We start from the raw sequence: 139,688 nt of genomic DNA, 5'->3' as shown, positions 1-139,688 counted from the left end.
GACATTCTGGCTACTATGTTAGGAGACTATGGAAAACTTTTATTTTAGTAGGCAGTCATTGGTTAGGTTTAGCACACAGGTCTTGGCCTGTTTTTGTAGGCTGTGTTTTCAATGATGATTTACTTTATAGAACCTCTATGGTGCTATTTTGGCCTGCTCGGTTAATGTGGTGCTGATGAGGTGCTGCCTGAAGGAGCAGTGCTTCACCAGGCTGGTTGCCTGATGCCTCTAGGTGGAGGAAGTGAACCTCTATAGTCTGTAGAAATAAATCTTCCCCGGCTTTCCTTATTCTGGTGGAACCTACCTTGCCAGTGCTATATGCCCTCCTGGTACTCTTACGGGGAAAGGGGATCCTGAAGATCGGGGGGTTCAAAGGCTTCCTGAGCCAGTCTACGTGTGGTGTGATTTCCTCTTGACGGTGCCCTGGTTGCACAGTATCTTTTGGTCTCCGGCCTGGTGGGAAAGGAAAGCACTTCCCCTAACTGCTTAGTGTCAGCGGGGCTCCCTGCTAGATTTCCTTTGCTGCAGTTGCCATGCTCACGTGGTGTTGCCAGCAGAACTCCTATTCGATCCAGAGGAAGAAGGAGCCCACCTGAGCCACCATCCGTTGCTGGGTTGGGGGCTGGGAAATGCTGGGCCTGGGTTGTCTTCTTCTGTTGGATGGTAAGTCATAAGGCTACCACGGTGTTCCTCTAGTCCTGGGATTCCTAATCATTCTGCCTTCCTCTTTACCTCCTCCAGGATTCTCCTTTGGTTGCCTCTTGAATTATTTCTAGGATTTATACTTATACTTGGCTCGGAGGAGCAGGAAGAAATGAGTCTATGCCATCCTGTCCAGACTGGAAAGAGAAGACCAATTCTGCATTGGTTTCTGCTACTGCTCCTCTTAGGAATGACTCAGACTTTCATCTGCCACCCTTTCCTTGGCAAAGAGAAGCTCAGGAGGCTTTGCTTTGGTTCACATAACAAGCTCCCAGGTTTGGGGGGTTTGTTGGTGTGTATGTGTGTGTTTTGTCTGTTTTTGAGAGGGAAGGCTGGCAGACATCAGCCCTGAAGAAGCATCTGTGTTACAGTGGGGCAAACACTTGACAGGACACTGAGTCAGCTGTGGATCTGTCTTGCCTATAAGATACTCCTGGGAGTGCCCATTGTGGCTCAGTGGGTTAAGAATCCTCAAACAGATGCACGAGGATGTGGGTTTGATCCCTGGCTGCCTTGCTCAGTGGGTTAAGGATCTGGTGTTGCCATGCGCTGCAGCATAGGTCACAGATGTGGCTCAGACCTGGAGTTGCCATGGCTGTGGTGTAGGCCAGCAGCTGCAGCTCTGATTCAACCCCTAGCCTGGGAACTTTCATATGCCGCAGGTAGGGCTCTGAAAAGCAAAAAAAAAAAAAAAAAAAAAAAAAAAAAAAAATACTCCTGATGCCCTTGAACTCACAGGATCATATTTTGAGGAGCTGGAACAATGAAAGTTTGATATTTGCAGACAGGTTGGAGGCAGAAAATAAGAGTTTAAAATATTCTCCTTCCTTTGCATAAAACCTTGGCATATCAGTGTGTGGCATACTCTGTGCAGCACTGGTTCTCAAGGAAAATAAGATGCTACTAGAGAAGACTGCCTCTTACAGTGGCCCGAATCATGATTCCCCCAAAGATGTGCATGTCCCAGTCCTTGGGAATCTGTGACCTCCCATGGTAAAGGGGACTTCGTAGGTGTGATGAAGGATGGGGCCTAATCTAAGTACAGAGCCCATATAGAAGAGAGTGACAGGAGGGTCAGAATCCGAGAAGGCAATGTGAAGCAGGGCTCAGACAGCGAGAGAGAGATTTGAAGATGCGGTGTGCTGGCTTTAAAGATGGAGGAAGGGCCCATGAGCCAAGGAAGGCAGGTGGCCTCTGGAAGCTGGAAAATGGCTGCTTTTAGACTTCTGAGCTCCAGAACTGTAAGATAATAAATGTGTGGTCGTTTGTCAGAGCCTCAGGGCCACGAGCAGGGTGGGACATGAGGGGGTACTGCAGAGTAGGAAGAACACGCGTGCTACACAAGGACATGCTAAAAACTTCCAGTCTGGAAGGGTGAAACCTGAGAGGAGACTGACGCCAAGTCTAGACCACTGCTGAAACAGAGAACTTTCTGCGAGGATAGAAATGTTCTGTGCCTGCACTCTCCAGTATAGTAGCCTCTAGCCCCATGTGACTACTGAGAATCTAATACCCCTGAGGGACTGAATTTCTAGTCTGATTTACTCAATTAATTTATATGAAATAACCAAATGTAGCAAGGGGCTACTTGTATTGGATAGAGCAGGTCTCTATCATTAAAAAGAGTGTGGATAAGGTAAATACACACATAGTTATTAAATTCTTCAATGCTAGAAAGGCAGCTTATATCTTTTTTTTTTTTTTTTTTTTTTTTGCTTTTTAGGGCCACACCTGCAGCATATGGAGGTTCCCAGGCTAGGGGTCCAATCGGAGCTGCAGCTGCCGGCCTCCACCACAACCACAGCCACACAGGATCCAAGGCGTGTCTGCGACCTACACCACAGCTCACGGCAATGCCAGATCCTTAACCCACTGGGCGAGGCCAGGGATTGAACCCACGACCTCATGGTTCCTAGTCAGATTCATTTCCGCTGTGCCACAAGGGGAACTCCTCTGCTTATACCAAATTTAAGACGCGCCAATACTTCTCTGGAAATCAGATTCCTCATAACCTCTGCCAAAATATAACCACAAACCTAGAAGAGAAAAAACATCTAAACAAGACATCAAAGTGCTATCATAAACCCCACAACCTTCAGAGCAGATGTATGGGGTCAGTCCTCAGTCAAAGAGCTGGACATTAGAAGGACCTAGAGTACACTGAGTACACTGATCTCAGCCTCTGGCACCAAAAAGGGTAAAGCTAGAAACTAAACCAAATAGAATTTTGAAAGCACAGAAATCTGGGACCCATTTAACAGAGAGAGACAGAATCCTGCATGCCACAGAGGTCCAGGGCAAAAGTAGCCAGTCATAACAGCCATTCTGAGTCACCGAGCAAGGTTATATTATGTTCTGAATCATCTGCGGCAAAGCGGTGAATGATGCAATCTTACCAAAAGAAAGAAACACTCAACAAAGGAAACGGGCAAACACAAAACAACACAAAAACTGCTGTGCCACTGTCATGCAGAGCCCTTACTTTGGAGGCTCCGGCTGCTGTGCTAATCCATCCGCTCCAGCTCCTTATCTCTGTCACTTACACAGGACTGACATGCACCAGGGTTGATCCCTTGCTTCGAGTACTCTCTCACCATTATCGCCCACACCCTTCTCCCCGAGCCTTCTGCCTCACCTGCCGCACAACTTCCAAGTCTGGATCAATGCAATCATCCACACTGCTGCGTCTGTGTCCAGGCTGCTGAGCCCTGGGGGAGGGAATAACACAATGGTACACACAGGATCATCTTGAAAAGCACGGTCTCTGGGGAGTACTACCTGGCAGTTATATATGCAAGAAATCTATAGGGGCTGATATGGAAAACTATTCAAGGCACCTTCAGTTCAAAAGCAAGTGATATCACACCCCTGAGTATGGCAATCATCAAGAAGATAGAGTCGAACAAGTGCTGGTGAAGAGGTTGGAGAAACTGGAATGCTCATAGGCTGCAGGTGGGAATGGAAGATGGTGCAGCCACTTTGGGAAACAGTGTGGCAGTTCTTCAGAATGTCAACCATCAACCTACCACATGACCCAGCTCTTCCACTCCTCAGTAGATACTCAAGACACAGGAAGATATATGTCCACGCAAAAGCATGTAATTGAATGTTCATAACATTATTCATAACAGCCCCAAAGTGGAAACAACCCAGGGTCCACGAACTGATAAAGAGATAGGTAAAATGTGGTCTATATATACAAGAGAATATTATTCAGCAATAAAAAGCATGACGTTCTCATTCCTTCTCCAGCACAGATGAACCTCGAAAACGTGCTAAGTAAAATAAGCCAGTCACAAAAGACCCCATTTTATATGCTTCCGTTTATACAGAAGTCCAGAATAGGCAAATCTGTAGAGAAAGAAAGCAGATTAGTGGTTGCTTAGGGTTGTGGGTGAGGACTGGGGATAAGGGGCTGATAGCTGAAGGGTACACAGGGTTTCTTTTCGAGGTGACGAAAACGTTCCCAAAACGGACCATAGTGGTGGTTGCATATATCTGTGAATACACTGAAAGCCACCGAATTGTACGCTTTTAACGTGTGAATTGTATGATATGTGAATTGTAGCTCAATAAAGCTGTGACTTTTTTTTAAAAAAGCAAGTGACAGAATAATGCCTGTACTATGAGTTCATTTACATAAGAACTAAAACTACATATGCATGTAATATAAACATTTGTGAATGTATGTAAATATATAGAAGATGATTTGGAAGGCTACCCACCCATCTGTTAGCATTGGTTACTTCTGGAGAGGGAAGTGGGACTGCCTTCTATAATATCACACTTTCCTGTTTCTCCTCCTACCACCCTGGTTGTTCTTTCAAGTTGCTTTTGTAAGCGTTCCTTCCTCTGCACATCCCTTGAGAATCTCATTTGACTCTTCAGGCTCTCCTCGAAGTGATCCTAAGACTATACATTTTCCATGGCTTCAAAAGCCTCCATCCATAACCTGACTCAGTCATTCAACAAACATTCCCTGGGCGCCTACTAGATGTGCCAGTACCCTTGATTCCTTCCTCTCCCGTCCCTCAAGCAGCAAATTCTACCAGTCCTATGTCCGGTAGACATATCCATTACCTCTCTACTTCTGCCCCTGTCCTTGGCCTTCACTATAATGCAAGCTACCGTGGTCTCCCCCAATCACTGCAACAGTCTCCTCCCTGGTCGCCCTGCTTGTGTAGGTCACTCTCCACACAAGAGCCAGAGCCCACTTTTCAATATATAAATCAGATCGTATCAGTGTCCCTGCTTCAAAGCACTCCAAGGACTTGCAAACACACTTTGAATAACATCTAAGCTCTCTCCTTTGGCTAGTAAAATAGAGCCCTTGCCTAAATCTCTGACCTCTTCCCATCCTTGTTTGCAATGCTCCCAGCTATAATTCATTCCCTCTTGAGGATCTTTGCACTTGCCTCAAATGTTCTCTCATCATCCACATCTCAGCCCGATGTCAGCTCCTCGGTGAGGCCTTTCCTGATCATCCCAACGAAATAGGCCCGAACCCTGGTCAGTGTCTCATCCCATCACCTGTTTGATGTTCTCCCAGCACGTACTGTCATCTGAAATCATGGTTCACTTATCAGTTTGCTTGTTTAATCTATGTCTTCCCCACCAATTGAATGTAGGCTCCATGAGAGTGACGACTCTCTGCCTCGTTCCTGGTGAACCTCTAGCATTCAGCCCAGAACCTAGTAGGTACTCAATGAGTATTGGCTGAATGAATTAAGTCAGGATGTGGATGTAGGTTACTGAAGCCACAGGAAACGTCTTAGGATCACTTCAAGGAGAGCTTGAAGAGTAAAAGGAGATTCTAAAGATTCTCAAGACATGGGCAGAGGAAGGAATTTTTACAGAGGCAACTTGAAAGAAAAACCAGAGTGTCTGACCCCTAGGTTTTTGGCTGAAGCAACTAGAGAGATGGCGGGTGCCATTCATTGAGACTGGAAGACAATGGGAGGACCAAGCAGAGCTGGGGACTGCTTCATGAACTGAGTTCAGGACATATTAAATTTGAGATGTGCATTAGTCATCCAATTGGAGACCCTAAATAGACGGCTGGTTATAGAAGTCTACATGGACCTTAGTGAGGTTATCAGAGCTAGAGATGCAAGTTGAGAAACTGAATTCACAGGAGTTCCCTGGTGGGCCTTGCCATTAAGGATTCAGCATTCTCACTGCTATGGCCCAGGTTGTTCCTCTGACTCAGGAACTTTTGCAAGCTGCAGGTGTGGCCAAAAAAAAAAAAAAAAAAAAAAAAAAAGAAGAAGAAGAAAAGAAACTGAATTCATTAATATAGATACAGTACTTAAAGCCCAGGAAGGGAGTTCCCGTCGGGCTCAGCAGAAACAAATCCGGCTGGGAACCATGAGGTTGCGAGTTCGATCCCTGGCCTCGCTCAGTGGGTTAAGCATCTGGCATTGCTGTGGCTGTGGCGTAGTCCGGCAGCTGTAGCTCGGATCAGACCCCTAGCCTGGGAACCTCCATATGCTGCGAGTGCGGCCCTAAAAAGACAAAAGACAAAAATTAAATTAAATTAAATTAAATTTTTAAAAAGCCCAGGAAATAGGTAACATAGAAAGTGGAGAATGAGAGCTAAATAAGGGAGCCTGAAGGAGTTCTAATGTCTAGCACATTTGTATCTCCAGTCCTAACCTCTTTCTTACACAAGTTCCAGAACCACTACAAATGCCTTACATAAACCCGCAATGTCCCCAAATGACTGCACTGACTTCTTCAAAACCTGGCTGCCTTCTGTAGTCATCAGTCAATTGGACTCTTCGTAACATCTCCATACCGTTCCACACCTCTCCATCCCCAGGACAGTTACTTGAGGTCATCAGTCTCATCTCCTGCCTGGATCATCAATCTCATCATCTCACGCCGGATTACTACAACAGTCTCTTAGCTGGTGTCTCTGCCTCCAGTCCTGCCTCTTCCCACCACTGCTGTCAGCAGGGTCCTTCTAGAATGCCTTGATCATGGTACTTCCCTACTTAAAGCTTTTTGATGGGTCCTCATGTTTCAAGAAAAAGTACAAATTCTTTAACCTAACATATAAGGTCTTTCAGGACCTGCTTCCGGATGACCTTTTCAAGCTTATCATCCACTTACTCTCTCACATCCTAGGCATACTCACTCACTTATCAACTGCCTTTGTTCTCCGGACTCATCACCCTTGTTTACATCTACAAACGCGTACTTGAAATGCACCTCACTGCTCCCTGTTCTCTAGCTCTGTGAAAAGTTTTCATTTCGCCCTCTAACCAAGCCAACTTGATCTCTTCTTTCTTGATGTCCCCTCAGTACCCTGAGCACACTTCCATCTTTACTGTCTATAATACCTTATTGGATTTCTATGGTCATGTAGCTGTCTCCCTCTACTAGCCCATAAGCTTAACGAGTGCAGGGATGGTACTTACGAGGCCCCAACACCTAATATAGTACCCAGCACACAGTAATCACATCAGGTAATACTTACCAAGTGCTTATCAATGCCAAGTAATTCTATAAGTGCTCTATATGTATTGATTCATTTAATCTTTTTTTTTCTTTTTATGGCCACCTGCAGCATGTGGAAGTTCCCAGGTCAGGGGTTGAATCGGAGCTGCAGCTGCAGGCCTATGCCACAGCCAGGACAACACCAGAGCCAAGCTGCAACTGTGGCCTACGTGGCTGCTCATGGCAATGCCGGATCCTTAACCCACTGAGCGAGGTCAGGGATTGAACTTGCATCCTCACAGAGACAACGTCGGGTCCTTAACCTGCCGAGCCACAAGGGAACTACTTGATTCATTTAATCTTTACAACAATGCTACGAGGCAGATACTCTTATTACGCCCAAGTGACAAAGAAGAAATAGAGACAGAGAGGTTAAATAACTTTGCCCAAGTCACACAGCGAGTAAATAATGGATGCAAGCCCAGGCGGTCTAGCTCCAGAGTCTGTGCTTGTAATCACTAGTCTCTCAGTAAAGATTCAGTAAATGCCTGGTCACTGAATGGGAAACTGGAAATGTGGGGCATGTGATTTTTTTTCATGTTATTATTCTGACCTTGACTATTTCATCTTTTCTTTCATTAAAAAATCTCATTTTATTCAGAGCTCAGACACAATAAAGTTACAAAATCAAATAACAGATCCTCTGCTATGGAGCTCAAGGGAGTTAATAAGGGCAAATGTCATTATCCTCACACCTCCAGGCACTTAGCAAGTCAGGTTGATTTATTGATGTTCGGTGACTAGGGCCAAAGCACAGGAAAATAAGAGAGAACTAAACATCATAACATCTTAACAACAAAACATCCTGACAGCAACCATCTACTGAGAGCCTCACAGAGGCCAGGCACTTTGTTAAGGTTTTACATAGATTACTCCACTCAATCTTGCCAGCAGCCCGCTGCGACGTCCACGCTGTTATGCTCTCCATCTTATGGATGAGAAAATGGGCGCAGAGAGGCTGGGTAACTGGTGCAAGGGTGCAGTTAGTAAACGGCAAACCGGGATTTATGCCAGGGCTGCAGGCTGCAGAGTCTGTGCTTTAAAGCACTCTACAGACCACCTTCACGCACTCGGGTCAACGGTGACTCTAGGGCCACTCTGCCGTCTTTGGATAAACACTAGCCACCCTAAGCTACGTAAACTTAAATGCATTAAAATTACCTGCAACTCAAAATTCAGTTCCTCAGCCACACCAGCCACATTTTTTGTTTGTTTGTTTTTGGCCGCCCTGTGGCACATGGAAGTTCCAGGGCCAGGGATCAGATCTGAGCCGCAGTGGCGACCTACACCACAGCTGCAGCAACGCTAGGTCCTTTTAACCCACTGTGCCAGGCTGGGGACCGAACACGAGTCCAGGTGCTGCGGAGACACCACCGATCCCGTTACGGCACCACAGTGGGAACTCCCCAGCCACAGTTTAAGTGCTCACAAGCCACATGTGGTTAAGGACCGCCAACATTAGGGAGCGTAGACAGAGGACACTGCCCTCATCACAGAAGGTTTCATAGGACAGTGTGGCACCAGAGCGCCCTGCTACAACAGCACAGGCTCCGAGAACTTCCTCCAAGCACCATCCCTTCCCGCCATCCTGCCAGTTGGGCTCTTCTCACTTCTGAGTCTCAGGGAAACTTGGAGGCACACGTTAAGGTAAAAACTTTGCCCACTGGCCCCTCCATCATTCACCTCCTCAGTAACTATCACCTTTCTCTCCACTGTTCATCGTTATGCCCCATCCCAGTGGTTCTGGGAAGATGGAGGTCCTGTTGTTATTTATTTTCATTCTGCCTCCAACCCACCCAGATGATCAGGGCGGGGAACAGACACTTTACAGCCACAAGGATGAAAGAGTGCCCGGACCTGGAGATCCCTGACTGTGGTCTGCAGCCACGCTCTGTCTCTCCACCTGCTGCCTGCTCAGCAAGCCAGAGGGAGGGCTCACTTGAAGCCTGCCCCAGCCAGCTGCTGCGGTGCAGCCTCCTGTGGCCACTACAACTCCAATATGATTTTGAAGCTGGTAGAAAGGAAGCCGGAACCTTTGGAAAATTGCATGTTACCCGATGTCGATGAAATCTGATAGGATGCTAGAAGGAAGGCTGGTTATATATAATCTGCTCTGTGCACAGGGCTGAGTCGGGGGTGGAGAGGAGACCAAGCAGCCAGGGATAGGGGAGCTAAATAAGATACACTCAATTACCCATGGTCATGAAGAACAGACACGGCAGCGTATTAAAGCCAGTCAATAACCCCAAAGGCACTCTGGAGTTTATTATATGATGCAGCCACACCCTATCTCTGAACCCCAGCGGATTTATGCATCTAATTGATTTTTCTCAGACGGACATTCAAATGAGTGTATGTGTGTGTATGTGTATATATATATACATACACACACATACACACATACACATTACTTTTTAGGGCCGCACCCGCAGCATATGAAGGTTCCCAAGTTAGGGGTCGAATAAGAGCTACAGCTGCTGGCCTATGCCAGAGCCACAACAACACCAGATTCGAGCCACTTCTGCAACCTACACCACAGCTCATGGCAATGCTGGATCCTTAACTCACTGAGCGAGGCCAGGGATCGAACTCGCATGCTCATGAATCCTAGCCGGTTTCGTCAATCACTGAGCTACGAAGGGAACTCCCAACAAATGAGTATATATTTTCAAAGATGATTCTAACTGATGGCTAGAGAAGTGGGCAACGGCATGCAGGATGAGAAGGGTAAAGACAGCATAAAATGATCACTCTGCCACAGAAAATCTCAATATAGGTATTTGATAGTCACCTGGACATGCTGCCCAAAGAAGGATCCTGCCTGTCAAAGCAACTGAAGAGTTGAGCCACCTAAGACTCTTCTTGGAGGCCCACACCAGAGGTTAGGAAATAGATCGTAAGCGGGACATTTCTTGGTCCCCAGTGTGCCACCCGTCACAAAACCAGAGACGCTCTGCTGATTCCCACACGATTCTCATGCAGAAGCCACTTCACTGCAGCTTATGCCATTTAACCCTGTGGCCAGTAGTCGGGAAGGGAAGGCTGGGAGGACTCTGTCCCCATGCCCCTGATGTGTGGGCTACACTGCCTCTGCAGACACAGCTGTAACACGGGGACAGTAAGCAACACTCAGGGTTTGGATCTGGTCATGCTTGAAGCGGGTATAGCGGTGATAATGGAGCGTGGAAAGGACGAGGGGCCAGAAGACAGAATCAACGTTCCTGAAAGCAAGAGTACTCGCAGGAGACACTTACTGGTTTCTGTCTTCCCTCCGAAGGGGAGAAAGTAGGTCAACACACTCAAAGAACTGTGACCAGGAACAGTGAGTCTGAGAGGGAGTCAGTCGCTGAGTCCTGCCAAGATGAAGCGGTGAGAGACACGCCTTTCAGTTTCGGGCATTTGGCTAAGGTCACTCGGCCTTGGGAAAAACTCGGCCTGTTGATCCCTTGGTGTGTATTCTCTGCAGGCCCTAGGAGTTGGGTGCAAGGGGAGGCTCGCATTTTAAAACCGACATCTAAATGCCTGGCTGGTGTGAGCTGGCAGGCACGGAAATGTTTATGAGCAAACTGTGCCTGCTTTGGCTTTCGCACACGGTGGACAAGGCTCAGGGCAGCTCGGCTAAATATAGACAGCGCTGGGGGCCCAGGAAGCAGGAGAGCTAGGTTTCACTTCCAGGTCTCTCCGTAAACCTGGGGCAAACTCCCTGGGCATCTTTCTTTCATGTACGGAGTTGCTCTTCACCAGGCAGCGGTACTAAGCTTTCCCAGGCCTAGAGAAGGAGATCACGCTGAGTCGGCTGCGTTTTCTTGCCTCGTCTTCCCTCAAAAGATTCAAGTTTGGGGAAAAGACTGGTAGTGATCGGTGGCAGGTGCAGGAGCCAGTACACATAAGGAAATGGTACAAAGCTCTGATGACCCACTGGCGGCCACACGAGGCCCCCTGGACAAGGCTGCTACCCAGTCAGAGCCAGGAAGAGGCCGCCCAAGCCCCAGTATAAACGTAGAGGTGGCAGAGAAGCACACCAGAGGTGCCAGAGCAGAACTCCTGCTGCATAAGGCACAGCTACGAAGCCAGCAGTGTGAAACACACAGGAATTTAGGTAGGCAATTTTAGTAGGAAATTCAAAAACAGCCGGTTCCGGCCCTTTGTCACTGCCCGCATTGCCATTCCTTTCCTCAGTAAGATTCTACTTATACAGAAGCAAAGAACCCAGAGTTGCCATTGTGGCTTAGCGGCAATGAACCTGACTAGTATCCATGAGGATGTGGGCTCGATCCCTGGCCTCGCTCAGTGGGTTAAGGATCTGGTGTTGCTGTGGCTCTGGAGTAAGCCGGCCCCTGTCCTAGCTTCGACCCCTAGCCTGGGAACTTCCATATGCCACAGGTGCGGCCCTAAAAAGCAAAACAAACAAACAAACAAACAAACAAAAAAAGCAGCAGCAGCAGCAGCAAAGAACCCGAACCAAGGCAGCTACTTGTCCAGTTTAGTTGGGGGCAGTGTTCTTAGGGAAAACGCGGCCCAGCCATGGAGCAGAGGAGGCTGTGCCCAAGGAAACCATTCGGTATTCCCCGCCCCCAACAGGACCCTTGGCCCCACCCTCATTCCTGGACCTCCCACCAGAAGTCAGTAGATCCCTGGGTGGCAGGAATATCTGGGAGGAGCTCTTTTGTTCTGATTATAGAATTGATAAGTTGTTACTGTATGAAATTAAGAGCACAAAGGAAAAGATAAAGTAGAAAATAAAAAATCACTATAATCCCATCACCTAAAGATTACTACCCTTAACAGTCTTTATGGAAATTTGGCCTGGGTTCAAGCCCTGGCTCTACTGTTCACTTACAGCGTGACTTTGGGCAAGCTACGTAACCTTTCTGAACCTCAGTTTTCTTTTCTGCAAAATGAGAATAATCATAGTGCTCATTCAGAGTGTTGTTGCCAGGATCCAAGAATTCATGTAGAGGAGTATCAGTCCCTGGCAAAGAGTAAGTGATCGATAAAGGCTGCCCATCATCACCAATATGATTCTATGTGCCCATATGCAAAACCATCCATACTGATGGCTGCGTAATTTTGCATCTTGTGATGGGACTATTTCTTGACTGTTAAACAGCTATGTTGTTTACAAGATTTCACTATTAGGAAACTACCGCAAGGAACATTCTTGCACATACATCTTCCTGTACATCTCTGCTCATGTCCTTAACATAAACCTCCTAGAACTGAGTTTACTGGGAAGAAGAGTATAGATATTTTTTAGGCCCTTGTGACAGACTGCAAAATGGCTTTCTAGAAAAATTGTACTCATATACATTTCTACCAGCAGGGCACATACGTACCTATCTATTCATACTCTCGCTGAGTAATAACATTTCCAAAAAGCCTTTGCCAATCTGATAAGGGAAATGGTGTTTTGTTTTAACTTGTGTGACTCTGACCATAAGGGGTCATACACATTTTAAGCTAACTCTATTACACGTGAACTCACATGTTCCCAGAGACAAAAAGGCAGACTTGCATTGAAACAATTCACATTTGAATAGCTGATACACTTGTTTTTAATCACTGTTTTTTTTTTTTTTTTTTGCTTTTTATGGCCATACCTGCCTCATATGGAAATTCCCAGGCTAGGAGTAGAATCAGAGCTGCAGCTGCCAGCCTACATCACAGTCACAGCAACGCAGGACCCAAGCCACATCTGCAAACCTATGCTGCAGCTCACGGCAACACCAGATCCTTAACCCACTGAGCGAGGACAAGGATCAAACCTGCATCCTCTTGGATACTAGTCGGGTTGGTAACCAACCCACTGAGCCACAATGGGAACTCCATATTTTTAACCGCTTTTAATTGTAAAATATAACACAAAGGAAACTGCATATATTAATAGTGCATTACAAATACCTTCCCATTATCAACTAGGTCAAGAAATAATAGAGCCTTGCCCACTTACTCCAGAAGCCTGACACATATCCCATCCCAATCCTAAAATCAACCATTATGTTGATTTTTATGCCCATCCAATCCTAAAATCAACTGTTATGTTGATTTTTATGGTAGTCTTCTCCTTGCTTTTCTTTTAGTTTTATCACCTAAGTTGCAACCTTAAGCGCTATACTTCAGTTTTGCATTTTTTAAATATTTTAAGTCTCTTTCCCTTAGTAACTAACATACTTATAATAACTATGCTGGATTATAATAGCACATAACCAAAAGAAGTAAAAGCTCATTTTTAATGGTACTTTACAGACACATACAAACATATACAATTTCCCTCAGGCATATGAGTAAATAAATGACTCTGCCTCAAACATAGCATATCATTTGGATATAGTTAAATGTGTTAGTTCAGTTTTGAAGTAACGCCACCAATGTTAGTATAATTTTAACATTTTCCATTCAAGCTTAAATGTCAGGATTCTGATTTTCCATCTTTTTTCCCTCGCAACCTATTAGATAGGTCAGAGTTCTTAGCTGCAGACTACAGAATCCACTCTGACTAGTTTAAACAGAAAGGAAATTGATTAAACAGTATTAGACAGTCCGCAGGATCTCTTGAGACCCATAAAGCCAGGCTCTGAAGAAGCCAGAAGCGTGGTACAAGCACACTGGGAGCGCTGCTCCGGCAAAAACCCCGCTGCCCCTCCCCAGTGCCCCATGATCCTTGCCTTGCATTTGGAATTTCCAGGCTGCTGCTATCTCACTTCCAACAGCCCCTAGAAGCCCATCAAAGAGAACACTGGGCTGGAGAGATCTGAGCTGCTCCACGTGGCCCCTCGGCTGCCTGCTGGTTTCTCCGTTCAGAACGCGCACGTGCGCTATGTTGGACACCAGAAAGCACCGGGAAGTTTTCTGCTCGGTTTGCTTGTTCTTACTCAACTTTCCAGTGGAATGGTGCAAACCTTTAAGGGCGGAGACCCGTTCATGTTCATCCCTTTTCAGCTGTCACATACTGATTAGTTAATTATCTGTCACATCCATCAACAGATATTTCTGAATGCCTGCTCTGAATCTGCCAGAGTGCTAGGTGCTGGGAAAAGCACCATGGACTAGGTAGATAGATAGAAAGGCTCTCCTCTCACAAAATTACTGTCCGGCCAGCGAGGACATAAACAGTCATGATTTCACATGAGGGGAAGGGCAAGGCTACCTTAGGATGTCTCCACAAGGGGCTGATGGTGGGAGTAAAACGCTAAGGATGAGAAGGAGCCACGCGTTTGAAGGGTTAGGGGAAGAACTGTCCTGGAAAAATGAATATCACTTGAGGAGGAAACAGACCCACTCACTGGGCTTGGGGATGAATATCACTTGAGGAGGGCACTGGGCTTGGGGCTAGCGTATGATGAGTGAGCAAGGGAGTACAGTGTTGGAATTTTATTTTATTATTATTTTTTTGGCCACACTCATGGCATATGCAAGTTCCCAGGCCAGGGATTAAGTCTAAGCCGCATCTGCAACTTATGCCACAGATGCAGCAACACCAGACCCTTAATCCTTGTGCCACAGTGGGAACTCCCAAAGTTGGAATTTTAATCCAAGCATGTTGAGAAGCCATTGGAGCTTGAAGAGCAGGGAGTGACATAATCTGGTATTCATTCTGAAGGACCACTCTGGTTGGTTAGCGGAGAACACATCACAGGGGAGACAAAGAGCAACATTAAGAAAGCAAGTAATTCAGGAGTTCCCACTGTGGCTCAGCAGAAACAAATCTGACTAGTATCTATGATGACCGAGGTTTGATCCCTGGCCTCGCTCAGTGGGTTAAGGATCCAGCGTTGCCGTGAGCTGTGGTGTAGGTTGCAGACACGGCTCGGATCCTGAGTTGCTGTGGCTGTGGTATAGGTCAGCAGCTGTAGCTCTGATTGGACTCCTAGCCTGGGAACTTCCATATGCCGCAGGTGTGGCCCTAAAAAGACAAAAAGAAGAAGAGGAAGAGGAAGAAGAAGAACAAGAAGAAGAAAAAGAAGAAGAAGAAGAAGGCGGCAAGTAATCCAGATGAAAGACAATGGTGGGTTGGCCAGGGTGGTTGAAAGAATGAGAAATGGTCACATTTGGGATACAGCTCAGAGTTAGAATCAACAGGAATTACAGATTGACTCTGGGAGGTGAGAGGAAGAGGAGAATCAAGGATGACATGCAGATCCGGGGGCCTGAGAAAAGAGCCAATGGCCCTGACAGCTACTGAGACCGGGAAGAGGGGTGGGTGGGGGGGTCGAGTTCAGATTTTGATGTGTTCACCTGCCCATGTCTATGGGACTGGATGTGGCAGGTGGATGGTGACACAGATGTGTGTGGAGCTCAGGGGAGAGGTCAGGTCTTGTGTCGCTCCACGCTGAGCTCCCTGAGGGGTACATGAAATGTGTGAGACACAGTTTGGAAGAAAGAGTTAACACAGAAGGTCTAACTGATGGACCTTTGATGTCACCAGGGGAGCCTGGCATCGATGCCAGATCCTTAACCCACTGAGTGAGGCCAGGGATTGAACCCGCATCCTCATGGATCCCAGTCAGATTCCTAACCTGCTGAGCCACAACAGGAATTTTGAGGACTAAGTCTTGATTCACCTTTGCATCCCCCAAGGAGGGTTGGGGAACTGCATGGTCCTCAGTAAATGTTTGCTGAATTTGAAGTTGCCTTGCGGTGCAGCGGGTTAAGGATCCAGCGTTGCTGCAACTGCAACACAGGTTCAATCCTTGGCCTGGGAACTTCCACATGCTGTGCATGTGGCCAAAGGGGAAAAAAAAGTTTGCCAAACTTATGCAAGAGGCAGAAGTGGCTGGATGGTTAAGATTTTTAATAAGCTAAGAAGAGAAGGCATGCCAAGTGGAGAAAACAACTTGATGGAGGCCCAAAAGCAAGAACAGTCAGAGTTTGTTTGTAGAAAGCTGTCCTCTTAGTCTCCCTGCTCCACAATGCCTGGCTCAGTCACCAAACAGTGGGCATTTAATAAAGTCAGCCACTTGTCGGGTATCGGTGCCCAAGCTGGCTGCCACACCCTCTCCAGCCCCCACCCCCTGCTTTTTCTGGGCAGTGCTAAGGATGAGAGGTGAAGATACAGCCTAGTCCTCCTGCACCCACGCAAGTCACTTGCAAGAGAGTCAAACGAAGGCCGCGACGTCTAGTTCCGAATCTCACCGCATTAGTTAGCTGGGCTGACCCCCTGTGATTCAGCGGTTCAACTTCCAGATGGGACTACAGTACTTCTATTAATCCTGGGTTCCACGTCAATTCCAAAATCAAAACGCCTAGAACTCATGCATCTCTAATACAATCCTTCCATAGTCCCCAGGCAGCTTCCAAAAGAAACTGATGAAAAACAGCTTCACCCCAAGAGAGGCTCGGGTAAAGGGAGATATGGAGACCGAGGGAAAGAGAAGGCCCTCTCAAAAATGGACCAAAACGTTTCTGTCTGCATGCTCAGCAAAGAGAACGCAAGGTTTCGCGCTTGGACCTTACAGATCATCCGATGCAGCTGCTGCCCCGCCCCCTCGGGCAGATGATGGAGAGAGGTGTCTAAGATCACACAGCCGCCCACAGCTGACCCAGGACCCGAACCCAGTTGTACTGACTTCCAGTCCAGGGCTCTAGCACATTCTACTGCCCTGTTTAGTAGTTCTCCTGCCACAGGAATCATCCCCCGCAAAACATGGATGCGGTCAGTTTCCCAATTAGCAACCATCCCTCAGTGAAGCCTGTTAAAGGCCAGAACACGGGAGGGAGGCGAAAGGCCCAGCCAAGGCATTACAATTACAAGGGCTCAGTGAGACATGCTTCTGACTGCTTTATGGGCTCTGTGGCCTCAGTGCTTCTTTGCTTTGAGCCAAGTCAATCATGCTCTGTGTCATGGGGTGGGGGGGTGGGGGCAGGGAGAGGCGTGAACAAAGCACTTTCCTGCTGCCAGAGGTGCGTGGCCAGACTATTAATTGACCAGCAAAAGGAGGGAGGTAATTGCAGACGCACATGACGGCAGCAGAAAGCCCTGGCCCAACCCGCATCCCTCCCAGCCGAGGCCTGCCAGTTCACAGCAGCCGGGCAGAAAGCTCCTGCCCTGAGAACGGGAGGGCTTGCCAGAGTGGAATCTGCACATCAGCCTTGGTGCCCTGCCCGGACGTCTGACTCACAGGTGGTGACGAAGAGGCTGGGCTGGTTCATCAGCCCGGGGAACCCAGGCGACAGGCTAGCAGTGACTTCTTTGAGGACTGAGGTCACTTCCTGTTTGCGACCTGACAGGTTCCCAGGAGGATGGACACAGAGCTCCTCCTCCCCCTGCCCCCGCCGTGGCTGTTCACCTTAGAGACCCCATGTGGACCCCCTCTCCCGGAAACGTGGATGCTTAAATCGGGCAGCAAGAAACAATGGCACACGGAAAACAACGCCTGCACAGATGAACCTCTTAGAAGGATTAACTGCCCTTTGTAAACCCTCCCTTGACCTTCCCCGCCTCCTTCTTCGTTGCTCCTGCCACAAGTGCCCGCCACCAACTCCAGCCACAGATTCCCCCGACAGATCCTTTATAAGCCTAGCATCTCCTCACGGTCGGGGCTGGCACCATCTTGAGCTTAGCCCGCCCCCCTCTGATGCCTCAATAAATCTCTCTTGCTTTACCAACCTGGCCTTGCGCGCTCCTCCCTCGGCAAACCTAACAGGACCCCCAAGCCCTCAGTTGCACTCCTACATAGCTTAGGCCTCCACGGAGGATCAGACGATCACAGATGGCTCCTGGGCCAATCCAGAAACTCTGAGAAAAAACCTATAGGCAGCTGAGGGAGCCTCAGATGAAGTCTGAAATGTGACCCCTCTACTGAGTACCGAACCAGAGAATGAAGGAATTCAGCACTCAAGTCACGTCCTGACTCAATGCCTGAATCGCTCTTACAAAACGAGAGTTCGTTTCAACCCCTCTCGGGGCTTCAAATCCTTACCATTAAAAAAAAAAAAAAAAAAAGCATTATATTGTCATTCCAGGAAATAGCGCACAATTCTGGCTTAGGTGAGGCATGGTGACGTTAGAAATAATTGGATTTGTACACATAAGGGAATCTTATCCTTTAAATGCCAAAACATTTGAATGGTATCTTTGATGACATGAAGTAGACATGTAAATATAGCATGCTTCCCAGATTTCTTAATTCACTCGAATCGCTTCCCAGCTAACTCAGGGTAATCAGAATCAACATCCTTTGCTGCTACACTCTTTTGTTTTTCTGTCTCTTTTCAGGATATCAGGCCTTCAGCCAGCACTTCCCCTGTCAGTATGTCTGAGCTTCTCCCCCGCATCTCCCACTCCAATATCTCTTCCTGTTGCTTCTAATCTGTACAGCTAGGAACCAGATTACAAAACCCCTTAGAGCAGTGTCATAAATAAAGCACTAGCAAAGGCCTGGGGAATAAAGTTTGTGGCTTCAGTGCTCTGTCTCTGTGTTTGCGGGAGTCTGTGGCTAGTTCTTCCTTCCAGGTTGGGGGCAAATTTCCAGAGAACAGAAGTTGCCAGAAGCCCGGCCTGGGGTTAAGTGCTATGCTACTGAATATCGGCCTGGGATCAGGCCAGGCCTTAAAAATCCCCTGCGCCTGCACCAACTCCCTGGCTCAGACAGTTTTGAGTGACAGAAAATTGGGAAGAAGAACCAAGAATAAACATGAGGTGGTGCCAGCTTCTTCTTTCAGAGAGTGAAGTGCTGACAAAGTAGGGCCAACATGGGCTTGGCAATCTGCTCTCACCTCCAACAGGAGCGTCTCCGCACAGTTCCCAGAACTGTGGGGCACTGAGGAAATTACAAAGGTGAATTCTGGTGCTTAGGTAGATCCTAATGTAAAGCAGACTCTTGGGCACAAAAGCCTATGTCCCCCATTGCTTTTGGGGAAATAGGCCTCTTTCGGCCTCCTTGACCTCTGGTGCTGATCAGGGAAGGGGGGGGAGCAGAGAGCAGGAGGGGGCAGTCAAGAGACAACAGTACAGCCTTGGGGCAGAATCCCGGTTCCTCCTCAAGGAATATAGTTAACAATAATTCTTCTGCAGAACTAAAACCCCCAACACATGGAAGATGTGAATGAAGCCTTCTTCATTCCGGAAAGAAGACCCCCAGCCCACTGACCACCAGCTTTGAGAAAACAATGCAAGCTTGCCTCTACCCTGATTCTTCTCTGCGACCCTATTTTCCATGCCCCAAACTATAAAACTACCTCCCAGTCTCCCCTGGGAGAGGGCATAGTCTTTAGGGCATTAGCCTGCTGTGACCCTCCTACGCCTGGTAAAGCAATAAAGCTACCGTTTTCTCCTTCGCCCCAAACCGTCTCCGCTTTTCTATCTGGCACCGGAGAGCAGAGGCTGAGGTTTGGCAACAATGACAGAAACCCGACGATATATAAAAGAAAAAAAAAATGCGCTCATCAGTGTTTAAGCAGGCGATGCCTTATGGTTAACTATGAGCACTATTTTGTACTGCAGGCCTCTGGAACTCACTCATATTGTATATCGATAACTTTGAACAGCAGCCCCCCCCATATCCCCCTCCCCCCACTCCCTGGCGACCACCATCCTTACTTTTGACTATTTTATTTATTTATTTATTTTATTTTTTTTTTGTCTTTTTGCCATTTTCTTGGGCCGCTCCTGCGGCATATGGAGGTTCCCAGGCTAGGGGTCGAATCGGAGCTGTAGCCGCCAGCCTACGCCAGAGCCACAGCAACGCAGGATCCCTAACCCACTGAGCAAGGCCAGGGATTGAATCTACAACCTCACGGTTCCTAGTCAGATTCGTTAACCACTGAGCCACGACGGGAACTCCAACTTTTGACTATTTTAGATGGCTCATATGAGAGGACTCATGCAGTATTTGCCCTTCTGTGACTGACTGACTTCACTTAGCATAATGTCTTTCAGGTCCATCCATGTGTCTAAACTCACCAAATATATATATTAATTATTTGCGGGGTTTTGCATACCAATTATACCTCAGTGAAACTGGAGGGAAAAAATGATAACTAAAGCCATGTGCTCTACCATTAAGCAGAAAAAAAAAATGCACTAATCAGAATTAAGGTGAATAAAGTAAATTTTGAAACTTCTTTTTTTTTTTGTCTGTTTGCCATTTCTTGGGCCACTCCCATGGCATATGGAGGTTCCCAGGCTAGGGGTCGAATCAGAGCTGTAGCCACCGCCCTACACCACAGCCACAGCAACGCGGGATCCGAGCCGTGTCTGCGACCCACACCACAGCTCACGACAAGGCCGGATCCTTAACCCACTGAGCAAGGCCAGGGATCGAACGCACAACCTCATGGTTCCTAGTCGGATTCGTTAACCACTGTGCCACAACGGGAACTCCGAAACTTCTTAACTGTTGCAATACTTGAGTTCTTAAGGTCTTTCTTTAAAATCCTGGAAGGAAAGCAACACACGCACTTTACAATGTAATGCCAATAGCCATCATGTGTTCCATATTTTTACAATTTAGAAACCATATTTTTAGTCAACGCTTCATTAGATAAGCTGCAGAGAAGGCCATCATTTCTCTTTCATCCTTATCCATCACTTGTTACTTTAAGAAGCAACAGTTGGGAGTTCCCCTTATGGCTCAGTGGTTATGCACCTGACTAGTAACCATGAAGATGCGGGTTTGATCCCTGGCCTCATCCAGTGGGTTAAGTAAGAGGGTGAGCTGTGGTGTAGGTGGCAGACTCAGCTCAGATCTGGCGTTGCTGTGGCTGTGGTGTAGGCTGGCAGCTGCGGCTCTGATTAGACCCCCGAGCCTGGGAACTTCCATATGACAGAGTTTTGGTCACAAAAAGAAAAAAAAGAAAGAAAGAAAGAAAAAGAAAAAAAGCAAAAAAGAAGAAGAAGAAGCAACAGTTTAAAATTTTTATTGTCTATCCTATTATTGACAGCGAATCCCTGCTGTGTCTGATAGGGATGGAGCAGGATGATTACCCAGGTAGTTGCAGAAGTCCCAATAAGGGACCACAGATAGAGATGGAAACATAGGGAACTTTAGGAGATCGCTGTCAGTTAACAATCGCTCAAGAAAGCCATCAGAACCAGGCAGGCCTGCTGGACTAGAGCAGGTGCGAGATTTGCCTCAGGTCATTGGTGGGGGGATGGGGTGAGGCCTGCATTCAGATTCAGAACCAGAGCAGGAGTTTCAGGACCACTCTTTTGCTAATCTGAATAAGCACCATGGCAGTCCTAGTTTGACCTTATAGGGTCAAATACTCTCTTACCGGATACCAAGAAAGAGGAAGAGGCAGTCTTTTCCCACCCCCCGCTCTCCTTGGATGATAAAACTGCAGCCCACCCAATCCTGGGAGCCGAGCCTCCTTGCCTGCCCGCTTGCATCTCTCACAAGCATCCTATCTTAATAAATCTATTTCTTGCGTCACTTTGTCTCTGGCTGAATTCCTTCTGTGCTGAGGCACGAAGAACCTGAACCTCGGTGAGTCCAGACACCAGGTGAGTGATTCGAATTTAAAAACGGTGGGTTTAAGTCCCAATCTGGGTTCTGGCTAGATTCAAGCCATAAATGCTGTCCGTTTCATGTCCATAGCCTCTATAGGCCAGGTAACCACAGGGTTCTGCTGGGAGAACTGGGCCAAGTCCCAAAGGCCCAGTTATGCACAGCATATGAAAGGGGGACTGCCTAAATTCTGGGGATCCCCACCTTCTGGGGACCTCTAACCCCAGAGTTCTGGTGCTGCCCAACCATGAACCCACGCACAATGCAGAGCAGGGTTCTTTGGGCTGTGCTGTGTCATTTTTAGCCCAGGATGGAGGTAATCATGCAGAATCCACAGGCCGGCACTTCAGTGCTTTGGTCTGGACATCAAACAACCAGCAGGATGAGGACAATGGAAAACTTATTTATCGTCTCTGAGACTTGATCTGACCATTCTTAAGACAGGAGGGATAAAACTTGCCCCTTGGAGTTCCTGTCGTGGCGCACTGGTTAACGAATCCGACTAGGAACCATGAGGTTGCGGGTTTGGTCCCTGCCCTTGCTCAGTGGGTTAAGGATCCGGCATTGCTGTGAGCTGTGGTGTAGGGCGGTGGCTACAGCTCCGATTCAACCCCTAGCCTGGGAACCTCCATATGCCGCGGGAGCGGCCCAAGAAATAGCAGCAACAACAACAACAAAAGACAAAAGACAAAAAGACAAAAGACAAAAAAAAAAACTTGCCCCTACCTAGTTTCCAGATACTTGGAGATGATCAGCAAAGCACCACAATGGAATATTTTCATTTTTAAGGTGAATCACATTGAAGTTCTTACAAAGATCACACAAGTTTGAGAGATTCTAACTGGCTCGAATATCTTTGATCACTTAAAAGTTTTATTAGAGATCATATACATCTCAAGCTAAAGATATGGGGGGGGAGCTTAGGCTTTGAAGTTGGGAAGCGGGAGGAAACTTTGTGAGGAAAGTGGCTAGCAACAGCAAGAATGTGAAAGAGGAAGAGGAAGACGTGAAAATGTCACATTAGGGAGTTCCCGTCATGGCTCAGCAGAAACGAATCTGACTAGTATCCATGAGGACGCAGGTTCAATCCCTGGCCTTGCTCAGTGGGTTAAGGATCCGGCATTGCTGTGAGCTGTGGTGCAGGTCGCAGATGTGAGCTGGGGTGTAGGTCAAAGATGTGGCTAGGATCTGGCATTGCTGTGGCGGCAGTGTAGCCTGGTGGCTACAGCTCCGATCGGACCCCTAGCCTGGGAGCCTCCATATGCTGGGGGTGCGGCCCTAAAAAGACAAAAAAAAAAAAAAAAGAAAAGGTAATATTGAAGAATCAAAATTTTGTCACTGAGAAAGAAAGGGGGAAATGTAAACAGCAACCATCAAATGATGCTTTCCCATCACAAAAACACAGAGACTTTTAAAAGTAGTTCAGTGTAGAATGCCTGAGGAACAACTGAAAACACATTATAAGGGCATAATGCTTATACGTGTGAAATACATCTAAATGGCAAACGGCAGCCAAAGTGAATGCTGTACCTGGGTCTTGGAAATGTTTTAACCATAATGAACTTGGCAGTGATTCTAGACGGTAAGGGGATGTGACCTGTATCTAAGAACTGGCTATGTGGGTGGGTCTCATCTAGATTCAGGCTAATAAGACGCACACAGAGGATCACAATGAAGCCAAAGGATCATCATGACCCTGTTTCAGCCCTTCCTAACCCCTGCCTCCTTATCCTCCCACCCTCCTAAACCAACCAGCTAATCCACCAACCAGCCACTCTGCGGGGAACTTACTTACCTTGGGCTTAGGGCCTACCTTTCAGAAAGATATAGATGCCAGAGGCAAGGAAGCTGAGCTGAAATTCTGGCAGATGTGCATTTCTTGGATGGGTCTGCACTGACTCCAGCCACCGCTTGCCTCTGGAAGATACTGAAGGCCGTAAGGGTAAAATTTCCTCAGCTTGCTTATGCCTGAGATTCCAAGGGAACATAACGACAACAGAAGGGAACTGGTGCAAGGGCTGGGCAACCAAAGTCACCAGGTACCACAGGATTGATTTTTTTTTTTTTGTATTTTCTAGGGCCACACCCTCGGCATGTGGAGGTTCCCAGGCTTGGGGTCTAATCGGAGGCACAGCTGCCGGCCTACGCCAGAGCCACAGCAACTCGGGATCTGAGCCATGTCTGCAACTTACGCCACAGCTCACGGCAACACCAGATCCTTAACCCAGTGAGTGAGGCCAGGGATCAAACCCACAACCTCATGGTTCCTAGTCGGATTTGTTAACCACTGCGCCACAACAGGAACTCCCACAGGATTGATATTTATACACATACACTTACACACACACACACACACGTACATATACACTCTCGTATAAGCTAGTGGTCACGGTTTAGCTAAACACTCTAGGTCAGGTCAGGAGCAGCCAACCACTTTTTAACACTCAGGACCTTTCTGGGAATTTGGTCTTCACTTCTAGTGAGAAATGTGGAAGCGGCTGCACTGGTCATCCTCCTGCTGGGAGAAGGACCTCCTTAACTAGGGAGAACTTGGCTTCGGGGGGGAGTACACTCCCTCTCTCGGCGATACGCCTGGACCCTGGGGAATTCTGCTCCCTCGATCTTGTCAGAGGGTTTGCCATAAATTAATGTGGACATTAGGATCCCAAATGGGGCATTGGGATCCCTAGAAATGTGGACAGCCTGCCCCCACCTTATGAGAACTTCATAAAGAACCACTCTCATACTTTTTTTTTTGTCTTTTTGCCTTTTCTAGGGCTGCCCCTGCGGCATATGGAGGTTCCCAGGCTAGGGGTCTAATCAGAGCTGTAGCCGCCAGCCTACACCACAGTCAGAGCCACAGCCACAGCAACACCAGATCCGAGCCGCATCTGTGACCTACACCACAGCTCACGGCAACGCTGGATCCTTACCCCAAGGAGCAAGGCCAGGGACAGAACCCACAACCTCATGGTTTCTAGTTGGACTCGTTAACCACTGCACCACGACGGGAACTCCCTCTCATACTTATCAAACATTCCCGGGGTTCCTGTCGTGGCGCAGTGGTTAACGAATCCGACTAGGAACCATGAGGTTTCGGGTTCGATCCCTGGCCTTGCTCAGTGGGGTAAGGATCTGGCGTTGCCGTGAGCTGTGGTGTAGGTTGCAGATGCGGCTCGGATCCTGCGTTGCTGTGGCTCTGGCGTAGGCTGGTGGCTGCAGCTCTGATTCAACCACTAGCCTGGGAACCTCCATATGCAGCGGGAGCGGCCCAAGAAATAGCAAAAAAAAAAAAAAAAAAGACAAAAAAAAAATCAAACATTCCCGCAGCTCCAGTCAGACCTGGGACCTAGGGGCAATTCTTATGTTCTTATGCGTGTGACTCTTAAGACAGAGGCAGAAGGGAGAATGTGTTTCACGCTGAGCGATGAGGGAGGAAAAGGACTGCACCTGATGAGCAGGTGAGCTCTGCCTGTCCTGTCTCCTCTCCTTAGATAAAATGAGCCCTGTCTGTTAGGTTGGGGGAGGCAGGTATTCACAGTCCAGGCTGCTACAGAATTAGAAAATCAGCATCACTCATACATTCCCTGAGAGTGGGGTGGGATGCTAGCGGTCATTCAGTACCCAGGGGCTGTAGCAGAGACTGTTAATATGTCTATATATCCCTTGCAATTAGATTGGGGTGAAGTGATTAGTTTCTGCCACCGAAATATGTGCAGAAGTAATGGGTGTCACTTCTGGGCTGAGGCAATTAAGCCAGGTGGGCTTCCAACTGTCTTTTTCTGTACCACAGTGCCCTTGGAGGTCATGTATGCCAGGTGGCATTGCTATTTGTGTGAGTAACCTGTGTTGTTTGTTTGTTACTGCAGCAGAGTTGAGCCTATCCTGACTAATATAGGAGCCAAAGCAGTGGCCCATCCTGAATGCCAGAGACTTTAGTGCAAGAAATGAACCTTGTCACACTCACAAACTCTACGAGGATGATAGGATTTCACATGTTCCCCAGGGTTTTCTCCAACAAAACACTGTTTCTGAGGGAGGATGGTTCATCCTAAAACAGTAACTTCAAGTGTAAAGGCCACGTCTCCCAAGACATGTGTCTTCCAAATATCATAAAGCATCTAAAACTCATTCAAGAGTTCCTGAAATCTCTTCCTAGGCACCTATAAACTCCTACTGCTTCCCGTTTTACTAATATCACTGGACACAAACGCTGGCTTATAGCCTCTATAAACAGAACTTCCTCATAAATTCAGGTTCCCATAAAACCCAAATAAGAGAAGAGTGAAAAAAAGAGCCTCTAGGTTTCTCTCCATCAAGATCACCTCAGTTTCTTGAGGGCTCTGGCTGCACCCACGGCATACGGAGGTTCCCAGGCTAGGGGTCCAATCAGAGCTAAAGCTGCCAGCCTACACCACAGCCACAGCAGTGCCGGATCCTTAACCCTCTGAGGGAGGCCAGGGATCGAACCTGCAACCTCATGGTTCTTAGTTGGATTCGTTTCCACTGCGCCATGACAGGAACGCCTCAATCCATTTTTAAAGTTTGAATGGGAAGAAGAGGAAGGACCCTCCTTCACTGTCTCTAAAGTGTCTGGATCTCTCTAGAGGAGGCAGCAAGGCCAACCTGAGGTAGGAGGCACAACACTTTAAAGCTTGAACCGAAAGGGCTGGAGCCAATTTCGGCCTGACAGTCTTCATGAAGTAGGGAAGACCTCTTGGCTATTTTCCCCTGAAACGTTCTGAAAGCCCTACCTTCAGAGCATCTACCTGCTGAAATGACAGGGACCCTGTATATGACTGCTTGCTGCAAATGATCAAAACGTGTCTTTAAAAACACGTCTTTCAGGAGTTCCCGTCATGGCGCAGTGGAAACGAATCCGACTGGGAACCACGAGGCTGTGGGTTCGATTCCTGGCCTCGCTCAGTGGGTTGAGGATCTGGCGTTGCCGTGAGCTGTGGTGTAGGCCAGCAGCTACAGTTCTGATTTGAGCTCTAGCCCAAGAACCTCCATATACCATGAGTGTGGCCCTAAAACAGATAAACAAAAAGAACAACAACAACAAAAAACATGTCTTTCAAAGGCAGGTCACATCATCAGTATACGTTTGAGAAATTATACACAGACATATTTTTTTTCTTGGGCTAGGGCTTGATGGAAATGTTGATATAGTCGACCCCTAATGAGAAGGCCTGTCTGGTGGTTAGGGGCCCATGGCCTGGGCCCTTACTCTGCGGCTGGAATCTGGTCCTGGTGAAAGGAGATGGTCAAAGGAGTCCTTTCTCTCTGACCCAGGAGGCCCTTTCTGAGCATTGCCCAACACTCCTGTTATACAACATGCAAAATAAGTAGCCAACCTTAAAAGTCAGGCAGCCAAAGCTCTATTCAATAATAAGCCCTTTTACAAGCTGCTTATCGTTTGCCAAAATCAGCTCCAGAGGAACACTAGGAACTCTGAATTCTATTGTTCTTATTAACTACTTGGGGAATAGAGACAAGCTTCATTGGCTTGATTGGTTTTCTAAGAGACAAAAGACAAAGGTTTTCATCTATGTGTACCCTGTTCTTGATCTTAAAAATGTAAATATAGTCCCATCCCACCACCTCTGAGAAGTGGTGGCCTACAAAGGGTCCTGGCTTTTTCTTAGAAAACATGCCACGCTCTACTTTCCCTCTCATTTGATTCTTGGGGTGAGGAGGGGCAGATAAACGACAATCTTTTCAGAAAATTCTTGGGAGGTGGCGAGAGGGCAGGGCAGAGACATCTGAAATGCAGTCTTCTGTCTGTGAAGGCTCTCTGGTTTAATTACCAAAGGAAAGGAGTTTTGCTCAAGGAAAACTGGTCAAAACCATGTTTGCTGCACTTAGGTTTGCCTGACAATGCGTTGTTGTTGGTCCAGAATGGTTTATCTGGGTTTCAAGACACAGGATGGGACCTCTTATTAAGGGGTCCTATTAAGGAAATCTGATAGGAGAAATCTGTTTTAAAAAAACACCTCATTTCTGATGAACCACAAAAGGGATTTTGACACCTATTTGGCATCTTTATTCTCGGACTCTCAACCGACAGATGCAAAGCTCAGGATGTACCTCCTTTATAAAACCTTGCTATCCTCCTTTACCCCCCACCCCACCCCACGGGTCCCTCTCATAAAATTGCTCCCTGCCTCTGCTAGGCTCCATACATACTGACTTGCTGCTGCTTTCACTAGCTGATGGGTTTTTCTTAGAGCGGGAACCAAGCCCTATTCATCTCTGCATTTCTATTGTCTAGCACAGTCCCTGGAACATTCTGGGTGTTTATTAAATCATTTCATTAATGATAGGATTAATAATAAATACAGTAGTGAGTTCCCATGGTGGCTGAATGGTTGATGAACCCGACTAGTATCCATGAGGACGTGGGTTCGACCCCTGGCCTCATTTAGTGGGTTATGGATCCAGTGTTGCCGTGAGCTGTGGTGTAGGTCACAGATGCGGCTCGGATCTGGCGCTGCTGTGCCTCTGGCATATGCCAGCGGCTGCAGCTCTGATTGGACCCCTAGCCTGGGTGCCTCCATATGCAGCAGGTGGGGCCCTAAAAAAAGATAAAAAATAAATAAAATAAAATACGATAAAATAATAAATACAGTTAACATTTGAAGGTTCGATAACTCTGTGTTTAACTTCCTATTTTTTTTTTCTCATTTTCCAGAAAAGGAAGCGGAGGCAATAAGAGATTAACAAGCTAATAAGTAGTACAGCAATAAACCAGGTCATCAGGCTCTAGAACCTTCATTCTTAACCGCTACCTGGAGTGGGATACAGCAATAAATGAGCTGATAAAAGAGCTATACACATATGAAACCAGTAAACACAAACTTGAAACTTGAATTAATTTGATTTAGACACCTGGTTTGTTCACACAAAAATATGTCAAGCACCTAGGACTCTGTGCTAACATAAGGGCATGGTCTTATTCCGCAAGGAGAAGAGAAACAAATAACCAAAGTTTATTGATGTGCTGGGAACAGTCCTAAGTACGTCCCATGTATTAACTTCTCTAATCTTTACAAAGTCCGTATGACAGCAGTGCTGCTGCTGCTACCACTACTACCACTCTGATTATATTGAGATGAGGCAGGTGAGAAACTGAGACGCAAGGAGGTCACGCAGTTTGTAAGAACCGCCTGGCTCCAAAGTCCATGCTCTTTTTTTTTTTTTTTTTTAAGTCACACCCATGCATATGGAAGTGCCCAGGCTAGGGATCGAATTGGAGCTGCAGCTGCCAGCCTACACCACAGTCACAGCAAAACGGATCCAAACCACATCTGTGATCCATGCTGCAGCTTGTGGCAAGGCTGGCTCCTTAACCCACTGAGTGAGGCCAGGCATCGAACCTGTATCCTCATGGATACTAGTCAGGGTCTTAACCTGCAGAGCCACAACGGGAACTCCCCAAAGCCCATGCTCTTATCCACCACACTCTACTGCCTCTTCCATTTACAACCACACACACAACTCCAGTACAGTGCAATATGGGTGAGGAGAAAGAGAAAAAGTGGTGTGGAAGTGCAGAGAAGGAAATGACTCACTTTGCCTCAGAGGGGGCTCAAAGAAGACTGTAGAACATGGAGTTCCCATCGTGGTGCGGTGGAAACGAATCCAACTAGGAACCATGAGGTTGCAGGTTCAATCCCTGGCCTCGCTCAGTGGGTTAAGGATCCGGCATTGCTGTGGCTGTGGTGTAGGCCGGCAGCTGTAGCTCTGATTGGACCCCTAGCCTGGGAACCTCCATGTGCCTCGGGTGCTGCCCTAAAAAGACGAAAGACAAAAATAAATAAATAAATAAATAGCAAGAAAAGCATTTAAAAAGTAAAAAAAAAAAAAAAAAAAAAGAAGAAGACTCTGCAGAACAAGTGACACTTGAGCTGGGCCTTAAAGACATAGTCAAGAATAGCAAACAAATTCAAGTACAAACAGGACATGCACACCCATGAAACTTGTATGCGTCTTCAGAGCCATCGCTGCTAAAACACAAAGCTAAGAAGTGAGCCCAGCGCTATACCAGCTTCTGTGCTGCAGCCACTTCTGGCCAAGGAACAGGGAAATAATTAGTGGAACTGTGGCCTGAATTTTTATGTCGGTTTTCCCACTTGGTTCCAACTCTACCTGGGGTTTTGTCAGGTTCACAGGATCTACAGGAATCTTCTCCTCTCCCTTCTCTAGATAATAATAGATAATAGACAATGTTTCTGGAAGGGGATCCACAGGCTGTCTTTAGTGTGACTGAGGCCAGATCCTCCCCAGTTGGCAAAAGGAAGCTGGAGCCACCTGGGGGACAAGGGGGACAGCTAGCGCTCACAGCCCCAGCTGTTTCCACATGTGGCCACGCCCTCCCTTTTACTTCACTGTAGAGGTTCAGAGTTCAGTTTAGTCGAGGCTGTCCTTAGAGTTTGTTCCAGTCAAACCTGATGGCAACTTCTTTTCCCTCAACATCTAGCTTCTCTGAGGATTAGTGGCTACGACGCAAGAGACGCACGTGACTGAGGACTAGTGAACCCCAACAACCAGCAAGTGCCCCTGGGGCAAACGTTCCATTATTTCTCCCATTCTCTTACCTTTTCTTGACCCCACATGCCATTCCGGCTACTGCCTCATCTCTCTCCTCTTTACAGCAAAACTCTTGAAAATATTTGTCCAGGACTTCCTGTCATGGCTCAGCGGTTAACGAATCCGACTAGGAACCATGAGGTTGTGGCTTCGATCCCTGGCCTTGCTCAGTGGGTAGGGGATCCAGCATTGCTGTGAGCTGTGGTGTAGGTTGCAGACGCGGCTCAGATCCCGCATTGCTGTGGCTCTGGTGTAGGCCGGCGGCTACAGCTCAGATTGGACCCCTAGCCTGGGAACCTCCATGTGCCGCAGGTGCGGCCCAAGAAATGGCAAAAAAAAAAAGAAAGAAAGAAAAGATTTGTCCATATTCCCCGTGTACAATTTTTCTCCTCCCCTTCTCTCTTGATCCCACTCCAATTAAGCTTCTGTCCACTGAAAAGGTTCTTTCTCCAGGCCACCAGTGACCTCTATGTTGCTAGAGTTCATCAAATATTCTCGGCCATCATTTTGCTTGGCCAACCGGAAGCACTTCTCGGCGGATCGGCCCATCTTGCTGGCAGCACCAGGACACCATTCTCTTCTGGTTTTCCTTCCACCTCACTGGCCGCTCCTTGTCAGTCTCCTTTGCAGGTTCTTCACTGTCTTCCTGATCTCCGACTGAGGGAGCGCCCCAGAGTTGGGGTCTTGGTCCCCTGCTTTTCTCCAACTATTCTCACTCCCAGTGATTTCATCCATCTCATAGCTTTCAATACTCCCTAGATGCCTATGACTCAAAACACTTATCTCCAGCCCTAACCACGCCTGGGAGTGCCAGGCTCTGATATCCCACGGCTCATCGCCATCTCCACTGAGATGTCTAATTAGCATCTCAAATTCAACATATTCAAAATGTAACTTCTGATATACTCCCAACCTTGTACTTCATCTTTGCCACTGCAGTTGGTGCCAACTCCATCCTCCCAGGCACTCAGGATGAAAGCTTTGGCATCATCTTGAACAGAAATGCTGTGTTACACAACTCCAGAGGGCACCAGCCACATTTTATGCAATGCTCTTGGTGTTATGCAACGTGGGTGACCCTGTTTTCCTTGATCCCTCTTTCTCTCACATCCCATACCTGATCTGTTAGAAAATCCAGTTGGCGCTACCTTCAAGGTATATCCAAAAATCCACAAATTTCTCCCAGATTCCACTGGCCCTTGCCTACCCCCTTATACATGATGTATTATGCGAAAAACAAGAGTGATCCTTTCAAGATCTGTCAGATCACATCATTCCTACTCAACATTCTCCAATGTTGCCCATCTCATTGATAGTCAAAGTCAAAGTTCTTACAATGGCCAACAAGATCTTGCATTGTTTTTTGTCTTTAGCATTTATCCCTATCTGATATGCTACATATCTTATCTATTTATCTTACTTATCATCTGTTGCCCCCAGATGAAATAAACTCCTTGAGGTCAGAGACTCGGTGGATTTTGTTCACATATGAAGCCTCAGTATCTATAACAATACCTGACACAAAGCCTATGCTGAATATATATATCTGTATATGAAATGAACAATTGTAAAGAGGGAAATTTTATACATTGGCCAGAATCATACCAAAACCCCATACAACAGATGAAATGGCATTTGGGCCAATAAGTGCTGAGACCACATCAAGTCCCAAGAGATGTAATATACCGGTCCTACTTTCTACTGTTCCTTTTCCCATTGCTTTGATATTTTGCTAATGAAGTCTCTCTAGCCTCTAGAAAGAGAACCTGACCAAGATATAGTAAGGAGCGCCCCCTGGTGGAAGGAGCTGCATCAAAACAATGGAAATGAAAACCACAGAAAACAGGCTTTAAGCTACAAAGGAGATGGCTGGGGACAAAGGAAGCAACTTCAGCATTTCACAGGAAAACTCCTAAAGAGAAACTAAAGATTAGATTCAAAGTATGTAGGGGAACTTATCAGCTTATTTTACTGTTGAACCTCTTTTACATCTGATGATGAGAAAGAAAGTAGTTCATTTAAAGGTACCTAAGTACCTTCCCGCAAGGAATTTAAAATCTGGTAGAGGATGTAAGTCATAAATACAAGTAAGGACAAAGCAATGAATATGACTGTGAGAGTGAATGGGGGCTGAATAAAAGAAAGAAACTAAGAGCTGTGACTTATCCAGGAAAGAGAAGGACTACTTTGGTTTGAATAAATCCCAGAAGGCAACTCGGAGGGGGTGGCTCTTGAGCTGAGCCTTGAAAAAGAGAGAAAATTTTATTGCGAGTATTTCAGGTAAAGACCTCATCTAGGGAAGGGCACATCATGTGGAAACTCATGCCCACCAATGGGGCTCTGTAAAGGTCACAATTTGAGTGACAACACAGAATTCAAACCTCCCCTTGAAAAAAGCAGAGAAGGAGTCCCAAGAGAAGAGTCCTTGGCAGAGGAAAACACAGGAGAGAACCAAAGAAAGCCCCTTTCCTTGTTTTCCCTTGGATGAGAGGAACGCTATTAAAACTATGGAGGAGAAAAAGATAAAATACAATCTCCATGATAAGTGAGCCAATTTCCATAGTAGAGGATTTGGAATCCACAAAACTACTGAAAAAAACGCATAGAGACATGCAGGGTCTATTCTGTTCTATACTTTATCTGAAGGTAATGCCCAGAGAGCATCCTTATCCAATGAGACTGTTCTCCTTTCCACCTTCCCGTGGAGACGACAAAATGCATCCTGAATCCCCCCCACCTCTCTCTATCTCCACTGCCATCCTCCTAGTCTGAGCTGCCATCATCTCTCCCCCGGTCTAGTGCCACAGCCTCCTGACTGGTCTCCCCCCTTATCCTCTGGCCCCTCTACAAGCCACACTGCACACAGCAGTCAGACCACCTAAGGCTTTTTGGGGGTGAGGCAAACAATTCTCATTTCATTTTCAACTTTTCCTTTTGAAACTACAGTCAACGAATAAACGTTGCAAAAATAGCACAAAGACTCCTCGTATACGTTTCACGCAAATTTTCCAAATACTAACATCTTCCATAACCACGGTATAATAATATACGTCAAGAAATTAACACTCATTCAACACTATAATCAACAGTTTATTGGATTTTCTCCCACCGCCCCAACAATGTCCTTTTTCCAGTCTGGGATCATACACACCTGTCTCCTTCAGCTCCTTTAATCTGGAAGAGTTCCCAGTATATATATATATTTTTTTTTTGGTCCTTCATTACAACACTTTGGGAAAACACTGACAGGCTTCCATTTGGGGTTTGTCTGATGCTTCGTGACTCAATTTAGATTATTTGTTTTGACAAGCGCACTACAGATGTGATGTAGCGTCCTTCTCACGTCATCCTATCAAGAGGCACTTGACATTAGTTTGCTCCATAACTATGGATTTTAACTCTGATTATTTGCTTAAGATGGCGTCTGCCAGGTTTCTCCCTGGTGCAATGACTGTTTTGCCCTTCGTAATGAATAAGCATTTTGTGGGGAGACACTTTAAGACTGTAAACATGTATACTGCTTTCATCACACTTTTGTCCATTTTGTGGAGAAAAGGGAACCCTCTTGCATTATTGAGTGGGATTGTAAACCAGTGTAGCCACTATGGAAACAGTATGGAGGCTCCTAAAATTATAAAAAATAGAACTGCTAGAGTTCCTATTGTGGCTCAGCAGGTTAAGGACCTGATGTCTCTATGAGGATGCTGGTTGATCCCTGGCCTCACTCAGTGGGTTAAGGATCCAGCATTGCTGCAAGCAGCAGAGCAGGTTGCAGATGTGGCCTGGATCCAGTGTTGTTGTGGTTGTGGTGCAGGCTGTAGCTACAGCTCCGATTCAACCTCTGGCCCGGAAACTTCCATATGCTGCAGGTGCAGCCATAAAAAGAAAGAAAAAAAATTAAATTAAAATTAAAATAGAATTGCCACATGATCCAGCAATTTCACTTCTGGGTGTTTGTGCAAAAAAAACAAAAACACTAATTTGAAAATATATGCACACCAATGTTCACTACAGCATTATTTACAATAGCTAAGATATATATTTATGTATGTATGTACATATATGGATATGTACAATGCAATATTAGCCATAAAAATGGAATTTTCCCATTTGCAACATGGATGGATCTAGAGGGTATTATGCTAAGTGAAACAAGTCAGAGAAAGACAAATACTATATGACCTCACTTACATGTAGAATCAAAAAAAACAAAACAGGAGTTCCTATCATGGCACAGGGGAAACGAATCCGACTAGGAACCATGAGGTTGTAGGTTCTATCCCCGGCCTTGCTCAGTGGATTAAGGATCTGGCGTTGCTGTGAGCTGTGGTGTAGGTTGCAGATGTGGCTCAGATATGGCTTTGCTATGGCTGTGGCATAGGCTGGCAGCTATAGCTCCAATTAGACCCCTAGCCTGGGAACCTCCATATGCCACAGGTGTGGCCCTATAAAGACAAAAAGACAAAAAAAGTTTTTTTAAATAAATAAAATAAAAAACAAAACAAAACAAAATAGACTCAAAGATACAGAAAACAAATGGGTAGTTAGTAGAGGGGAGGAGGGTGGGGGGAGCAAAGTAGGGAAAGAGAATTAAGTGGTACGAACCTCCAGTTATAAAATAAATAAGTCCCAGTAATGTAATATACAGCATAAGGAATATGGACCAGAACACATAATAACTCTGTATGGGGACAGATGGTTACTAGACTTATCATGGTGATCATTTCATAATGCATGCAAATGTCAAATCACTATATGGCACACCTGAAACTAACATAACATCACATGTCAACTATATTTCAATTAAAAAAAAAAAGAAGCCTAATCTTGTAAGTAAATGGAGTTCCCTTGTGGCACGGCAGAAACGAATCCCACTAGTATCCTTGAGGATGTGGGTTCGATCTCTGCCCTTGCTCAGTGGGTCGAGGATCAGCATTGAGGTGAGCTGTAGGGTAGTTTGCAGACACAGCTCAGCTGGGATCCTGCTGCTGTGGCTGTGGCCTAGGCTGGAGGCAATAGCTCCAATTCAACCCCTAGCCTGGGAATTTCCATATGCACTGGGTGCGGCCCTAAAAGGACAAAAAAGAAGAGAGAAAGAAAGAGAGAGAGAACGAAAGAAATTGGGAATACTGACTGACACATGCAAATAAAGCTCGGTTAGAAAGAAGTTTATAAATCAGCATCAATTAGGAGTTCCTGTTGTGGTGAAGTCTAAATGAATCCAACCTGCATCCATGAGAATGTGCGTTTGATCCCTGACCTCTACCAGTGGGGCCCGGGGGTGGGGGGGGTGGGGGGAATCTGGCGTTGCCACGAGCTGTGGTGTAGGTTGCAAAAACGGCTTGGATTCCGTGTTGCTGCAGCTGTGGTGCAGGCCAGCGGCTACAGCTGTGATTCGACCCCTAGCGTGGGAACTTCCATATGCTGTGGGTGCGGCTCTAAAAATAAAAAATATAAAATAAATTAGCATCAATTTGTTAATTTAACTGTAAAGTGAGCATTTTCCCCCCACAGTCTTTCCTGTTGAGGCTTTCCTAGCTTCTGGTGAGCCTAGAAGAGAGATCCACAAACTTTTTCTTTCTTTTCCTTTTTTTTTTGCTTTTCAGGGCCGCACCCACAGCACATGGAGGTTCCCAGGCTAGGGGTCAAATTGGAGCTGCAGCTGCCGGCCTACACCACAGCCGCAGCAATGCCAGATCCAAACTGCAGCTTGAGGCAACACCGGATCCTTGACCCACTGATCAAGACGAGGGATCAAACCTGCATCCTCATGGATACTAGTCAGGTTCTTAACCCACTGAGCCACAATGAGAACTCCCACATAAACTTCTTTTTAAAGGACTAGATAGTAAATATTTTTGACTTTGTCACATCTGTCACAACTACTCAACTCTGCCATTGTGGGGCAAAAACAGAGACAGACAATATGTAAACAAGTAAGTATGGCTGTGTTCCAATGAGATTTTATTTACAAAAAAAAGATGTCAGGATTTACCGACCCTTGGCTTAGAATAAGAGGAGTAGTAGTTACATGATTCAAATGCTTGATCACATCAGGCTTTGGTAGCCTGAGGTATCCATCGATGCAGGAGATAAACCTGCCTCCAGCATCAGATCAGGCACAGTGCAGAGATGGACACTGCCAGTGTTTGCCTCTCCAGTCCTTCTCTTTGAATGTCAGCCACGCTACAAAATCCCACCCCATTCAAAAGCCTTGGGTGTAAGAAAGCGCCACGTATTAGTAAAATTCGAAGGGAAAATGCCAGCTGCCTTAGTTTACATTCTCCAGCTATTTCACAGAGAAAGCCTTGATCCTTTGTTACCTGCAGGGGGAAGAGCACCTTCCATTCTTATGTCCTCCCAGAAAAAGTGACAGATTTGGCAAGATTAATATTCATAAGAGGTAATAGCATGTTAAGCTCCATGAAGAGAGAGACGATTTTTTTAAATTAGAAAAAAATCTTTTTTTTTTTTGTCTTTTTGCCTTTTCTAGGGCTGCTCCTATAACATACGGAGGTTCCCAGGCTAGGGGTCGAATTGGAGCTGTAGCCGCCGGCCTATACCACAGCCACAGCAACGCTGGATCCTTAACCCACTGAGCAAGGCCAGGAATCGAACCCACAACCTCATGGTTCCTAGTCGGATGCATTAACCACTGCGCCATGATGGGAACTCCAAAAAAAATCTTTTATTTTTGTAAAAGCAGTATATGTTTGGTCATGGCAAAAATTGGAAAATAAAATAGAAACATTATACTTCTACCACCCAGAAATTACCACTGTTAACAGCTTAGTATATACCTTTCCAGATCTTTTTCTAAATGTATATAATATATATGTACTTTCTACCAAAATGAGATAATACATGTACTTAAGACTTTGTAACTGCTTTTTTTTTCAGTTCATGATCTCCACTATTCCACATCAATACGTTTTTATGTCATCTAAAACCCATCCATATTCAAATTCATCTACTGTTCCCCAAAATGTCCTATGAGGCTAGTCTGTTCAAATTAAGATCCAATCTCAGGCCACACATTGCAACCTAAGTCTCTTTTCATTTAGAACAGTATCCTTTTCTCGGGATAGGAATTTTGTTTCCTGCTGTATCCTCAATGCCTTTAACAATTCTTGGTACAAGCAGTAGGAGCTTAAAGATTTGCCTAGTTGAGTAATTAATGAAAAACTCAGGGGATGGGGGAGTTTTCACCCTAGAGTTTATCTCACCCACCCATCACCCTCTGTCGCAATTTTACAGATAATAAAAATCAAGGCCCGAGAAGCAAAGTGACTTCCCAAGGTCACCCAGCAAGTACATGGCAATTGCTTTCCATTTCTCTGTGTATTCTATTAAACCAGGAGATGGCAAACTTCATCTGTGAAGGTCAGCCAGTAAATAGTTTAGGCTTTATGGGCCAAGAAGCGAAATTGAGGATATTATGTGGGTACTTACATAACAAGAGAAAAAAATCAATGTCCACAAAATTTGTATTGATGAAATCCAAACATAATAATAAATGACACAGTTTCGTAGTAAAGGTCTACTAATGAAAAGAACGGAACCGAGAATAACATTTGGTTTACTTGTGGTTGAAACTTAACGTTCCCTGTCATCAAACTAATCCTAAATGTTCCTCTGAAATACCATTCTTATCTGGCAGGTCATAGGTTGCCTACCTCTGTCCTATACTATGCTGCTTATCTGTGATTTGGCTTTTTCTTTCAAAGTCTGAATGAAAGTAACTTTCTTCTGAACTGACACTTGTAACTGGGTTCTGGCCTATTGAAGGTATATGATGGTACTAAAGTACCAATGAGGAAAACAATTCCTTGGCCGCTCTTTTAAAATGTATATCTTGTCTTATTTCAGTTACTCTGGTACCTAACTGTTGGTAAGGCCTGTCTTCTTCCATTTAAATGGTAAGGCGGGTTGCACGGGGACTGCAGCTTTCACAATTAGCCATATGTCAATACTGAATGGGGCTGACCAACCTAGAAATCACTGCAAATGAGGTCGGTGATTATCTGGCTTATGTCAAGGCTGATAATTTTTCTTTCTCAAATAAAAATATGCTATGCTATTTAAAGATATAGAAGTAAATATCCAAAGAACAAAAATAATAGAAACTGATTGCTTTTAGGGGGAGCAGGGAACCAAGAAGAACGCCAGGGACTCCTTTATTTATTTATTTATTTTTTACATTTTTTACTTTTTGCTTTTTAGGGCAGCACCTGCAGCATTTGGAAGTTATCAGGCTAGGGGTTGAATCGGAGCTACAGCTGCAGGCCTATGCCACAACCACAGCATCGTGGGATCCAAGCCATGTCTGCAAACTACACCACAGCTCATGGCAATGCTGGGTCCCTGACCCACTGAGTGAGGCCAGGGATTGAATCCACATCCTCATGGATGCTAGCTGGATTTGTTTCTGCTGCACAACAACGGGAACTCCTCCTTTTTTAAAAAAATAGCAAACCTTGCAGAAGTATTTGAGTTTTAAAAACTGTGTACAGGAGTTCCTGTCGTGGCTCAGCGGTAATGAACCCAACTACTATCCCTGGCCTCGCTCAGTGGGTTAAGGATCTGGTGTTGCTGTCACCTGTGGTGTAGGCTGCAGATGTGGCTCAGATCCTGCGTTGCTCTGGCTGTGGCGTGGGCCAGCAGCTGCAGCTCTGATTAGATTCCTAGCCTGGGAGCTTCCATATGCCATGGGTACGGCGCTGAAAAGACAAAAAAAAAAATGTACATATATAATTTTGAGAAAAATACACGAAAGAAAACCAGAGGCACATTAAAGCCCCTTCTAGAAATGGCTTCTTTAATACTTTCCTACACACAAAAATAAACTCAAAATGGCTTAAAGACTTAAATATAAGACATGACACCATAAAAATCCTAAAAGAGAACATAGGCAAAATGTTCTCTGGCATAAATTGTGGCAATATTTTCTTAGATCAGTCTCCCAAGGCCAAAGAAATAAAAGCAAAAATAAATAAATGGGACCTAATCAAACTTATACGTTTTTGCACAGCAAAGGAAACCAAAAACAAAACAAAAGGACAACCTACGGACTGGAAGAAAATATTTTCAAATGATGTGACCAACAATGGCTTAATTTCCAAGATATACAAACAGCTCATCCAACTCATTATCAAAAAACCAAACAACCCAATCAAAAAATGGGCAGAAGACTTAAATAGACATTTCTCCAAAGAAGACATACAGATGATCAACAAGCACATGAAAAGATGCTCCACGTCACTAATTATTAGAGAACTGCATACCAAAGCTACAATAATACACACCGGCCAGAATGGCCATCTTGATCAAAAAGTCTACAAATAATAAATGCTGAAGAGTGGGGGGAGAAAAGGGAACCCTCCTACACTGTGGGCGGGAATGCAAATTGGTGCAGCTACTATGGAAAATAATCTGGAGTTTTCTTAAAAAACTAAATATACGGTTACCAGCAATCCTACTCCTGGGCATATATCCGAAAAAGACAAAAGCTCTAATTCAAAAAGATAATGCACCCCACTGTTCACAGCAGCACTATTTACAATAGCCAAGACATGGAAGCAACCTAAATGTCCATCAACAGATGAACAGATAAAGAGGATGTGGTATATATATAATGGAATATTACTCAGCCATGAAAAAGAATGAGATATTGCCATTTGCAGTAACATAGATGGACTTAGAGATTATCATCCTAAGTAATTCAGACAAAGACAAATATATGATAACGCTTACATGTGGAATCTTTAAAAATGATACAGATGAAGTTATTTACAAAACAGAAACAGACTCATAGACATAGAAAAGAAACTTATGGTTACCAAAGGGGAAGGAGGGGAGGGATAAATTAGGAGTTTAGGATTAACAGATACACGCTACTATATATAAAATGGATAAACAACAAGGACTTACTGTATAGCACAGTGAACTATATTCAATATATTCAATTTGTAATAACATAATGGATAAGGATCTGAAAAAGAAAAAAATATACATATATATTACTGAATCACTTCACTGTACAACTGAAACACAATATTGTAAATCAACTATACTTCAATTAAAAAAAACACTTTCTTCCATCCTCCCCCCTAGGTTGTTAGGTGTCCCTCTTCTCTGCTCCCCACAGCATCCCATGCTCAACTCCATCAGAGCACTTAACACATTGTACTGTACTGACCTCTTTCTCTGCCTATCTCCCTGAAAGAACTATGTATGAGCTCCTTGCCCGGAGGGGCAATGTATTATTTATTTCAGCTCCTAGATTAAAGTAATAAAACTGGTATTCCTTACAGTGAAGTGCAACTAGCTAAACCAAATACCACTCAGTCTAGGCAAATTAACATCACAATGAGATAAAAACAAAACAAGGGTTGGTGAGGATGGAAACTGGAACCTTCATACATTTACTGATGGGACTATTTAGTGCAACCACTTTAGAAAACAGTCTGTAAGTTCCTAAAGATATTAAACATGTAGTTACCGTATGTCCCAGAAATTCCACTCCTAGACCAGGGAATAAGTGAACATGGATCTTGCTCTCCCTGGGGGGTAGGGGGAACAGAGAGAGAGAGAGAGAGAGAGAGAGAGAGAATCAATCCAGGGCAGGGTGTTGTGTTATGATAGAGGTCTGCTAAGGGTGCTACAGCAGTGAAATCAAGAGAACTGAAAACCTATGTCCTCACAAGGATTCACCATAGGATTCCTCATAAGAACCAAAAAGTGGAAATAATGCAAATGTCCATCAACTGATAAATGAATAAACAAATGCAGTATATCCATACCATGGAATATTATTCGGCCATAAAAAGCCATGAGGTACTGATACATGCTGCAACATGGATGAACCTGGAAAACCTTGAGCTAAGTGAGAGAAGCCATTCACAAAAGACCACACACTATACCATTCCATTCACACGAACTGTCCAGGAAAAGCAACTTTAGAGACAGAAGGCAGCTAAGTGGTTGCTTAGGGCTAGAGGTGCAAATAGTCTTTTAGCAATTGGGGACGGGGTGATAAAAATGCCCTAAAACTGGATTGTGGTGACGGTTACACAACTCTGTAAGTTTACTAAAAATAAATGTACACTTAAAATGAGTAAATGAAATGGTAGGCACAGTATGTGGCTCTTTAAAAAACAAAATCCCTCAATCTATTGCATTATTTACTTTTTACATTAACTTTTTTCCTCCACCACAAGACCTGGTAAGAATTGTGGTGAATGAGGTGTCTGAGGCATTTTTGTCGGTTGGGGCTTGAGGTTTTGCTGACGGATACATCCAAGTCAGCATCTCTGAAAAACGGGTATCCCATTGGGTGATCCCAATGTGCAGTCTGGTTAATCCCTGGCCTGCCAGTTTAAGCTTAAATGTGCCTAAGACCCCTACTCCAAGCAATAAACTGTAGTTAGGTCACAAATTAACTTCTAGCAACTCTCAAGCCCTGTTAACAACCAGATGAATTGTTCTAGGACAGCATGTCTGTGAAAATGCTTATATATAGATAAACATTTATATATGTGTGTGTGTGTATGTATATATATACACATTTATATATCTATATTTTGCAATTTGGTCACTGCTCCCTGGGCAGTAACCTGCCGAAACATCGAAAAGATACAAACTCCACACTAAGCCTGCCCCCGCCCGGGGGCACTCCTGGGGAACCGCTGGGGTACACGTCTCCAAGGGTGCTGAGGAGGTGCAAGGGGACATAACAGCACCTCTCCGAGCCAGCGGTAAGCATGGGACCAAGTCCCTCCTCTATGTGTTGCGGGATGGACAAAAACTGCCACAAAATCAGGGCGAGGTGTCTCCTCCCAGGGCCTCCTGGTGCCCGGGAAACTCACGCGGCTGCTTGTCAGGCTCGCCAGGAGGTTTCAGACAAGGGCGCCCAGACTTCTGTCGCCGCGGGCGTCCCACCGTGTGGCCGGCGCAGAGCAAAGGGAGAAGGCGACGGAGGAAGGAAAGCAACCCGAGCAGGATCGCAGCTGTCCCGGGCTCCACTCTGCAGCCCTCCACGCCCCCGGCGCCCGGCTACCTAACCGGGTGGCCGCCGCCCCACCCGGGTCGCGCGATTGTGTGGTAGCGCCCCCTAGCAGCCGGAAGCGGGCAAAGCCGGCGCGGCAAGCACCGGCTGGTCGGAGCATGCGCAGACGGTCGGGCGACTTCCGGTCCGCGGAGCCACGAGGGCCGAGACCGAAGGCTCTGCGGCGGAAATGGCTGTTCTGCGGGACCCCGGGCAAAGTCGCGATGCTGTGGGGAGCTGACCCAGACCAGAGCTAGTATAGGTGGAGGCGTCCTCCACCCCTTCCTCCCTTCTTTCCAGAGGAAAAAGCACCCCAAAGAGGACAGAAAGGCCAAATAATGATCTTGAGTCTGGATCCTAGCTCCCTTCTGCAAAAAAAAAAAAAAAAAAAGGAACAGAATAAGGCAGTTTAGTTGAAGATGATTTTTCTGGACGGTCTGAAAAAAATGCATTTGTAGCCGCATGAATGTGAACTAATAATTACCTTCCTGAGAATCCGTTTCTTCCTCTTATAAAAGGGATAATAATAGTGCCTACCTCAGAAGGTGTTTGTAACGATTGAATAAAATCATCCACCTAAAGAGTTTAGTAGACTGTTAAAGTCAGCTATTTAAATGATTTCTCAGGGCTTAGCAAACACCTAAAAAGAGTAGGTGTCATCTTTCCTCGAGATTCAGGGAAACGAACAGATTTTGACACCACAAACACACACCTAAGGTGAATTATTCATAAAAAATGTTTTGTATAGAGAATTAAAATAGTCCATCCCCCTGCTCAGCCTAGTCACTGAGAAACAAAACCACACTTTGCTACACAAACATGGCTTTGCTAGGCCACTGTCTTCATTGGCTTTACTTTTCCAGGACTCACTCCTCTGTCAAGGCAAATGGTTTCTTCGCCACAGGAACATCCCCAGAGATCCATCAACCCTTCAATAGAAAGCATCAACAGTTTGCCCTCTGAAACTCTTTAAGTCCCTCTCCTCAAAACCTTCTCTTTGGAGTTCCCCTCATGGCACAGTGGTTAACGAACCCGACTAGTGAACCATAAGGTTGCCAGTTCAATCCCTGACCTCGTTCAGTGAGTTAAGGATCCTGCGTTGCCATGAGCTGTGATGTAGGTCACAGACTCGGCTCGGATCCCACGTTGCTGTGGCGTAGGCTGGTGGCTACAGCTCCGATTTGACCCCTAGCCTGGTGAACCTCCATATGCCGCTGTCGAGGACCTAGAAAAAACAAAACAAAAAACCTTCTCCTAGACTGTTGGTATCATGATCCTTACCCAATCCTAATCAAGTCGCTGAGTTGAAAGACCCTCTGCCTTAAGCTAGGCTTTCATTTCTCAATAAATGACGAGCTTCCCTTCCTCTCTGAAACACTGGCAAAGCTCTGTGAGATGGGGTTCTCCCTTACTGAAGGAAATGATAAATTCAGCATTGTCATATCAACAGGTGTTTTGGTGATATTCGGGAAGCCAGCACTTGACAGTTTTGAAGACCCTACTGTCATCCAGTGGAGCTGAGATCTCAGCCCTACAGCTCAAGACCTTCAACTTGGAAACAGTGTGTGCCTCTGAGTCCTTTTTGATCTCCCGCTTGGAGCTCTCTGACTGCAACGGTAAGCTACATAGGTTTCACACTGGTTAGAGCTCTGATCCCCTTGAGCTCCCAGTTGCTGAGGATACTAGTCCTAAAACCTACACATCACTCCCCTGTGAGAAGCCATTCCTGACACCCTGGATCATAGGGCTCTATTCTGTGTTTTAACAGTCCCCTTCCTTATACCTGCCAGGGCTCTCAGCACTCTTGTTTTATTGCAGTGAGCTACTGCGCTTAATGGTAAGCCTAGTGGGCAGAGGGTCCCTTCATTGTAGTTGTGAGGTCAGGCTGGGACCTGGGTGGTTTTATGGTAATGTCTTCATCTCCACAACCACCATGCTCGCCCTCTATCTAGCTAAGCTTGAGTTCTCTACTTTCCTTCGTATCTTCTAATAGTGTGCTCAAAAGAGTTTTTTTTTTTTCTTTTCCTGAGTTTTTCAGATTTTACATTGATGTCCCTCATTATTTTATTTTCGGAAATGTTCCACCAATTCTTTTGCTTTTTCTATAAAAAAAAAAAAACATACTTACTACAATTAACAATCATTATTTGTCAGCCAGTAATAGCACAGTGTTTATTTCTTATAGGTTTTTTTGTGGTAGGTTGTTTTTTTGTGTGTTTTTTGGTTTTTGGTTTTTTTTTTTTTTTTGCCTTTTTGTCTTTTCTAGGGCTGTGGAAGTTCCCAGGCTAGGGGTCGAATCGGAGCTGTAGCGCCGGCCTACACCAGAGCCACAGCAACACCAGATTTGAGCTGTATCTGTGACCTACACCACAGCTCACGGCAACACCAGATCCTTAACCCACTGAGCGAGGCCAGGGATTGAACCCGCAACCTCATGGTTCCTACTCAGATTCATTAACCACTGAGCCACGACAGGAACTCCTCTATTTTCAATTATATTTCCCTAAACTAAATTAGATCTTGGTCCATCCAGGATATTTAAAATCAACCTCCATCATGTTCCCTTTAACAAAATTTAAGATCTCTTACTTCCAAATTTTCAAACAACTTTAACCTGTGCTCAATGAACAGGAAATTGATCAGATATGCATATCTGCCTGTTACCCCTGCCCCAATAATTGATCTTCCACTGTGATACAGTTTTTGTCATTAATGTCATCACTCTTACCTGAAATATATGATAGAAATTCCACAAGCTTTGATGCCAGACTTACCATCTGTTTACTGGCATATAACACCTTAATCCTGTTGCTGTCTCTAACTGGGACCCATTTATCTTCTCTAAAATGGGATTAATAATTCTTACTAGATTATTGACATATTCAACGCATAGTAATTGAAATATCTATTATAATTACTCTTTTTTTTACATCTTAGGTTATTTATTTATTATGCACACGTCTTACATGTTTTATTGAAGTAGAGTGGATTTACAATATTATGTTAGTTTCAAGTGTAAAGCAAAGTGATTCCGTTATATATGTTTTTCACATATTTTCCATTATAAGTTATTACAAGATACTGAATATAGTTTCCTGTGTTACATAGTAAATCATTGTTGTTTATCTATTTTATGTATAGTAGTTTGTACCCATTAATTCCATACTCCTAGTTTATTTCTCCCTCCTCCCCTCCCCTTAGGTAATCATGAGTTTGTTTTCTATTTCTGTGAGTATTTTTCTGTTTTATATATAGATGCATTTGTATTTTTGGGGGGGCCACACCCACAGCATATGGAAGTTCCCAGGCTAGGGGTCAAATTGGGCAGTAGCTGCTGGCCTATACCACAGCCACAGCAATGCCAGATCCGAGTCTAGCCTGTGACCTACACCATAGCTCGAGGCAATGCTGGATCCTTAACTCACTGAGCAAGGCCAGGGATCAAATCCGTATCCTCATGGATACTAGTCAGGTTCATTACTGCTGAGCCACGACGGGAACTCCCTGTATTATTTTTCAGATTCCACCTATAAGTGATATCATGTAGTGTTGGTCTCTAGGTCCATCCATGCTGTTACAAATGGCAATATCTCCTTTTTTTTATTGGACACACCCACAGCACGTGAAAGTTCCCTGACCAGGGATTGCACCTGTGCCACAGAAGTGACCCAAGCCACAGCAGTGATAACACCAGATACTTAACAGCTAGGCCACCAGGGAACCCCTTTATTCTTTTTTATGGCTGAATAATATTTCATTGTGTATATACTATATCTTCTTAAACCAATCATCTGTTGGTATGGGCACTTGGGTTACTTCCATGTCTTAGCTATTGTAAATAGTGCTGCTCTGAACATCGGGGTGCATGTAGCTTTTTGATTTAGAGTTTTTCTCTTTTCTGGATACATGTCCAGGAGTGGGATTGCGGGATCATATGGTAGTTCTATTTTTAGTTTTTTAAGGAACCTCCAGGCTATTTTTCATACTGGCTGCACCACATTGTTATTACTCTTGATTATCCTTTAATAAAAGAGAAATAGCAAACAGTACCCAAACATTCCTATTTTACCGGGCAGTTGTCTTTAATATTTACAAATGCACATGGAGTGATTAGCAATTTGAAACAGCAAAACCTAAAGGCTGATGATGTGTCGTGGATGAAGCTACAAAGAAACCGATCTCGCACTTTCTGCCATGCTAGGAGTGAATGGTCCAAGTGACAGCCCGGGAGAAGGAGAAGCAAGCAAACGATCTAGGCGTCTCCTAGGTTTCTGATCTCATGAGCTAGGCGGATGGTGGCTCTGCAATGTGTATACTGGTCTCTCCTTGACTGACTCCCCTCCAACAGTATCTGCTGTGAAAGAGTAATAATAATAAAGGCTGCCGTTCACTGAGCACCTCCTGTGTGCTGGGTGCTGCATCTCTTCCAGCTATGAATATTTATTATGATCCAGCTTATGTTCCAGGCAGTGTTCTAGGATCTGGGGATATGCCAGTGAACTAAGCAGACTAAAATGTGTATGGTCTAGTGGGGAGAGGCAGGAATAAAGAATTAATATAATAAATCAGTAAATTATGTAGAATACTGGAAGAGAGGAATGTAATGGAGAAACAGAACAGGGAAAGGGGAATGAGCGTGCTGGTGGCCAGGTGCACAGTTTTATTTATTACTTATTATTATTATTTTGCTTTTTAGGGCTGAACCCGTGGCATATGGCGGTTCCCAGACTAGGGGTCGAATCGGAGCTACAGCTGCCAGCCTACGCCACAGCCACAACATCACGGGATCTGAGCCGCGTCTGTGACCTATACCACAGCTCACGGCCACGCCAGATCCTTGACCCACTGAGCGATGCCAGGGATCGAACCTGCAACCTCATAGTTCCCAGTCGGATTTGTTTCCGCTGTGCCACAATGGGAACTCCCAGGTGCATGGTTTTAAATATGCTGTTCACGGCCAGCCTCAATGAAAGGGTGCCATTTGAGCAAATACTTGAACATGGTGAGAGATCAAGGCACAGGGACATCTGGAGGAAGAGTAACAACAGCCAGGGCAAACTGGTGACATGGGAGTGTGCCTGAATTCTCTACCAAGATATCTAAAATTCCCTGTGCTCAGCACAGAGGTGCTAAGCCTACTGGGGAGGACATAACCATACAAGCAATTGCAACAAAATGAGAAGTACTACCTAAGATATAAGGAATGACCCTTAGTGGAGTCAGAGAAAGTTGGCCCAGGGTGTGCTAGGGGAAGTGATGCTAGAAATTTGACAAGACTTTTGCCAGATGAAGGGGAGGACCAGGCTGATGGACACAGCACATTGGGAGTCAAAGATAACACAGAAGACCTGGTGGACTGATGGTCTTTTAAACCCTTTTCTAGAGGGGCTGCTCTTCATTTGTCTGGTTAGGTGGGGTTGTCTGAAAGCACCCCCAGAGTTTTAAAAGCATAGCATTCCATTCCAAGTGTGGAACCTAACTTATTCAGCCAAACTTTACTTTCAATTTGTTTTCAGTGTTCCACCATTATGGAAAAAAAAAAAAAGCTGAATGTCTTTGTTTATAAATTTTTTTATGCTTGTTCACTTATTTTCTTTTTTTCAGTTTTTTTTTTTCAGTTATTTTCTTAGCATCAATTTCAGGAAGTTAATCTGCTAGATTCAGGGTTTTCACATTCAACCTTTGATACATTTCCCCGTTGGCCTTCTAGAAAGAATATGTCAATCAGTCCTGTCAGCAGTGTGGGAGAGAGACTGTTTGCCCAAGTCCTTACCAACAATTTGTTATTTTTAGTATTTTATCCCAGAAATTGGATATAAAAATAAATGTGAGGAGAAGATGGTTTCAGGCTCTGAGATGGAAGTTTCCTACACTGATCATTTTTTCCGTTTTGTTCAATAAAAGAAATGAGCCCCAGGACATCCTATTATGCTTAAGTTAGTGAGTATGACAATTTAGAAATCGATACCCAGTTGCTGTGGCTGTGGTGTAGGCTGACAGCTGTAGCTCCAATTCGACTCCTAGCCTGAGAACCTCCATATGCCGGGGTGCGGCCCTAAAAGCAAAAAAGGAAAAAGAGAAGAAAAAAAGAAATTCATACCCAGGATGCAGCCAATAGAATGATCAGAGGTTTTGTACCTATTACCTTAGGAACAACTTTACAGCACAGGACTTCCATCTCTGGGGCAGGAGGGCAGATCGGATGTTCAGTTCCAGCTCCAGCCCTTACAAGCTGTCAGATCTTAGGTGAGTTACTATGGCCATGTGTGCCTCAGTGTCATAGTCTGTAAAATGGGAGGTCCTGCTGTGGCACAACGGTGTGGGAAGCGACTTGGGAGCACTGGGACGCGGGTTCATTTCCCCGGCCCAGCACAGTGGTTAAGGATCCAGCGTTGCTGAAGCTCGGCTCAGATCTGATCCTTGGCCCAGCCGGGGAGCTCCACCTGCTGCATGGTGGCCAAAAAATAAAAATAAATAAAATGGGGGTGATGGTGAACATGGTACATGTCCGAGAGAGCAGTTGTGAGGGGCCATAATGAATTGTGAGTTCTCGTCTGAGATGAGATGCTGCAGCTGGAGATCCACACATCCTGTCAGGCTGAAGCGGGAGCCTCAGCCCCCACTCTCCTGCTCCCTTTTATCCTGTCCCTGAGATCCCTGGTAATGACAGGATTTCAGGGTCGTCTAGCTTGTAAGGACGCCTCAGAACTCAGTCGGGTCTCCTTCCAGCCATGCACCAGGGAGCCTGTGTGTCCCTCTGAGATCAGCTCCCCAGACCCCTTGGCTCCCATTTGCTGTTGGGATGGGGGGGGTGGTTTAGGTGGGGGAGGATTTGGCTGGTCTTGAGTTCTCTGAAAGGATGGGAGTGCCTCTGACACGTGGGGGAAGGAGACACCCCCCCCACCCGGGGACACACAGGACTAGGAGACATCCACCTCCGCGTTCAGTAAGTGTTCCCTTATCATCATCATTGTCATCGTCGTTATCCTCAGCATCACCTTCAATCACTGCTAACCTCTCAGGCGTTTCTGAATCCACTTCTGTGCCTGTCAGGGGCTGGGCTCAGCGTAGCTCCTGGAGCCCCGCTGTCACGTGGGCAGATTAACACTCAATAAGCACTGTCTGCGTAGCTTGGACAGCATCTAATTTTCCCTGTCCTTCTGCAGCGGAATAAGGCATTCCAGCCAAGTAATAAAAGCTACCATTTCTTGAGCGCCTACGATAGACCAGCCCTATGCTAATCACTCATACACCGCCACCGCTGCCTGGAGCCTGGGGAGGCCAGGTCTCAGTATCCCAAATATACAAACCCCGGTTTCCTCACACTTCATGCGCACACAATAACACCTACATCGGAGGGTGCTATGAGCCCAGGAGAGCTGAGACCTGTTGGAAGCAAAGGCTCCTCACCCTGGAGTGTGAAGTCTGGCTCCACCGGGAACTTGCTGCATGGCCCAGGCGAGTTTCTGAATGTTGCCTCGTGTTTCCTCACCTGGAACGTGCTGATAGTAGTAATACCTGTTTTATGGAGTTGATGCAGGGATTACAGGAGCGAATGCATTTAAAGCACTTGGGATGGGGTGCCTGGCACAGAATAAGCTCTTAATAAATCACGGCTATAATGACTTTGATTGCTATTATGGAAGGATCACGAAAAGGAAGACGATTCAGCAGGGGAGATTGAGAAATGGGGACCAAGAAGGTCAGGGAGGAGGGGAACCTTGAGAGAAGGGCGTCATGGAAACCAAGGGAAAAAGAATGCCAGGAAGGAGGGAGCCATAATGCCCAAGGGCACTCGGAGGCCAGTTTCTTCTGACAAAAGAGTGATTTTCATCTCTGAGCGACCAATGAGAACGAAGGCAGAAAGGAAGAAAAGAAGCTTACAGTTTGAAATGAAGCCTTGTTTTAGGCTAAACCCATTAGTCTGATCCAAATGCCCAGGTTTTGGTTCCAGGTCTTCTAACTAGGGGAAATACGTAGTTCTTGAGTAAAGGAAAAAGCCAGTGTCACACCAAGTGAAACAAAAAAAGAAAGGTCGGGTTATATCAGTTTGGTGAAATAAAAATTTAGACAACCTCAAACTCATACGACAAAACGGAGGGGGGAGGAGGGAAGAAAAAGAGGATGGATGCATCACAGGACAAATTTTCAAAACCATGGTCTGTACTGAACCCCCAAGCTAACTCCAGTGGAAAAGGAGGGTAGTGACACGGACAGAATTTATTTATTGTTTCTGCTTTCTCTTCTACCTGGTGCCAGAAAGACATTGTGGCGGTATTAACTGTGTCTTTGGGCAAATATTCAACAAGGGCTTGTAGAGGAAACTTGAGAAAAGCTGAGCAGAAAGTGGAATGAATTCTCATCTGGACGACATGAGGGAGGTAGAAACTAAGGCTTAAAATCAATGGGAGCTGGGATGCGGTGGGGGCCCCTGTAGCGTTCAGGGCCTGAGCGGAGCTGCCTCTTGCCTGGAGGTGAGTGAGGGGCCCCTTTTGGTTCTGGAGAAATGCAGGTGCCTACCAGGGCCCAGAGGTGCCACGGACGGATACAAGGAGGGGCCCTCTGGAGTCTGAACTCCTAGCCAGGTCTCGGCTGAAGGATCCCAGGCAGAGAGGCCTTCCTGGTCTCCATCTGGCTGGGAGGATTAAAGAGGCTGAGGCTGAAGGCAAACCTGGGGTGCTGGGGGTGAGGGAGGGGTGATGGCCCCATCGGGGAGGCTGGGTCTTCAACCCCGCCACCTAGAGAGAGTGTGGCTGGGGGCGGGATGGGGGGAGAGAGTTGTAAGATCAGATTATTATCGGGTGGTGAGTGGAACAGGATCGAGAAGCCAGCGAGGTGCTGGAGGGGCTGCTTCTGGAAAGAGAAACACTTTCAAGGCAGGTTTCCCGGGCGTGGCAGCCCAGGGAAGGCTGCGCTGGCTTCTCGCCGACCCTCCCCTTCAGCCTGCAACCCTTTGTCCCCGACGGAGTTGTTATCAATTGCTAACGTAGTTAGAACCCCATCGTCTCTCCCTGGGGCCCTCAACCTGTGCCTTTGCCCAGAGTTCTGGCGGAAACCCGGGGAATCGGCGAGTCCTACCGGGCTTCCTGTCCCCGTCAGTCTCCATGCGAGTGTCCCTGGTTACCCTAGGCTTAGCCCCTGACGCGGCCTCTCCCGCTGCTGCATGCGCTGCCCACCCAGCTCTGTGGAGCACTGTTTTCCTGCCCAATTGGCCCTTCGGGTCCTCAGGTCTGCTCATTCCTTTCACTGCACCCCCTGCCTGGATGCAATATCCCCCAGCGCCCCTAGCCCCGTCGCCGCTCACAGAGACAGGGAATTATGCACCGACAAGGAATTTAGGGACCGCCCCCCCCCCCGGGGGTCTGAGGTCAGATGTATCCTCTCTTAGCACTTTCCAGGAAGAAATCTAGAGAGGGGCCAGGGCAAGTTCCTGGGAAGGTTCCCCCCGACCCGCGGGGGCCAGGAATGCCCTCCACTCCGCTAAGATGGTGTGGAGGCTTTCCTGGCCTTCCGATCCCCTTGTACCTTCACGCGTCCTGGCAACTCTTCTGCTTTTCATCTCTTCCCAGCTCTTCCCACTTCTTGGGTTGGGTGGGGTTGGCTTGGAGTCCTCGAACTTATACTTTCCGGGCCTCCGGGCTCAGGCTCAGGTGCTGGGCTCCGCCTTCTCCTCCCTTGACTGGGGGATGGGGAGGGGGACCTGTCCGCCGGCGGGAGAGTTTCCCACTTGTGACCCGGAGGGAGAGCTGCCTCTGCCATCCCCATCTGGGGTTGTCACCTCAGCACCAGACTCGCCCGCTATCAGAATCTTCTGGATACATCAGAGAAGAAAGCATTACATTGGTGGCAACTAGTGGGTGCTGGAGTTTGATGCTGTGTCCTAAGGGACAGACAGGTCGGTTGTGGTGGGGGCTCTCTCCATTTGGGGACTCTTTCATTTGGGGGAATAATTGTCCTTTGGGGGAATATTTTTCAGCCCATTTCTTTCTTCCCCTTTCCTCATCTGCAAAATGAGGTTGATTAAAAAACAAACAAACAAACAAACAAAAAACCACCGCGAGGTACAACCCCACCCTTTATAGCTTTTTACTATATGTTTCTTGTTCCTTTTTCCTCCTTCCTAAAATAATACCAGAGACAGTAAGATAGATGCTGATATAGATTTATTGACATAGAAAGAAGCCCACGACATATATTATTTGGTGAAAAAATACAGACTTTAGAACAACACTTATATTTGATCACTTGTATCTGTACATATATCTATCTGGGTACATAGGGGTAGGGAAATATCTAGAAGGACCTTCACCAAAGGGTTGACCATGGTTATATAAGGGCTGGAGGGTTTTGGGTAATTTGTACTTTTTGTACTTGTCTTTGTTGTTTGTAGTATTTCACAATGAATTATACCACTTTCACAAAGAGAATACAGCCATTGAGGACACACAGAAGGTAGACCCTTAGGCAGCAGGGACTGGAAGCGAGGCTGGAGGTCAGGCCATCTCCCTCCACTAATATCCAGGACCTCTTCTCCTCCACCCAGAAAGAAAACCGCTTTGTGGATTAATTCATGCAGTTAGAAGCACACCCCCCCCCCATGTTTCTCCTTGCTGGATTCTGAATATAGGTTAGGGGTCTTTTAAAGCTGGGGGCTAGCACCTCACTGTGGCTCAGAAGGGTCGCTGGGCTCAGCAGGGGCCTCTCTCGGCCCCTCCTCCTCCGTGTGTGTCAGCTCCTGCAGGGTGATGATCAGATTCTCAAACACCTGGGCCCTGTTGCTCTCATTGTCACAGGTTTCCTTTGAGTGGCCCTCCTCACCACAATAGGAACAGCGGATGGTGTATTTTCGCTTCCGGGTTCTACGCATATCCCCCGGACCGTCATTCTTAGACCCAGACCCCCTGCTGGTGGAAGGCGATTGAGCCTGAGAATTGTCGGGGGAATCAATGACTAGCACTGGATCCAGGGGTCTGGCTCTACGCCTGGGGGGAGGAGAACCTGAGAAGGAAAGTGGGGGGTCCTGAGACTCCACCAGGATCACGTCCTCATCCGAGTCGTCATCGGGGGTATCCTCTATCTCTATCACGTTGCAGTCGGCATTGCCAATCACTATGGGTGGGGAGCCCTGAAATGCCACTGGACTAGTTGCCCTCTCCACCACTGACTCAGATCTCTTGGCCCGCTTCCGTTTAATGAAAGTGTCATCCCAATCCTCTTCCTCCCTTATCATTCTGATCAACTCCAGGAAATTGGGGAGACGCTCCTGCTCATTTGCATACATCCTAAGAAGATTCTTGAGCCTGAAGCGCAGGTCCCCATTCAGCTCGGCCCCCAAAAGGAGCTGGTGCAAGCGAGTCTGGTTTGCATCTTTCTGAGCTATGATCCCTGCCTGAATAGCATTCTGGAGCTGCACCTCTAAACGGATCACATAAAGGGAGGCTTTCTCCCCTTGCGCCTGCAAGGTGTTAAAAAATCTACCGTGGGCAGTGACGCTGCTTTCAGACTCCCCAAACACCAATTTCATGGCGTGCAAGAAATCTGCCACACTTAGGTTGGGGTTGGCCGCCTGCAGCAAACGCATGACCTCCCTGGCGGGGCCCCTCAGGGTTTTCAGCAAGCGCTTGAGCTTTTCCTCCTCAGACATATTCCAGTCTGGCAGGATCCCATTGACTTGGATCAGCCAGTTTTCAAAGGTTTCTTCCCCCTGGGCTGGCACCACCCTCCCCGAGAACAACTTCATGTTTCTCTCTGCCATGTTGGCCATTAGAGGACCAAGACTCCTCTCTAGCGACCTTAGCATAGAATGGGCCCAAGGCGGCAAGGGTGCGTTCTGCCGCCGGCTGCTACCCACGCGCGCAATGATGCTTGCCATCACGGACGGCGACCGGGTATCTGAGTATAACAAGATGCTCAGGCTTTGGGGAAGAGCCTAATCTGCAGGCGTGCTGGAGCTGTCGGAGAGCAGGGCGAAGCTCTGCCTTCCCTTATCTCAGTAGGAGCTGAAAACACACACACACACACATACACACACACCACGAGAGGAAGGGTTAATACAGGAACCGGCTGCAGCTGTATTCTCTCCCTTCCTGAATATCCTGCAGTACATTTTATATCTGCCCAGTGCCCTAAAAATATCCCCCAGGAGACTGGCAATTACAACCTCACGGAGCCAGCCGGTGACTCCGTGTTAGCAGGCTGCTTTTTACAGCCACATCCATCTCCTCCCGCCAGTCCTTCAAGAGGGACGGCAACTGTTGCTTCTAATTCTAAGTGTAATAGTGTATGGAGCTGATATTGGGCTCTCAAAATAGAGCACAACGGTCGCAGATTTGTGGGAATAAATAAGATCTCCTTAACCTCTCGGTCTCAGGTCTCAACCACACCCCCTTCTTAAAGTCCCCCTGCCCCCGTTATTTCTCAGATTCTTACAGGAGCTCAGGAATAGGCGCGCGCCTTTATTTCTCTTCCTGCTTCGGCAACCGGTGGCTTCCGTGAGAAAGCTCGCCTCTGGGGTACAGTCGATCTCCGTCCACCGGGGGTCGACGATCCGGGGACCTCGGGGCGTCAAGACTGCGCCGCCGCAGAGGGCAGGGAAAGGAAGGGTCAGAAGCGGTGGGTCCCTCATCCCGCTCCCTCTCCGCACCCCGCAATCCCACCAGCACCTCCGCAGTGGCCAAGCGGAAAATTCCCTCTCCCACCTTCTGAATACGAGCCAAAGCAAGCCCCCCTCCCCGTGACATTTCCCCCGGGAAATCATCACCCTACCAGCTCTGCAATCAGCGGCACAGAATTCAAGTTCGGATTGGGCTTTGGTGGCCTGCCACGGAGAAAGGGAAGAGGAGTTGGACACGCACACCCAGGGATTTCTCCCCAAGGAAGAGATGAGGAGATGCAAAGGGAGTTCAAGGCCCACAGCTTGCGATTCTCCCCGCCCTCTCCACCGCACCCCCTGCCACCTCCCCTCGAAAACGGCCCCCTCTCAATCCAGACAAATCCTACCCATTCGGCAGCATCCAGTGGAACCCCACCTCCTCCCTCAGCGTGGCGGGGCCGCAGGAGTGCTCTGTCCCCTGCTGCGCAGTCCTCGATTCCCCAAACGGGGAGCCTCCCGGTCCTGGAAGGGCTTCCCCCTTCTCTCTCCGCGCGGGGCAATCGCGCCCCCTTTCTTTACCTGTGCTCCGCCGGTGGGCAGCCGACACTCCGGCTTTGACAGTTGCGATTCCGCCCTCGGTCTCCGCAGCCCTGCAGGAAGAAAGGACGGGCGCCTCCTCGGCCGCTAAGCGACCGGGGACCGCCCGACGGAGCTGCTTCGCACGGCCGCCCAGCGAGGGGTAGCCTAGTCGAGGCAGCGCGGTTCCCAAGGCAGCCGCGGCGGCTTTTATCCTCGGCCCATCGAGACAAAAGAGCGTGACGAGCGGGCCGCCGCGGCCAATCCGCGGGGTGCGGGGGCGGGCTCCCCGCGCAGCCTCGGGCTGGATGCGACTGTGCGGCGGCGGCCGCGGCGGAGTAGGGGGTGGGGGGAGGTGGGCGGCAGGTCCTCGGGACGTCAAGTGCCGCTGGGTTGCGGGGACTGGAGGAGTTGGCGGGGCTTTTCCTTCTCCCTCTCTCCCTCCGCTCAACGCTGGGCCTTGAAGCCAGGTGCATTAAACATGAGGTGGAATCGAAATCAGATAAGCAATAAAAGTTCTTCATCTTTGTGTAGAGGGATTGGGGGGGGGGGAGCGTTAGCGCTTTTTTGTGCAAATAGGCTCCTCTTTTTTAAAGAGTTTGTACTGTGAAGGAGTTACCAGGTTCATTTAACAGTGAGGGGACTTCGGCGCTCAGGCTCTTAATCGCTACTCAGTAAAGTCTCGGTGCAAGGCTGGCCGCCTCAGTCATTTTCAGGAACCTGTCAGAAATGCAGATTGCTGGGCCTGGCCTCTGGAAGATTCTGATTTACCAGGAGTAGTGCTGGGGTTGGGATTTTGTATTTTTTAACCAGCACTGTAGTTGATTGTGAGGTGTCAAGAGGATGGTGAATCATAGACTGGCCTCCAGTGTATCTGTCTACAGCATAGCTATGGTGAAATGCCTGGCTGGAGCGGATGTTCCGTGAGCCTCCTGGAATTGTATGCAAAGATTTTGAACTCTGTAGGAGGCTGAGTAATGTCCACCCAAATAGTTCAAGTCCTAATCCCTGGAACCTGTAAAGGTTACCTTATAAAGTAAACATGTCTTTGCCGGTGTGGTTAAATGAAGAACCTTGATGCGGGGAGATTATCCAGGATTCTCTGAGTGAGCCCTAAAACCGATCACAAGCATCCTTCTGAGAGAGAGAACTGGAGAGAGGGCTGATGCACACAGAGCAGGAGAAGATGTTGTGAAGACTGAGGCAGAGACTGGAGCGGTGCCGTCACAAGCAAGGGGATGCTGGCGGCCACCAAAAACTGGAAGAGGCAAGGAACAGAGTACAGACAGCTCTGCCCGGAGAAACTGCTCTTGAACTTCCAGCCTATGAGGGAATAAATTTCTCCAGTTTTAACCCACCAAGTTCGTGGTGATTCGTTACAGCAGCCCTGGACAACTAACACAGACTCTGTATTGTGCTGAGCCCGTAGCTGTGCAGATTTTGAAAGAACGGTGAAAGACCACTCTCCTACGATCTTTCTTCATCTATATGTTCCTCCTTCTGTTTGTACTTGAGGAGGAAGTGTGAGAAATGAAGCACAATTTGACTAGACCCTTGAACCATAGCTCTCTACCACTTGATGAAGCTTTTCCATTTCCCAACTCCAAGAGGGGCTGCTAGGTTGCCCTCCATGAGCTCTGTGAGGGGACTTCTCTGCTGGATTTGGTGTTGTGGGCCCCAGGGGAGTAACTCCAAGGAAATGGCTTGGAGGCACGCAGGGCTATCCAGAGTGAACGGGGCTGTGAAGCCAGCCGCTCTGTGTATTAGTCTTTGGGGGCCGCCATAGCAAAGTATCACAGACTTGGTGGCTTAACCAACAGAAGTTTATGTATTTTCTCACAGTTCTGGAGGCTGGAAGTCCAAGATCCAGGTGCCCACGGGATTGGTCTCTCCTGCTGCCTCTCTCCCTGGCTTGCAGATGGCCGCCCTCTTGTTGCCTCTTCACGGAGTCACCCCTCGGTGAGCTCAGGAGCCCCAGATGTCCAAATTTCCTCTTCTTATAAGGACCCAAATCAATCTCTGGTTTTAACCCACCAAGTTTGCGGTGATTCTTACAGCAGCCCTGGACAACTAACACAGACTCTGTATTGTGCTGTGAGCCCATAGCTGTGTAGATTTTCAAATAATGGCTGATTAGGACCCACCCTATAAGACTCATTTTAACTTAATCACCCCTTCACAGGCCCTATCTTCAAATACAGTCACATTCTGAGGGGGGGGGGGAGGTTCAGGCTTCCACATATGAATTGAGGTTGCGGGGGGGCGGGGGGGGGGTGAGGGAGGGTCTACTATTTTCCCAAAACATTCCCCAGTGCTGTGAAACCTCACTCTAGCCTCTAAGCGCACCCCTTGTTCTGAATTGAAATAACTTCATCACCAAACCAAGTGATCTGCCGTTGGATACGATGGCATCAAAAAAAAAAAACCACAAACAAACAAACAAACAAACAAAACCAAAGACCAGATCTCAGAGACAGGGTCACGCCATACAGGGCTGGGAGAAGCTTTTGCTGAACTGGCTCCAGTTGGACACTGAGCATCCCTTATCTCTGGTCACATGCTGCCAGGTGTTGGGGGACACTTCCAATTGCAAAGATTCAGGCTCTGGTGGCTCTAAGGAAGCCACATATTATTTTATTATTTTATTTTATTTTTACTTTTATGTCTTTTTGCCTTTTCTAGGGTCGCTCCCGCAGCATGTGGAGGTTCCCAGGCTAGGGGTCTAATCAGAGCTGTAGCCTCTGGCCTACACCACAGCCACAGAAATGCAGGATCCGAGCTGCGTCTGCAACCTACACCACAGCTCACGGCAACACCGGATCCTTAACCCACAGAGCAAGGCCAGGGATAGAACCCGTGACCTCATGGTTCCTAGTCGGATTCGTTAATCACTGAACCACCACGGGAACTCCAGGAAGCCACATTTTATTTTCCAATTGCGGAATCACAAACCTTAAAAACCCGAATGTTAGGAGCCAAAGCTTTCAGTTGAAACACTGTTAAGCTACTTTTGGCTTCCTTCCTCCTCTGTGCCAGGAATTTTCCATCCATTATCTCATCTAAGTATCTCTGGCAACTTTTTTGAGATAGACATTGTTCTCTCATCAAAGGAGCTGAGGGGATGCAGGCACTTCACACTAGGGCTTCGGCTCATCCCAAGTCAAAGCTCGGGTGGGGATGCTTATGGGAGAGTCTGTCCATAATACACTGGGACCCTGAGGGCAGCGTCTTTCCTGAAAATTTTCAACAAGAGGTGAACTAAAAAAGACATTTTTAGACAAACAAAAACTAAGTGTTTGTCACCAACAGACCAAACTAATGGAAGTTCTCAAGGATGTAATTCGGGAGGAAAATTATTTTAGACGAACTAAATGCAGGAAAGAATGCAGACAATGTAAATGAACATTGACCACAGAAGAAGTCATAAAAACGTCTATTCTGTTTTTTAAAAATAAACATAAAGTACCATACAATAAGAAAAGATGTGAGAAGGGGCATAAATGGAGTTCAGCTTTTCTAAGGGCCTTGTAGCATATCGGAAGTGACTTAGGTATTTATGAAATTTATACTTTGATAAGGTAATTATGTATGTAGGAATTAATAGGATGTAACTATTAAAATAATAGCAATAGAATGTAAATTTCCAAACTAGTAAAGAGAGAAAATAATTGAATAATAAAAAAAATTATGAGTCATTTTTTTAAGTCAAGAAAGAAGAGGTGAAAAAATAGGTGGAAACGCTACAAGCACAAGGTAAAAAATAATAGCTTAAAACCCAAATATGTTAATAATTTTATTAAATGTTTGAACTAAATGCTCAAGTTAAAAAAATTGTCAGATGGACCAATAAATACACCTTTATGCTATTTAAGAGAGACTAATACAAAGTGTAAGGATACAGATAGGGTCTACAATAAAAAGATGGAGAGAGAGAAATCATGCAAAAAACATATAAGGGATAGAAAACTTGCATAGCTGTGTATAAAATACACTTAAAAGCAAAAAGCATTATTAGAGATGTAGAAAGTTATTTTATAATGATAAAAGGTTCAATTCACCAGGAATGGTTATGCACTTGTGACAAAACCTCAAAATACATAAATGAAGAGTTAACTTACTCAAAGAAGAAATAGACAAATATACAGAATGAGAGGTCTTACTACACCTCTCGGCAGTTGATCAAGGAGAGGAAAAAAAAATGTCTCTGAGGATCTAGAATATTTGAATAATATAATTCATCATTTGAGCTAATAGCTAGTATATAGAGCACTGTCCACCAACAACTATAGAATACACACACAGAACAGTTATAAAATTTGATCATGCACGAGGCCAGAAAGCAAGTCTCAATACATTTCCAAAAGTCAAAATCTGATCATAATGCAAATAAGTTATGAATCACTAAATATAAAAGATAACTGGAAACATCTCTGTACATTTAGAAATTAAGATACTCAAATAACTGATGAGTCAATGAAGAATGATAGTGGAACTTAAAAACAATTGTAGTTGAACAATAATGAAAATACTCATATCAAAACTTGTGGCATATACCTAAAGCAGTGCTTTAGTATCTAAAAGTATCTTTTAGCAATGATGAAAGGCCAAAAGTTCATGAGTTAAGCACCCCTTTCAAGATTTAAGAAAGCAAACAAGCCCAACAAAATTTGGAAAATACGAAGTGATAACGATAAGAGCAGAAATTAATGAAATAGAAAGCAATAAAGACAACAAGTCAAGAATGTCCCCTCTTGACACTTTTATTCACCACTGTACTGGAGTTCTAGCCGGGGAAATCAGGCAAGATAAAGAAATGAACAGCACTGAATTGGGAAAAAAGAAGTAAAAAATCTCTATTTGTAGATGACATGATTTCTCTTACAGAAAGCCTACATAAACCATTAAAAAAACTTCTAGAATGATTGTAAGATGCAAGAGCAAGATATAAAGATCAATTGCATTCCTATACACTAGCAATAAACAATCCAAAAATGAAATTTAAAAAAAATTCCATTTACAGGAGCATCAGAATCAAATATCTATGAATAAATTTTAGATATGTAAGACTCTTACACTGAAAACCACAAAACATTGTTGAAAGAAATTAAAGATCTAAAGAAATGGAAAGCTATTTTGGAAGACTTGATATTGCTAAAATGGACATCTACAGATTGATCAATGTAATAATCCCTGTCGTAGTCCCAGTTGGCGTCTTGGTAGAAGTTGACAAGCTGATTGTAAAATTCATGTGGAAATGCAGGGGACCCCACCAGAATAGCCAAAACAATCTTTTTTGTTTTTGTTTTTGTCTTTTCTAGGGCCGCACCTGCGGCATATGGAGGTTCCCAGGCGAGGGGTCCAATCAGAGCTGTAGCCTCTAGCCTATGCCACAGCCACCACAATGCCAGATCCCAGCTGCGTCTGTGACCTACACCACAGCTCATGGCAATGCCAGATCCTTAACCCACTGAGTGAGGCCAGGGATTGAACCCACAACTTCATGGTTCCTAGTAGGATTCGTTAACCACTGAGCCACCATGGGGACTCCTTTTTTTTTTTTTTTTTTTCCAAAACAATCTTGAAAAAGATGAATAAAGTTTGAAGATTCACACTTCCCTATTTCAAAACTTATAAAAGCTACAGTCAATACTGTGTGGCACAGGCATGAGAATAGACATACAGATTAGAATCAAATCGAATTGGGAGTCCAGAAATAAGCCCATACATTTATGGTCACTTGATTTTTGACAAAGGTAACAAGACGATTCAGTGGGGAAAAAGCATAGTCTAGGCACCAAATGAGGCAGGGACAACTGTCTAGCCACACACAACATAATGAAGGTGGATCTCCTATCTCATACCATGCACAAAAATTAACACAAAATAGATCATAGACCTAAATCTAGGAGCTAAAGTTATAAGACTTTTAGAAGAAATAATAGAAGTAAAAATGCGTGACCTCGAGTTAGGCAAAGGCTTCTATGACATCGAAGCAAAAGCAACATGGATAAATTAGAAAGCATAGCCAAGGTACGCTTCATCAAAGTTTAAATCTTTTGTGCATCAAAGGAACTGTCAGGAAAGGGAAAAGATAACCTACAGAATGAAAGAAAATATGTGCTAATCATATATCTAATAAGGGACTTGTATCTAGAACATATAAAGTACTTTTATATGTCAGTAAAAAGGACAAATAATCCCATTAAAATTGTGCAAAAGATCTGAATAGACATTTCTCCAGGGAAGATAATAGAAATAGCCAGGAAGCACATGAAAAGATGCTCAACATTACTAACCATCAGGGAAATGCAAATCAAAACCACGATGAGATACCACTCTATACCTACGAAGATGCCTGTAATAAAAAAGACACAATAGCCAGCGTTGGCAAAGATATGGAGAAATTCAAATCCTCAAATATTGCTGGTGGGACTATAAAATCATACAGCTGCTTGGCAAAGCAGTCTGGACGTTCCTCAAATCATTAAATACAGAATTTCCCATACCATGCAACAATTCCACTCCTAGGTGAATGCTCAAGAGAAATGAAAACCTATGTCAATATAAAAATGTGCACACGAATGTTGGAGTTCCTGTTGTGGCGCGGTGGTTAATGAATCCGACTAGGAACCATGAGGTTGCGGGTTTGATCCCTGGCCTTGCTCAGTGCGTTGAGGATCCGGCGTTGCAGTGAGCTGTGGTATAGGTCACAGACGCAGCTCAGATCCCGCGTTGCTGTGGCTGTGGTGTAGGCCGGCGGCTACAGCTCTGATTAGACCCCTAGCCTGGGAACCTCCATGTGCCACGGGAGCGGCCCTAGAAAAGACCAAAAAAAAAAAAAATTATACACGAATGTTCATAACAACATTGTTAGTGACAGCCAAAACATGGAAACAACCCAAATGTCCACTGTCCACTGTCAACTGATGGATAGTTAAAAGGAAGGAAATTCTGATACATGCTACAACAGGACTTAACCTTGGGAACATGATGCTACATGAAAGAAGCCAGTCACGAAAGACCACATGTTTTATGATTCCATTTATATGTAATGCTCAAAACAGGCAAAACCAAAGAGACAGAAAGTAGACGAATGGATGCCAGCAGCTGGGGGAGGAGGGAAAATGGAGTGACTGTTAATGGGTATGGATTTCTTTTTGTGGAGATGAAAATGTTCCAGGGAGCTCCCATGGTGGCTCAGCAGTAATGAACCCGACTAGTATTCATAAAGATGCAGGTTTGACTCCTGGCCTTGCTCGGTGGGTTAAGGATCCGGTGTTGCCGTGAGCTGTGGTGTAGGTCGCAGACGCTGCTCAGATCCCGCGTCGCAGTGGCTCTGGCATAGGCCGGTGGCTACAGCTCCGATTCAACCCCTAGCCTGGGAACCTCCATATGCCATGGGTGCAGCCCTAAAAGGCCAAAAAAAAAAAAAAGGTTCTAAAATGATTGTGATGATTGTACAACTCTTGAATGCATTTTAAAAACCACTGAGAATGGACCTAGAGGTTCTCATACTAAGCGAACTAAGTCAGAAAGAGAAAGACAAAATACCATGTATCACTTATATGTGAAATCTAAAATAGGACACAAGTGAACCTATCTGCAAAACAGGTTCACGGACATAGAGAACAGACTTGTGGTTTCCAAGGGGGTGGGGAGAGGGGGTTGGATGGACTGGGAGTTTGGGGTTAGCAGATGCAACCTAGTATGTATAGGATGGATATGCAATAGTATAACTAAGTCACTTTGCTGTACAGCAGAAATTAACACACTATTGTAAATCAACTATACTTCAATAAAATAAAATAACCCACTGGGAGTTCCCTAGTGGCACAGTGGGTTAAGGATCTGGTGCTGTCATTGCTGTGGCTCTGGGTACAGCTGTGATGTGGGTTCTATCCCTGGCCCAGGAACTTTTGTATACTGCAGGTGCAGCCCCCTTCATCCCAAAACCTCACTGAATTGTACACCTTAAAAGGATGAATTTGGGAGTTCCCGCTGTGGCACTGTGGGTTAAGAATCCAACTATAGTGGCTCAGTTTGCTGCATAGGCAAGGGTTGATCCTTGGCCTGGGAACTTCCACATGCCTCAGAGGCAGCAAATAACAACAAAACAAACTCCTTCCTGTGAGTTTATGTGGCGTATACCAAACTGTTAAAATGTGGGCCTGAGCCAGGTTATTTAGTCCAGATATTTAAAGAAAAGGGTTGCTGTACTTAGTGTCCATGAGATCAAAAGAGGGAATAGATGTGGTGAGGGAGTAGGGGAGAGGAGGAAGGGGGATTTGACTTTCCTAAGAAGTACTGCCTCTAGGGATCCTGAGCAAAGCACGAAAGATGAGGATATCGTGGTGAAGCGTCCAGGCTCTGCAGCCTAAGCAACTAGGTTCAAAGCACTGTGGTATATTGAGATATGAGCTTGTGTATTTACTTGTTTTCCTTACTCATGTACCCCTGGCACCCAGGACAGTGTCTGGAGCAAGTATTCAATAAACATTCGTTGAATGAATGAATAGTATATATACTAGATTATGAGTATCAATTGTTAAGTATGCTTAGGTGCATGTGATAAGTGAAGCTATGAGCTAGGCAAAAATAAGTTCTTGTTGGAGTTCCTGTTGTGGCTCAGCAGGTTAAGACCTTGACTAGTATCCATGAGGATGCTCGTTCCATCCCTGGCCTCACTCAGTGGGTTAAGGATCCGGCATTGCTGTGAGCTGTGGTGTAGGTCGCAGATGCTGCTTGGATCCAGTGTTGCTGTGGCTCTGGCATAGGCGGGCAGCTGCAGCTCTGATTTGACCCCTAGCCCGGGAACTTTCATAGGCTACAGGCGAGGCCATTCAAAAAAAATAAGTTCTTGCACCTTTGCACTTGGAGCTCTGTTCCATGGCCGCTGACAGGGCGGTGCCCTGGAAGTAGCAAACATTCAGTGTCTGCATGCTAACTGCGTCCTCCCTCACGCAGCCCACTCGGTCCCAATCAGGAAAAGAATGATAGCTGCCATTCATCCATCAAGGGCTCTGATGTTCTCCGAGTGCCAGTCTCCGCAGGCACATCCTCACTTTGATCCTCAAGTTCAGCCCTCACGCTACTTGTCTCAGGAAAAATGCATGTTAGTGGCTCTCGTTTTCTTATCCAGGCTATAAGGCAAGTCCTACTTGAACTGGCATGTTTCCTATTGGAGCTTCTGTTCTCAAGACTCTCCCAGGGCCACCTGAAACCCAATCTTTTTATTTTTATGTTTTATTTTTTTGGCCGCATCCGCACCATGTGGAAGTTCCTGGGCCAGGAATCAAAAACCCTCACCCCAGGAGTAACCAGAGCCACAGCAGTGACAATGTCGGGTCTTTAACCTACTAGGCCACCAGGGAACACCTCAGACCCAGTCTTGCAAGTGTGTGGGCAAGGCCATCAAGCATGGCTGGGATGGCTGATGGGGCAAGAGCAAGGACAGGAAAGAGGCTGGAGCTCTTGGTTCCTGAGGCTGGCCCAGAGCTCTGAGCAGTCAGCTAAAGACTCCTACCATTGGTCGGTTCCAACCTGCACCCAGGCATGGAGGCCGCTCTATTTCTTTCACAATTACATTGCTGGGACACAGCAGCTGTCATTCAAATCTGGGCAATCTCTTTTCAATGCTCTGTGACCTTTAAAGGAGCAGATGGAACAACTTGTCAAATGCTTGTCCGAAGCAGCTCACCTGAGCCCATAAATCCTTCCTCTCAGCTGGCAGATTTTTCATAAAAAAGTGCTAATCTCTCTGGCTCACCGCCCTTTGCATCCCTATGTACAACCTTAGATGCTGGGGCCACTTCTAGGTTCAGAACCTTCTGGTAGGTTATCTTATGTTCTCCCCCTCCCCCCACCCCGGCCTCCGGCCCCGGCATTTTCCTGTGGTAATTCTAGAACTATTTTGTGAAATAATTTGCTGGCTTTTGCTCTTCCCTAAACGCCCCCAAGTTCCATGAGAGCAGATGGAATTAACTATCTTCTCTGCTGTGGGCACAGGGCCCAACTCTGGGCCTGCCACAAGCAGACGCTTGATCAATATTTGCGAATGAATGAATGAATGCACGAATAACGAATGAAGGAACAAAAGGAGTGAGAGCGAAAAGTAGATATGAATAAACGTGGTAATTGTTCTTAAACCTTTGCAGAGCTGTCAAAAGGTTTTAAAAATTAACTGTGTATTTTGAAATAATTTCAAAGTTACCAAATAGTTATAAGAATACTACAAAGAATTCTCATATACCATCTTTTACAGGTCCCACCAATTTTAACTATTTTGGCATTTTGTCACTCTCTCTCGCCTTATGTATTTATAGTGGGCTTTTTTTGTTTGTTTGCTTGCTTGCTTTTTAGGGCTGCATCTGCGGCATATGGAGGTTCCCAGGCTAGGGGTCTAATCGGAGCTGTAGCCTCTGGCCTATGCCAGAGCCACAGCAACTTGGGATCTGAGCCGCATCTTCGACCCACACCACAGCTTGGAGCAATGCCGGATCCTTAACCCACGGAGCGAGGCCAGGGATTGAACCCCCATCCTCATGGATACAACAGGAACTCCTGTGGTCTTTTTTTTCCTCCGAACTACTTGTAGGGTTGTTAGATATATCGAGCGTCTTCATTCTTTAATAGTTCAGTGCATAATTTCCAAGGAAAAGGCCATCGTCATAGACAACCACAGTGCCGTTCTCACCTTCAGGAAGTTGAATGTGATGCGCTATTGCAGTTCTTATTCCAGTTTTGCCAATTGTGAGGGAAGCCTCTTGTTCTTTCTATTGGGTTCCCCAAGGCAGAAGGGCAAATAATATATGAGAAAGATGATTTTTGGCTCTATGATGTAAAGATTGAGCTAAAATATTAGACTTTTCTACCAATGAATGAAATGGCCTTTCTCTAAAAATAGGCTCTTTTTTTGCAGAGGTCTTTGGATAGAGACTAGATGACCTGTCTTGGGAATGAGGGAGGAGGAGCTCCCTTGAACATGAGCTTCTCTCTGGGTACTTCTGCAAACCAGGTGCCTTCTAGGCAATGACCTGAGTGTGATTCTTTTTTGCACTTACCGTTTCTAGTGTCCGAGTTAGTTCTTCGTGGAGCTGGAGTAGCCTGCCTCTTCGCTGACATGGTGTTGAAACAGCTTCAGTGTCCCTTTGGCCCGAAATTATTTCCCCTGACAGCCCTGAAATAATAATACCAACATGGATGATGCGCTTACTCTAGGCCAGACACTGGTTTAAGTGCTTTGCACGTGTTAACTCATTATGTCTCCAAAACCCCTCAAGGTGCTGTTATTATTATTATCTCTATTTTTTTGTCTTTTTTCAGCCACACCTGCGGCGTATGGAGGTTCCCAGGCTAGGGGTCGAATCAGAGCTGCAGCTGCCAGCCTACACCACAGCCACAGCAACTCGGGACCTATACCCAACCTACACTGCAGCTTGTGACAACGCTGGGTCCTTAACCCAATGAGCGAGGCCAGGAATCAAATGCATATCCTCACAGAGACAACACTGGGTCCTTAACCCGCTGAGCCACAATGGGAACTCTCAATGATCCCTATTTTAACAGTTAGGAATCCAAAGTTCAGCTAGATTTTGATATCTTAATTTGGTTCAGGTCCAATGTCTAAGAACATTTAAGATACTCATTATGTTCTAGTTCAAGTGAGTGTACATGGAGATTTTTAAAAATTGGTTTAATTTTTAGAAAAATAAAAAAGAAACCAAAACCTAGTATTTCAAGACTTCGAGAAAATTAGTATTTCTGTATCTACTTATATCTATTCCTTTCCCAAAGGGACAATCTAATCTGGAGTTATTTTTTATCTCAATTTCTATGTTTTCTGATTTTCTGATTATTGTTGTTGCAATTATTATTTTGATTCTAGACACATACTTTTCACTTTAATTGACATGCCAACTCAGGATTAAAGACTTTCCTAGGAACAGTCTGTGTAAAGCTTTGCATGTCCCTGCTGCACTACAATCCTAGGAGAACTAGGAAGATGGCTCCTTCTTTGCCCGGCCTTGTGGAGTTCATATTTTTCTGAACAGTTAACTCCTAGCTAATTCCAACTAATCCTTCAAATTTCTGCTTAAATGTCACATCCTTAGGAATGTTTTTGCTACCCTTCAAGACTAGGTCTGATTCCCCTGTAACCTGCTTTCACTCCATCGTGAGGCTTTCCTTCATAGCAATGATCATATTTTGTATGATTGGGTTTTTTGTCTTTACAGCTAGACTGTAATGCAACTTTTTGAGGGGCCCCATCTGTTTTTGCTCCTCTAACTGTCCTCAGAACCTAGCACACTATAGCCACTCCATAAAAGTTTGTTGAATGAATGAAGGAAAAGAGGCAGGTCCAGTTCCACTGCAGAAAAGGAGGCTGGCAAAAGAAAACATCAATTAGTAAGCGGTGCCTCTGGAAGCAAAGAGTAGGCTATTCCACTCTTTGCAGTAGAGCCAGCTAGTGACTCACTCAAAAGCAGGGATTTGGTGGGTCCAGCAAGCAGTTGTGATCCAGGCTAGAACTTTGGTCAATAGCTATAGGACAGCAGGAGACCCATGCAAAATCTCAAGTCAGCATGGGGTTGCCAGGCTGGAAGATGTCTGCGGTCAAAGTCAAACCCTTCTGGAAAGAAAGGATACAAGAGAACACGTGCCCTCATGGTTTCTTCACTGGGGACAGAGAAATAGAGCTAGGCTGAAAAAGAATTTGAGGAAGAAAGGTAAAAGGCTTTTGAGAAGCGGGGTCTTTCTTGCTGGCTCTAAAATATGCCCCTCCAAGTAAGTGGCTTGCAAGGCTGCCATTACAATTTCTAGCTGCAGCCCCCAGAGGGCAGCAGTGCGTTAGTCTTGAACTGGAAGGTCTTGAACAGCACTCCACCTTGACAATGTCTTGCTGGCTGTCCCATGATTGTCCCATAGCAAGCTTAGATTTGGGGTTTCTTCACCCTGTGCCAACAAGGATTGCTGTGTGTCTTCGTCTGGGAGTGCCCCCCCCCCATTGGTCTTTCCCCGGTCCTGGCTCTGGGGACCCTGACTCTTGAAGTTGCTCTCTTCTTACTATCACCCAGAGTGTCTTCCACCATGTTGGAAATCATGACCCAGTGGTTCCCTCCAACCATCCACATCAACATGTCCAAACCAGAATTATTATTTCTCATCCACCCCATCCCCCACTCAAACCTTCAGTTCTCTATGTCATCTTAAACATCTTCCTTCCATTCCTGGTGAGTCCTCCTCTAAAATAGTTCGGATTTGCACACTTCTCTCTAATTTGCCTGGCACAGGAGATCCTCAGGACTCTTTTTTTTTCATTTTTTGGAAGTATAGTTGATTTTTTTTTTGTCTTTTTGCTATTTCTTTGGGCCGCTTCCGCGGCATATGGAGGTTCCCAGGCTAGGGGTCTAATCAGAGCTGTAGCCACCGGCCTACGCCAGAGCCACAGCAACGCCAGATCCGAGCTGCGTCTGCAACCTACACCACAGCTCACAGCAACGCCGGATCGTTAACCCACTGAGCAAGGGCAGGGACCGAACCCGCAACCTCATGGTTCCTAGTCGGATTCGTTAACCACTGCGCCACGACGGGAACTCCTATAGTTGATTTAATGTGTTAATTTCTGCTGTACATCAAAGTGATTCAGTTCCCTATTTATCTATCTATCTATAAACAAGGTCCTGCCATATACACAGAGACCTATATTCAATGTCCTGTAATAAACCATAATGGAAAAGAATATTTTAAAAGAGTGTATATATAGTATAACTGAATCACTTTGCTGTACAGCAGAAATTAACACACTATTGTAAATCAACAATACTTCAATTTTTAAAAATCAGGAAATAATGTCATAAAAGGATGTACTCAAGTTCCTTTGTGGCTCAGTGGGTTAAGGATCTGGTATTGTCACTGCTGTGGCTTGGATTCCATTCCTGGCCCAGAACTTCCACATGTAGCAGGCACAGTCAAATAAAAGGTGGGATATGTGCACCATTTTGGTCTTGGTTAATCCATGCTGAAGTGCTCTTTCTTTCTTTCTTTCTTTTTTTTAATGGCATAAAACACTTTTTATGAGTTTCTCTCCCCAGTATCTGGACACTGTACATGGGGGTCTTAGATTCCAAAGAAGATATGTTTGCACCAGGGAACACAACAATAGTTGCTCTGAATCACAAGCTGTTATACATGTCAAAATGAGTCATTTCAATAAATCACATAATACGAAGTTATGCTTCAAGTGTTCGAATTACACAGCACAACACAAAATGAGAATTTAACCATAATAGCTAGTATAAATGCATGGGAATGCACAGTTAGCCCCCCTGAATTAAGCATACATTTGCAAGGACATTATTATAGTGCAGTAAAGGAGTGTTCTTGTGACCTGATAACAAATAATAGGAGAGTTTAGAGGATCTTTATTTTATGTATTTTTTATACGTTATGTTTTTCTTATTATTTTTTTTTTAATGGCTGCAACAATGGCATATGGAAGTTCCTGGGCTGGGGATCAAATGCACTCCTCAGCGATCTGAACCACTACAGTCAGATTCTTAACCCACTGCACCACAAACTCTTGAATTCTTTTTGTTTTGTTTTATTTTATTTTATTTTATTTTATTTTATTTTATTTTATTTTTTGGTCTTTTTGCCTTTTCTAGGGCCACTCCCGTGGCATATGGAGGTTCCCAGGCTAGGGGTCTAATCAGAGCTGTAGCTGCCGGCCTACACCACAGCCACAGCAACGCGGGATCCGAGCCGAGTCTGCGACCTACACTATAGCTCGTGGCAACGCCGGATCCTTAACCCACTGAGCGAGGCCAGGGATCGAACCCACAACCTCATGGTTCCTAGTTGGATTCTTTAACCACTGAGCCACGAAGGGAACTCCCTTTATTTTTTTTTTTAAATGGTACTCATCTGTAGTTTCACTCCAGGAAACTGAATATGACAACATGAACCCTCAATTCAGAGAGTTCATACCATATAAACCACACACAAAGATCCAACAAGAATTGATCTTAAAAGTGGAGCACTTTAAAAGGCTAGGATTTCCCTTTGTGGCTTAGCGGTAACAAACCCGACCAGTATCCATGAGGACACCAGTTCAATCCCTAGCCTTGCTCAGTGCTTCAAGGATCCAGCATCGCAGTGAGCTGTAGTGCAAGCCACAGACTCGGCTTGGATCCGGCATTGCCACGGCTGTGGCTGTGGCTGGCAGCTGCAGCTCCAATTTGACCCCCAGCCTGGGAACCTCCATATGCCATGGGTACAGCCCCAAAGACAAAAAAAATTAATAAAAATAAAAAATAAAAAAATAAAATCGGGGGGAACAAGCTCTATGTTTTCGTTACTGTAAATTATGGTACATATACTGAGGGGCAGAGCTTATTGAAATTTGTTTTTTTGTGTTGTTTTTTAAAATTTTTTTCATTGCTATTTTCCCAATACAATTTTTTTTTCTACCATAACAGCACGGTGACCCAGTTACACATACATGTATACATTGTTTTTTCTCCCATTTTCATGCTGCATCATATGTGCCTAGACATCGTTCCCAATGCTGCACAGCAGCATCTCATTGCTCCTTTTTCCTTTTTTGTCTTTTTAGGGCCGCTCCCGCGGCATATGGAGGTTCCCAGGCTAGGAGTGGATTCAGCGCTATAGCCGCCGGCCTACGTCACAGCCACAGCAAGGCGGGATCCGAGCCGGGTCTGCAACCTACACCACAGCTCACGGCAACGCTGGATCCCTAACCCACTGAGTGAGGCCAGGGATCAAACCCGAGAACCCAAGTCCCCATGGATACTAGTCGGGTTTGTAACAGCTGAGCCACAATGGGAACTCCACCACATTTTCAACATGCTTATGTTGCTCTTTATCCTGAGGGGAAAAATAACACAACAGATATATGCTTTGTACTGCCATTTGCAAAAACATTCCCTAGACACATTAAAAGTTAGCACTTGGTGGCACGCGTGTGTGTGTGTGTGTGTGTGTGTGTGTGTGTGTGTGTACATGCACAAATGGGCAGGGGTTTTTTTTCCCCCAAGGAAAACCATGTGTTGGTTGTGTAAGAACTTTCTAATTTCAAGGCCAAACTTGAGTTTTCACTTCTTTTACAGATGTCTCATTGCTGTTATAAAGAATTTGGATACTAAACTAATGTTTAGTCATAGCAATCTGGAAAGGAAAAAAAAGCTACTTTGTGGTGACAGAGCCACATGCACTACTAGCTGTCAACACAGTATGGTTTTGAGGGTCAACGATTGTTTGTTCCCAAATCCTTGCCCCACATATCACAGAGCATTGGTATTCAGAAATTCACCATGAGCTTTGTTGGATCCTGATTCTAACAAATTATAGAAAAAAATTTATGAGACAATTGGGGAAATGTGAACACTGATTGGATATTTGGCCACGGTGAGCAATTGCTGTTAATTTTTAAGTATAATAGTGGTATTGCAGTTAAGTTTTTATAAAAAGTTAGTTTTTAAAGATATATACCAACCAACATATATATACAGATGAAATGATACAACGTTTGGGATTAACTTTAAAATAATTTATTGTGTGTGGGGGGGTAGAGAATGGGTGGAGGTGCAGATGAAACAATATTTCCCATGTTAATAATTGTTGAAGCTGGATGATGAGCACACGGTCAGTCAGTCATTGTTAACAATCTTGCTACTTTCATATTTGTACTTTTCCATAATAAAATATTTTCAAAAATCTACCATGGAAGTGGTAGCATGGTTTGGGGGAGGCTCCCTGTAATATACATCTGATCCAGGAATAATAATCCGCAAACATCCTGGCCCTTCCTTGACCACATTAGCAAAGAAAAACTGCTCAACTGTCTTAAAAGGAAGCACAGGCCAAATGGAAGAGGAAATGAGGCAGGGTAAGTCTGAAAAGAGGAAGCTGGACAACCCTGGAACATGGACCCTTGCCAGAATGGACAAGCCACGGCCAGCCACTGAAAGAGAGCATTTGGAGGCTGGCAGTGGCTGGAAAGAGAATCAAAGAGTAGACTCAAAGGGGAAAGGTATCTTGTATATGCCTGTTGGTGATGGCTAGTGGGATGCAGCTTGAATAGCGAAGCTGTAAAACCAACTCCAGCTTTTGGGTAGAGCTAGCTTTGTCTCCCCTCGAGTGCCTTGGGAAACATCATGAAGATACGACATTTAGAATGTATTCTTCATCCAGTCCTCAGTTCAAACAATAACTCATGGAATCATCTTCTGTTTTCGTCAACATTTTCAAATCTACCAGTCTTGGGTCAGCGGCCATTTATCTATATCTGCTCCCATTGTTGTTCTCCAGACAATTCAAAGTTACCCTTTTACTGATTATGAATGTTAGACCTGAAGGGGCTCCTGCAGATCACTTACTCCTTTTCACAGGACAGGAGACTGAAACTAAGAGGAAGGAAGTGACTTGTCCAGCATGGGACATGGTAGGCACGCAATAAATATCTGTTGAGTCTAAGATGTGGTACATACTGGTATGACCCTACCAAGAAATTACAGCTGGTGTCAGATCTGATTGGTTGGTGCCCATGTCACATAGTTTTAGCATCATTCCTGGTTGAAAAAAAAATGAAGAAATAAATAGGAGTTCCCTTTGTGGCTCAGCAGTAATGAACCTGACCAGTATCCATAAGGACTCAAGTTCGATCCCTGGCCTTGCTCAGTGCGTTAAGGATCCGGCATTGCTCTCAGCTGCTGTGTAGCTTGCAGATGGGGCTTGAATCTGATGTTGCTGTGGCTGTGGCATAGGCTGGCAGCTGTAGCTCCAATGTAACCCCTAGCCTTGGAACTTCCATATGCTGTGGGTGTGGCCCTAAAAGGACAAAAAAAGAAAAAAAAGCAAGCAAGCAACGTTTGATTGTCCCTGACTTACAGGCCTTCTTCCTCTGTAACTCTAGTTCTGGTCTCCGCGGGACCCCTATGTGCAGACAGAGCAGCTCTTGGTTGTGAAGGTCACAGATAATCCAGGCCTCCTCTGGGGGCTGAGTTTCATTGCTTGTCTGTTAGCTTCCGTTAGTGCCCCAGGGACTGGCGAGCTTTATTTTGGGTTGCACAAAGGAACCTACTACAAACGTCACACATTCAAAGTTTGCGCCACACTCCCATCCTGAGAAAATTGTTAGTTTGGGCTCCGAACTATTTTACTGTTGAGGAACAGCTATCCGGCATTGTTTTTCCAGTTTTCATGCACCCCAGGGGCGAGGGGAGAAAGCAGATCTGTGGGTTTGTTTTGTTTTTTTTTTTTTTTTTAAATTCCGACAACTGCAAAATGGCACCATTTCATTCTTTTTAACAGCTGCATAACATATGGTTTATTTTATTGACATCTTGAACTAACTCTAGAACGTGGATCCTTTTAATCACTATTTTACAGATGAGACAGGAAAAAAAGAAAACAGAAAAGAAAGCAAAAGCTACCTTTGATTTTAAGTATTTTTAGAAATATAAATAAGAGAGTTAAGATTCGAATTCTAACATTCTCAGAGTCTAATATTGCTAACTAGATTTATACCATATTTTCTTTCTAAAGTAGTACAATTAGAAAAGGTCATGCCATGACAAATTCAGTACAATGAAGGTTAATGGTATAATAAGATATTGTAAAAGCAAGATATATTGCTGCACTAGGACTGTCATTTTCATATAAGAAGGAATAAAGAATTGGTGCCAAAATAAAAGTGCAGTCATAGTCATCACTTACTGAAGTTCACTTTATGTTTTTTTAATGTCTCTTGCATTCTACTTTTTAAAAAAATTTTATTGAAGTATAGTTGATTTATAACAGCGTGCTAGTGTCAGGTGTACGGCACAGCTATTCAGTTCTCTGTCTTTCATCCATATACCCATCTAGCTATCTACCAACCTATATGTCTATTCTTCAGATTCTGTTCCCTTATAGGTTATTACAAAATATTGAATATAGTTCCCCGTTCTATACAGTAGGTCCTTGTAGTTATTATTATTATTATTATTATTTTTGCTATTTCTTGGGCCGCTCCCATGGCATATGGGAGGTTCCCAGGCTAGGGGTCTAATCGGAGCTGTAGCCACCTGCCTACGCCAGAGCCACAGCAGCGCGGGATCCGAGCTGCGTCTGCAACCTACACCACAGCTCACGGCAACGCCGGATCGTTAACCCACTGAGCAAGGGCAGGGACCTGAACCCGCAACCTCATGGTTCCCAGTCGGACTCGTTAACCACTGTGCCACGACGGGAACTCCAAGAACACTCATCTTTTTTTTTTTTTTTTTCTTTTTAGGGCGGCACCCACGGCACATGGAGATTCCCAGACTAGGAGTCGAATAGGAGCCGCAGCTGCTGGCCTATGCCACAGTCACAGCAACTCAAGATCCGAGCCTCATCTGTGACGTACACCACAGCTCACAGCAACATCAGATCCTTAACCCACTGAGCGGGACCAGGGATCGAACCCTCATCCTCAAGGATAATAGTCAGATTCACTCCATGGCACCACAAGGGGAACTCCCCTTATAGTTATTTTTTATGTAGTAGTTTGTATACGTTAACTCCATACTCCTGATTTATTCCTCCTCCCACCCTCCTTTCCCCGTTGATAACCCTAAGTTTGTTTTCTACATCTGTGTGTCTCTTTTGGTTTTGGAAATAAGTTCATTTGTATCTCTCTCTCTCTCTCTTTTTAAGTAATATAAATAATGTCATATGGTATTTGTCTTTCTTTTTCTGGCTTACAACACTTAGTATGAAAGCTTCTAAGTGCATCCATGTTGCTGCAAATGGCACCATTTCATTCTTTTTAACAGCTGCATAACATATGGTTTATTTTATTGACATCTTGAAATAACTCTAGGACGTGGATCCTTTTAATCAGCATTTTACAGATGAGACTGAGGCTCAGACAGATCAAGTTAAGGAAACCTCCCAGAAAGTAGAACCAAAAGCTGATTAACTGGAACATGAAAGAATGACATGAAAATCACAGACTCAGTCCAGGATATCCAATAGCCAACTAATAGGAGCTCTGGAAATAGAGAAAACAAAAAAGAAATTATGTGAGAAATAATATAACATCTCAAAAATGAAAAATGAGTTTTTTTGATAGAAAGGGCTCACAAAAGCCCAGCCCAGTCAATGGAAGAAGATGTATAAGAAGGCGTATCACTGTTAATTCTTTTTTTCTTTTTAGGGCTGCACCCATGGCATATGGAGGTTCCCAGGCTAGGGGTCTAAGCAAAGCTGCAGCTGATGGCCTACACCACAGCCACAGGAACACAGGATCCGAGCCACATCTGTGACCAACACCACAGCTCAAGGCAACGCCGGATCCTTAACCCGCCGAGCAAGGCCAGCGATTGAACCCACGTCCTCATGGATACTGTCGGGTTCGTTACTGCTGAGCCACAATGGAAACTCCCTCACTGTTAAATTTTAAAACAGTAGAGATCAGGAGTTCCCTAGTGATTAAGTATCTGGTGTTGTCACTGCTGTGGCTCTGGTCACCACTGTGGTGCAGGTTCATTTCCTGGCCTGGGAACTTCTGCATGCTCTGGGTGTGGCCAAATAAATAAGTAAATAAAACACTAGAGATCAAAAGAGAAACTCTAAAGCTTGCAGGAAAAGTTACATACAGATGAATAAATAAATAAATAAATAAGAAATCAGAATTCCTATGGTGGCGCAGCAGAAAAGAATCCGACTAGGAACCATGAGGTTTCGGGTTCAATCCCTGGCCTTGCTCAGTGGGTTAAGGATCTAGTGTTGCCGTGAGCTGTGGTGTAGGTCGAGGACGTGGCTCAGATCTGGCATCGCTGTGGCTGTGGTGTAGGCCGGCAGCTGTAGCTCTGATTAGACCCCTAGCCTGGGAACCGCCATATGCCGGGGGTGCAGCCCCCCCCAAAAAAGCAAAGAAATCAATAGGGGATCAGACTTTTCAAAAGCAATACTACAAGCAAGAACATATTGGAATAATGTTTTCAAAATTCTAAAAGGAAACTCTTTCTAATTAGGAATTCTTCACTTGGTGAAAATTTGAAGGATGTATGAGGATATGTTCAGACACAGAAGGGTTTTATTCAAATTACCTCCCATGCAATCTTCCTAAGGAAGTTAGTGCAGGGTGTGGTCCAGCAAAACCAGGGCATAAAGCAAGAAAGAGGGCAACCTGAGATCCATGAAACAGAATCTAACACTGAAGAGAAGCAAAGGGAATTCCCAGGAAGACAGATACCGGGGTCTCACAAGGCTGAAATCATGGCTTGGCCAGCCCGGGCTCCTCGTAGGAGGCGCTGGGGGAGAGTCGGTTTTCAGGCTTATTCAGGTTGCTGGCAGGACCCGGTTCCCTGGAACACTATCTACGTGGCCTCTTCCATGGTCACGCCAGCAGCACCACTTTGATCCTCTCTGTTTTGAATCTCTCCAGCCAGAGAAATGTCTCTACTTGTAGGGGCGCAAATGATTAGATCCAGACCCGCCGGATAATCCAGGATAATCTCCCCATTTTCAATTCTGTCATCTTAATCACATTTGCAAAGCCCCTTTTGCCATGTAAAGTAACATTTTCAGGAATTCCGGGGATTAGGGTGTGAACATCTCTTCTGGGAGGAGGAACCAAGCCCAAGGAGGGGTGGGGCAGGGGACTGTTTTTTATAAACCCAATGGTAGGTACTCTGAGTTTTAAAATTCTGCACATGTTTTTTGGTTGCTAAAGGGGGAGGGAGTGGGGTGGACAGGGAGTTTGGGGTTAGTAGATACAATTCCATCTAGAATGGATAGAAAATAAGGTTCTCCTGTACAGCACAGGGAACTATAGCCAATCTCCCAGGATAGACCACGATGGAAAATCATATTTTTTAAAAAAGAATGTAGGAGTTCCCATTGTGGCTCCGATGAGGATCCACGAGGACCCCTGGCTTCGTTCAGCGGGTTAAGGATCCAGCGTTGCCCTGTGCTATGCTGTGGGTCGAAGATGCGCCTTGGATCCTGCGTTGCTGTGGCTCTGGTGTAGGCCGGTGGCTACAACTCCGATTGGACCCCTAGCCTGGGAACCTCCATATGCCCACGTGCGGCCCTCAAAAGACAGAAAAATAAATAAATAAATAAATAAGAATGTTTATATTTGTGTTTATGACTGAGTCATTTTGCTGTACAGCAGAAATTGGCACAGCATTGTAAATCAAGTATGCTTTAATAAAAAAATAAAATTATGTACGTTTTATTTTGATCAAATGAAACCCCAAAAGTTAAGTTCAATGACCAAATTTGCAAGTACTAATTCAAATGGGCTCTATTTTATTTTATTATTATTTATTTATTTATTATTTTTTTGTCTTTTTGCCATTTCTTGGGCCGCTCCCGTGGCAAATGGAGGTTCCCAGGCTAGGTGTCCAATCGGAGCTACGGCTGCCGGCCTACCCCACAGCCACAGCAATGCGGGATCCAAGCTGCGTCTGTGACCTACACGACAGCTCACCACAACGCCAGATCCTTAACCCACTGAGCCAGGCCAGGAATCGAACCCACAACCTCATGGTTCCTAGTTGGATTCGTTAACCGCCGAGCCACGATGGGATCTCCGGCTCTATTTTAGAGACTGTTTCAGATGCAGTCATTATACAAGCAATCTATATTATACAAAATCCATGTTTTGAGCTTCTAGGCAAAATGACCTAGGATCTGCAAAGTATGTTAAGAAATGTTAGTTAGGCACGACCATGGCTGGGCTCTTGTGAAAATTCTCTGTTTGGATGAACCCCAGGGCTCTTCCAACATATGCATTCCTTTGTTCTTACTGTTCTATTAAAGTTATTTTTTAATAACTTTTTAAAATAACTTTAGTTATTTTTGGCACTTACGGCTAATAGCTAATAACTACAATATCAAGAGTAGGAGGTGATCATAAACATATTTTCTTGATAATGTAAAACAAAAGTCATCGTCTTCATTTTTGCAGGGTGTCAGAATAGAGCTAATCTAGTCCAACCTCCTCATTTTACAGATGGCAACACTGATGCCCAGAGAGAGGGAGGGACATGCCCATGAAACTGCCAGTGTACGTAGCAAAGATCCTCGCTTCCAAGTGAGCTCTGCAACTTATGGTCACTGCCGTGAGCCTTGGATGGGATGACAAATCACTAAGTCTATCATCTTCATTTTATTTTATTTTATTTTATTTATTTTTTTGCTATTTAGGGTTGCACCTGTGGCATATGGAGGTCGAATTGGAGCTATAGAGCCGGCCTCTGCCAGAGCCACAGCAACGCGGGATCCAAGCCGAGTCTGTGACCTACACCACAGCTCATGGCAACACCAGATCCTCAACCCACTGAGCAAGGCCAGGGATCGAACCTGCAACCTCATGGTCCCTAGTCGGATTCGTTAATCACTGAGCCACGACGGGAACTCCTGGAACTCCTAAATTCGAATCTAGGTTTCTTTCCTTGTACAAAGTAGCTTCCCCCTGACCAGCCACCTGATACCCAGATGAATAGTATTCAGCTCTAAACTCCTAGGGTCTAGCACACTGCCTCGCTCATAGAGGAATGAAGGCATAAATGAATCTTAAGATGGGGAATAAAGGTCGCTTTGCAATTCAGTGATGTAAACTCCGTTTTCCAGTTGATAAGAAATTTGGCAATAATTTGAAATAAAGTGTTTCTTCTTTAGGTAACTGCCTCCTTAGGACAAATAAGTACATCACTGGCTATATGATACAGGCTCTAAAGTCCGGCAGCCTTGTTTTCCAATTCTGTCTCAGTCGTGAGCTGTGTGATCTTGCACACATAATCCTATCATTTTACATCTCAGTTTCTTCCTCTGTAGCATGAAGATAACAATGCAACCCATCTCATGGAACTCACGTGGGGATTTAGCGAAATAACAAATGTGACTTAGCATGCAGTAGCTACTTAATAACTATATGTTTTCTCTTTTTATATAATGGTCTACCTATAAATGCTGAAAACTAGTAGTGAAATATTTGCCTGTTGCTAATGGCAAACTGAACATATGACCAGTAGGAAAGACAGTTAAAGGCCAAAGAATCGTCAGGAAGAAATAATCTTGGGAACTGATGTCAACAATATCTAGCACATTCGAATGTTATTGAAAACTCCTTTGCTTCAAGTAAAAGCAAGTCAAAGCATGCCAAGATTTAGCTATGGTATTTACAAAATCCTTTACTGCTTGACTGAATCATTAGGGTTTAAAAGAAAACAGAGTCTCTGAAATAAATGTTCTTGTCCCCTGACTTTATTCTAAAACTACTAATATGCTAGTAGCATAATATGCTACTTACACGAGCACGAAGTTGTACTTGTAAAAAAGAGAACTTCATGGAAATGACAAAATGGTAAATGACCCTGGAAAGCAAATGGGCTTAGATCATTCTGGCTCCCCTGCCCTGAGATGAGATGAACATGTTTTTGGCTACAGGAATTTGTTTTCCATAAATCTCATACAGATATACAATCTCTAGTGGCCTCAGTTAAATATTTTCTGTCATAATATTCAATGTGTTGATGTCTTGAGAATCAAGGAGTTCCCGTCGTGGCTCAGGGGAAGCGAAACTGACTAGTATCCATGAGGTTTCAGGTTTGATCCCTGGCCTCGCTCAGTAGGTTAAGGATCTGGCATTGCTGTGAGCTGCGGTGTAGGTCGCAGACATGGCTCTGGTGTTGCTGTGGCTGTGGCTGTGGCTGGCAGCTGTAGCTCTGATTCTAGCCTGGGAACCTCCACATGCCGAGGGTGCGGCCCTAAAAAGAAAAATAAGAAGAATAAGAATCAAAAGGTGGTTTCTTATTCAAAACAAAACTATACTTCTTACCTGCAAGGGGATTTGCAGAATCTTCTTGGATCATTTTAGGTAGTTACAGAAGTACAACACCGTCTACACACACCCCATTGCTTGGATCTTGGAAAGCGGTCAGGCTAAAAGACGCACTCTTAGAACTTCACATGAAGGAGAAAGACCCTCTATGGCATTCGAACCATTTTGCTGTAGTTACAAAAACTATGAAAGTACATTACCATCTCTTAAGAGGGAAGCTATTGAAAACTATCTTCCTAGTCTCAGAGCTAATCCACTCATATGATTAATTCATAACCAGAGGTCCCTCATCATGGATACCACGAAGTCTCCTTAAGGACAGGGCACCCTATTTGAAGCTTAAAATGAGTAAGAACCAGTTCTCCATTTCCCTTAATTGTCATAACCGAAATTTATCCAATACTTATGTCCCTTTAGGTACTTTTGGCAAAGGCTGTACTAACAGTAAACCAAGCGCATGCCTTTATCAGAAAACCGAGGCAAACCAAGAACCACAGGGAAGCTTATGATAAATGATTGTAAGGTAAAATCGCGGTCTTGGATTTTTTTCCCCAACTTATATCCTTTCACCTCCAATTTCTTCTGCCATTTCCCCCCCCACCCCCGCCACAACACTTTCCCCAAATAAGACAAAGGGACACATTTAGGTGACATACAAAAAGACAATATTTATTTTACTCAAGCTTTCCTATAAGAAGCTAAACAAAATGATCCCCAGCGGAAGACATTACCAAAAATGTTAACTTTGTTTCACGTATCCCTTCAGTGCCCAGATGAAGAAAAAACTTATCTGAATGAAAGAATCAGAATGACCATTCTTATAATGAGTTTACTTAGATATGTGGAGAAAAAAAATCCATATAGGTTAGACATAAAAGAGTACATGAATCTACTCGTTTCCTATAGGTCATGGGAATTCCACTGATGTATTAAAGCTCTCAGGACCTGGGGATCACTTTGCAGCCATTATAAAACACCATAGGTACTCCCATAATTCACTGCCCCCCCCTTTCCCTCAACTAGTTTACTGCTACAAGAGCAAGATGGAAACAAAACACACAATTTCCCCTCTCCCAGGCTGCAGGACTGCCATTGTTCCTTGGGTAATCAGAATATCAAAGTATCCTCCCCAATGCCACCTAAATCGGATGACAGGAAAAATGGCTTTGGTCGAGGCACTTAGGTGTTTTGTTTCTCAGAATTATAAGACCTGGCTAGGAAGTAATCTCATCCTTACACGGGAAAATCAAATATTCTTTTTAGAGAAGAGTAAGACAAAACGGAACACCATGCCTGTCTCCCGGCCTCAACCTGACCTCAAAAACAAAAGCACAGGGAAGAAACCCCTTGACATCTCCCACTGCCATGAACTCCAACTTCCTCAAAAATTCCCGGGGCATAGTGCTCCTCCACTGTGGTGCCAGCACGTTGCCACTTTTTGCCCCAACCTGTAAAGAGCAGGGATCTCTGTTCTCCCTTCCCCTAAGAGCAGGAACTGGAAGTAGCCTTATGAGAACAAACGGATGAATGACTGTTTGGAGAACTTGTGCTCTAAAGTTCTCAAGTTCCTACCAGTAATCTGAGTCTACCTGTGTGAGCACAGAAACACGGGAGGGGAACTTCTCATTTCCAAACTGGAAATTTGGGGGAAGTAGGAGGAGTAGAGGGAATATATATATACATATATATGGATATGTTGCGGGGATGAGTGAGAATGGAGCCCTAACATATGCAAACAAACAAATGAACAAACATTGGAGCTTTGGCGGGCTGGCTATGAATACAAGAAATGAAACCTACTAACAACCATTTGTGGGAATAAGGGAAAAGAGAAAGACGACTATTATTTTTTTTTTTCTCAAGCAAACAGTAGAGTTCTAGGTGAAGATAATACCTTCTTTCTGTTAGAAAATGCGTAGAGAAATACTAAATGCTGCAAACCCTCAAAGAAACGCAGACTCACACAGAAGTGACAAAATATTCGGAACTTAGTCATGGTTTCTCAGTCGACTCACACTTTACCTGAGATGCAATTTACTCCCTGCTCCACTAGGTGTTCTGAGCAGATTTATGATCTAATTGCTACTGAGGGTCAAAGACTATGGAGAAGGGAACGAGGGAGATGCAGACGGGCTGGGACTGGGGAGCTGAAAGGGCCGGGAAATGACTGGTGGGGAGAAAGACCTGAGGAGCCCCAACCTGACTGTCAATTCTTTCAGGGAGTCTGTGCCTCACACCCGTGGGCCTAGTATGATCTGGGCGAGGAGTAAATGCTTGATTTGGGTAGCAGAGGTGAAGCAAAGAAAATAATACTTCATTAGGGACTGTGGTTCAAACTCTAAGAGCCAGTAAGTCGTTCCGCCTGTACTGCCACTAAAAGCCTGCGATGGCTTTGAAAGGTCTTGGTAAAGAAGCTGCCTCTGCTTTTTCTGTCATCATCACCACGGCCAACACGGATGCCTGGGCCTTTCAAAGCAGAGGAAAATGCTGCTGAAGGGGATGGTGATTCTGGACGATTAAGAGTTTTAATAGCCAGAGCCATTACTCAATGGGCTCCCAAGCAATGGATAACAGATTTTATCAATTTTGTTTGCTAGATGTTGTCCGTGACTCAACTTTGACTTTAGCATTTGTACCCAACATGAGTTCTCCTATAAATAAAACCTGTTGGTATTATTTGAGACAAAGAATACAAAGCAGGCAGAGATCCCTCAGGAAGCTGTCACACCTCTTGATAAGACTAACTTGGCTGCCATCATCGCTTTTTGCTTTTGTCCCCTAGTTTGAAGCCTTTGCAAAAGATGTCTGCTTTTATAATGCAACGAGAAGGACTCCACTCTTTTCTCCAAAGGGCCCATTATCTTTGGTTTTTCGGGGCACGACTCAACATAAAGACCTGTGGCTCTTATGAGCTGCCTGTTTTTAAATGGTCCAGTAGCTGCAGTTGCCATTTAACAAGTTCCCGGATAACAAATGGAGAACGAAATGAATCTTCACAAGGTCACATTGAAGGTTAAAATAAATTATCCCCATCACTGAGCGGCTCTCTTCAGGCTTTCTATCAGCACTACAGAGTCAGTTTCTTCTTTGGTTTGCTTCTCATAGATGTCATACTTCTTCCAGTGCTGGAAGGGAAGAAAAAACACACACGCTGTAACTTTTCTAAATGATGTTCTTTCTCTGAGTACTTGCAGTCAATGTTCATTTTAAGGTTTGTGTGCATGGAAGCCCAAGTATATGCTTTCCTATTTTCGGTGTTTTCTTTTTTTTTTTTTTTTTCATCCTAAGAATCTTCATCTATTTGAACAATTAAAGAAACAAAACAATCAGGAGTTAACATTAAAAGGGAAAAAACCAGAGGACTGTTATATGTTTAACAGCTATCTCAAGAGAAAAACAAATGGGAACATCTCCAATATTGGAAACAAAGTCTTTTGAAGAAGAACAAAAGGGTGGCCTGCTTCTCTTACTTCAATTGCTTCTTTATTTTTTTTCAGCCACACAAATTTGACCATTGTGCCAGAGATGTTACAGGCTCAAAAAGGCTACTAGCATCAAGGTGAACGGTAATATATAAAATCTTCCAAAAGTCTCAGTGCAGTTTTTGTTTTGTTTTGTTTTGTTTTGCTTTTTTAGGGTCACACCTGTGGCATATGGCAGTTCCCAGACTAGGGGTTGAATCAGAGCTGTAGCCACCGGCCTACACCACAGTCACGGCAACTCAGGATCCAAGCCACATCTGTGACCTACACCACAGCTCTTGGCAATACCGGATCCTTAACCCACTGAGGGAGGCCAGGGATTGAACCCACATCCTCATGGATATGAGTAGGGTTTGCTACCGCTGAGCCACAACAGGAACTTCTGATGTGCAGTTTTGAAAGACCTTGTATTGACAGCTTCATGTAACATCATTTGCTAGAACAGGGAATTATGTAAGCTCATCTTGAACTCAATTTAACTGTGTCTCTTGTGGTGAAAGCCAATATCATCGTCCTTGCCTTCCTTACTTACAAATCAAACAAAGGGAAGGGTAAAATCTGAGCTCAGTCCCCTCATCTGTAAAATAAAATGGTTAGGTTGAACTATGGAACAGCAAACTATAGTCCAAGGGCCAAATCCAGCAGGCTGCCTGTCTTTGTAAATAAAGTTTTATTGGAACACAGCCACACCCATTTGTTTGTGAATTGTCTATGGCTGTTTTCATGCTACAGCAGCAGAGCTGAGTTGCTGTAACAGACCAAAAAGCTTGTAAGGCCAAAAATATTTACTATCTGGCTCTTTACAGAAAAGGTTGTCAACCCTGCGTTAGATTATTTCTTAGCTCCTTTTCTGCACTGCTGTTTCCTGGTTCTAAAAGCCTGGAACAGGCAACAGAAGTAGGGAAAATCAGAGAGGCGCAACAGTGACCGTTCAGCTGCCTCAGGCTGTGCATTTTGAGATGGACTCAGCAAGTAAGGAGCATCCAGTCGTAGAGAGTGCCTGGAGGGCTGAGTTGGGAAGCACTGCCTAAAATACCCAAATTATTCTAAATAATTATTTAATACGAATACTCTTAGTAGAATGGCTAAAATAAAAAAAAAACACTGACCATTCAAGTGCGGATAAGGATGCAGAATAACCAGATCTCTCGTATATTGTTGGTAGAAATGTAAGATAGTACAGCTGCTATGGAAAAGAGTCTGACAGTTTCTTATCAAATCAAATATATATTTACCGGCATGACTCAGAAATCTCAACCCCAGGTACAAACCCAAGAGAAATGAAAACATGTCCACACGAAGACATCTACATGAATGTTTATAGCAGCTTTATTCATGAAAGCCCCCAACTGGAAACAACTGCAATGTCCTTGATCACGTGAATGCTTAAATAAACTGGGGTACAGCCATATCATGGAATTCTAATCAGCAAGAAAAAGCAAGGAGCTAGTAATACGTGCAACAATATGGGTGTGTCTTAGACGTTATGCTAAGTGAAAGAGGCCAGACTCAAAAATTGATGTATTGCATGATTCCATTCACATGACATTCTGGAAAAGGCAAAACTTTAGGGACAGAAAACAGATTAGTGATTGCCAGGGTATAGGATCAGGGAATAAATAAAGTTAAACCCTATCTCACAGCCTACATGGATAAACCCCCTACGGATTAAAGACCTATATATAAAAAACAAAATCTAATTAAGTCCTGGAAAAATATATTAGGCAACAATTATATAAATCTGCAGTAGGAAAGGGCTTTCTACATATAAAAAGGAAGATTTGAGTGCATAAAAAGAAAAAAAAACTTTTGTACATCATTAATCACCCTAAATACTATACAAAGGCAAACGCTGATGACAAGCCAAAGGACTAATAACCGATATATTAAGAGAGCTTTACAAACCACCAGGGAAAAGATGAATATTGTGGGGAAAAATGGACAAGGAACAAGAATTTTGCAAAATAATTCATTCGAGCCAATAAACATGTGAAAAAAGATGATATTTGACGTAAAATTAAAACAAGATGCCCTTTTCTCATCTATAGCATTGAGAAGAATTTTTTTTTTAATTAGATACATTCATGTGGGCAAAACCATCGCCAAACAACCATTCAGACACAGTACTGGTTGCTATTTAAGTCAGTATAACCTAGTTGTAATCAAGGCTTCTTGTGACAAGTTTAAGTGTGTGCATATTCTAATGCCACCATTTCCTTAATATGAAGGAATCATACCCTATATATGTTTAATTTGTCAGCATATAATTTTTATACATCAGTACAATAGGTGTACCTCATTCTCTTTAACCTCTGTATAATATTTCATTGCATAATTGTACCATAACTTACTTAGCCAGTATCCTTAATAGACATTTACCCTGTATATCCTTTCTGGATGACAATTTGTCAATAGCAATCAAAGAGTTTAAAATGCACATAATCGCCTTTAATCCAGCAATCTTACCTGTAACAATATCCCAAGAAAGTAGTGAAATATATACATGCTAATATATTAGCTGTGAAATGATGCCTAAATAATGAAATTTTAGAATTCATCTAAATGCCTGATAATAGGGACTTGGTTAAGTACATCGTGATGTATTTACAAAGTATGATATTATTTAGCCATTAAAAAGGATCTTAGAGGACCAGGGTTGGGGAACTTTTTCTGTAAATGGCCAGCTAAGAAATATTTTCAGCTTTAAGACCATGCGGTCTCTGTCCCAATAACTCAACTCTGCTGCTGCAGCATGAAAGCAGCCATAGACAATGTATAAATGAACAGGCATGTCTGTGTTCCAACAAAACTATCTTTACGGACACTGAAATTTAAATTTAATATAATTTTCTTCCTCAGATGTTTTTAACTACTTACAAGTATAAACACGATTTGCAGCTTACGGCCTGTACACAAACAACTGGTGGGCAGGAGTTGGCCCAAGATCTGTGGTTTACAGAGAAATCCCATGAGGAAGGTGGTGCTTGGCAGCAGAGTGGCATATGGAGGTTCCCAGGCTAGGGGTCTAATCGGAGTTGCAGCTGCCGGCCTACACCACAGCCACAGCCATGCGGGATCCAAGCCACGACTGCGACCTACACCACAGCTCACAGGCAACGCCGGAACCTTAACCCACCAAGCGAGGCCAGGGATCGAACCTATGTCCTCATGGATGCTAGTCAGATTCGTTAACCACTGGGCCACAATGGGAACTCTCAGCAGCAGAGTTTTTGAATCTCCCCAGATGCCACAATAAAAACCACAAGTAGGAAGCCTAAGTAGGAAAGCAAAACTAAAATCCACGAAACAATCTGCAACAAAGCCAGATGAAAGTGAGGCCCCCGTGAGCCCTGAAATATGAGTGGGTGGTGACAAATCAGAGAGGCTTCAGGAGCAAAACGGCATTAGCTATGGGAGAGTACAGAGAGGAAATCAGCAGGGCATCTGGTAGATCTGAGAACTCTAAAATGACTCACTCAAACCTCAGCAGGCTGACTTATGAACAATGAGTCAGACTGGCAGAGGTTTGCACCGTCAAAGAGTGACCAACAGCAAGGAGTCCACGGAATAGCCTGGGAGCCACCTGGGCGCTATGAGCTCTCGAGACCATCCAAAGCTCCCTTCCTGGGCAAAGTCCCACTCTGAAGAGAAAATGGTGGGAACAGACTCCACACTGGCTGGAACAGAGACAAGACAGACAAAATAGAAAGTCCAGATAAAAGTAGAGGAGGTCAGAAAGGAATTCACTACAATTCTGAAAAAAAGTCAAAAATAACAGAAGATGGAACTCCATGGCCATGAAATTAGAAAAAAAAAGTCCTAAATCAAGACTCCTTCTAAAACTTCTGGGAAACTAATTTCATGTAAAAATAAGCAATAGAATAATATTCTTACAGAATTAAAACATGCCAAAAAGCTGGCCACAAAAAATGCATACAAAAATTATAATCTAATATTTCAAAACTAGCTAAAGTAGATTAAGAAAAGAGTTATATGATGTGGGAAAATGTGCATGATATGGAAGAATATTAAAAATGCAGAATAAGAACAACTCAGAAATGACATGGCAAAACTCAAGAAAGAATTAGAAGTAAAAGAAAATAATCCTTTCAGAAATGAAGACTAGCCAGAGGAAACACAGGGGCAAATAAACACACAGATAGTACCTTAAGAGAAACAGAAGATGAAAGGGGGAATTTTTTTTAACTTAAAAGAAATGAAGGTGGATGAAATTTTTTCAAGAGGATGTGACAAATATAGAAGACAAGCAAAGGAAATAAGGGAACAGAGTAGTTGCTGTTGTGGCGTAGCGGAAACGAGTCTGATCAGTATCCATGAGGATGCGTGTTTGATTCCCGGGTCAGGGATCCGGCGTTGCCATGAGCTGTGGTGTAGGTCACAGATGCGGCTCAGATCCCGTGTTGCTGTGGCTGTGGTGTATGTAGGCCGGCAGCTACAACTCTGATTCGACCCCTAGCCTGGGAACCTCCATGTGATGTGGGTGCGGCCCTAGAAAGCAAAAGAAAAGAAAGGAAGAAAAGAAGGGAACAGAAAAATGAAGCCTGGAAGTGAACACATTTTTACCGAAACTAAAAAAAAAAAAAAAAAAAAAAAAGATTTGAAACTCCATACTGAAAAGGCACACTATATGCATTGGAAAAATCAATGCAGAATTACCAACACGGAGACATTTTTTAGTAAAACCATCAGACTTTGAAGGAAAAAAATCTTCTGATAACCAGGCAAAAAAGACCAAGTGTTTTAATCTGGGAAGAATGTAATACTGTCAGCAGACTTTGACATTTTATTCCAGAATAAAACTGATGACATATTTAAGATATCCAAGGCAAGAACATGCAAGTCAGGGATTGTATATATAGCTAAAATGACTTGCAATTATTAATGCAGGAAACTCCACCAATGCATACATATTTCAGGAAATGTTTGTCCCATGAATCCTTCCTGAGAAAACTTATTTTTATTTATTTATTTTGGCCATGCCCACAGCATATGGAAGTTCTTGGGCCATAGATCAAACCCATGACGCTTGGGTCGCTGCTGCAGTGACAATGCCAGATCCTTAACCCACTGAGTCACCAGGACTGAAAAAACTTTTGGAGCTTCCAAAAACCAAAATGACTGGAGAGATGTCAACATAAAGATCGGGAGTTAGCATCAAATACATACCCATACAGAAATAAGACTAAAGAGGACTATAAGGGGGAGTTCCTCTTGTGGCTCATCAGGTTATGAACCTGACTAGTATCCATGAGGATGCGGGTTCAATCCCTGGCCTCGCTCAGTGGGTTAAGGATCCGGCGTTGCTGTGAGCTGTGGTGTAGGTTGCAGACATGGCTTAGATCCAGTGTTGCTGTGGCTGTGGCGTAGGCTGGCAGCTACAGCTCCGATTCAGCCTTTAGCCTGGGAATTTTCATATGCTGCGGGCGTGGCCATAAGAAGCAAAAAAAAAAGGGGGGGGGGCTATAAGGGAGGCAATACAGTATATAATGGCCTTATGCTTGAAAATGCAGATAATGGATGGACAACTTTAAGAATGGGGAGAAGGGAGTTCCTGCTGTGGTGCAGCAGAAACGAATCTGACTAGGAACCATGAGGTTGCAGGTATGATCCCTGGCCTCGCTCAGTGGGTTAAGGATCTGGTGTGGCTGTGGCTGGCGGATCTGGTGTGGCTGTGGCTGTGGCTGGCAGCTACAGCTCTGTTAGACCCCTAGCGTGGAAACCTCCATATGCCACAGGTGCGGCCCTAAAAAAAGCAGAAAAAAAAAATGGGGAGAGAATGGGAAAAACATGTGGAAACATTGCTTTTTTCAATAATCATTAACAATTTATTTTACAGTCTGTCAAAAGTTCAGAAATCCCTTCAGCTCCACCTGTTTCTTTCTCATCTGTTAAACTTCAAATAAAAGTAAATATGAACATTTTAGTAAAACGAATTATATGATATGATGGGCTAAAAGTGTGGACTGGAGGATCAGGATGCCTGGGTTCAGATCCCAGCTCTAACACTTGCTGGTTTTGTTTGGATCCTAGCTCTGCTAGGTGGCAGCGTAACCTTGAACAAGTTGTACACAGTCCCTCTGGCTCTTCATTTTGTCCATCTATATAATGGAGACAATACTTGCTGTAGGACGGGGACAACTTTATAAGGGAAGTACTTAGAAAAGTGTCTGATACATAGCAAGAGCTCAGTAAGTATGAACTGTTATTATTGTTGTTGTCATGATTATTCCATTCACCAGTAAAAGCACGGCCAGCCCTGCAGAGGATGTGCATCGGTTATGTGCAAATTCTCCACTATTTTATACAAGGGACTTGCGTATCCATGAATTTTGGTATCTGACAGGGTCCTGGAACCAGTCCCCCACCGATCCTGAGAGACGACTGTATTGCCATTGCTCTATGTTGTTGTCATAACCTTAGAGGTGGTCGTATCTGGGTGACAGGATTAAGAGTGATTTTCATTTTTCTTTGGGTGATTTGTATTTCTTACTTCTCTACAATAAACACATATTTCTTTTAAAAGAAAAATTCATTTTAATTTTAAAAGTGCACCCTGAATATTAACATTTTTCATCGGTTTCTGCTCATTAGTCCCCATTCTTCGCTGTGTTAGACAGGAAAAAGGCAATCTGAAGACTGCAGCAAAAATGGCTTCTAAGAATACATTAATTTTTTAATTGCCTTTTTTCATTCCTGAAACTTTGATTACTCTCATTTTCACCCATCATCATCATCAGGGCCTTTGTCTGAGCATTGCATCTGTGGATATGTCCATGTAAGGTAAAAGGGACAAAAGCAAAGGCTCTGACCTATTATTCAATTTTGTGAATTATATGTCAGGCTCATCTTACAATTACTTGTAGAAAAAAATAAATCCACAAAATTATGGTGCGTAATTCAATTCTTGCACTGACATTTTTTTTTAAACAAGATAATCAACAATAGAATAATGGCCAAAGATGAAAAACATCATAGATGAAAAAAAATTGGTGTTTGGGTGGTGATCGCAACTTGCTTTTAGTTGTTAGTCATGCTAGAAAAATGGGTGTGCATATATATATATATATATATATAGAGAGAGAGAGAGAGAGAGAGAGAGAGAAACAAAATTCATAGAATATGGAACATCAAGTCTCAATTTAAGAGCACTTTCAAGATTTGGTGATTTCCCACAGTGAGTTGCCCACAGAGGTGAGGTGGGCTTCCTGCACCTAAAGCACCATGTTCAGCACTGGCCTTGTATATACAAGTCAACTGATTATATGTCCCCATCTTCTTCAGAGCAACATTCACAACAGAAAATTGTACCATGTGAATTGTAGATCCTTATGCCTTAAAATCACTTCAGGTTAAAAAAGAAAAAGAACAAGTTGAGGAGTTCCTGTCGTGGTGCAGCGGAAACGAATCCGACTAGGAACCATGAGGTTATGGGTTCAGTCCCTGGCCTCGCTCAGTGGGTTAAGGATCCGGCGTTGCCGTGAGCTGTGGTGTAGGTCGCAGATGTGGCTCGGATCCCGTGTTGCTGTGGCTGTGGTGTAGGCCGACAGCTACAGCTCCGATTAGACCCCTAGCCTGAGAACCTCCATATGCCGTGGGTGCGGCCCTAAGAAGACAAAAAGACAGAAACAAAAAAAAGAACTAGTTGAATGTGGTATGGAGGGGACTAATTTGGTACCATTTGAGGTGGTACCCTCATTTTAAAAATGGATAATTAAAGGGAAAGAATTAAACATGTACCCTACTTTTCTAGCAGAAACCGAATTTTCTTTTTTATTTTTTTTTAAGGGCCGCACCTGTGGCATACGGAGGTTCCCAGGCTAGGGGTCGAATTGGCTGTAGCCGCCGGCCTACACCACAGCCACAGCCACGCCAGATCTGAGCCGAGGCTGTGACCCATACCACAGCTCACACTGCGACCTATACCACAGCTTACACCACAGCTCACAGCAATGCTGAATCCTTAACCCACTGAGCAAGGCCCGGGATCGAACCTGCAACCTCATGGTTCCTAGTCGGATTCGTTTCTGCTGAACCACGTCAGGAACTCCAGAAACTGAATTTTAGAAAAATCAAGCAGCCTAGCTGATGACTGAAAGCAGTGCTTTATAGAAAAGTGTCAGCTTATAAATGTAGATTAAATGACAGATGAGAAAAATCACCATCATTTCACAACCCTTCATGAAATTATCAGTTCAAGGAAGGATACCAATTGGCCAATAAGTGCTGACAGGACACTAACATAAGACCACACAGATTTAGGTGGCAAGCAGAGGAAACATACAGACAGCCAAGAGGGGACCTGCTATTATCACCTTAACTACAGTGGTCAATCTTAGCCTCACCAATGGTGGGGCAACTGGATATGACCTGTCTCCTGACAATTGGGACAGCTGGAAAAACTTGAATAAAAACTGAGTATTAGATGATATTAAGGAATTAATAATTTTTAAAGTGAGGTTATGTTATTTTGGCTATGTAGGAATGCAATCTTAGTTTTTAAAGGTACACACTGAAGTAAAAAAAAAAAAAATTCAGCAGTATTTGGAAGTCCACTCCAAGTTAAAAAGCTGCTTTCCAATCAGGAATGCAAAACTTGGGGAGTTCCCGTCGTGGCGCAGTGGTTAACGAATCCGACTAGGAACCATGAGGTTGCGGGTTCGGTCCCTGGCCTTGCTCAGTGGGTTAACGATCCGGCGTTGCCGTGAGCTGTGGTGTAGGTTGCAGACGCGGCTCGGATCCCGCGTTGCTGTGGCTCTGGCGTAGGCCGGTGGCTACAGCTCCGATTCGACCCCTAGCCTGGGAACCTCCATGTGCCACGGGAGCGGCCCAAGAAATAGCAAAAAGACAAAAAAAAAAGGAATGCAAAACTGGCACAGTACTGAAAATATAATTAGTTTCCAAGAAGTGGGGGAAGAATAGATAAAATTTTACAAGGATGAAAAAGAAATACAGATGCAAAAGAGAAGCAATTCTCTCTGCAAAGCCAACCCCCCCCCCCCGCCCAAATATGGCCAGCAGCCCAATTAGTCACAAAGAAAAGGCAAACAGCAAAGCAACAGAAAAAAAATGCTGTTGGCCAAAATGTTACTACAGTGATGAACAAAACACTGTCAAAACACTAGAAACCTTAAGGAAAACTACAAAAGATTTAATTTATTGGTGGCCACACCTAAATAAGTGTTTTTAAGAGCCACTATTGATGGTGCAGCATGGAAGAAGAAAGTGTTCAGAAAGGGCATGGATTATTTCTTGGGATTTGAAGTTGGTGACTTTGGGCTACAGTGGCTTCTAGTTCAGGTTCTGTAATTATCTCTCTATGGGATAGTTCTTGAGAAATATCTCCATGGCCCCCAAAGTCCCCATCTTTAAAGTGAGGGATTGGACTAGAATCTAGAATTTTGAGAAGTTATAATTAAAGAGAACCAAACATATAAACATACATCTCATTAGACAACCTCTAGGGCCATTTTCATTCCATCATTATTCATTCCATAATGTGACGATTCTAGAAATAAAAGGATAGTTTTCCTGCTGCATATGCATTCAGTTGGTGAGAACTGTTGCCATGCAGATGTAGAGAAAGCAGATTACTCATCTGTTTAAAAAGCAAACATGGAAATACGTTCCATTACCCCTTCCCCTGTCTGGCATTTTTTATTATACTTTTAGTTTTAAACAGTGACTTTATTTAATGGTCCGCAAGCACCACAAACAAAAACATCTTATGCTTTTAGTGGTCCATCTCGTCAGTGCATCCGCCTCACTAAATTATAGAATTATCTGACTCATCGGGACAACATATTATCCTCTAGACGGCAAATTGAAAAAAAGCAATTTTCCCATCTCTGAGAAAGATAATTGATCTGATTTTGCTGTCAATGTTACCATCACTCACTCTATCACCCAGGCTGGAAACCTTGAAATTATTTTTTACTCGCGCCACCTTTCATCACCCACACAGAGTCACCAAGTCATAATGAGTTTCCTTCAATAATGTCTCTTGCATCAATCTCCCCCGCTACCGCCTGAGTTCAAATCCCTATTATCTCACAGACCTGGATGACCACAATATTCCACAATATTCTCCTTTCCCTTAATGACTTGTACAGGGATTCTTTTTATTATAAAAGTAATACATGCTCATTACAGGCAATTTGGAAATTTCAGAAAGGTAGAGAGAGAATAATATCAATTATCCACAATCTTTCTGCCCAGAGATGATCATTCTGACCCATTTCCTTCCACTCACTGGTCTATGTATATACTGATGCATTTTTACAGAAATCGGGATTGTAATGCACCAGACAGATACGATAGGTTTTTTACACTTTAAAGTCCTTTGCTAGGACATGAAATGCTGTGAAAATCTACCTTTCAAAAAAAACTTGATGATTGATATTTCCTTAGTTTCTAATTTTTCATGGTACAAACAAATGCTGCACTGACCATCTTTGTGCCATTGCTGGATTATTTCCATAAAATAGATTCCTAAAGAAGTAATTATAAGACCAAATATACATGCTTGTTACATTTTAGCAAGTTGCCCTCCAGAAAGACTACATACCATTTTACAAGCCCACCAGCAGTGCATGAAAAGTGCTAGTTTCCTACCCACTTGTGGACACTAGATATTATCACTTTTTAGACACTTATTAAGCCAGGAGTTCCCATTGTGGCACAGCAGAAATGAATGCAGCTAGGAACCGTGAGGTTGCGGGTTTGACCCGCCCACCTTGCTCAGTGGGTTCAGGATCTGGCATTGCCGTGAGCTGCGGTGTAGGTCGCAGACGTGGCTTGGATCCCGCGTTGCTGTGGCTGTGCTGTAGGCCTGCAGCTGTAGCTCTGATTGGACTCCCAGCCTGGGAACCTCCATATGCCATGGGTATGGCCCTAAAAAGCTGGAAATTTATATCTCACCAATGCTTTGGCTGTATGTCTTGTGTATATCAGGGAGCACAAACCTGTTTTCACAGATCCTGGGCATGTGCGTCATGGTGCTTTGTCTTCACTCTGCTAAGAAGGGTAGCAGACTCACATGTCTTTCGGGGCTCTGGCATGTGAGGACAACGTGTGAAACCATAGCGGGAATCAGGAATGGCAAGTTTCGCCTGAGGTGAACTGGTCAAGTACACGCCTTGCTTAAGATCCCCAAATGACAACACCTGTGGGGCAAATTCAGGCCTAGGCTCCCAGGCTGTTACCATGCCAGCGCCTCCCTCGCTGATGCACTCCCTCCAGGTTGTTGTGAGAATGATATTCCCACTGCCTTCTCACGTAAGGCCAGCCACAGTGTGTGACTCCAGATCTATTTCTTGGAACTGCTCTATCCCAACCCGCGACTTCTATCATACAGGACTCTAAGGAGGTGATGAGGTTCTCGAGGACAAACACTCCCTCTTACAAAAGGCAATGCAGCATAATGGAAAGAGAGAGAGAGGGAGCTCTATAATCAGACAGTCCTGGGTCAGAGGCCACCTCATTACTTACTAGCTGTAAAGTTATTTAACCTCACCGAGGCTCCATTTCCTCATTGGCAAAATGGTAGTAACAGTACCTACACCACAGGATGGTTATGAAGATGGAGCATTTAATACACTGTGTACACAGAGTAGACTTCCAATAACCGGTCAGAGGTGTTTTAGAAACACCTGCACAACTGTCAACGTCCAGCATCTATCACATAGCTGACAAAAAGGAAGAAAGACATGAGGGTAATCCTAAGGAAAATATAAGAGGGATTTTCAAAGTGTGGGCCATGAATGATCTTGCCAGGACAGGAATCATCTTTGGGCTCCTTGTAAATACGCAGACTGGAGTTCCCATTGTGGCTCACTGGTAACGAATCTGACTAGCATCCATGAGGACGTGGGTTCGATCCCTGGCCTCCCTCAGTAGGTTAAGAATCTGGCGTCGCTGTGGCTGTGGTGTAGGCTGCAGATGAGGCTTACATCTGGCGTCGCTGTGGCTATGGTGTGAGCGGGCAGCCCTGGCTCGGATTCGACCCCTAGCCTGGGAACTTCCGTATGCCACAGGCGTGGCCCTAAAAAAAAGCAAATAAATATGCAGATTCCTGGGACTTATCCCAGACCCAGTGATCTGAACTTCTAGAGGCAGGGCTCAGGATTCTATATACTTACAAGAATTAACAGTTGACTGTGACGCAACTGAAGCTGAAGAATCACTGGTTGCCATAGTCATCTCAGTCACAGTAGACAAGCCTTTCACCAGGCACCTGACTTTTGGACCTACCTGCCTAGTGGTGCCCTATCTGGCAGAGTTACCCTGGCCATGACCATGACTTGGTGAAAAAATGATCCAGATGATTCCTCCTCTGACAGCATGGGAGCCCCCCTGCCTTCCTCCCTTAGCCATAAATCATCACTGCTATTGTCAACCACACATTATTACAAGAATTGTTTGGGCATGAAAGATAAATGGAAAGGTCTATCAATAGTAATAGTAATCACCAGCACTTACTAAGCACCTGGCACACGAAGCAGTTTTTATGTATTAAATTAGCTTCATCCACCTAACAACAATATGAGGCAGGTGCTATCCTTACCTCCACTTTACAATTGAGAAAAACTGAGGCACAGGGAAGTTAAGGAAGTTATCCAAGGTCAAAGAGATGGTAAATGACACAGCAGAGATTTGAATCCAGACACTCTGACTCCGGAGCGCAGGCTATTGTCTACCATGCTGTACTGCTTTCCCGAATTAACTGCCCTATGCCTGAAATTACTCATTTAAGATATATACAATAATATTGATATTTATTTCATTTAGTGTCTGTATTATTTTATTTGGGTGAATGTGTTTATCAGAGAAACCTCAAACTCTTTTGTTTCCATAAGGTCTTAGCTTTTCCAGCCACAAATTCTAGCATGAGAGTCTGCAGCCAGCTACCTCTAACAGTCGGGGTGGGTTTGTTCCAGTTCCAGCTAGAACTAGAGGCCAGCTTTCCAGGCAAGAGCCTGAACACAATCGATTTCAATTATTTATATTATCTTTCTCTTTCCCCAAATCAAGTTTTAAGGATCACCCAAGAGTTAGAAGACCTGCCTATTGGTTTAGTTTCATAAAGGAGGCTCCTTCCCCTGCATGTTTGGATCAAATATGTTCCCTGCCCCCAGAAGGACACTGAAGCCCAGTGATATGAAACCGGCATAGTATTCTGGGGACTACTTAAATGGTATGCTTGCCCTGAGATACAAGATTGTGAAAGAGCTCTTTAATCTGTTTGATAAAATGTAGTTTAAAATAACCAGTTTTGAAGTGAAATTCTGACATGTGCTACATACCACATGGGGTGAACCTTGAAAACATGATGCTAAGTGAAAGAAGCCAAATATTATAGGATTTCATTTATAGGAGCTTGCTAGACTAGGCAAATTCACAGAAACAGAAAGCAGAACAGAGGTTACCAGGGGTTAAGGGGAATGGAGAATTATTGTTTAATGGGTATGGTTTCTATTTGGGATGATGAAAAACTTCAGGAAATAGTGAGGATGGTTGCACAACACTGTAAATGCACTTAATGCCATTGAACTGTGTAATTAAAGCTGGTTAAAGTGGTAAATTTTATATTATATATATTTTCCCCCCAAATTTAAAAACCCCATAGGCTCCCCCCCCCAACCAAAAAAAAAAAAAATCAATTTCAAACCTCATGGAGTCAGTACTTACCAGGGTATCATCATTCTGGTCTCCAAACATTTCTTTAAAAATTTTGCCAGGATCAGGAATTGGAGGGAATATAATGATCTTGAGCCTTTAAGAAAACAGAAGTTGGTTTTTTCGTTTTGCCTTTTTAGGGCTGCATCTGCAGCATCTGCAAGTTCCCAGGCCAGGGGTCAAACCAGAGCTGCAGTTGCCAGCCTATGCCGCGGCCACAGCAATACGAGATCCGGGCCGTGTCTGTGACCTACACCATAGCTCACGGCCACGCCGGATCCTTAACCCACTGAGCAAGGCCAGGGATTGAACCCGCATCCTCAGGGATGCTATCTGGATTCCTAACGCGCTGAGCCACCATGGGAACTCCTGAACAGAAGTATTTTTGATCATATCTTCCAGTCCATAGAAATGTCCCACTTAAATACGGTTGTGTTAAAAAAGAAGGCTTAGACAAAAGACATGGGACGCAAGTCATCTTTAGCGAAGAAATTTCTAAAACAAACTGAGAAACCAATGTCCTAAGAGTATCAAGTGTGGGTGAGGCAAAGGGGCCATCAGTCACAGATTACATATACCCATCATTTAACCTAATTTTTCCAGCTTTATTGAGATACACTCGACAAACAAAAAAAAATTTGAGGTGCACAACCTGATGTGTTCATATACGTATACATTGTGAAGCGATTACCACAATCAAGCTAATTAACACATCTATCCCCTCGCGCAGTTATGACTGCGTGTGTGTCTGTGTGTGTTATACCCTCTCTGGTTCTGCATCTGATGGTAGTACATGCTGGTGGACCCACATCCCCTCTTAGGTCTCTAAACACTGGTGGGCCCCAGGGTTTAGTCTTTTGTCCTTCTTATCTCCCTCACTTTATGAGTGCTCTCTTCAACCTTAGGGCTTTAAATCCATTTACATGCCGAGAACTCACCAAATTCTCCAGTCCAAACCTCTCCCTTAAACTCCAGGTTCCTGTATACAAGTACCTATTTCACATCTCTACTTGGATATTTCATAGGCATCTCAAACTTATCATGTTCAAAACTCAAATCCTAGAGTTCCTGTGGTGCTTCAGTGGTTAACAAATCTGACTAGTATCCATGAGGACTCAGGTTCCATCCCTGGCCTTGCTCAGTGGGTTAAGGATCTGGCATTGCTGTGGCTGTGGTGTAGGCTGGTGGCTACAGCTCCGATTAGACCCCTAGCCTGGGAACCTCCATATGCTGCCCATGAGGCCCTAAAAGACAAACAAACAAACAAAACAAAAAAAACCTCAAATCCTCAGCTTTCCCCTAAAGCCAGTTTTTTTTGTTTTGTTTTGTTTTGTTTTTGCTATTTTAGGGCCATATCCTCAGCATATGGAACTTCCCAGGCTAGGGGTTGAATCGGAGCTGTAGCCGCCAGCCTACACCACAGCCACAGCAACTTGGGAACTGAGCCACGTCTTCTACCTACACCACAGCTCACGGCAACGCCGAATCCTTAACCCACTGAGCACGGCCAGGGATCAAACCCAGATCCTCATAGATCCTAATCGGGTTCATTAACCACTGAGCCATGAAGGGAACTCCCCTAAAGCCAGTTCTCCCAATCTTCTCTATCTCAGAAAACGGGTACGGCATTCACTCAGTTGCTGAAGTCAAAAATCTAAAGGGAGAAAGGCTAGGAAGCGATATGAGGCTCAATTTCCCTCGCAGCTCCAAAGGCAAGCAGCCATCAGCAAGTGCTATCCATTCCACATTCAAAATGTCTCCCACGTCAGACTACTTTGTACTAGATGAGTGCATTTAATGCGTTAATGGTCTCCATTTCTAACTGTTGATAAATCAGGCATTTGAAAGAGTAGAGTGACTTGTCCTAATGACAATTCTAAAAACATGCAAAGAGGACAGTGCCTGAGAAGAGCTCTGGGAAACTAATACAGCACTTTCCTCACCAGAAAATGGGCACAATAATACATCTTTGCCATGCCAGACTACCAAAAGCCAGTTAGAGCCCAAATGCTTCCAATATATTGTGCAAGTCTTAAACACACTCACAAAGAATAATAACCATAGCAACCAGGCTAGTAAAACTGTCAAGCCTGCTGGGCAGTTGATTTACCTTTTCAGATACAGCAGAAGGACTATAATTGCAGCTGCAACAATGACTGGAATGATGAGCAATGTGGTTATGTAGAATGTTGGATTGGCCTTTTGACCTAGAGAATGGAAAGCAAAAAGAAAGACATGAGAAATAAAAACCCTTTTAGAAATAAACCAATCAAGAGCTATATTAGACTAATGAGATCACAGTTCTGCCCTTTTCCCCAACATCTTTCCCCAAACTCTTCAATTCTCTTGTCTTTTGTTATATTTACAGTGGAGGGGGGAGAAGTCCTGCTTGGAGTTCCTTCTGTGGTACAGTGGGTTAAGAATCCGACTGCAGTGGCTTGGGCCACCGCAGAGGTGTGGGTTCAATCCCCAGCCCAGCATAGTGGGTTAAAGGATGTGGCGTTGCTATAGCTGCAGCTTGGATTCAATCCCTGGATCAGGAACTTCCATACGCCATGGGTGCAGCCCTAAAAAAAAAAAAAAAAGTCCTGGAGTTCCCATTGTGGCTCAGCTGTAACAAACCCAACCAGGATCTGTGAGGACTCTGTTCAATCCCTGGGCTCACTCAGTGGGTCAAGGATCTGGCATTGCTGTGAACTGTGGTATAGGCTGCAGACACAGCCTGGATCTGGTGTTGTTGTGGCTGTGGCATAGGCCGGCAGTTGCAGTTTTGATTTGACCCCTAGCCTGGGAACTTCCGTATGCCATGGCTGAGGCCTTTAAAAAGACATTAAAAAAAAAAAGTCCTGTTCTGGTGCCTAAAATTGCATGGATGAATAAGCATCTTAAGGACTTGAGGATTATCTGAAACCAGGATAACTGGTTTTTGTTTGTTTTTCTTTTTTTTTTTGGTTTTAGGGCCACACCCATGGCATATGGAAGTTCCCAGGCTAGGGGTGGAATTGGAGCTATAGCCACCAGCCTGCACCACAGCCACAGCAACTTGGGATCTGAGCCGCATCTTCGACCTATACCACAGCTCATGGCAATGCCAGATCCTCAACCCACAGAGTGAGCCTAGGGATCAAACCTGCATCCTCATCGATCCTAGTAAGGTTTGTTAACTGCTGAGCCACGAAGGGAACTCCTGAAACCAGGGTATCTTAACAGGTTTCAGATACTATTAACAAAGATGTTATTTTTGTTAAATATGTCATCTCAGTAACAGAGACTATCTTTTCTTTCTTTCTCTCCCCCTCGCCTTTTTTTGGCCACACCCACAGCATGTGCAAGTCCCTGGGTCAGGGATGGAACCTGTACCATAGCAGTGACCCGAGACTCAGCAGTGGCAATAGCAGATCCTTGCACTATTAGACTAATCCTTAGCACTATTAGAACACCTAAAGAAGTCCTAAAAACAACTACCATTACTTCTGTTCTTAATTGAGCACCTACTATATGTCTGATATCATACTAGTGATTTTACACACTTATATCTGTACTATAGAGATAGATAATATTATTTCTCATTTATACAGATGAGAAGTTTAAGACTCAGAGAAGTTTAGTGGCTTCTACAGAGGGTTTAATAAGTGATGGAGTCAAGCCTCGAACCTAGCACTGTCCAGTCCCCAAGTCTTTCATTAACTGCCTTGCTACACCTACCACACAGAATGCTCATCTTTTTCACGAGGGCATGAACATCTGGAAAGCATCATCAGGACCTAGCATTGTGTTAGGCCGCCTCTAAGATGACTCCAACTGATCCCTGCCTCCTGATCTTCACGCCCTTGTGTCATTCTCTCCCCTTGAGGGTGGGCTAGATGAGTGAAGAGCAACAATGATGCACGGTCACTTCTGAGATTAGGTCACAAAGGGTTGCGGTTATCATACTGGATGTTCTCTCATATGCTCCTTCTTGCTTGGGCCACTCACTTGGGGACGCCAGCTGCCATGGCATGGGGTAGCCCTATGAGGAAGTCCAAGTGGCAAGGAGCTGAGAGAGACCTCTGTATGTGTTTAGGTCCTAGAGTGGCTGTAACAAATCGCCACACAGAAATACAAGAGAAAAACAACAGAAATACATTCTCTCACAGCTCCGGAGGCTAGAAGTTCAAAATCAAGGTATCAGCAGGGACATGCTCCCTCTGGAGACTCTAGAGTAGACTCTCTCCTTGCTTCTTCCTACCTTCTGATGGCTTGTAGGAGTCCTTGACATTCCTTGGCTTGTAGCTGTATCATTCCAATTTCTGCCTCAATCTTCACATGGCCTTCTTCTCTTGTGTTTCTGTATATCCTCTCTTCTTCTGATAAGGATACTAGCCATTGGATTTAGGATCTACTCTAAGCCAGTATGACCTCATCTTAACTTGATTACATCTGCAAAAACCCTATTTCCAAATAAGGTCACATTCACAGGTACCAGGAATTAGAACTTGAACGTATCTTTTGGGGGCATATGGTGCAACCCACTACAACCTCCATCCAGCAGCATTCCAGTGACCATATGAGTGATCTTGGAAGTGGATTCTCTAGCCCCAGTCAAACCTTCAGATGAGACCATAGTCCCAGGCTACAGCTTGACTGTAACATTATGAGAGAACTTGAGCCAGAGGTATCTAGCCAAATTCCTGACCCATAGAAATTGTGAGACAGCAAATATGTGTTTTTTTAAGCCACTAATTTATTTATTATGCAATAACAGATAACAAATACAACCTGGTCTGGCACATAGTTTGCTCAGCCGCTCAATTAATAGGGAATTGACTACTTCAACAACCTGTCTCTCTGACTGTTTACTGTTAGAAAGTTCTTAAGTTTGTCCTGTTTTGTCCCATGGAGTCACAAGAAAGTCAGCCTATCCCCTCTTCTACCTGACAATAGCTAAAAACATAGAATTCAGCAATCATGATTCCCCAAGCTTACCTCATTAACAGTTCCTCCCCGAATTTTAAGATTCTTTAACAGCCTGACCCTTTCAAGGAAAGATTCCAGTCGGCCGACACACCTCTTACAATATGGTGCCCAGGATGGAATACTGCACACTTCTGATGTGGTCAGGCCACTGTGCCCTGCCCTGCAGCATTCCCTTGTTCTGGGCATGGCACTATCGCTGCTGCTGCCTATGACTTCGTACCCTCTGGGGGATATTTAAGGGTCCGATGTTGAATCGCTTTGAGCTTACTGTCAAATAAAACCCTACTTCCCACCCTACAACACACGTATCCATCAGGCACATGTCTTTCCAATCCTGTGCCTGAGCCTGGAACAGAGCCTGAGCCTCTCAATTAATAAAAGAAACCAAGGAGTTCCTGTTGTGGCACCGCAGAAATGAATCCGACTAGTATCCACGAGGATGCAGGTCTGATCCCCGTTCTCCCTCAGTGGGTTAAGGATCTGGCATTGCTGTGAGCTGTGGTGTAGGCCACAGATTCAGCTTGGATGCTGCATTGTTGTGGCCGTGGTGTAGGCCAGCAGCTGTAGCTCCAATTTGACCCCTAGCCTGGGAACTTCCATATGCCGTGGGTACAGTCCTAAAAGAAGCAAAAATAAATAAATACATAAATAAATAAAAGAGGGAGCTCCCATCGTGGCTCAGAGGAAACGAATCTGACTAGCATCCATGAGAATGCAGGTTCGATCCCTGGCCTCACTCAATGGGTTAAGGATCTGGCATTGCCATGAGCTGTGGTGTAGGTCACAGACACGGCTCAGGTCCCACATTGTCGTGGCTGTGGTGTAGGCCTGTGGCTACAGCTCTGATTCAACCCCTAGCCTGGGAACCTCCATATGCTGAGGGAGTGGCCCTAAAAACACCAAAAAAAAAAAAGAAAAAAAAAGAAAGAAAGAAAGAAAAGAAACTTTTTTTTTTTTTCAAACCTAGATACAGGCTTATCTCTGTTAAATGCCATCAAGGCCATTGTCCCACTCTTGATTCTGCTACTTGCACATAGGATAGTCCTCTAGCATTGCACAACCTGGAGATTTAATCATCCCTGTCGTCTATATCTTTGTTCAGGTTGTTAACAAAGACAGAGACAGGACACCATTTGGACGACAGAGATAATAACACCCCTTGGACTGCGAATTCTCAAAGAATTGCATATTGCAAATTAACCAAGTGATTTGATACAGAAAATACATTTCAACTTAAGTGTTCTCTGGCTGATGTCAAGAATGAAGAACAGTCCTTTCCCACAGTCTACTTTATGCTTCGACTTAGCTTCCATGCATCAATGGTTTCAATTTTGATGAAATCCTGTTCTCTTACCTATACTCATCGCTTGACTCCAATTACTCCAGAGCTTGTCATCTTCATAGCATAACTTATTTGTTTTGACTCTTATTCTGACTGTGTTCAAAGTATCAGGAAGAACACCGGGGACCATGAAACAAATCATACCCTTAGATATAAAATAAAAACACACAAGGAATATTACTAGTTTATTCTTGTTTTCCTGCTTCTGAATCCTAAATATAATTGTCTGCCAAATTCCGTATGTGATTCAGACTTTGTATTGTAATACAAATTATCTGGTTTTAACTCCTGAAAAAGAAAACTGGCAATAATCCACAGAACAAAGTAGTTTGTTTTTCTCAGAAGCAGCTCAAATTTAGGATATGCTCACCCCGCCCCACCCTCAATTATGAGTTTAAGGCCAAATAGCTAAAATGGAATTTACTGACCTCTAGGTTCCCTTCAAATTCTGAATTCTGACATTTGGCCTCTTCAACCTTGAAAATATAAAATATGAATAAGTTCAAAAAATGTAAAAGATCATATTTTATATCATTGAGCTATTTAAACAAGTTTTCTTTTATCCCATTAAAGGAGGACCAGGTACAGTGAAAGAGAGTAGTTTTGTTTAAAAAAACATAAGTGGTAGTAGGTCAATCACAGGTCCATATGTGAAAAAAACAAAAAAGAATCTCGACCCTTACCTCACACTATTTACAAAGTCAATTCCATATGGATTGTAGATCTAAATATGAAAGTTAAAACAAATGAACCAATAAATACAAAAATACAGCAAGCTTTTAGATGAAAACTTAGAACATCTTCACGACCTTAGTGCAGGAAAAGATTTCTTAAATAGGACCCAAAAATTAACCATAAAGGAGAAATTTTTATATCATATATATTAAAATTAAAAACTTAAGTTCATCAAAAGATATCCTATTAAGGAAATGAAGAGGTAAAGGTAATGCATAGAGTGAGAGAAGATATTTGCAATTTCTGACAAAGGGCTTGCATATATATTTTATTTATAAATATATATATGCAATTCATATTTATATATAATACACAATTTGTATTTATATATAATACACACACATATACAGGTATCCCAAAAATCAATAAGGAAAAGACCAACAACCCAATAGAAAACTGGTAAGACTGATCAGACACTTCACAAGATATTTAAACTGCCAATAAACATATGAAAAAGTACTCAACTTCATTAGTCATCAGGAAAATTCATAATTAAATGCACAAGATAATACACACACCTACTGGACAATACCAACTGTTGATGAGAATGTGAAGCATCTGGCGATCTCAATTTCTGCTCTTAGTGTAAACTGGCACAACCATTTGGGAAAACTTATGATCATTTAGAGATAATCATATGTAACCCTATGGTATGGAGACGCCCAACAGAAACGTGTGCACATGTGTACCAAGAGACAAGTATGCAAATGTCCATAAATATTCCATTCATAAACCTCCAAACTGGAAACTATTTAAACGTCCATCAATGGCCATCATCAAAAAGATAAGAGATCACAAATGCTGGAGAAGGTGTGGAGAAAAAGGAACCCTTGTGCCCTGTTGGTGGTGATGTAAATTGGTGCAGTCGTTGTATGAAGGTTCCCTCCCAAAAAAATGAAAATTTAGGGACTTCTCTTGTGGTGCAGCCAGATATCTGGCATTATAATTGCAGCAGGTTGTTGCTGTGGCATGGGTTTGATCCCTGGCCCAGGAACTTCTGTGTGCTGCAGGCATGACCAAAAATTAAAAAACTAGAACTACCATATGATTTAGCAATCCCAAGGAAATCTTGCCATTTGTGACAACATGGATGAAACTTGAGGGCACTGTGCTAAGTGAAATAAGTCAGAAAGCAGAAGACAATATACGACCTGATCTCACTTGTATGTGGAATCCAAAAATATCGAATTCATTGATGCAGAGGGTAGCATGGTAATTGCCAGAGGCTGGGGAGTGGGGAGATTGGGGAGATGTTGGTCAGGGGCACACATTTTCAATGATAAATTCTGGGGATCTAATGTATAGCACGAGGATTTCAGTTAATAAGAGTGTACTGTATACTTGAAATTTGCTAAGAGATATCTTAAGTGTTCTCACCACACACAAAAAAAGTAAGTTTAGGAGGTGATGAATGTGTTAACTTGATTGTGATAACTATCTCACAATGTCTCTATATATTAAATTATCACGTTGTACACCTTAAAATAATCACATTGTACAACCTAAATATATACAATTTTTTTTGGTCTTTTTGCCTTTTCTAGGGCCGCTCCCACAGCACATGGAGGTTCCTAGGCTAGGGGTCTAATCGGAGCTGTAGCCGCCGGCCTACGCCACAGCCACAGCAACGTGGGATCTGAGCCCCGTAAATATATACAATTTTTAACCTGTCAGTTATACCCAATGAAGATGGCAAAAATAGTCGACTTCTGTCAAAGAGATGTCTATTTTTTTTTCTTTTTATTTTTTGGTCTTTTTGCCATTTCTAGGGCTGCTCCCTCGGCATATGGAGGTTCCCAGGCCAGGGGTCTAATTGGAGCTGTAGCTGCCGGCCTACACCATAGCCACAGCAACACCGGATCCGAGCTGCATCTGCGGCCTACACCACAACTCACCGCAACACCGGATCCTTAACCCACTGAGCAAGGCCAGGGATTGAACCGGCAACCTCGTGGTTCCTAGTAGGATTCATAAACCACTGAGCCATGATGGGAACTCCTCAAAGAGATGTTTAAACATGAGACAAAGACTAGAACACATGCTATGACTTTTGGCATTGTCATTCACTAAACAGTTCCTACCAGCATTTGTGAAGAGTGAAAGGCCAACTGAATGATGAAGAGCCATCCATACAGGGGTAGAGAAAAAGCCACTCAGGGCCTGCTGTATAGCACAGGGAACTATATCCAATCACTTGGGATAGAACATGATGGAAGATAATATGAAAAAGGGAATGCATGTGCATATATGACTGGGTCAATTTGTGGTACTCAGAGATTGACACAACACTGTAAGTCAACCATACTCCAAGCAAAAAAAAATCTTAAAGCCACTCAGGGGCCACTGTACCCCATTGCTGGCCATTGGAATCAGAGGCCTGCTGGGGAATCGCACATGCCAACTACCACTTGAGCCACTAGGTTGCAAGCTGGTGGCCCCCCTCCCCGGACCATCTCCCAGCTATGCATATTCCAACGTCAGCAAATCGTTGTGTCAATTTGTAGTTCTGGACTCTTGTTCAAATGTAAATCCCCTTGTGTAGTTTATCAGCTGCTCAGAAACTTCTGTGAGAAAAGGAAAAGGAGGACACAGATCATCAAGTAGAGAGCGGGCGGTCAGAGACAAGCCATGTTCATGCTGCAGCCTACCTGCCCCTCTCGACTAGAACACCAGGCAAAGAAAGTCCTCAAAACGTTTTGAAAAAAGGGGGAAAAAAAGGGTCTAACCCGTAGAGCTCAAAATGAGTGAGCACACAAAAAGCTGATGACATTCAGGGGAGGAAGCAGCTGGTAAACATCTGCTGAGAGAGAGAGCATTAAACTTCAGTGTATAAACAGTGTTAATTCCAAATCGACTACAGTTCTGGTTAAGGTGGATAAATTCCACAGCATATGCATTCTCTTTAGTTCAGAAGTTTAAAAAAAAAAAAAAAAAAAGGAGCTCGAGAATGTATTATGTGATGACGATGCACATAATCTTATCCCAAGTGTTCTTGGTCAAAGCTTGATACATAGAGACCAACATTTGGAGTCATACTTACCGTGTGGCCTGTAGCAAGTTACTGAACCTCTCTGAGCCTTAGCCGCTCGATAAAATGGAGGTTAAAAGGGAACCTATCTCATGGATCGTTCGTAATGAGCTACTGTATAGGAAATACATACGGAGTTCCCGTCATGGCCCATCAGTCAACACACCTGACTAGCATCCGTGAGGACATGGGTTCGATCCCTGGCCTTGCTCAGTGGGTTAAGGATCTGGTGTTGCCGTGAGCTGTGGTGTAGGTTGCAGATGCAGCTTGGATCCTGTGTTGCTGTGCCTGTGGTGTAGGGTGGCAGCTGCAGCTCCGATGTGACCCCTAGCCTGGGAACCTCCACATGCCACGGGTATGGTTCCCCCCCCCCAAAAAAAAAACCAAAAAAAAAAGGAGAAGTACATAGAAGAGCATATCTGTAATATCATAAGGACTAAGTGACGGCTGTTACTATTAAGAGGAAGTACTGAGACGGTCCCCAGGGCCTACGAATAAAAGCTTTGGAGTCAGACTTTTGCTGAAATCCTGACTCTATCACTTACTAGAAATGTGACCCTAGGAGTACCCTCTGAGACTGAGTTTTCTCATCTGTAAAATGGGGACCGTACAACCGGACCTAGATCCTTGGGGTCACTGTGAGGACTAAATGAGACAATTCAGATAAAGTGACAGTAATTGCTTAATACACGTTAGCTGCTATCAGTAGCAGGAACAGCACAGAGTAAACAGCACCTAACTGCTCCCTGCAGGAGCTTATATTTTTAGTAGCGATCCCGGGTAACTAGCAGGACCTAACTCAGTGCCAAAAGAGTAATACAAGCAGCACGTGTCTCAGGATTTCTGACAGAAGGGAGCAGTGAAGGCTGGACAGTCAAGCATATTCGGCTTTCTGATAAATCAGTGGTAAATCCAAGCCTCAGCCCCCTCCCCACTTGGAAGCCCTTTGCTTTTTCCCCTTCTGGGATTATTTAGGGACACTGGTTTCTGGTACGAATAATAATTATTCTATTTTAGCAAACAAGATTCATTTGCAAATACGCAGAAGAGTTCTGCTCAGCTGTGGACCTGGTCACTCCCTCTGGAGTTACAGCCTGTCAACACTGGCCTATTTTAGGAAATAAAATAGTTCAGTTTCTGAAACTCCCATGACAAACTAAAACAAATGGACCAAGGAATCTGCTCACGTGTGACATGCAGGGCTCCTTCAAAAGCTAAGAGAAGACACTTGGTTTCTAAGCTGTCAAACTCAAATACTCAGAGTCCAGGCAGGTGGCAGGGTGAGCGGTGCAGTCCCTGTGGTCTTGAGGCGCCACCTTATGGCAACTACGCCCTCAGGGACCATAGTTTTAAATCTGGGCAAAATATTCAAATTGAATATACAAACACGCAAAACCCCACTGTGTGTTGAGGCCCGACTTTGTGAGCTCTGCTGCAAAGTGTAACGATGTGCCTGCGGCCCTGAGGTTATGCCACCTCCTGTTATGCCCAGTGCCCCACAGAGACTTCTCATTGGCACATTTTCTATTAGATCCCAAACAGGGTAAATGTACATCATCCCTCCAAATACTGACTATTCAAAGTGGACTATTTTCTTTGTTTAACCACATGCCAAAGAGTAGACAAGTCTTGACTATCATTCTAAATGGCATCATCTGCAGCTCCTAACCCCAAACTCCCAGTACCTTTAGCTGCCACCAACACCAAGTCCAAGAAAATGAAATGGCTGACCTCATGCTCAGACATCTCTTCCTGCTATATTTTGGTCACACCAGTCTGTTTCTCACACCTGCCAAACTCATTGTCTCTGTACCTGTCTTTGTGCCTCAAAGTCTTTGTACATGCTGTTCCCGCCACCCCAGGGGGGGTCAAATGGCTAGCTCTGGCTCATCATTCTGGTCTCACCTCAAATGTCACCACTGTGGATGTCTACCCTACCTAATATTCCCTCAGGCCTTCCCATCATCCTATTATGCGTCACCCCATTTCATGTTTGTCATAGCATTCATTCTCTAAAGTTAGCTTGCTCATTTACACACTTATTTTCTAGCAGCTAAGCTCTACAGGAAAAATTTTTTTCATCATGGGCACATAAAATAGTGCCTGCCACATGGCAGGCATGGAATAAAAAGCTTTTGAGCAAATGAATTAATGAGTGGCGGGACTCTTGCAACTACCACTACCATAAACCCTCAAACTTTCCACCACGCCCTGTTTCAGAGAAGTTTCGCCATCATCAGCAGGTGACAAATCTAAAAGCTACATTTCATTGATATTTCAATTTATTATACTGTAAGAAACACAAATGAAAGAAAAATATTCATATAAGAACAACTATCTAGAAAAACTTACATAGAAAATATCATGTGTCTTAGCCTGGGTGTTATTGACTTCTACTTGATAAGACAAGCATCTGCTATAAAAATTCTGTGGATTCTTCCATTGCACATACAAGTCACCATTTTGGAAAGAGAGACTTTTAATATGCGGAGGATCAGGTTTCACTGAAAGATAGAAATAGAAGAAATCAAATTAGCTTCCAGAGTTTATTTTGATGAGATACACATATGGAGAGACAATGAAGGTCCTAAAGTGAAATCAAAATAGGGCTGATGTGGAGTTCCTGTCATGGCTCAGTGGAAACGAACCTGACTAGCATCTATGAGGACGCAGGTTCGATCCCTGGCCTCTCTCAGTGAGTTAAGGATCTGGCGTTGCTGTGAGCTGTGTCTCAGACACGGATCGGATCTAGTGTTGCTGCGGCTGTGGTGTAGGTCAGCAGCTACAGCTTGGATTTGACCCCAATCCTGGGAACCTCCATATGCTGCAGGTGTGGCCCTAAAAAGACACACACACACACAAAAATACGGGGCTGATGCTTTTAATGGCCTTACCTGACCAGGATTTCCAATCAGCCACGATTAAAGTAGGAAGTTTATTTTAAGCTGCCTAGTAAAATGGCTCTAAGGAACACCTATCTTTGGGGTGTCTCGCAGATGACATGACCCTTGACCTGCATTTGGTTATAACATGGCCAGGACACAGCAGGCAGATAGCTGCAACCAAGACGGTAAGGAAATGAAGTGCGTGGGTCCAGATGGGCCTCCACCGGATGGGTAACAAGGATACAAGGTACAGGGGGTTTCCATCAGTTGTCACTCACTTACACCAATTCCAGACCACAATTCAAACACTGGCCTAGTTTTTGTCACATGCTACAACACAGATGAACCTCCAGGACATTAGTTCATAAATGAACTAAGCCCATCACAAAAGGACCAATAATATATAATCCCACTCATATGATGTATCGCCAGTAGTTAAAATCATAGAAACGGAATGTAGGAAGGTGATTACCAAGGGCAGGGGGAAGGGCAAGTGGGGAGGGGGAGTTAGGGTTTCACGGGCATAGAGTTTCAGTTTTACTAGATGAAAAATTCTAGAGATCAGATTGCACGACAATGTGATGATGCTTAACGCTTCCGAACAGTACACTTGGAAATGGTTATGATGGTGAATTTAATGCTATGTGATGACAGCCACAATGTAAGAGAAAGTTAAACAATTTAGTTTAACTTAGTTTAAACTAAGTCAATTTAGTTTCTTGGGAGTCAACTATGCTTAAGACAGAGCAACAAAAGAGAATGAATAATTAATAGCAAACAACTTGACGATGTCATCTTCTAGCCAAGGAAGATCTCACTTTATATCACCACGAATCTCCAGGAAGAAAAGCATCAGAATGAACTTGAAAAGCTCCATCGAGGACAATCCACCAAGCAAGGGGGAGGACGGAGAAGGGCTTTACTTCAGATGATGCCACTTGCCAAGTTTCTGCACTTTTAACTCCCCTGGTCTACAAACTAAGCTGCCTTTGGTGCACTCCTAGAATTCACTTCCATGACTGTCTGGAGTGGTGACAAAGAGCATTCTGCTCAGACTTGGGAGCCTTTGCCAATTCATGATCATTTCCTTATAAATCATCTGTGTACCACTTAGCCAGAATCTGAGCTGCTTGCCTATTACAATAAATAAATAAACATGATGCTTATCCTACTCTGTTTTACAGATTTACAAAATGCTTTTATAACATCTCACATCATTTGGACCTCACGGAAGGCCTTGGAGGCCAAGAAGGACTGTGTACCCCTTTTTCTACATGAGGAAGCACTTAAAGAAAGTTCATGTGCTTTGTTCAAGGTGACGAAGCTAGGACCTTAAGTAGACATTTTGTTTTCAAGTTGAGGTCTCTTTTCTAATGGGCCAAAACTTGGCTGCACTGGTAGTTCTAACTGATCAGTGCCTGGGCCACCCAGAATGTTGGTTTGAACATCACCCCTGATCATTCCACCTTCAGGTTAAGCTTTTTTTTAAAACTAAGAGACAGATCGTATTAACTATAAGAAGTCACATCTCTTCTGCAGCATCATCTTCTGGATTATAAGTAAAGGAGAATAGATCTTTTTTTTTTTTTTTTTTTTGTCTTCTTAGGGCCACACCCGCAGCATATGGAGGTTCCCAGGCTAGGGGTCGAATTGGAGCTGTAGCCGCCAGCCTACACCACAGCCACAGCAACTTGGGATCCGAGCCATGTCTGTGACCTACACCACAGCTCACAGCAATGCCGGATCCTTAACCCACTGAGCGAGGCCAGGGATCGAACCTACATCCTCATGGATGCTAGTCAGATGTATTTCCGCTGAGCCATGACGGGAACTCCAGGAGAACAGGTCTTGAGAGTCAGAAAGCCCTGGTTCCAGTCTCGCTTCTACAATGAACTGCTTGCTCTAAGCCTCAGTGTACTTGGAAGTAAACAAGGATAAAGCATGTGGCATGTGTGCTCAATAAATATGAGAATTTCCAAGCTTCTTTAAAAAGGATCAAAGAATATATACATAAATATAGTCCTTTTTTTCTGGGAAGATCTTCAAACCAAGAATTGTCATTATTTGTATTGATATTCAAATGACAGAATGCTGTTATCCACACAGTCATAGTGGACTTCTAAAACTCACCATGAGAACTTGAAGGCACTATGCTGAAGGCTGGTCTGATTTTTCCCGCATTGTCCTTGACCATTATTTGGACACTGGAATCAAAATTGGAATCCTTCACCTTAGTCAGAGCAAAGGAACAAGCAATGTGTTGACCTTCTCTATAGATGTTTTCACACTGAAGAATTTGTCCCAAGCTGCTGTGCCTACAAGATAAAATGAAACAAACTTCAGTATTATTTTTAACCAGATATTCAAGAAACAAAGGCAGAAGTTTGCTTTTAAATGACTGAAGATGTCCATGAAAAGCCATATTTGAAATCTGGCAGGATAGCTTTATTTTTATATTTATTTTTTTGTCTTTTTAGGGCCAGACCCACACACATGGAGGTTCCCAGGCTAGGGGTCTAATCAGAGCTGTAGCCACCGGCCTGCACTAGAGTCACAGCAATGCCAGATCCAAGCTGCGTCTGCGATCTACACCACAGCTCACGGCAACGCTGGATCTTTAACCCACTGAGCAAGGCCAGGGATCAAAACCGCAACCTCATGGTTCCTAGTCGGATTCGTTAACCACTGAGCCACGACGGGAACTCCAGGATAGCTTTTTTTTAAAGCTCTGTTTTATAATGTGGTTCAATTTCACACTCTAGGAAGAAACAAATGTTTCTTTTGATGAATATTAGTACTTCCTCTTTTTTTTTTTTTTTTTTTTTTGCTTTTTAGGGCTGCATCCTCAGCATATAGAAGTTCCTAGGCGAGAGGAAGAATTAGAGCTATAGCTGCCAGATCCAAGCCAAATCTGTGATCTACGCCATGGCAATGCTGCATCCTTAACCCACTGAGCGAGGCCAAGGATTGAACCTGTGTCCTCATGGATACTAGTTGGGTTCATTACCATTGAGCCACAACGAAAACTCCCAATATTGGTACTTTCAATAGCTATGGAAACTACAGGAGTTCTGACTCTTCTATGTAGGAAATGGTATGAAGCCAGGCTGTTTTATGCTTCCTAAACATGCCTCATCTGCTGAATTCCATGGTTCTCCTCTGGTCCCTCTGCCTGCTCCTTCCTTGTTTTCTTGGCTTGCTCCTCTCCTTTCTCCTCTTCTCACATCCAGTCCTCGGCCCTCTGTATATTCCTATTTCTTAACCCCTCATCCATTCTTCCATTTATCACTCCCACCCCTTGACTAGAATTTCTATACTGACTCTTCCTAATCCTGGCACTTGTTCTAGATTTCTAACTGCTCCATTTGAGTGGTACTGCCTCAAATTAAACATCAAAAGCATATGTCCCCCTTCCCTGCCAAACTGCCTTTTTTCCTAACTTTCCCGATTTCCATTGGTCAGAGCTCATTTTCTTTGGGCTCCTCAATTAGAGCCTTTGAAATCATCTCCTCCACCCCCACCTCCCTATATTCTATCACCAAGTTCTGTTACTTCTTCCTTTGCAAAGCTTCTTGGATTCTCTCCTGATGTTCCTGATATTTCATGCCCCAATTACTTCAGGCTTCATGTCTTTTCCAGATTGAAGTCTCTGAATTTCTTTATTAGTGCCATCCAACCACTGCCAGATCAATGTTCCCAGACACGATGACTTTCTCGGTGTCATACACTACCGTGTGGCTCTAAATGCTGGTATCTTCTTTCCCATTTCAAAACTCTCTACATAGACCTTTCCCCAAGGATCATCAGCACCTAGCACAGTGCTGGCAGCCAGAATGTGCTCATATTTTTTTTGCCTAGGCTATCAAAGGACTCTGTTTTACAGCAACTGGTGGAAGACAGAGTCAAGTCTCACATCATTCGTCACATGGGAATTGTGCAAAGATTCTGCAGGAAAGGAAGACAACTTAGAAAATGAACTAAGAGTAAAGAGTCCCAATCCTTGACCTGTTTACTTCAGAATCATCTACGGTCATTAAAGAGAGGCAGATTCCTCAAACACTCTCCCAGAGAATCCTACTTAGAAGGTTCTGTCTGGGGCCTGGGAGTGAGCATTTTGACAGCAGTTCTCCAGGGGATTGGGCTGCAAATCCAGCCTTATAAAACTTAGATCTACTCCCATAAATACAATCAATTAATCTTCAACAAAGAAGCAAAAGCAATATAATGGAGCAAAGACAGTCTCTTCGACAAATGGTACTGGAACAACTGGACATCTGCATGCAAAAAAAAAAAAAAAAAAGAATCTAGTCACAGACCTTACACTCTTCACAAAACTAAACTTATGATGGATCATAGACCTAGATATAAAATGCAAAACTATAAACCTCCTAGGATATAACATAGGAGAAAACCTAGACAATCTTGAGTATGGTGATGACATTTTAGCTACAACACCAAAGACATGATCTATAAAAGAAATAATCGATATGCTGGATTTCACTAAAATTTAAAACTTCTGCAAGACAATACCAAGACAACAAGAAAACAAGGCACACACTGGGAGAAAATATTTGCAAAAGACACATCTGATAAAGGACTATTACCCCAAATATACAAAGAACTCTTAAAACAATAAAACAAATGACGCAACTGAAAAATGGGCCAAAGATCATCATAGATAGTCTACCAAAGAAGACATACAAATGGCAAATACGCATATGGAAATATGTTCCACATCATGTGTCATCAGAGAAATGCAAATTAAAGCCACAAGATACCACTACACGCCAATTAGAATACCCATAATCCAAAGCACCGACAGCACCAAACGGTGACAAGGACGTGGAGCAACAGGAACTTTCACTCGTTGCTGGTGGGAATACAAAACAGTAGAGCACTTTGGAAGACAGTTTGACGGTTTTTATAAAAGTAAACATATTTGGAGTTCCCGTCGTGGCTCAGTGGTGAACGAATCCGACTAGGAACCATGAGGTTGCGGGTTCGATCCCTGCCCTTGCTCAGTGGGTTAAGGATCTGGTGTTGCCGTGAGCTGTGGTGTAGGTCGCAGACGTGGCTTGGATCCCAGCATTGCTGTGGCTCTGGTGCAGGCCGGTGGCTATAGCTCCAATTAGAACCCTAGCCTGGGAACCTCCATATGCCATGGGAGCAGCCCTAGAAAAGGCAAAAAGACAAAAAAAAAAAAAAGTAAACATAATCTCACCATATGCTCAACAATTGTGCTACTTAGTCTTTACCTAAAGGAGTTGAAAACTTATGTCCACACAAAAACCTGCATACACATGTTTATAGCAGGCTTATTCATCATTGTCAAAGCTTGGAAGCAACCACAATGTCCTTCAGCAGGTAAATGGGTAAATAAACTGTGGCACGTCCAGACTATAGAATATTATTTAGCCCTAAAAGGAAATGAGCTATCAAGCCCTGAAAAGACATGGAGAAAACTTAAATGCATATTAGCACGTGAATTATCCAATCTGAAAATGCTATATACTGTATAATTCCAACTATATGACATTCTGGAAAAGGCAAAACTATGGAGAATAAAAAAATCAGTGGTTGCCAGGGATTGGGGTAGGGAGAGATGAACTGGTGATGCACAGAGGATTTTTAGGGCAGTGAAAATACTCTGTATGATATTATAAAGATGGATACATGTCATTATACACTGGCCCAAACCCATATACAACACCAAGAGTGAACCCCAAGGCAAGCTATGGACTTTGGGTGGTTACGATGAGTCAATGGAGGTTCATCGGTTGTAACCAATGTGCCACTCTGGTGGGGAATGTTGATAACGGGGGAGACTCTGCATATGTGGGGGCGGTGGATATATGGGAAGTCTCTGTACCTTCCTCCTCAATCTTGCTGTGAACCTGAAACTGCTCTAAATAATGTCTTTTAAAAAAAAGAAAGCGAAAATCTAGATCTAATGTATTTACATCTTCAAAGGCTGTGCAAAGAAATGTTTCAATATATAAAGTGTTCTTGTCCCTTAAAAGACAGTACACAAGATCTTTCTCCTGGTTGCAGGTCCCTGTGGTTCATGAATGAAAAGTCTTTTAAAAACTATGTTACTGCCGTGACTAGTTTTTAGATCAGATAGGCCTGAAATGTTTTCCACCCACAGCCAGAAATAGAAACAGAAGAAACTTAGGATATTTTCGTTATGTAACTAAAGAAAACTATGTAGAAAGTTAATTTTTTTCAATAATGAAAGGAACTCCTCTAATGAGTAGCCTCTGAGATTCCTTTTTCACTTTTGTACCCTGAGTATTTCATATATCCTCATGGGTTCCAGATATGAAAGTTTTTAAAATTTTGGTTGCACTTTAGAAAAAAAAATAACAAAAGGGAAACTATTAGTTTTGGGTTTGGTTTTTTTTTTTTTTTCTGTCTTTTTAGGGCCACACCCATGGCATACGGAGGTTCTCAGGCTAGGGGTCAAATCGGAGCTGCAGTCACCGGCCTACACCACAGTCACACCACCACCAGATCAGAGCCACATCTGCAACCTACACCACAGCTCATGGCGATGCTGGATCCTTAACCCACTGAGGGAGGCCAGGGATCAAACCTGTGTCCTCATGGATACTACTCGGGTTTGTTAAATGCTGAGCCATGACGAGAACTCCGGAAAACTAGTTTTGAATAGACAACTTCTGAAATCTTATGAAAGATTAGAGGATCAGCTAAAATCGGAGTCACTTAGGTGCCTCCTGTTAAAATCCACACACTGAAATCCTCCACAGAATCATACTGCAGACATAAGGAGGAAATAGACAAATTAAAGACTATTTTCCAGACTCTGAAGATGATTAATGTGGTAAGAAATTCCCTAAAATTCATTAGCCTGGCTAGTCTGTAGCTATTAAGGTCAGGCGCCTTTTAAAGCCAGACTGTCCCTGCTGGATGGCAGGTCATTGCCCTGTGGCTTCAACATGACTCCACTTTTTTTTTTTTTTTTTTGTCTTTTGAGGGCCGCACCATGGCATACAGAAGTTCCCAGGCTAGGGGTCTAACTAGAGCTACAGCTGCCGGCCTACGCCACAGCCACAGCTACGTGGGATCCGAGCTGCATCTGCAACCAACACCACAGCTCACGGCAATGCTGGATCCCCAATCCACTGAGTGAGGCCAGGGATGGAACCTGTATCCTCATGGATGTAGTCGGGTACGTTAACCACTGAGCCATGACGGGAACTCCAACTCCACATTTTCTGATTAGGGATTAGGGAAACAAGTCTCTGCAGTTTGTCTGACATGCTTTAAACTGGTACCTAAACCAGTTCTGAGTGCTTGATAATGAATGAACCATGTGTCTTTCTTCTGCGGTTCTGGCTGGAAAGGATCCCTGCAGGGGAGAGCAGGGACAAAGAGGCCAGGGCTGATGCTAGTTCTCCAGCTATATGTACTTGCTATATCTGCAAGGGAGTGGGGATGAATAAAGCAAAAAAAAAAAAAAAAAAAATAGACCTACCCTGCACTGCATGCTTACCCTATCAACTTTAGCAGTTAGGCACAACTCCGAAATAACAGGCCTCACAAAATCCTTAAGAAGCAACACTATTGTTACTATCCCCCTTTTACAGATTACAAAACTGAGGCTCACAGAGAGAACTGCTCCCAAATCACACTGCCATTAAGAAAGAGAGCCAGGATTTGAACCCAGGCAGTGTGGCTCCAGAAAAGAATATGCTGCAGGGCAACAAGGGCAAAATATAGAGAATTTATACCAGCACTGTCCAACACAGTCTTCTGGGATTATGGAAATGTTCCGGATCCATGTGTCTGGTACAGGGGCCACGAGCCATATATGAAATTGGCTAGTAAGACTAATCAACTGAAATGCTTTTTTTTTTTTTTTCTTGAAATACTTTCTTTTTGGCTGTGTCCACAGCAAGCAGCAGTTCTCAGGCCAGGGACTGAACCCGCACCACAGCAGTGCAAATGCCGGATCCTAACTGCTAGGCCACCAGGGAACTCCTGAAGTTTTAATTCAATTTAATTTTATTTATTTATTTTTTCTTTTCATACTTGTGGCATCTGGAAGTTCCCAGGCTAGGGGTCGAATTGGAGCTGCAGCTGCCAGTCTACGCCACAGCCACAGCAACTCGGGATCCAAGCCATGTCTGTGACCTACACCGCAGCTCATGGCAATGCCGGATCCTTAACCCACTGGGTGAGGCCAGGGATCAAACTCATATCTTCATGGATACTAGTTGGGTTCTTACCCGCTGAGCAATGAGGGGAACTCCTGATTCAATTTAATTTATTTAAATGAAAATGTAAACAGTCGAGTGACTAGTGGCTCCTGTATTGGACAGGACAGTTCTAACATTACAGAAGGAGTCCATGCCGATGACCGCCTCTGGGAACGTGTATGACAACAAGCATTATCCCTGATGCCCCTGCTCTTAGGTGCCAGTGAAGCCCTTCTCTTGGGCTGGCTTCTCAAACCACCTCCAATGGTTTGTAGACTGTCCCCTGTACCAGGGCATCAATGAAGGGCTGAAGGCCAGCCCTAGCACCATCTGTTGTCAGCTTTGGCAAGACACTGCATCAGCCTAGAAGACGAATGCTTTAGCCCAGAGGAAGAAGAATGCTTTTCTACTTGGTTGGTCCAGTTTTTTGCAATTTACTCATCCATAGAGGATGGCAGTTTTGTCACTGGCACTAAGATCTGTTTTGTGCTGGTATATGTCCCAAGGCACTTCCTTAACTTTGTCTTATAAGAACTCCAAGGATTGGGCCACCATCTACCTCCAGAGCCACTCCGATTTCTACATTTGGGTTACTTTTCTGCACAGTCTGTCAAGGACTGAGATACAGTTTTAAGACTTCTTCCGGAGTTCCCATCGTGGTGCAGCAGAAACGAATCCAACTAGGAACCATGAGGTTGTGGGTTCGATTCCTAGCCTTGCTCAGTGGGTTGGGGATCCAGCATTGCCATGAGCTGTGGTGTAGGTCACAACAGACTCGGCTCGGATCTGGTGTAGCTGGGCTGGGACTGTGGTGTAGGCCGGCAGCTGGAGCTCTGATCAGACCTCTAGCCTGGGAACCTCCATATGCCACAGGTGAGGCCCTAAAAAAAAAAAAAAAGAAAAAAAGAAAAAAGAATAGGCTGTTCTGTTTTTGTTGTTGTTTTAACTAGGTTAGATCCAACGCTCCCATGGCCATTGCAATCAGTCCGTCTCCCTCACTTACTCACCAATAGTAGAGAGTATAATTAGTGTCAGGACTTGTATTCCTTCCAGGGAGCCAGGTACACTTCATGTAGCGCAGGTTGTGCCAAACGCATTGTAGCTCAGTAACAGCAGACTCGGGATCACCTGGAATATCCAGCCAAGAGTTCAGGACCCTTCTCTCCTTGCAATACAAACTCACCCATCACTCTGGCGGGTGGAGGGAGGTGAGGAGGCTAAGCTCGAATCTCTCACCCCATTTCACCCTGAAGGCATCCAGGAGGGAGAAAACCCAAATCTACTATGTTTACAACTTTCTCTCTCACCTCCTCCTACTAAGAAAAAAATCTTTACTATCACTGAGGGGCCCTAAACTCTTGTATCCTAACTGGAGAGAGTGTTTGAAGGTCAAATAATATTGCAGTCAGAGGAAATGACTATGGAATTTCCCAAGCGAATGTGAAAATATAAACAACTGCTCTATCTGCCTGTCTTTTAAGAAAAAACCAAAGTTACTGAGTTATAATTTACCTTCCTGTCTTTTGAGCAATAGTGATACATCTTGTTTTAAGAATTAAACCAACCTTCCTGCCGAAGCAATTAGGGGAAAGCTAAGCAAAACATAACTCTCAGCAGTTGCCTATTGTGTGATATGATCTTAGCAGCCCTAAAATCTTTATGATCTGAAATCATGTCTCTAAATTAAATGCCTCGGTTTAAAAAGCAAACCCGTGGAGTTCCTGTCGTGGCTCAGTGGTTAACGAATCCGACTAGGAACCATGAGGTTTCGGGTTTGATCCCTGGCCTTGCTCAGTGGGTTAAGAATCCGGCGTCGCCGTGAGCTGTGGTGTGGGTCGCAGACGCGGCTCAGATCCTGCGTTGCTGTGGCTCTGGCGTAGGCCGGTGGCTACGGCTCCGATTCGACCCCTAGCCTGGGAACCTCCATATGCCACGAGAGCGGCCCAAGAAATGGCAAAAAGACAATAAATAAATAAATAAATAAATAAATAAATAAATAAATAAATAAATAAATAAATAAAATGTAAACCCGTTATTCCTCATGATCCTTAACAGGGTGCTGTACTGAGCCATCGCCAACCACCTTACTGTCTTAACACCATTTAGGCTTTTTCAGATTGTGTTAAACTCCTCAAGAAATGAGAATGGGGGGAGGGTACGTTGTTTTAAACCATGCTCCCGGTCTCCTAGCACTACTGGATTTCATAGTTTTAAAATATTACTTCCTATACCTTTTTTTTTTGGTCTTTTTGTCTTTTTAGGGCCACACCCGTGGCATATGGAGGTCCCCAGGCTAGGGGTCAAATCAGAGCTACAGCTGCCGACCTACACCACAGCTCACAGGGCAATGCTGGATCCCTAACCCACTGAGCGAGGCCAGGGATCAAACCTGCATCCTCATGGATGCCAGTCGGGTTCGCTAACCGCTGAGCCATGACATGAATTCCTACTTCATATATATACTTTGGATCTGTGCAACACACCATATACTTTGGATCTGTGCAAGGCAGGTAGAGAGAATGGTTTGCAGAACAAGCTACATAGTGCTAAGGTTTGGAGGTAGGAGGTGGGACCCTGCCTAACCAAAGGGCAACTGAATATGAAGAGATGATATGTATGTAGCATTTACTCTTTGCCGGGCACTATTCTAAGCACCTCATGTATACAGATTTATATAATCCTTTCAACAATTCTGGGAGGTAGGTACGATCATCATCCCCATTTTACAGACGAGGAAACTGAAGACAGAAGGGGCTAAGTGATCTGCTCGGGTCACACAACTAGGAGTTGGCACAGCCGAGGTTTAAACTTGGACATCTAAGCTCTGGCAGCCCTGCTCTTCATCAGTATGTGCTACCTACCCGCTGTGTGTAATGTAAGTGCCAGAAAGGACGCTGGGTGATGAGTGGGAAGGGAATTAGCGGACAGCGATCAACCCATTTGACAGCTTTTCCTAGGACTAGTCTTGAATCAGAGCCAGGCAGGCATGCCCACTTTCCTTTTTTAACAGCTTTTCCCAAATATATTCTGTATATCAAACCAATCTCTCTATATAATGAGTAAGTATTGTGGGGTCTTTTTTTTTAAAGGCACCAGACCTGGAATTCAAAGACCTATAGCAACTCACTCTGTTCCCTTCTTCCTCACAAAATGGACCAGGCTAATAATACATGTTTTGCTCATTTCACAGAATAAGCTTGAGATGCTCCATTTAGGGAGAGGGGTGTGGGGGGTGTGTGTGTGTGTGTGTGTGTGTGTGTGTGTGTGTGTGTGTATCACCTTACAAGTTGCTAGGCACTCTGTAAAGATCTGGCACTGTTATTTCAGTTGTTTGTGAGTAACCCACAGGCAGGGATGGCCTCACATTTACCAGCGTGTTGTCGGCATCTAGTACAACTGCCTGACACTAACTAGAGTCAGCAAATGTTTGAAAATTGAATGAATTAATGAATGCTGAACATAAGCACATGGGAAAGTTAGATTTATTCTCTAAATACCAAGAGATAGAGCTTTCAGTTGTTACCTTCAGGGGGTGAGATGCACTTTTCCACCAAAATGCTAGGCTTTTCACTTTCATTGGTGCTGCACTGGGATCCCACTTGTAAACAAATCCTCTCATTCAGGGGCACTTCTTCTGAACGATGTGTTTCTGGAGTAATTTTCTAAGGGAAGAAAAATTTACAAAGGGACAGCTGTAGCAAACACACAGAAATATATGTATGTAATAAAACACTGGTATACCTCATTTGTATAAAGAAAATGCAACGTTATCAAATGCTATACAGTTAGTTCAGTGATTCTCAACCTGGAGGGACTCTGCTCCTCCATCCCCGAGGAACATTTGTTCCTGTCTAAGAGTGTTTTTCGTTGTCATAACTTGGAAGGGGGCTGCTCCTGGCATTTAGTGGATATAGGCCCAGGATGCTCCTAAATATCCTACAATGCACAGACTAGCCTTCCCTCCTCCAACGACAAAGAAGCATCCTATACCAAATATCAGTAGTGCCACCACTGAGAAACCCTGGTATAAATAAAAGACAGTTACCCACATTTTATTTCTCTGTCTCTCTTTTGTGTGTGTGTGGGGGGGGGGGGCTCACACCTGTGGCACATGGAAGTTCCAGGGCCAGGGATCAAACCCAAGCCACAGCAGTAACAATGCCGAATTCTTAACCCGCTGAGCCACCAGGGAACTCCTTCCACACTTTCAATATATAAACATTATGACATTTACCTATCAACCAACCATGCTAACATCCACTGTCTAAAAGACAGTTGATTATCAAAGATTATCAAAATGCGGAGTTCCCGTCATGGCTCAGGCAAAACGAACCCGACTAGAATCCATGAGCATGCAGGTGTGATCCCTGGCCTCACTCAGTGGGTTAAGGATCCAGGGTTGCCGTGAGCTGTGGTGCTAGTCACAGACACGGCTCAGATCCTGTGTTGCTGTGGCTGGGGCTGTGGTGTAGGCTGGCAGCTGCAGCTCCGATTCAACCCCTAGCCTGGGAACCTCCATGCACTGCAGTTATAGCCCTAAAATAAATAAATAAATAAATAAATATTATCACAATTCAATTCAAATACAACATAGTAAATGAACTCTGCTTCAATTTTTTAAGAATACAATTTAAAAAGTAATCCATGCATTAAAAAAATTTATTCTAAGTAGATGCACTATTAACATCAAGATCAAGGTTAAAAAGGACTGTTTTCAGAATCTGGTCATCCTGGTCACGTCTGAGGAGAGGGAGTAAAGAACAGGAGCCTGAGGACTGAAGAGACACTTTTCATTAAACATCTTTCTGCACTGACCATTCTCTCACATTCACATAAAAATTTTACGGATTGCTATTACACTGAGTATACACTGAGTATACACTGAGTATACACTGAGTATAGCACCCTTTTATTCTGAAAAGCAGATAAACTCTGTGGAACCACAGAAAGCCAACATATAGAAAGCGTACAGATATAAATAAATCACAAATCTGGTTATGATTTAGAATAAATCATTAAATGGCTCTTCAGGAAATGGACATTTCCCAAGGTTACAGAGTTGGAATAATGAAGAACGGAGCTGCTTTTAATCAGAGCTCCAAGGAGCTTCCTGTTTTGCAATAGTTTCTGACTCAAGTTGGAGACAGCACTTCCTTTTATATACGTGCTGACAGCCACGGAGGGGAAATTTTGTCAGTTACCTGTATCTACCACCCTAAGGGGATACTGTGTCATTTCACATGTCTGCTGCCAGCTGACCATGACAGCGACTGTGAGAGACTCTCAAAATCAGGACAGAAGTATATCCTCTGAGAAGGAGCCAGCAAATCAACAACGAACCACAGCAAAGACATGGAAAAAAAAGCCCAGCACTTTGTAGTATAGACTATAGAACAGCTCTTAGGCCCCGGCAAGACAGCCCTCTGAAAAAGGATTTAGCGGGTCAGTCCTGGAAGAAAAGAAAGCGAAATGTTTGTGGTCAAAATTCTGACAGGGAGAAAACAGAGGGATTTAGTTCCACGGACCCTGAGTACTTCTGTCCCAGCAGCAAAGCCATGCCTACCCTCAGTGGGGCCTCCAGCTATTCTGAGTCAAGTGCATTTTCACAACACATTCCTGATTCCTTGCCAAGAAACCTACTTATCATTTGGCTTCCCATACACTTGCTGCCTACAGGGATGGAACACACCAGCTGTGCCAAGAGAAGGCTCGCTAGAACGTTTCACCATTACGGTTTTCTCAGGGCAGAGTGAGCAACTGGCCCTGGATTGGTGAACGTGTGCTGAGCAAATGAGGTTTCTCAGCTGGGGAAGCTGAAGACCAGTCTCAGGATCGTTGGTAATGGTGGCAGGAAAGCTCCGAATGCAAATTTGGCCGACCTCACGGTTCCACTAAGCACAAGGCCCATTATGCCCCCTGAAGGAGCCACCCTGACCCGAGGAGCCCGGATAATTCTTGTCTGGAAGCTGCATTTGCCCTCTGAGGACATCCGGAGGGGACATGTATGGTTGAATGCCATCAACAAGAATCATCATGGAAAAAAATCCCAGCTCTCTTATTATATTAGATACCATTTCAGTGAGAGGGCTGAGGAGTTTTAGGACCTAGCTATTTTTATTATAATGGAACTTCTTAAATTAAAAAAAACAAAACTCTAGTACCTAATTATGAACCTTGTTTTGGGCATATCAATAATAGAAGGACTTAGAAAAGACATGGTTGGGAAAAGATGATAAAAAAAAAAAAAACCTTTTAAAATCTCGTTCAAAGCTCAAGGCAAATAATACGGCATGAATAAAGTAGGAGCCCCAGTTGTCAGTGATGGCCAGGTCAAGTGCATCTCTGTCTGTCAGACAAGGAACTAAATCCCTCCTTGCAGATCTTGATGAGGTATGTGTGGCTGTGACTTTCAGTTGTGGTGACTCATTTCACTGGTAGCTGCCATATGACATTATGCTCCACCCCTCAGAGAATATGGGCTCCTTTGAAAATTTATCAAAAACCAAGGCCAGAGTCCTGAACTGACCCCTCCCCCTCAGGGCCAATGTTCATTTGGCTAGATTGCACCTTTCCCAATTCCTTTTTTTTTTTTTTTTTTTTATTTAGGGCCGCACCCGCGGCACATGATGGTTCCTGGGCTAGGGGTCAAGTTGGAGCTGTAGCTCCCAGCCCACGCCAGAGCCACAGCAACGTGGGATCCGAGCTGCGTCTGTGACCCACACCACGGCTCAGGGCAACGCCGGATCCTTAACCCACTGAGTAAGACCAGGGATGGAACCCGCGTCCTCATGGATACTAGTCAGGTTCGTTAACCAGGGAGCCATGACGGGAACTCCCCTTTCCCGGTTCCTAATTCCTTCCTCAGAAGGAAAGGGGAGTCAGCTTCAGCTTTGGCCTCGGCCTCTCTGGATGCCTAGACAAAACATCCTTGGAGTTTATTCACCTAGTGTGACTTGTCGATCTCTTGGTGATGAAGGAGATCTAAAATGTGATGCCAGATCCTTCTTCCAATTGCCAGATTCGATGTTGTTAAAACAACGGCGGAGGGCAGCCATTTCAGCTAGTCTTGTATTTCTAAAAAAATCACCGATGAATCCCTGTCTCTCATCTTAATGGTCCTCCAATCTGAAGATTGAAAATGATCTCAAGAGTTTACCTCAGCAATTTGGGACCTTGAGATGGTCACAAAAGCCCATTGACATGTACAGACTATCATAATGCCACTGCTTCAATATGATTCAGAGCATATATATATACTGCCGTGTGATCTGATGACATCAACACTGTGTCTAAAGGACAAGAAGAGGAAAGGAAAATCACTCCTGCCATTGATTCTCAGCCTCAGGATTGTAAACGTCAAAAGATCCAGATAGGAAATCTCCCATCACTGATTGGAAGGAATAATCTGTGTTAATCACAACTGTGGCATAGGTAGCCATCAACGCTGTCAAACGGCTGGAATAAATGTGCAGGCCTTGGGCAGAGGCCACCCTCATGGTCTCCCTTTGGTCTTTTCAGGGGCAAAATAGAGAGAACAAGATTAAATGATAATATTATGTTGAACCATATAATATGACTTATAAAGGCAACAATTTCATGTGGTTCAAGCTAACAATAGTAATAATAATAAAAGCTAACAATTATTTTTTTTGCCTTTTTTTGGGGGGGGGCTGCACCCATGGCATATGGAGGTTCCCAGGCTAGGGGTCGAATCAGAGCTACAGCTGCCAGCCTACACCACAGCCACAACAATGCGGGATCCTTAACTCACTGAGCGAGGACAGGGATTGAACCTGCATCCTCATGGATCCCAGTCAGGTTCATTAACCACGAAGAGAACTCCCGAAAGCTAGCAATTACTGAACACTAAATCTGCAGCGAGTGTATCACAAACACCATCTCCTTTCTCACAGGCAGGCGCACACACACACACACACCATTCATATGAAATAGCTGCTAGCCTTTGCCACCAGTGTTTACAAATAAAGAAATGGAGGCTCAGGCCACAAAACTTGAATGATAAAGAGACAAAATTTCACACCCAGTTCTATCTGATTCCACTGCCTCCTAAAGATACTTTAAGTCTAGATTTCTGTAATTATATTGAGGAATCAGCTCCATTTCTAGGCTAGCATGTCTACCTGATTGATTCTTGAGCATGCTTGACAGGCTAATAAATAAGGAACTGTGAGAAAGACGGTGACTTCTCCTGGGGGTTTCAGTTAGATACTTAGGCGAGGCACTGAAGAGTCTTTCCTGGAACGTCTCAAGACTCAACTACCAAAAATTGCCACTAAGACTCCAACTGTCGGAGGCCCCTCCTTAGGGACAAGAGGAAGCCAACAGCATGAAAAGGGGAACTGACCTACCAGGGTTTCATAGGCTTCCGCATTTGGAGGACCTCTTTTAAAACACAAACACTTACTTCTAACCAGTCCCAGTTATTTATCAGTCAATCCCTAAACGATAACGAACACTTACTTCAGCAGCAAAGTGGAAAGGCAGATTGGCAAGGTCCCCTCAAGAGGAAGAGCCCATTCTATCCTCACTTCATTAACTTTTCACAGACTTGATTTTTAGTGGCCCAACAAGCCAGGGAAGTGAGTAGGGCCACACTGTACACACAAGAAAATGAAGGCACAGAGAGAGAGGTTAAGTAATTTACCCCAGGCCACTGAGCTAGCTTGGTGCTGCACCAAACTCGTCCTCCAGACGTTTCCTGCCACCAAACTGCTTGAATATGGTGATTCCACAGCTCACTGAGCCCAAGTACTGTCATTAATAACAACTTCTCATTGGCCTCCCCCAAGCCTGGACAAATTCCACCCCAAACATCCTCCACCTCCCCCACCCACCTACTGAAAGAAGATACACTCATCCCTCCTATACCCAAGGGGCACTGGTTCCAGGACCCCGCAGAGACACCAAAATCCAAGGATGCTCAAGTCCTTTATCTAAAATGGTATAGTGCAGAGTTCCCGTTGTGGCGCAGTGGTTAACAAATCCGACTAGGAACCATGAGGTTGCGGGTTCGATCCCTGCCCTTGCTCAGTGGGTTAACGATCCGGCGTTGCCATGAGCTGTGGTGTGGGTCGCAGAGGAGGCTCGGATCCTGTGTTGCTGTGGCTCTGGTGTAGGCTGGCAGCTATAGCTCCGATTCGACCCCTAGCCTGGGAACCTCCACATGCCGCGGGAGTGACCCAAAGAAATGGCAAAAAGACAAAAAATAAAATAAAATAAAATAAAATAAAATAAAATAAATAAATAAAATGGTGTAGTGTTTGCATATAACCTGCACACATCCTCTCACATACTTTAAATCATCTCTAGATTACTTATATAGTACAATGCGAATGACACATAGAGTTGCCAGTACATGGCAAATTCAAGTTTTGCTTTTTGGAACTTTCTGGTATCTTTTCTTCTAATATTTTCCATCTGCAGATGTGGAATCCAAGGACTGTATAAAGGTATGAAATAGTTCTGAACAGACCATACGAGGTTTTGAAGAACCTGTCAATTAGAAGGGGCTACAAACCAATAAGGTCCAAGAGAAACTCCCATTGAATAAGACTGTCATAAAGAATCCAAAAGGATCCAGTCCTAGTAACAAAAATTCACTTAGACTGGTCGCATATCTGACTGGAAAGGCTCAAAGTTTCACTTTTCCTCAAGCATCAGGGAACCTTCTGGTCAACCCCATCTGCCACTGACATCTTCTTTTTTCACTTTCCATGTGGCCATTTACTTACACATCACAGAGTTCTTGCATATCTATCTGCGCATGTGATCGGTGAGATGGTAAAAGTGAAAATTCCCTGAGAAACTGAAAGTGTTCTATAAATACGAGGCTAAGGCAGGAACACAGAAACGCATTTTAACATGATGATTGAGTACCTACAGGAACTGATTTTAACATACGAATTATTTACTGGGGGCCTACTAGATAACAATATCTGGTTTTCCTAAAGGAGCAATAATCTCAATTGTACGTCATCAGCAAATAATTAGTAAAGATTGTCTAATGTTCAATTTTGTCAACAGTTGTGTCCGTAATTTTCCCAGTTAAAATCTGGACACAACCCAAAACAAAAATCCCACTTTGGGAGTTCTCTTGAAATGCAGCAGGTTAAGGATGCTGCATTGTCACTGCAGTGGCTTGGGGCACTGCTGTGGCGCAGGTTTGATCCCTGGCCCAGGAACTTCCACATGCGTAGGTGCAGTCAAAAAAAAAAAAAAAAAAAAATCCCACTTTGAAGTAAGATTAGAATTTGGCTTATTCTTGGCTCCAACTCACAGTGTTCACTTCACGTCATCAATGCAAGGTGTTCTGGAAAACTTACCTTATCCTGTTTGTTGCCAAAATGACTAAAATACCATAGACTACAATTCGGGCTGGCTCCCTCAGGAGGATTCCACGTCCATGTGACTGTGCAGAGGTTTTCGACAGAAACACTCAAATTCGTCACAGGTGGCTGAGTTTCTGTCCAAATCAAGCACAAGAAATACACTTAGCAGCAGCAGTCAGTGTTTTCAGTAGTTCATTCAACCCATTCCTTAGAGGCCAAGAATCATAAACCTGAGTTAACAAGAGCTAACACAGGCAGCCTGCTAAATTCTCCCCACATATCAATCCAGTGAGTCCTCACAACAACCTTATGAGACATCAGCCTCATCTTAAAGATGAGGTGACTGAGGCACAGGGTCAGTGAGTCACCTGCCCCATATCCCATGGCCAGTAAACGGCAGAGCTGAGAGGCAGACCCAGAAAGTGTGAACACAGAGATAAGTATATTCCTTTTTTTTTTTTCGTTTTTTTTTTTTTTTTGTGTGTGTGTGTGTGTGTGTTCTTAGGGCCACACTCTCAGTATATGGAGGTTCCCAGGCTAGGGGTCCAGTCGGAGCTGCAGCCGCCAGCCTACACCACAGCCACAGCAACACCGGATCCGAGCCGTGTCTCTGACCTATACCACAGCTCACGGCAATGCCCGATCCTCAACCCACTGAGCAAGACCAGGGATCGAACCCGCCTCCTCATGGACCCTAGTCAGGTTCGTTACCGCTGAGCCAAGATGGGAACTCTGACAAGTATGTTCTTAAATGTCTAAGCATTCCTCCTGCAGGTATTTGGGGTTCCCTACACTTGTGGTCCACAGGTCACTCAATACAGACACGTGAATCTCAGCAGTTCTAGGAGCAGTTTAAGCAGCTCGTCTTTAATCACGCTTGCTAACGTGACCTGGTAATTGCTTTTTATAACTTTTCCAAAGAAATACTGAGAAAGAGATTAAACAGCCCTTGCTGCTCCCTAATCCTCCCCTGAGGTCTGACACTAAACAGCTGGAATGGTAGCTTCGACTAATCTGAAGAGGGCAAGAAAAGAGGAGAAACTGCGAGTGTCTTAAAAAATGTGCTTCTCTTGGAGAAAACCCACCACTGTCTCTCCCAAATATTTACTGACTCTATTATTCTGGACCTAGCTCTAGGATCAGGGAAAGGAGTTTTCATGCTCCTGCCAAAGGCAGGGAAGTCCATAGAGCAGGGAAAGAAAATCATCCTTACAAACTTTCCCGAGGACGTCTTCTGAGACCACGAATCCCAAAGTCATCGCCCTTCTATACACCAGATGGGGCGTATCCAGGGCTTCTCTGTCCTATCTTTGCAATTCTTCTGTAAGTCGAACGTTATTCCAAAATAAAGGTTAATACACTAATTTAAAGAACGATCCCCCAAATTGTCTAAAGTGGCAAACTTAATCATTATTAATTACTTAAGGACTCCAGCTACATTAATTTATCCATCGGTAGAGTGCTATTTTATACCCTAGGCCAATTTGATACCCAACTTTGGAGCGCTCTGGCCTCTCACCTAATCTGCCATATTTATACCGTCGCCTTCCTCTTTAACTGAACCCCAAATTCCCATTGTCCCCGAACATCAGCCCCGCAGGCACGAAGTAGTTTCGATTTCCCCCAAAGTCAGTTTTATACACAGCAGACTGCACAGGCCCTCGACTCTCAATATCCATTCTGCCTTTCCTGCCTCCCCAACCATTAGCCTTCCCGAAAGGTAGAGCCAAGGCCCAACTGTAGGCAGGAGGAGCCCACAGCAGGTCAAGTCCTCAAGGACGCAGGAAACCCTACTGCACTGCATGAAAAGGCAGCCAGTGCCAGGCAGCATCCATGGCACAGGCGACCGTGATTTTCAGTTATGATTGGAAGTGGTGACAGCCGTGTACGGCTACTCCATTTCGGCCTTTGTAACATCACGTCAATGATATGTTTGAAGACATGTCATCTGTCAGGTCTAGAGCCTCTAATGAAAACCCTATTCCTACTGAAGACTACCAACTCTCCCTTACTGTGCAGTTTCCAGAAATACCCCGAAGCAACAGTCCAGGAGAGCTGGTTTGGCACTTGCTGACACTCTGCCTTCCTACCCACCTCCCACTCCCACACAAAAAATGAAAGCCCTGATCGTGAAAATATTGGCCATTATGGTATGCTTAAATCATGCCCCAATTCTCAAGGGAGTTGAAGACCTTTTTAAATCTTATTTGTTCACCTCAGTATTTCAACAGAACAACAGCCCGCCCTCTTTCCAGTCTCTCCAATGGGTTTCATTCTGCACCCCACCCCGTCTGCTCCGAAGCATCTTTAGTCAGGTCTTCTAACTGGTTTTCATTTGGGGGCACCTGTGGCTACCTACCAAGCCTCCCCCCCAACCCGCAAAAAAAAAAAAAAAAAAAAAAGGGTTCCTTCCATTTCTCTTGAGATTTTTCTACTTCTTATTAGTTATTTCTTTATCTTGGCTGTGCCCATGGCATGTGGAAGTTCCCAGGCCAGGGATCAAATCTGCACCGCAGCAGTGACCCAAGCTGTGGCAGTGACAACACCGGATCCTTAACCCACTGTGTTGCAAGAGACATCCTCTACTTCCTATACTTTAAAACACACACAGACTCGTGGAAAGTTTAAATTCAATCTCCAAATGTTTATAAATATATCTGAATGTGTGGATGAGGGTATAATACATCCAGACATATACATAAACCAGCAGAGACTGTCCTTTTTGTAAAGGTCTCTAACAGCTCCTCATATGTAAGACGTACAATTCAGCATTAGTAGAGTCATTAAGAGCATGGACTCTGGAGCCAGACTGCCTGAGCTCATGTGCCAGCTCTGCTATTTACTAGCTGGCAAGTTACTTAACCTTTCTCTGCCTCGGTTTTCACATTTATAACATGAGGATGATTGATTGAAAAAAAATAACCTAAGGAAAAAGGGTTACGATGAGGGTTAAATGAGTTAACTCAGATAAAAAGCTCCCAACAGTGCCTGGCACAGAACAAGGGCTGTGTAAATGCTTGCTATCTGCTCGCTTGCTTTCTGAAGAGACAAAACAGTTCTAAACAGCTGCTTTGGTTTTCTACGGGATTGACCTGCACACCCATGGCCTTGGAGACAGAGCAAGCATCCCTTCTGCCTGAGAAGCTTTCCTTACCATCTCTTTCCAACCCATTTCGTATGGGTTGATGGCTGGCAGAAAGGGGAGCAGAGAGGAGAGAGGGACTCAAGGAGCTCCCTCGACTAAACTTCCAACCTCCAGTCGATCTGTACGGTCATCAAGCACAACATCCCATTCTAGTTAGGAATCAGCACCATCAATGCTGTTTCTGATAACAAGGCAATGTTGCTCTCTCCTGTTCAATCGCAGGAGATGGCAGAAGCATGCGTATTTCGGGAAAAGTCAAGGAAATCACAAGTCATACATGAGTCATTCAGCTCCTTCCTTTACATTCACTGGGTCATTAATCTCTTTCAGTGTTTTTTGCAACACCTCTCTTAATCATCCCCATCACACTAACCGGGGTGCTCTGCTGGGCCCGGTGAGACCGGCAGACATACACCGGTAAGGCCGGGTCCTGGACAGATGACACAACACATCTTTCTAGTGGCCACCTCTCTGCCCAGCTTCACACCCCAGGGATTCCCTCACACTCCGTCAGTCATGTCTCCCTGCTGGCTTCTCCTCCGGTGTCATTACCCTCACGCTGTGCCCCACTCAGCTTCAAGGGCAAAGGAAGCTGCCCGGCTCCTTGCTGAGCACAAAGAGGTATTCTCACTCTTACTTCTGGGTCGCTGCTCCTGCTAGGCCCCCACTGGGAATAACTTCTCCACCTGCTCAAAATGTCATCCCCCCTAAACGTCTAGCGCAAATTTTAGCTTGTCCACGACACTGCCAGCTCTCAGTTTCCTGGCTTCTGAAGTTACTGTTTGGACCACACACTCTGGCGATTATGAAGCAAGTCTCCAATTCATGATCATTCTGCTTCATACCAATGGCCTGTCCGTGCCTACATGGGTGCCCACCAGTCCTGCCTGGCCACGCTGGGAGGGTTAGCGCCTCTCCCAGCCAAGGACTCCCCTCACTTCTGCAGAGGGAGGCACTGAATACAGTGGTTACAGGCCTGGCCTCTGGAACCAGGCTGCTGGGGTTGGAAGCCTGGCTCCTCCGAGCTACCACCTATGAGAGGCGGAGCAAGGCTCTGGGTCTTACTATGCCTCAGCTTCCTCATAGACAAAATAGGACTGATAACAGCACCTAATGGACAGGTTCTGTGTAAAGATCAAATGAAACAGGAGTTCCCGTGGTGGCTCAGCGGTTAGTGAACCCAACTAGCATCCATGAGGATGCAGGTTCAATCCTTGGCCTTGCTCAGTGGGTTACACGGCTCAGATCCAGCACTGCTGTGGCTCTGGCATAGGCTGGTGGCTAGAGCTCCAATTGGACTCCTAGCCTGGGAACCTCTCCAGATGCCATGGGTATGGTCCTAAAAAGCCAAAAAGCCAAAAAGCCAAAAAAAAAAAAAAAAAACCAAGATCAAATGAAACAGTACAAGTGGAAAACTTAGTACGCTGCCTGGCATAGAGTAAACACTAAATGCTAGTTGTTCTTAAGACATGCCATGGTGTGGGCTACCAATCTAAAGAGACTAAACTAAGCTGGTAACCAAATCATTTTTTATAAACACTCAAAAGATTAGAGCTGGAAGAGCCCTTAGAATTTAGAGAGTTCAACCTCCTGTCACAGATAAAAAAGTTGCTGCACAAGGGAGAGGAAATGACCAGCCCTGACATTCCACAGCTGGGAAATGTCAGACCACTAAAATTCAAGTCCCCTGACTTGTTTTTTTAAAATCTGTCACCGTGCCTCAATGCAATTCTATCAATATTTCCAATGGGAAACAAGTTTCTGTATTCTAAGTAACCAAGTCACCAATGAACCTCTGTGACAAAACTGATAAAGTTGGGGATTGCCAGTATTAGCTAGAGGGCCAGCTGTGTATTGTTCCAGGTGTGTGTGGGAGGGAGTCTGTGCCAGGGAGGGTGCTGGAGTAGCACTGGGAAAATCAGGAGACTAATGAGATGGGTGACCCTAGACAAGTCCTTTCCCTTCTCTGGACTGCAGCTGCCCTATATAATTATGGAAACCGGATCTCCCCAAGTAAACTACAGGCACTTGGGGGTGGGGGCGAGGATTACACTGTACATTCTAAGGTTCTAAGTGAACCTACAAAGCCTGGCTCAGTACTAAACAAGGAAAGCACTTGAATTTTTACTTATTTATTTATTTGTTTATTTTTGTCTTTTTAGGGCTGCCCCTGGGGCATATGGAAGTTCCCAAACCAGGGGTCCAATCGGAGCTGCAGCGGAGGGCCTACGTCAGAGCCACAGCAAAGTGGGACCCCAGAGGGGTGTCTGCAACCTACACGGCAGCTCAGGGCAACGCGGGATCCTTAACTCACTGAGCGAGCCCCGGGATTGAACCCACATCCTCACGGATACTAGTTGGGTTCGTTACTGCTGAGACACAATGGAAAGTCCTCACTTGCATTATTAGCTGACCAACTTCAAACCTCCCCAGGTCTCTAATCCAAGGCCACCTTTTTAGTGGAGGTCTTCCTACTCCACCTTATTTACAATGGCAGCCCCCTCCTCTGCGTTGTTTTCCTCCAAAGTACTTCTCACCATCTGACATACCTTATATTTCACTCCCACCCCCCTTTCTCGGACTCTGCCAACTGCAGAGAAGCACCAAAGGGCAGGGACTCTGTTTTGCTCATCCGCGGCATTCTCAGCCCCTAGAACACAGCCTGGCAGTGAGCCAGCTCTGCACACGTTTTGTTGACTGAATCAACAGAGGGCAGCGAGGTTTCCTAATCAACATTTCAACTTGGGTTTCAAAGCACAACACGCTGGTGAAATTGCAATAAACAAAACTGTGAGCGTTTGTGTCAACATGACAATAAAACCTATCGACTATGGATCTACTATCCTCACCAAGAAGGTCCGGAAAAAGCCGTCCCTGAGCAACTCATCAGCCCCCACTTTTCACAGTAACTCTTGGTTGATTAATTTGAAATTGCCGCAAGGGGGGGAGGGGCATACGCGAACGCTCTATGTTTGCAACTTTTCTGTAAATTGAAAATTATTCCAAAGTATAAAGGTTGCTTTTTTTTTTAAAGGAAAATATTAAAGAAAGGCATCCACGCGGATGCTGCTCCGGGTTTCCCACTGGATTTCTTGGACGCCAGAGGAGGCCGTGACCCTCACGTCCTTTTCCTTCAGGAACTAGGAGCCTCAGAGGTTCCCTCCAACTCTCACTCCCTCACTAGACCCGCTGCGCTAGAAGCCCCGGCGGGTCCCCGGCTCGCCGGGACCTCGGTCACCGTCCCCGCGGGCTCCTGGGCCCTCAACCCCTCCCGGGCTCACGGGCCACATGCCCGGTCCTGACTCCACGGCCAAGGACTCGTTCCGGTCCGGCCTCGGGCTCCTCGGCGCTTCCCGACGGCCAAGGGACGTGTGGCCACAAATCGTCGTCCTCTGGCCCCTCCGCCGCTCCGGGTCCTCCACCTCGAGCCGCACGCGAGTGGCGGCGGAGGCGGCCGCGGGGGCATCGCGGAGCCCGTCCCCGGCGCCCACCGCCGCCCTCGGCCCGGCGGGCCTCTCGGCCGCGACCCCCGCCGCCCTTGCCCCAGGGGCCGCACTACTCACCTGCGGGCGCGGCCAGCCCGCCGCCGCCGGCGCAGAACAGCAGCGCCCACAGCCCGTAGAGCCGCGCCGGCCGCTCCATGCAGCCCCTCGCTCGGAGCCCGGCCGGGCAGCAGCCGCGGCAGTCTCCGCCTCCTCCGCTCCCTCTCCCACTTCCCGGCTCCGCCGCCCTGGAGGCCGGGGGCCGGCGCAGACGGGAAGGGCCGCCCCGCCCACCGGCCGCAGGTAACCCCTGGCGGCGGGCGCGGGTGGAGGGGCGGGGCGTCGGTGGCTCCCGCAGCGGCTTCTGCTGCGCGACACCTGGCCCCGCCGCAGCCCAGTCCCCCGCCCCGAGGCGGATCGCCGGCCAAACGGAACTTCCCCGACCGCGTCGCGGCCCGGCCCCCGCGCCTGCAAGCCGAGCGGACCGTGCAGACCGGCGGAGCCCCGGACGTGCTGGGGGAGCTGTATTCCACCGGGCTCCCGGGCAGGGCCTTCTCTGGGAACGAGCCTTGGCCTGGGAGTCTGGAGACGCGGCTTCCAAACGTGGGCCTCTGAGCCCTTGTTTCCTAAACTCTGACTCCCGAGTTAGTAATCCCAGGTCTGACCTCAGATGGTGGACTTGGAAGACCAGAGGAGGGGACGTGGCGGGAGCATGCTTTGTAAACAGGATGAAAAGTATATTTGAAATCTGGTGATAATGGGGGGGGGGGGGGGCGCAAGCAAAAATTGTAAATATGACCGACAGTGCCATACTATATACTTGGATTTTTAAAAATGTTTCCTTTTTTGGCGGCCCCACGACATATGGAATTCCCGAGCCAGGGATCCTATCCGAGTCGCAGTTGCCACCTAGGCCACAGCTGCAGCACCGAAGGATCCTTAACCCACTGTGTCTAGCCAGGAATCAAACTGGCGTCCTAGCGCTCCCAAGAGGCCACCGAACCCGTTGCACCACAAAGGGATGTTTTTAAAGCTCACGACCAACTTTCTACATATTGCTTTTTCATACATATAGAGAGATGGAAGGTGGGTGGCTGAGGCTTAATGTCGCTGGGGATGGAGGAAAAGAGGAACCCTTGGTTTCCTATGGCTGCTGTAACAAATTACCACGAATTGAGTGACTAAAAACACCCCAGTTTTATTATATTAGCATTCTGGAGGTCAGAAGTCCCACTAGGGTAAAATCAAGGCGTGGCTGGAGCTGTTTTCCTTCTGGAGGTTCTAAGGGAGAATCTGTCTCCATGCCTTTTCCAGCTTCTGGAGGCCGACTGCATTCCTTGGCCCCTTTCTGTACCACTCAGACCTCTGCTTCCCTTAGCACATCTCCTGCTCTGACTCTGACCCTCCTGCCTTCCTTTTTCTTTTTTGAAAAGCCTTGTAATTAGATTGCACCTACCAGATATCCAGAAGGAACTAGTGGTTAGCAGTGGGGCGGGGAGGAGTGGGCGGTGCAAACTATTGGGTATAAAATAGGCTCCAAAGGGAGTTGCCCGTCGCGGCTCAGTGGTTAACAAACTCCACTAGTATCCACGAGGATGCAGGTTCGTATTCCTGGCCTCACTCAGTAGGTTAAGGATCCGGCGTTGCCAAGAGTTGTGGTGTAGGTCGAAGATGCGGCTCAGATCACATGTTGCTGTAGCTGTGGTGTAGGCCAGTAGCAACAGTTCCAATTCAACCCCTAGCCTAGGAATCCCCATATGCCTCGGGTGCAGCCCTAAGAAGACAAAAGACGAAATAAATAAATAAAACAGGCTACAAGGATGTAGTCTACAACACTGGGGATATAGCCAACATTTTATAATAACTGTAGATGAAGTGTAACCTTTAAAAATATATAATTTTTTTTAATGTTAAAGGAAAAAATAGATGGAGCCTACTAGATAATCCATGATAATCTCCCCATCTCAAAATCCTTTACTTAATCACACCTACGAAGTCACTGTTGCCATATAAAATAACCAGCGTATTCATACTTGTCTCAGATTAAGACATGGACACTGTTGAGGGGGTATTATTCTGTCACCACCCCCCAAAAAAGATTCAAGTCTGGATGGGTGATGAGACCCACTGACTGGGGTGTATTTTGGTTGAATTCAACCAATGTACACATCTGAAATCTGTTGCAAAAAAATAGAGCAATAAAAATGCTGATCATACGCCTAGTCTAGACCCTACTCAAAAGGTATGGGGATGTTTAACCGATCTGAAACAAAGGCTTCACTCTTGGAATTAAGGTCCTTAAGGACAATAAACATTTATCATCCTTCCAGAATCTCTGGTAGACACTCATTAAAAGCAGGCCCTGCCAACAAAGAGCTGCAGGCATTATGAGGGGCGATCGCAAGAGCAAGAACAGGAGTTCCCGTCGTTCCTCCGCAGTTAGCGAACCCAACTAGCATAGGTGAGGATTCGGGTTCGATCCCTGGCCTCACTCAGCAGGTTAAGGATCCGGCGTTGCCATGAGCTGAGGGGTAGGTCACAGACACGACTTGGATCCTGCGTTGCTGTGACTGTGGTGTAGGCCGGCAGCTACAGCTCTGATTAGACCCCTAGCCTGGGAACCTCCATATGCCATGGGTGTGGCCCTAAAAAGACAAAAAAAAAAAAAAAAACCACCAAAAAAACAAACAAACAAGACAAACAAACAAAAAACCAAAGGCAAGAATGGGGAACTGGCAGACACCAAGAAGGGGTAACTTATGCGGGGGCAGAGGCAGGGGCGGCTTCCAGGAGTCAGGCCCGCCTGTGCTGAATCTTGAGATACTGAGTCTTGTGGTTCAAAGTTCAGAATAAATCCTTGCCTGTGTGTATTATTGAACAAAATAAAACACTTTATAAACTATCAAAGCCAGCAGAGCTGAGAGAGACGACTGTTATTTCTAAATCCCTCCGACAAATAGGCCAGCTCCTCTCTAACCCAAGACTTTCCCTCCCCGTCACCACACACATACGCTTGTTGACATTTTCTATAAACATTCTACAATAACTTTATAATAATGTTTCCCAAATGATTATGTCATCTGCCTTTTAAGAAGTCTTCAGTTGGAACAGGAGCCCCTGGGGACTGGCCGAGTGCCATCGTGGGCACTGTCTGCCATAGACTGAGCGAGTGCTTAACGAAATGAACAGTAATGGCAGCAAATGATTAGAAAATTAAGGGTCGCGACTTGTCATTAGCCTCCAGAAAAGGCCCTGAAACTTTGAGTATTGTGAGAAAGAAAACCAAGCATGGTGGCATGGCCGTGGTAGTCCTTGCCCGCTGTCATGAGTATGACTGTTGTAGTCAGTTCCTTTTCCTCTTGACCCTAAACATCAAGCAACATTAACCAAAAAAAAAAAAAAAAAATTCTTTTTGTAGGGCTAGGCGAGAGTTAGGAATGCTGTTTCTGCTGTATCAAACTTCTATTTGTAATCTCAGTGTACTTTTACTCAAAGCGCATCTTGGATTGAGTTGGGCCACTGCCTTGGCCTGTGCGAAGACAGATGGAAGGCTTTCCAGGAACTGCAATAAACAAAGCGCTCTCATTTTGGCTTTGTGTAATCAAAGTCCTGATGAGTCAACATCAAGTTTAGCTTTAACCCTTAATCCATTGAGCCCTAATGACTTGGGTGTGAGACTCCCAATCTCAGTTCTTTTCCGCTTTGGCTGGGCTTGGCTGCAGTTCTGGGCGGACTGGTGCATCCAGTTGGCTTTCTTGATCTTTACTTTCTTCTTTTCTGTAAATGGAATTAGAAAAGGGCACGAACAAGAAAATATCTGGGAGGGGAGAAGGGTGTTCCTCTTTTCAAAGTCAGATCTCCTTCCAGCTAGTGAGAGGCCCTCTCCCGAGTTCATAAAGGACATAGGCTCCCGAAGAGACCTAGGACTTAGCCAAAAATTCTGGCTCCTTAGGCAAAAATCTCTCAAAGGGTCTTCTGCCTTTTGTTAAGCGAAACCAGAACATTATCTTCAGCCCTAGTGCAACGCAAAGAAAAGAGGGAAGTAGCAAATAGGGAATTTCCCTCCTGACCCT

The 139,688-nt window shown here is 44.8% G+C and overlaps 2 protein-coding genes and 1 long non-coding RNA gene across 3 annotated transcripts; all 3 read right to left on the bottom strand.

The window, feature by feature from the left end:
• Positions 1-40,172: 40,172 nt before the first annotated feature.
• On the bottom strand, positions 40,173-42,321 carry LOC125118926 (uncharacterized). Its single transcript, XR_007132917.1, has 3 exons — positions 42,110-42,321; positions 40,744-40,804; positions 40,173-40,233 (listed from the first exon to the last, which is right to left on the bottom strand). It is a non-coding gene; the product is annotated as an uncharacterized LOC125118926 (long non-coding RNA).
• Positions 42,322-52,434: 10,113 nt separating this feature from the next.
• ZCCHC12 (zinc finger CCHC-type containing 12) lies at positions 52,435-55,526 on the bottom strand. Its single transcript, XM_047764644.1, has 4 exons — positions 55,460-55,526; positions 55,054-55,105; positions 54,718-54,858; positions 52,435-54,287 (listed from the first exon to the last, which is right to left on the bottom strand). The coding sequence occupies exon 4, from the start codon at positions 54,158-54,160 to the stop codon at positions 52,949-52,951; it is 1,212 nt and encodes a 403-aa protein (XP_047620600.1). The 5' UTR covers positions 54,161-54,287; positions 54,718-54,858; positions 55,054-55,105; positions 55,460-55,526; the 3' UTR covers positions 52,435-52,948.
• A 25,416-nt stretch (positions 55,527-80,942) lies between these two features.
• On the bottom strand, positions 80,943-135,948 carry IL13RA1 (interleukin 13 receptor subunit alpha 1). Its single transcript, XM_047764489.1, has 11 exons — positions 135,697-135,948; positions 128,983-129,122; positions 122,163-122,301; positions 119,647-119,767; positions 112,548-112,732; positions 109,885-110,036; positions 104,198-104,245; positions 103,782-103,914; positions 99,582-99,678; positions 97,484-97,568; positions 80,943-83,419 (listed from the first exon to the last, which is right to left on the bottom strand). Exons 1-11 carry the CDS (start codon positions 135,773-135,775, stop codon positions 83,327-83,329), a joined length of 1,272 nt encoding a protein of 423 aa, XP_047620445.1. The 5' UTR covers positions 135,776-135,948; the 3' UTR covers positions 80,943-83,326.
• Between the last annotated feature and the right edge of the window lie 3,740 nt (positions 135,949-139,688).

The sequence above is a fragment of the Phacochoerus africanus genome, chromosome X, assembly GCF_016906955.1.
Source record: "Phacochoerus africanus isolate WHEZ1 chromosome X, ROS_Pafr_v1, whole genome shotgun sequence".
NCBI classification, from domain to species: domain Eukaryota; kingdom Metazoa; phylum Chordata; class Mammalia; order Artiodactyla; family Suidae; genus Phacochoerus; species Phacochoerus africanus.
The sequence above is the reverse complement of the archived record's forward strand: the minus strand, read 5'-3'. Positions and strand labels throughout refer to the sequence as shown.

What these genes read in the sequence shown, in the direction of transcription:
- ZCCHC12 (XM_047764644.1), bottom strand. Translation starts at nt 54,160, where the DNA reads ATGGCAAGCATCATTGCGCGCGTGGGTAGCAGCCGGCGGCAGAACGCA.
- IL13RA1 (XM_047764489.1), bottom strand. Translation starts at nt 135,775, where the DNA reads ATGGAGCGGCCGGCGCGGCTCTACGGGCTGTGGGCGCTGCTGTTCTGC. An exon ending in AGTGCCTTCAAGTTCTCATG is followed by an intron (nt 110,037 to 112,547) that starts GTGAGTTTTAGA and finishes TCTATCTTTCAG; the next exon opens with TGAAACCTGATCCTCCGCAT. An exon ending in GAGTCAAGCGATGAGTATAG is followed by an intron (nt 99,679 to 103,781) that starts GTAAGAGAACAG and finishes TCCATTCTCTAG; the next exon opens with GTCAAAAGGCCAATCCAACA.